Raw genomic sequence first — 144179 nt, 5'->3', positions numbered from 1 at the left:
GCCTCATCTTTTTATACATCTGTCCCACAAAAGAATTGTTGTTTTACATGGGTCAAGTCCAGGAACAGGCCATGTTACTGGATCATGTGCGTGTTATGTACATGTACATCTTACATGTACAAGAAGTATGAACAAATAATAGTTTTTCTTTCTTTTCTTTGAGATCTGATTTACACATCATCACAGCATTCAGATGGAAAGTTGAGAGCAGGGTGTAGACCTAGAGAAAGACCTAAAAGACCTGCTGTCCTGCTGATGATAGCTCATGCTAAAGGCTTTCTCACGGCGTTACCTGATGAGAAAACTCTACTGGGACTTGACAGAAAGTCTTTACAAAGTAAACAGTGCTTTTTTCGCCTAGAATATCCCTTTGGCATAATGTTTTCTTCAATCTATGGAGGTGTTAGCCTGCTCTTGGAGGATTCCTAGATCTTGGGTTATTATCAAATGCCATCAAATCCCAACCAGGGCTTCCCTTGTGACTCAGCTGGTAAAGAATCTGCCTGCAATGTGGAAGACCTGGGCTCGATCCCTGGGTTGGGAAGATCCCCTGGAGAAGGGAAAGGCTACCCACTCCAGTATCCTGGCCTGGAGAATTCCATGGATTGCAAAGTTCATGGGGTCGCAAAGAATCGGACACGACTGAGCAACTTTCACTTTACCCTCCTTTTAACTATACCCATGGGCTTCTCTGGTGACTCCAGCAGAGCTGTCTTGCTCTTGACATTGCACTCTGTATTCTTTCAAATGTACATTTAATTTATGTTAAAATTGTAAAAAGGCATGCCTTGGAACATTGTGAAGTTTTTCCCTACCTAGTTTCCATGCCTACAGTTCCAACCAAATCTAAAGAGTCAATTTGGTTATTAAAAGAGTTCTTAAATGGAAAAATATTGTTCAATTAAACAGTAATATGCAAAGAAATGGCTCTGATGTGAACAATTTCTTAATTTTATTCTTGAATTTGAGTACATTCTATTTTAACATAGAACTTCTCAAATTGCACTAATTTTTCATTTTACCTTCCAATGATTTTTATTATATACTTCACATCTCTGACTCTCATTTAGTCAGGCAAAATGCCATCTACAACCAATATTATTTTAGTTATAGTCTAAACCTACAGAAAAATCCTAATGAAAATAACATTTACCTAACTAACATGTAAATGAATATATGGACATTCAGGGAAACTCTTTGATTTTATGCTTAAATTATTAACTTATTTAATCCTAACTGAGACCATCTTGGCGGCTGTTATTATTATCTCTGGTATACAAATGAGGAAATGAAGTGGTTGAGCCATCTGGTCAAGGAAGGCAACCCTTTAAACGGTGGAGCCGGGATGTGAACGGACAAGGTTTATCTTGGCTTTCCCAGGCTTCGTTGATTTCACTGCCACTCAGAGTTGGACACAACTGAGCGACTTCACTTTCACTTTTCACTTTCCTGCATTGGAGAAGGAAATGGCAACCCACTCCAGTGTTCTTGCTTGGAGAATCCCAGGAATGGGGGAGCCTGGTGGGCTGCTGTCTATGGGGTCGCACAGAGTCAGACACGACTGAAGTGCCTTAGCAGCAGCAGCAGCAACATCTTTGATCCATTGTAAATATGAAGCAATTTCTTCCTCACCCTGTGTGCAATATTTTTAACAGCTTGTTGATTTCCTAGACATTCATTTAATATTCAGTAATTAATTATAAAGAAAATTAATTAATTAGGAAAAAAAAAACTATGACAAAGCTAGACAGCATATTAAAAAGCAGAGACAACACTTTGTACCAAGGTTTGAACCAAGGTACATAGAGTCAAAGTTATGGTTTTCCCAGTAGTCACAAACAGATATGAGACTTGGACCATAAAGAAGGCTGTTCAGTTCAGTTCAGTTCAGTTGCTGATTCATGTCAGACTGTTTGCAAACCCATGGACTGCAGCATGTCAAGCCTCCCTGTCCATCACCAACTCCCAGAGTTTACTCAAACTCATGTCCACTGATGCCATTCAACCATCTCATCCTCTGTTGTCCCCTTCTCCCACCTTCAATCTTTCCCAGCATCAGGGTCTTTTCCAGTGAGTCAGTTCTTCACATCAGGTGGCCAAAGAAGGTTGAGCACCATAGAATTGGTGCTTTCGAACTGTGATGCTGGAGAAAGCTCTTGAGAGTCCCTTGAACAGCAAGGACATCAAACCAGTCAATCCTAAAGGAAATTAACCCTGAATATTCATTGGAAGGAATTGATGCTGAAGCTGAAGCTCTAATACTTTGGCCACCTGATGCAAAGAGCTCACTCTTTGGAAAAGACCCTGATGTTGGGAAAGATTGAGGGCATGAGGAGATGAAGGCAATAGAGGATGAGATGGTTGGATGGCACCATCAATTCAATGGACATGAATTTGAGCAAACTGAGAGAGACAATGAAGGATGGGGTGTTGGGGTCCTTTAATAGGACAGAACCTGGTGGTCCGGAGTCGATGATGAGAAAGTGAAAGAAGGAGAAGAGATTAATATTCCCTGGGTTATGCAGCCTGCCTTTGCGCTCCAGGGAATCAGCCAGAAATAGACAGAGAGAGAGAGAGAGAGAGAGAGACGGGGACACAAGCTCTGATGGAACAAGGGTGCTTTATTGAATTCTGTAAGAATATATATAGTGGTAGCTTCTTCAGATAAAGGTCAAGAGACCAGACAAGCAAGGAGCAATGAAGACCATAAGGCCAAAAGGCGATCCATGTCAAAAGAGGGTTGTAAATAACCCCTTTCACCAAATGGAAAAGCTAATGAAGGAAATGTTATGCAAGCATCCCATCCCTTTGATCTCCATCCTGGGAGAGGCTTGCCTGGCTCCTCTCACCCCTGACAGGGACTGATAAGGAACAGAGGGTTCAAGAGAGATAGGAAACAGCACACAGGAATCTTACTGTAAAACATTCCCTGACAATTCCCCCTATTTTATTATATTTGTAAAAAAGGTCCTGACAAAATGAGTTTGGTTAGTATTAACCAACCTTATAGAAAGGCAATGATAAACAGCAGATATAGTTACCAAGACAATCACCAAAGTTACAGTTCCAATGTAAAAAGTTACAGTTACAGTTACAGTTACCCAATGCTGTGGGTAATACTTTGAAACCATCTTCGTGGGTCTAGCCCAGACAATTAATCTGTGAGCTGTTTAGCTAAAGTTTCCAAATTAGTGGAAGAGGGCAGATGTTTAGAAAAAGTTACAAAGATTTCCTTTTGTAGTAATTGTACATTCAGAGGCATTATCATGTAAATGAAATTTGATTTGTTCCCAGTTGTAGGCACTATGATTGAATTGAACAGGAGTAACATAAAATTGAGTAGCTTAAAGAAATAGAGGAGTTAAGACAAGTATATAGTTTGCAATTAATACAAGTTACAGAACATAAAGTCTTATTAAATTGTAAATTTTCTATGGCTGTAGCAAAAGGAAGTGGGCCTGTATAAAATATGACTGATTATAGCGAAAGAAATAGTTACTATGACCACGAATGGCCCCTGTGAAATGTTCGGTCCAAGTCCCAAGTTCTTTGGTGCTGGCAGCAAGTTTCCAGACGTTTAGGCCCACTCTGTTTATCAAGGATGATTCTAGGACGAGGGGATGCCACTCCACTGTCAAGCCAGCCAAGAAGTCCTTTGTCATGGTAATGTTTCATCTTAGTGTTAGTTACCTTTTAAGCCACTTAAGTCGCATAATACATAATGTTTTTTGTTCTTTCCCTAACTCTTTCCCTAAAGTTTCAGTAGTGTAAACAAGGCAGTAAATAATCCAAGCAATGTCCGAAGGTCTTCTTTTGGAGGCAGGACAAAAGCCCACCTATAATAAAGGGGGGTTGAGTAAGGAAGCCCAGTTAAGTTGATTTTTAAATCCGGCTCGAGTGGGGTCGCACAGGCCAACAGAGCATAGCGATAAAAGGTTTTCAGGACTCTGAGGCACTTCCTGTTAAGAAACCAGATTTTTAACTTGATTAGTAAGGCTATTTATTTGTCCCCAAGTGGGGAGATCATAAGGCTGATGCCAAGGGCGGTGCTTCTTGGAGATCTTTAGAGCCGCCATGGCCTGTATTGGAATTTCTTTCTCCTGGGGTTCTTGTTTAACCTCCATTTTGAATGCTGAGGGCCCCCTTGGGTTGAATTTTCTGAGGGAAAAGCTGTGTGAGTTTGTTGGATCCATCTGGGGAAATACATGCATATCCCTTTCCATGTAAGATTAATTTCCCAGATTTCCATTGTTTATTGAACCCGTCTTGATACAAAATGGGTAGAAGAGAAGTGTCCTTCAATTCCTTGAAATGTATTTCTGTTCTTGTCAAGATATCTCTTTGTGGCAAGTTTAAAAAAATTAAAACAAATAAATCTGTATTAACAATAGTTATAGATTTAGAAAATATCTTACATTGGAATCTAGTAATGTCTGCTTTAGAAAAGGAAGACAGTAGTGTTCCTGTGTATTCCCCCTTTAATTTTTTTTTATTAGCAACTTCAGTGTGTGATGTGCTCGTTTGACTATGACTTGTGCCTGTGGATTATAAGGAATACCTGTAATATGTTTAATGGAAAAAGATTGTAAAAATTGTTTAAAGTGTCTAGAAATATAGGTGGTGCCATTGTCTGTTTTTATAGAACTAGGAGTTCCCATTACAGCAAAACAAGCTAATAAGTTAATTACAACGTGTTGTGTAGCCTCATCATGAAGAGGTGTGGCCCAAATAAAAGAAGAATTAGTACATGCAAGACAGATGCATACAGACATGCAAGAAAGAAAATGGAGAAAGTTCAGGACAATTAGTTACATCCATTTTCCATAGTTCATTAGGTTGCAAACTGCGAGGATTAATACCTTGTGTGATGGGTCGAAGATGTAGGGGTCTACAGGTAGAACAATTACTAATAATTTTTTTAGCCTGGAAGTATGGGATTTTCCATAGCTGGTGTAGGGAGCCAGCATTGTTGTGCAACAGAGCATGCTGTTTTTTTGGAGTAGCAAAAGAAACAAGTTTATTAGCTTGTTCACTACCATGATTCATGGGGCCAGGAAGACAAGAATGTGTTCAAATATGGGTAATATAAATGGGAGAAGTGCAGTTTTTAATAATGGTTGCAGTTTGAAAAAAAAAAAGTTGTTGAATAATAGGTTGATTGGAGTTTTTGGTGGAGGTTTCTATATTTTTTAATACAAAAACTGAATATATAGAATCAGAGACTATATTAATGGGGTAAGGATGTAGGCAAATAACTTGAATAAGAGCATATAATTCATTTTGTTGAGCAGAAAGAAATTTAGTATAAAAGACTTTATATTCTTTAAGAGACCAGAATGAAGCTTTGGCGTTTTTAGTCCCATCTATATAAAAAACCTCAGCTTGTGGTATAGGCTCTAAACGGATAATGTGGGAAACAATAAATTTAGTATTTTTGAAGAAATTTCACAGCTTACCAGAATGATAATGGAATGAAATTTTTGCAAAATATTTCAGATATGTTATTTGGAAATTGGTAGAAGTTTGTAATGTGTTTTCAAATTGAGATTTATTTGTAATAAAGTTTTATTAAAGTATAAAGGAGATAGAGAAAGCTTCTGACATAGGCATCAGAAGGGGGCAGAAAGAGTACCCCCCTTCTAGTCTTCAGCTGGATGTTACGTAGTCACTAGCAGTCTGTTAATGAAAAGAAAGGTATGTCTTAAAACTCAGAATGACACCAGGCCCCTCACCCATAAGATGCATTTTGGGATAATCTTGGCACCAGATGATTCATCCCAGGCCATAAAACGATTGACTTGAATCTTGTAGAAGGGCAGATTACCATACAAATAGTTTTGTTTACATAGATTAGGGGAACAATATCTGAATATAACATACTGGTTTGTCAAGTAGGTTCTGAGCCATTAGGTGGAACCGACTTGAAGACAGAGTCTGGGGTAAATGTATAGCACATTAACATAGCTTAAGACAAACATTTCCATAAGAAAAATGCATTGGTTAACTCAGGGTTTGAGAATAGTTAACTTCAAGTGAAACCAGGTGTCATTATGGCAACACAGTATTTTAAGAGAACCTCCTTTTAAATTTGTATAGAGAAGGAAAAAAATATCGCTAGTTTGTTTTTTCTTCTGCTTAAGCGAGATAAAAATGTCTGACACTTGCAGCCTATTTCTTCCATTTGGAGACCCCTGGCCTTCCTGCCTGTTACCCTCTCATTCTCCCCTTTTCTTTTAGGAGAATTAGGCTGATTCTAGAGGGGACTGCTTGAGGGTAAAGGAGAAAGTCATTTAGGGAACTTGCCCCTGGTTTTTGTTGAAGGGGACCTGGGGGGCCCCCTGCTTGGAGTTTCCCGGGATAGGTTTCCCTTCAATGTCAAATTTAGATTTACACTTTTTGGCCCAATGCATTTCTCTATGGCAGCGGGGTCAGACTTTTGGAGGTTTTTTATTAGCTTTCTTAGGGAAGTCCGTTTTTAAATGGTTCTTATCTCCACATGAAAGCATCCTTCATTTCCCTTTCTTAAAGCTGCAACCATTGTTTCAGCTAGCATTTGAATCTTTTGAGTTTCTGATCCTAGATTTAGACAAGCCTTTCGAATAATCAATAATAGTCCCTGTCTCACAGATTGGGGCTATAGCCTTTTGACACCCTTGATTTGCATTTTCATAAGCAATTTTTCTAGTTGCCTTTTAGCTTTTTCTCCAATTACAGTAAGGGAAATAGCAGTTTCTAATCTAGCTAAAAAAATCAGCATAATTTTCACTAGGGCCTTGCAATATTTTAGTTTAGCTACCTGTAGGTTTTTCTTGAGGAGTAATTTTATCTCAAGCTTTAAGGACCACTGTTTTTAATTGTCTATGCAACAAAGGAGGGCATAGTGTTTGAGCTTTTATAGCATCAAATTGTCCAGTGTCAGTTAACATTTCAAAAGTAATTTGGTTTTGGGGAGTGCCAGCTCGAGCATTTTTGTTAGCATGATCTCTGGCTATATTCTGAAACCACGTTGTTCATTGAAGATACTCTCCTGGTTTAAAGAGAGCTTTTATTAAAATTCGTCAATCATAGGGAATAAAGGTTCCAATAGAAGACGCCATAGCATTTAGATTCTCTCTAGTAAAAGGCGAATGTGGGCCATACATAGTTACAGCCTTTTTCATTTGTTGCATGTTGCATGAAAGAGGTTAATACCTTCATATTAAGGTATTATTTGCCCTTGAGCGTCAGCATTTCTTAAAACTGGAAAGGTGGAAAAACCATTGGCTTCAGAGACTTGTGATTGTAAAGCCAGCAATTTAGAGAGCTTCTGTCGTGAAGGAGGTAGATTATTGTTATTCAGAAAGGTGTTGTAGGCTTTAATGTTAAAAGGTGTCTTAAGGGAGTCGTTGCCAGAATCATTAGGTTCTATCAAGGGAGAGACTTTGGGATTTGTGCCTGCTGGCAGGGGAGGAGTGCTTGGAGGAACCAGGGCAGCGTTATTAGGAAAATTTTGAAATATTTTATGTTGTTCTAATTGGGCCTTTTTTAAGTTTTCATCATCTAATTCATATTCATGTAATAAGTGTTCTGCCTGTTGCCGAATATCAGGAGGGCTAGAATTACCTTGAAATGGCAGAATCATGGCTTTAATGAGAGCCCATAGGGGCCAGAAATCTATCAGAATATTTTTTTCCTGTCTGACGGCTCATTCAACATTCTCTTTGACCTGGTGCCAAATTTCTGAATCAAAACTACCTTCATCAGGGAACCAAGGGTTACATTCAACCACTGTCTGAAGGCGAGCCTCTATTCACTGCTGCGAAACTGAAAGTCCCTGAGTGATGAAGTAAAGTAGAAAAGTGAGGGTGCTTTCCAGACGATTGACCCATGTCTTAGTACTTACTGGCCTCAATAGGCCCTGAGGTCACTCCGTCCGAATCTGCCACGTGTATCAGGCCCTGTTCTGGGTGCCACTTGTTGGGGTCCTTTAATGGACTGGAACCTGGTAGTCCGGTATCAATGATGAGAAAGTGAAAGAAGGAAAGAGGCTAATATTCCCCGCATTATGCAGCCGGTCTTCGTGCTCCAGGGAATTAGCCAGAAAGAGAGAGAGAGAGAGAGAGAGAGAGAGAGAGAGAGAGAGAGAGAGAGAGAGAGAAGAGAGAGAGAGAGAGAGAGAGAGACACGGGGACCCAAGTTCTGATGGAACAAGGGTGCTTTATTTGAATTCTGTAAGTGTATATATACTGGTAGCTTCTTCAGATAAAGGTCAAGAGACCAGACTTTACAGGTTACCAAAAAAGCAAGGAGCAATGAAGACCATAAGGCCAAAAGGCGATCCATATCAAAAGAGGGTTGTAAATAACCCCTTTCACCAAATGGAAAAGCTAATGAAGGAAACGCTATGCAAGCATCCCATCCCTTTGATCTCCATCCTGGGAGAGGCTTGCCTGGCTCCTCTCACCCCTGACAGGGACTGATAAGGAACAGAGGGTTCAAGAGAGATAGGAAACAGCACACAGGAATCTTACTGTTAAACATTCCCTGACAATAGGGAAGCCTGACGTGCTGCTGTTCATGGGGTCGCAGAGTCGGACATGACTCAGTGACTGAACAATAGCAATTAATTATGAAAGGCACTAAGCGAGGCATTGCAGGGGCTGGAGATCAACAAGACCCAAGCTCTACCCTTGTGGAGTTTAAACTCTAGTCTGGTAACAGATGCAAACACCCCAACATGCAGAATTTCAGGAACTAGATTATTTTTAAAATGTCACATGAGAGGCGTGTTTTAAATGCGACGGGATTTAGTAGGAAAGGGAGGATACATCTAGGGGGCGGTGAGATGACATCACTGAGAACTGGCCATGGGGCAGCTCCCTGATCCCTCAGGGATGGGGATGATTTCAGGATGAAAGAGTGGGACGGCCAGAAGAGGATGTTACAGGATCAAGAGCAGAAAAGTGGGAACGTACTGGAGTGTTCAACAAATTGTGAAGTGCCCAGTTCGATTTCGAATGTCTAAGAAGGTTGTGAGTAGTAAAATCCAAAGACTGAATTAAAAGCCAGATGATAAGATGCTAAAATTCCAGTCTAAGTCTTAACTCCCGTCCACGGTTGGGTACACATATGTTCTATGTTAACTAGATTGATAAGCTCATTCTTCATGAGCACCGCTATGTGCAGCCAAGGTTACTGAATTTAGAATAATCTGTTGGCTAAAAAACATAAAAATAAAAAGGAAATCAGTATTAGGAGCTACTGCTACACTGACATTTATTTTTCACGAAATATCCTTATCATTACTTACCTAGAGATGATCTAGGTCTTTTGTTGCAATCAGTTAACCTTCAATTCTTTGTTTATTTTAGGAGATAAGGACAAGGTACTCTTAGAAGAAATTTCTTTTTATATTGCTAGTCTCATAGATGTAATCTTACTTTGAAATAAAAAGCAGTTTTTAATATATGGTGCTAGAAAAAAATGTGTGTAAACAGAGAGAATAATCTAAACTCAACAAACATTGGGACTGTTTGCTTTAGGTATTGTGATTTATTTGGTATTTCAGCCTTCAGTCTTTAGGACTGAAGGATTCATCTACTAGCCAGTCCTAAGTTTACCAGTATCTTTGATGAGATCTGTAATCAGAAAACAGAATTCAGTGACAGCTAGATCAGAAAGAAATCTGCATCAGTGGCAGAGTTCCCTACAGAATACACTTATTGGAAACACATATTAAAAAGGATGAGACTCAAAAGCCTTGAAGCATGAAAACACTTAGGATATATTGTTAATTAGCATCATTGATCTCAAATAATCCAGTAGTCTAGGGAAAACCAGAAGGTCACAGGGTTTGAATTACTTAGAAAATAGTAAATATAGATTCAGATTATTAGAAAAAAAGCTTAGAATGTAAATCAACAAGATGATAAGCATGTGTCTAAGTGGTTGGGGGAGGCAAAAATAAAAACACAATATTCAGAAGACGAGCCCCAAATGGACCATAAACATTTGAAGACATGCTTCAGCCCACTAGTACTATGAGTAATGCAATTTAAAATGCTAATAGGAACTATTTTATATCCACTGGGTTGGTGAAAATGAAAACATTGGAGAATTCCAAATGAAGCTATTGACCTCAAGAAAGGAAACAGGAACTCACAGGCACTATTTGTTGGAGTACATTGCAGTATAGTTTGAAGGGAAATCTGACAGCACCATGGAATTGAATTTGTAACCTAATTTGTTGGTACGCTCCCCAGAGACAAAAGTCATCCATAGTTCCATAAGGGAACATGTAGCAGGAAATTGAAGACAACTTAGGTATCCATCACCAGATACAAAGGGATGCCATGCAAGAGTTAAAAGCAATGCCCGGGAGACATATCTGGCAACAGGAAAGTATGTTAAAAACATAATGTTGAGTAAAAAATAGAGAAAAAAAAATGTATCTCACCAAACAACACTAAGCAGTTTCATAGACACAAATATATCTGAAAACATAAGCTAATGTACTCGCAAATGTTATCCTACTTATTTAACTTATAGGCAGAGTACATCATGAGAAACGCTGGGCTGAAGGAAGCACAAGCTGGAATCAACACTGCCGGGAGAAATATCAATAGCCTTAGATATGCAGATGACACCACCCTTATGGCAGAGAGTGAAGAAGAACTAAAAAGCCTCTAGATGAAAGTGAAAGAGAGAGTGAAAAAGTTGGCTTAAATCTCAACATTCAGAAAACTAAGGTCATGGCATCTGGTCCCATCACCTCATGGGAAATAGATGGGGAAACAGTGACTGACTTTATTTTTCTGGGCTCTGAAATCACTGCAGATGGTGACTGCAGCCATGAAATTAAAAGATGCTTACTCCATGGAAGGAAAGTTATGACCAACCTAAACAGCATATTAAAAAGTAGAGACATTACTTTGCCAAAAAAGGCCTGTCTAGTCAAGGCTATGGTTTTTCCAGTGGTCATGTATGGATGTGAGAGTTGGACTGTGAAGAAAGCTGAGCACCGAAAAATTGATGCTTTTGAACTGTGGTGTTGCAGAAGACTCTTGAGAGTCCCTTGGACTGCAAGGAGATCCAACCAGTCCATCCTAAAGGAGATCAGTCCTGGGTGCTCATTGGAAGGACTGATGCTGAAGCTGAAACTCCAATACTTTGGCCACCTAATGTGAAGAGGAAAAGACCCTGATGCTGGGAAAGATTGAGGGCAGGAGGAGAAGGGGATGACAGAGGATGAGATGGCTGGATGGCATCACCGACTTGATGGACATGGGTTTGGGTGGACTCCAGGAGTTGGTGATGGACTGGGAGGCCTGGTGTGCTGTGGTTCACGGGGTTGCAAAGAGTCAGACACGACTGAGCAACTGAACTGACTGACTCGAAAAGGTACAAAACAGATGGGTAGGAAGTATTAGTGGCGATCAGAAACAATGGGAAAATGTTAAAATAATAGTTTTAAAAAAGTAAAGTAATGAGAAGGTGCCATGGATTGTGCAAGAGATCTAGAGAGGGACAGAAGGGAAGAAGAAAGGGAGAGAGAGGGAGGGAAAACTGTGGTACAGTTATAAGGAAATGATCCTTACATTTCATGCAACTAGTTCATATTGAATGCTCACCAAGTATCAGGCCTTGTATAGTACCACTTCTTCAATGAACAGGGTAGAAACTAAATATTCACAAGATTGTTATTCTTTAGAGTAATCATGTTGGGAAACTACATACTCAGTTTTTCAAGTTGTCGTTGCTTTGGAATTGCCATACTTTGAAATCTGATGATTTCCAAGCATATTTGAGTGTCATCAAGAAAAACAAAAATAAAAAGATATTTCATTATTTTGTACTCACACTTTGTTTATATATATGTATATATACATATATTTTGTGTGTATATTTATAAATAGATACATATATAGACATAAAATATATACACACATATATAGTACAATCTACTTTCATTATTCGTCTTACATACAAAACATGACTCTGTATAACTCACTAGCTTAAAAGAACATTAAATCCTTTCCCAAATGATGAAGATTTGCCACTCTCTAGGAGTGCCTATGTGGGCTTCCCAGGCAGCTCAGTGGTAAAAATACGCCTGCCAATGCAGGAGATGCAGGTTTGATCGCCGGGTGGGGAAGATCCCCTGGAGAAGGAAATGGCAACCCGCTCCAGTATTCTGGACTGGAAAATCCCATGGACAGAGGAGCCTGGCAGGCTATAGTCCATATCGTTGCAAAGGATCAGACTTAGTGACTAAAAAGCAGCAGCAGCAAGAGAATGTGTGACTGACTCTAAAAGTGGTATACAAACAGCAATGTGTGTGTGTGTGTGTGGGGGGGGGGGGGGGGGGGGGTAGCGGGTTGCCATTTCCTACTCCCAGGGATCGAACTTGGATCTCTTGTGTCTCCTGCATTGGCAGGCAGATTCTTTACTACTTTACCAGTAGCACTGTTGAAACGTCTTTGCCTACTACTCACCCTGACCGGAAGGCAATTACTTTAAGGGAAAATAAAAGTGAAAGCGTTGATCACTGAGTTGTGTCAGACTCTTTGGGACCCCATGGACTGTAGTCTATCAGGTTCCTCTGTACATGGGGTTCTCCAGGCAAGAATACTGGAGTAGGGTTGCCATGCCCTTCACAGGATCTTCCCAACTCAGATCAAACCCAGGTCTCCCACATTGGAGGCAGATTCTTTACCGTCTGAGCCACCTATGTCTACTTTAAAAAATGTGCAGAAATACAAAGAAATTTATTCTAATTTACTTTTGTCTGTATTCTTATTCTTTTAGTCCTGAATTTGCTCATTCGTTAAATAAACGTTTGTTGAGTTTTTGTATGAGGGTCTGAACTGTGCGCTGAAGACGAAACAAAAAATAAATAATTGCTCCTGCCTAAGGTAATTCAAAGCCTGGCAGTTTTGCTTTAATAGTTTGTGGATTTGTGTAAATATCCATGTGGCTTCAAGTGACTTAAGCCAAATTCCTGGCAAAAGTTGAACTTTTCTATTTGAATTAAACGGCTTTATATTCTAGTGAACTTCTACTCTCCACTGAAGGAAAACAATAGGAAAGGAAGATAAGCAGTGCTTCCCACACTTTTTTGGATTTCTATTTGGGAGAATGTCAGGGCCACATCCCCGAAGCATATCTGGCAGAAACCACCTGAGGGGGATCAGAAGAAGAAATATCTAAATGTCTAGTGCCTGACTGTGCTCAGCTCTGCAAAGAGCTATTGAAGAGAGGCATCTTGCAGCAAATTCTGTTTTTAGCCATCAGGTATGTCAAATTCCGATTACCCTTCAAGTGTGGAGCCTGTTTTCATACTTCATTCCCTTCCAAAATATATTCTCTTATTTTTGAGAAAGCCACACTGTTGGATGCTCTTTTCTAACCCTGTAGACTTGGATGGTATTTCAGACCTTCACACATGGCCTCAGTTAGTTATGCTGCCCATTAACCTCCAAACTTCAGAGGCATAAGCCAAGGACTGTTGATTTTAGGTCAGCAGAAGACTCCACTTCACCTGGTAATTTTAGGACTGTACCATCTGGGTGTCAGCAGCACACAGGGAGACTTTTGAGAACAGATGAAGAAAGGAACCATTTATAAGATGGGCGAGGGAAACTACCAAGATACTGAAGCATCTCTGAGCTTGAGAAAATAACTCCTGTTGAACACTGAACTGACCAAGGCTCTGCTGTCTGTATCTGCCCCTGCTATTGACTTCATCTTGCTGTCACCTCTTTGTTGCACTTGTTATCTTGTGGATCTTTTGAAATAAACCCTATTGCCATATATTGAATGCCCTACACTCAACGTGCCTGGCATATGACAGGAGTTCTATAAATACACATCGCATGCCCGCTGAATGAATTATTTGGCACTTGTGTTTTGAGATAGGCACAGAGTAGTTACACAATACATATTTACCAAACTCATTCATTTGAGTGAATTCCTGAGCAGGGACTTGGGTCCATAGAAGCACACCTCTGACTGAGTTCTTTTCACCCAGCCTCCAGGTATATGTGTTCACAGCCAGTCCTTTCGACTTCTGATGGGCTCCAGGAGAAGAGGTTGAATAATAACAATCAATCAACAGCTCTAGCTGTTAGCAGCAGCTCTCAATCTGTTTCATAAACAGCTGGCTTTCAACAAATACTGTATCTGACAAAATTGAATCAAAAGTTCCATTTAACCTGCGGTGTTACACATAGAGTAAATGGGGGTCCTGAGTGCCCCTCACTGCCTGTCTCATTTCTGGAATGATAAAGAAGGAAATTGCAAGTGGACACTGCAATGAGAGTTTGAACAGCAGTGCTTCCTCAATCATAGAAAGAATATTACTCCTTGGTAAAGCACACCATGAGATGAAACACAGCAGAATCCTTTACCTTTGGCATCATTCATTTGCCTTGTAAACTTTTTCTCTTGATATTTAGAAAGTCAACTAAATACAACAGAAAAAAAGTCTTAGACATTTATATCTTCAAAGGTTTGCAACGAGACACAAAGCAGCATTGTGTTTTTAGTCTCAGAAGACTAGATTACCAGCCTTTTTATAACAAAACCCCTGAGTTCTACATTAGCACACTCAAGATGCCAGTAAGACAATGATATATCTACCATTGTTATTATTTAAAACCCATTGATTATATTTTTGCTAGACCATGTTTGATTTTGCAAAATGATAACATTCAGGAAATTGTCTGCAATATAAAAATATGAAAATTTATTTATTGTAAGTCAGACAAAGAAAGACATATACTATACAGTATCACTTATTTGTGGACTCTAAAAGTCAATAGCATAGAAACAAGCTAGAATTGCAGTGGCCAGGGGCTGCGGGTAGGAGGTGGAGAGATGTTAGTCAAAGGGTACAAAATTTTGACTATAAAATGAATAGGCTCTTGAGATCTAATATATAACATGGTACCTAGAGTTAATAATACTGTACTATACACTTGAAATTTGCTAAGAGACTTGATCTTAAATGTTCTCACCATGAAAATAAAAAAGGTACCTCTATGAAGTGATGGATGTGTTAATTAATTTGATTGTGATAATCATTTCACAATTATACATATATCAAAGCACCACATTGTACGCCTTAAATATGTGCAATTTTATTTGTCAATTATACCTTAATAAGTCTGGGAGACAAATAAACATATCAAGTAAAATTATCCTAAAAAATTTCTTGATGTTGACACAATAATAGTTTACATTTCTTTTTGTTGATGTTGTTGTTCAGTTGCTAAGTCGGGTCTGACTCTTTGTGACCCTGTGGACTACAGAACACCAGATTTCCTTGTCCTTCACTGTCTCCAGGAGTTTGCTCATTTACATTTCTTAGTTTCACCCTAATAGATGAGTACTTCAAGGAGTTTTTTATACAATTATTTCATTTTCAAATAGACCCATTCTCTTTGTCTCCTCTTTTCTGTGAACTTTCTAAACTGTTTAAACTTACAGGTTTATAAAATGTCAGTTTTATGGCAATAAATATTAGCTCCTATGCTCGTAGAAAACTTGAACTCACTATTTTGCAGGAGGAAGTTATCAGCAGAATTATGTCTTTTTCACCAACAGTGGGGCTTACTAAGCTCAGGTGTACTAGGCAATCCTTTTTAAGGCCTTATCCCTCCCTAGCATGCCAGGACTCAGAGACATCCATCCCAGCAAGGGCAGGAGGTCACACACATGTTTCTCATAGGTTACCTGTGCTACCAATGTCTCCACCACCTGGTGCTTCTCAAAGGCAGTGGAGGGTGGGGTTTGGAGTCACACTGAGCTTGAATCCCTGCACTGCCACTCACAGGAAAGACGACTCTGGGCAAGTTACTTCAACTCTGTCTCAATTTCCTTGTCTGTAATGTGAGGATCAATTAGCATCTACTTGTAGGGCTGTGGCCAGGATTGCTTAGCAAATTCCTGCATAACACTTTATGAGATCCAGGTTTCTAGTCTTTGTCTTATGCATTTGCTCACATTCCACAATTGGTTGTAGCTTTTAAATTTACAGAGCAAGGAAATACAGGAAAAGTGACTTCTAGCAGTGGGACTCCCTCACCCATGTGATCTTTCTGGCTTTTCTGATTAGGGAACAGCAAGAGGGGGCAACTGGGCTCAGGCCCAGCCACTGAGACTTAAAAAAACCTCTTTTCCTTAGATGTGTAAATTCAACAATCTTTATTAAGAACCTATTAGGTTGGACCACATGATTTGCATTTCTCTGATAATTAGTGGCTCAGTGGTAAAGAATATACCTCCCAAGCAGGAGACATGGGATACATGGGTTCTATCCCTGGACTGGGAAGATTCCCTGGAGGAGGAAATGGTAACTTACTCCAGTATTCTTGCCTGGAAGATTCCGTGGACAGAGGAACCTGGCAGGCCGCAGAGTCACAAAGAATTGGGCATGACTGAGCAACTAAGCATGCATGAAGCATGACAATTAGTATGTTGAGCATCTTTTCATGTGCCACTGCACATCTTTAAATCAATTTTCTTCAAGAGCCACTGATATTCCAGTATGTGCTTTATTAGCACTAAAATTGCTTTGGATTATTTTTGTTGTTGTTGGGAAATTTTTTGTTGATGTTCAGTTCATTCTTTTATTTATATAACAAGTGTTTACTGAATATCTACTATCTTTCAGGTGCTTCTGATATGGGATTGACCAGGCAGTTCTTGTCCCTTAAACATCCACAGCTTTGTGGGAGAGAAAAATTAGTGTTTAGGTAATTACCAAACAATGTGATTTATTTATTACTGCAATAGTGAAGAAGGAATTCATAGGGCCAGGACTCCATCTCAGGCCTATCTGTGCTGATTATGCTCGGCTGCCTCTCCAGTGGACTCTGAACTCTTTGCTTAGTGCCTGTGGGAACGACAATGGAAGGATAAGACCCCCTCCAGACAGGGGAATCTTGAAGATCACATCCAGGTTACTCATCGCCTAAGAGGAAACATACCGTAATCACCCCTGTCTCCGGACAGGTCATAAACTTTTTCCATATCTATCGGGATGTAATCACAGGCTTATCGATTATTAACTGGTTGGAACGTGACCACAAGCTTATCGATTATTAACTGTTTGGAATGTAACTGCGGGCTTATTGATTATTGACTGTTTGAACACATAACACGTGAATCATGGGGTTATTGTAGTTGTATTTACCCTTCCTTTGTTTATGTAAGTCTCAAGGGAATTGGGATGGTGGGTTTGGACACGTACACATGGGGTATAAAAGATTTTTCACAAATGCTTGTCAGGGTCCTTGGCTAAGAGGAGACTCTGCCTTGGACCCGCCGGTGTAATAAACTGTACTCCACTATCTGCATTGTCCTTCTGAGTGAGTTTGTTTCCCGGAAAGCATGGCTATAACAATAGGAATAACTATAGGGTACTATAGACACATGTGGTGAAGAGAACAGTTGGTTTAGTCTTAGGAGATTTGGGGTGGCTTTCTGGAAGAAGTGACTTTCAAGCTAGGATGTAGAGCACAAGCAGGAGTTTAAAGATAAACAGAGTGAAGCAGAAAAATATTACATATAGTGTGAATACCATTTATAAGGATGCAGAGAGAACATGGGATACTATTGGAATCTTAAATAGTTTAGTTCAGCTTTAGGCTAGTGGGTGGGAGGTAGAGAAGTGACTGATGAGGCCTCAGAGCATGATAAGGATAGATCATGAAGGTTTATCCATCATATTAAGGCGTTTGGAGTTTATCCTTGGGGCACCAGTGTGGGAAGGAGGGGAGGCTGGGTCACTGAGAGTTATAACCAAGGGAATAGCATCATCAGAATTTAATTTTAGAGCAACTTTTTGTAGTGGGAAAGTTATCTTCTTCAAACTCTCTCTGCCCTTTGAAAAACCACCCTCAACAACACACTATGTAAGTAAAGACAGTAGATTTGCTTTGCAAAAACATCTTCAAGGTGATCCCTCCATCTCTCCACCCCAGTCACCACACATGGATACATACACAGTTCCCACCAGACTGTCATCTCCTCCTAGAATAAAGTTCGTTGACCATCGAGATAAAGTCAAGTGACCACAAGCAGAAACAGATCAGGATTCTTTTTTAAGCAGGAAGTTATTTTAATTCAAAATAGAAAATATCCCTCCATCATCCTGTCCTAACAGGACTTTCCAGCTAGAACTTGCTTCTGAAAGTTATCAACAATTTAAATACACCGCCTCCCCCGACGAATCCCCAGCCCCGTGTCAGCACTAGTCTGTCTCTCCTGCTTCTCATTCCCTTTCAAGCTGCATGAATCACTAGCCTTTACTTGCTCTCATCATTCATCCCTTGTCACCAGCCCCAGGTGAAAGTAAATGTGGAAGATCATCACTGAAAAGAAGAAAGAGGAACTGGTATTTACGGAGCACCTGTTTAAGGCATGTTAGGTATTTCCTGATCGCTTCACTACATTCATTTTGTTCTTAGCAACCCTGTGAGGCAGGTAAATTCCCTAAACTGCACATTAGAGATTGGGCTACATAGTGATTCATTTCTCCTTTCACAGTGTGGGACGCTGGGGCACTGGGCTACAAGTTCAGGGTTACAGGGTGTGGTGGGGAGGGATTTGAGGTCAGATTCTTTCAGCTCGTGCCTTTCGAACTACATCATAAACACGGCTCCACTCCTATGATTGAGGTCTTCAGTTACTGACGCCAGTGCTCACACAGCTTGCCAAGTTTCTGGTTCCCTGACTTTGCTTCCGTGTGGCATTCTCAGTTTATGACTACCTGCCCGCTCAGACTTTGGAGTCCTCATATTAATTTGCCCTCGGGTATCTAGCCTCCTAGGTCCTGACTGCTTACTTGGGCATACCCTATTTCCTCCTTTGGTTATGCCCAACTCTGGGCTACTCATGTTCCAGCATCTCACCTCCTCTCTGTCCCCTCAAACCCCCACCTGCCAAGTACCACCCAGGCAGAGCCCAGTTTCCTCCAGGTCACCAAGCATCTATAGGGCTCTCCAACCCAAGGCCTGCCAGTCCTTTTCATCTCACCCCTAACAAGAGGCATCCTTAGAAACGTCTCTGTTTCTACCAGCTCCTACCATTGAGCATGTAAAAAAAAAAAAATTGCCTTATTTTTCTAAATTAAGTTGTAAATAGCTTTGTCATATGACACTGAAGCTCTCTGTTTTGATTAAGGACTTAGGATATGATTAGACCCAGTTACTTCTCACAAGCTGAATACCCAGACAGTAAAACCTGGTTTATGTATAAATTTGGCCCAAGAAGATAGTTACAGTATCACAAGGCTATGAGATCTCTGAATGGCCATTTAGCCTGCCTTTTATCTTCAGGTAAGAACATGCTAAAGTTTATGGGGGTTGTGGGGGTGGGGGGACAGGAGGAAGAGAGTGTGAATCACATTTCTACAAAAAAAAAAACTTCAGGGGATCGTCTGTTTAGGACATTCTTCACCTCAAGCCATTCATACCGGAGATTTAAGAAACCAGAATTAAGAAAGAGTTTCAGTTACAAAACCAAACCAAACAAAAAAAAGTTAGTTTGAATGATTTTTATAAAGGGAGAAAATCTTTCCAGTGGCATTTACCCAAGATGTAAAATTCAGTATGTAATGGCCAAACCTAACCTAGAAAGCATGGTTCTTGTTCACTATTTTTTTGAAGATGGATAACTTTTTAACTAATAATAATTTGTTTTCTGATCCAAGATATTAACCATGAAATCTCATGATTCAGGCTACAGAATAACTGCTGCAGAGAGCAGAGTTTAAATCTGTGTTTCAGAATAGAGTTTTGCCTGTGTTTAAACAAGACAGAGAGAGAGAGAGAGAGAGAGAGAGAAAGAGAGAGAGAGTGTGTGAGTGTGCCGCAGTGCACACTCGGTAAACCCACATCATCTTTCCCTGGAGCCCTCACTGAACCACTTCAGTTTCCCAACCACGGTGCCCTGACTTTGAAGCAGAGGTGACATAGCTTTAACCACAGTATACAAAGCTCCAATTTTTGCCAATCCTTTCAAAGTCTTTATTTGCCAAGATTAACCTCCTACTTCTTATTAAAACAGAGGCATTGTTCTGCTGGTTAATATAAAGAAAATAATACAATAGTTGTGCCAGTACATGACTTTTTGAGGTAATGGAAATCTTGTTTAAAACTGGCTGTCATGAACTCAGAGCAGTGCATGCAGTCTGTCAGATGGCATTACATGGAATCCATGTTTAATTTAGATTTATTGTAATAATCATGATAATTTAACACATAGGAAGTTCGTTGGTTCTTTTTTTTTTCACTTTACTATTGCATTCAAACTAAAACGCTAAAGCAAAACAACAAACAAAAACACTGTAGTATTGAGATTTGAACTTGACAGCCCTTGATGGCATCAAATGAGTAGTTTAATCTGAGTTTCCATTGGAGAGATTAAAGTAGGAAATATAAAAAAGTAAAAATAATGATATTGACCATTTCAGGTTAATGTTAGGATTAAAAGAATTAGGCACAGTATTTAGAATATAAAAATTTTTAGCAAATGACATTTTATCCTTATTACCAGTTCAATGTCTTTATCCTATTTGCATTTGGATTTAGGAATTAAAAGAAATACCTACTCTATTTCCACCTAAAATAACATATTTTTGTGGGTAGCATATCCAGCAATATGCTTCCAGTATATTACTGGATATATCCAGTAATGGGCTTCCCTTGCGGCTCAGCTGGTAAAGAATCTGCCCGCAATGCGGGAGACCTGTGTTCGATCCCTGGGTTGGGAAGATCCCCTGGAGAAGGTAAAGGCTACCTACTCCAGTATTCTTGTTGCAGGAAAGGGGACCCCTTCCAGGGCCTGAAACTGAGCTCTTGGCTAACACTCAGAAATGAATTGTCTGAGGAGACACAAGTGCTGACAAAGCAAGAGATTTTATTGGGAAAGGGCACCTGGGTGGAGAGCAGTAGGGTAAGAGAACCCAGGAGAACTGCTCTGCCACGTGGCTTGCAGTCTCGGGTTTTATGGTCATGGGATTAGTTTCCGGGTTGTCTTTAGCCAATCATTCTGACTCAGAGTCCTTCCTGGTGGTACCCACCTTGTTCAGCCAAGATGGATGCCAGAGAGAAGAATTCTGGGAGGTAGTCGGACATGTGGTGTCTCCTTTTGACCTTTCCTGAACTCTTCTGGTTGGTGGTGGCTTATTCGTTCCGTGTTCCTTACCAGAACCTCCTATCGGAAAACAATTCATGCAAATGGTTACTATGGTGCCTGGCCAGGGTGGACGGTTTCAATCAGTGTGCTTCCCTTAACATTCTGGCCTGGAGAATTCCATAGACTGTATAGACAATGGGGTCACAAAGGGCCGGACATGACCAAGTGGCTTTCACTTTCACTTATCCAGTAAGGCTCCTATTTGTAGCCTCAATATAGAAATTCATGAATAGATTGCTTATCATTATGTAGATACTTAAAAAGGAAACACTCTTGTGACATTGAAGTTGGACTCCTTGGCTGAAAGTAAGGTTTCTAGGCCCTTGCTATTCAAACTGAGGTCAAAAGCTCAGCAGCAACACCAGTATCTAAGAGCCTGTCAAAAATTTAGAATCTCAGACATTATCCAGACTGCTGAATCAGAAAATGCATTGAGAAGGATTGCTCTGGTATAATGGTTCTCAGACATTAGAATTCACCAGAGCACCTGTTAAAACACAGATAACTGGGCCTCAATCCCAGAGCTTCTGATTCAGTAGGTCTAGAGTGGGACTAAGGCTTTGCATCACTAATAAGATGATGCCCACATTGCTGGTTCAAAGAACCACACTATGATAATAACTAGGGCATTCAGTAGAGACTCCAGGAGGGTTGTATTTGAGTTGTTAAGATTAAAGTTGAACTAGAGCAAAAGCTACTCTAAACTCACTCTAGCAAGACTTACCAATAAGCCTGAAAAGTATCAAATCCATCTACAAGAACTACCTGCCACATGAAAAGGAAAATGAAACAAAATCTAGACAATGATATAACACTTAAAATGTCCACCACCCAGAAAACATTAGTAGCCATGCCAAGAAGCAGAAATATGTAACCTATAAGCAGGTGTCTATCAACTGAAACATAGAAATGATAAAGGTGATGACATTAGCAGATAAGGGTATTAAAATAGCTATTGTAGATATGTTCATAGGCTCAAGGACCTAAGGTAAAAACATAAACGTGAAAGAAGAAATCTGGAAAATACAAAGGACTAAATGGAATTTATAGAGATGAAAGATACAAATTAAAAAATTCACCAAAACCCAAGAGAATTAAAAAATACATCCACATGAAAATCTGCATACAAATGTTCATAGGAATATTATTCTTAATAGATTCATTCATAATAGACTCATTGAGTAGAAATAACTAAAATGCTTATCATCTATTAAATAAATATACAATATGTGGCATATTTCCATTCAATGGAATAGCAACCAGTTATATAAACAAATGAAGCACTGATACTATGGGCTTCCCAGGTGGCGCTAGTGGTTAAGAATCTGTCTGCCAATGAATGAGACACAAGAGATGCAGTTTCTGTCCCTGGGTTGAAAAGATCTCCTGGACTAGGAAATGCCCCCTGGTCCAGTATTCATGCCTGGAAAATCCCATGGACAGGGGAGCCTGGCGGACTACAGTCCATGAGGCTGTGAAGAGCCAGACACAACTGAGTACTCACACGCGCGTGCGCGCGCACGCGCGCACACACACACACACACACACACACACTGATTCTATATAGTACTACATGTTTGAAACTTGGCTACGTTATGCTAAATTAAAGGAACCAGTTGAAAAAGTCATATTGATGATTCCATTTTCATCCAATGTCCAGAATTGTAAATATATAGAGATGAGAAAATATAGATTAATGCTTGTCTGGGGCTGGGCAGGAAGTGGGGAATGGAAGCTTACAGGTATGAAATTTCTTTTTGAGACAATGAAAATGGTCTAAAAGTCATTGTGGTGATGATTGAAGGATTCTTTGAGTATACTAAGAACCATTCCATGGTATACTTTAGGTAAAATGTGAGAGATATGATTTATATCTTAAGACAGGTATCATATTAAAAATAGAGGAGCTTCCCTGGTGGCTCAGTGAAAGAATCCATCTGTCAATGAAGGAAACACAAGTTCGATCCCTGATCCTTGTAGATCCCACAGGCTGCAGAGCAACTAAGCCCATGCACCACGGCTATTGAGTGAGTCTGTGCTTTAGAGTCTGGGAGCCACAGCTAGTGAAGCCCAAGTGCCCAAGAGCCTGTGCTGAGCAACAAAAAAGTCCACTGCAATGGGAAGCCTGCACACTGCAACTAGAGAGTAGCCCCCATTTGCTGCAACTAGACAAAAGCCCATACAGCAAAGGAGACTCAGCACAATAAAAAATAAACACAAAAATAAATACAATTTGAAAAAAAAAAAATGGAAAGGAAAACAGCATTAGATTTCACACCTAAGAGGTAACTAGTGACCTTGGCTTGAACAACTTCAATCTGAGTTGGGAGAGCGCCAAAATAAGGAATGTGTAAACAACGAGTATAGATCTCTTTCTTAAAAAGTCTAGATGTAAAGAGGAAAAAAAAAAAAAAAACCCACAATATAACTCAGAGGAGTCTGAGCTAAAGGAAATGAAATAATAGGAGGGGAAAATACAAAAGAGTGGTTGTGGTCAAAAAAATTGACTGAGGAAGGTGTAAGAGGTGGAATCTAGAGAAATAAAAGGGATTATCCTTCCATAGCAGACCACCACTCTAAGGGAAGGAAGAATAAAAATAAATGCTCTGCCCTTAGATTTCCTTTAATCTAAGGGCAGCAGTTGGGCTGTCTAGATGAAAAGACATTGCTCAGAGATCCCTAACTCTCTCCAGTACTGTAGTACTATCCATCTTGACAACTGGTGTGGTGGTGGTGGTGTTAATGTGTGTGTCTGTCTGTCTGTGGGTGACGGGGAAGACCACCTTTCTCAATGAGGTTCTACTGAGAAGAAAGTGAAAATTCCCACAAGGAAATCTTCATTCTGTTTTGGAGGTACTGCATCAGTGAGGGATGCTCAAGCCAGATTTAGAGATTCTAAAACTTGGCTGCAGACTCAACCCACTACAGGACCAGACAGTTAATAATGACACCCAATGTGTCTTAAGCAGCTATTATGTGTAGGCAACAGTCTAAACGATTTTAAAAAACGTGGACTCAGCGTTCCCAGATCATCAGAATACTTTTGAAGGGGAGGCTGAAATCTGAACTTGTAATAATATCTCACACTTTTTAAACATTGGTGATTTGCTGTTGTTTACATATTTCATGGTAAACATGTCTATGGGCCAGTTACAACTCAGGATAAGATAATGTGTGACCCCAGCTTTAAAGAGACCAACAGACTTCATCCAGTACATCCCTTCTTTAGCTTCATACAAAATATGAAACTTGATAAGGTCAGAAGTTCGATATGCCTACAAGTGGCATTTTTAAATATACAGTGTGAAGGGGAAATGTACACACATTAGAAACAAGCAGCCAATAAAATACACATCAGCAAGAAAATCAAGTAATGCCACCCACGATGCAAAGAAGAGAAGAGGAAGCCATTTTGCAATAACAAACAGCAGCAACAAAAATGCTGGGCTAGCGTTACTGACAAGAGTGTTGGGATGAGACATCATCTTCCAGAAAAGATAAATGTGACCTGGAAGAATAAATCACTGGCTGTAAAAATCCTGTCCCAGTTATATCAGGCATGCTGTCTGCAAGTAAGGGGCAAATCCATCACTACCTCCCAAGGTCACTGGAAGGAGAAAAAGTTAAGAGCAGTTATGCTTGGGCTGAATACATCTGATACAAATAGGTGCAGCCCTAAATACATACCTTCTTTAGCTTAAATAATCACTTAAAAGCTGTATCAAACATCCTCATAAGCAGATACAGCCTGAAATGTAAATGTTTCTAAAAACCTTGATCTCCAAGTAGTTTAAAAATCAGCATAACTTTAAGTTTAGCTACTTAGTAATAAGGGTGAATATTTTTCATCTGCTTTTTGGACTTTTTGTCCTTATTTTAGAAATCATCTCTTCTTACCCCTTCATCTGTTATGCCATTCATCTATTTAAAATACCATTTTGACTATCAAGTTAGCAATTTTTAAAAATGGCATCATATAATACCAGTTAACATACAATGAAACTGGCATTCTCAACCAAGATTGGTGAGAGTACATAACTGTTATGGAAGAAATCTGATTAATGTATCAAGACAGTGTCATACCCTTTTGCTTAATCATATCACTTTTAAGAAAACATGCTAAGAAATTCACCTGAAGCATAAAAATATTTTATGAACAAAGATATCCAAAACATGAGGTATTTACAATAATGCAATGCTGAAAACAGCCTACAAAGCCACAATAGGCAAAGTAACCTCCAATGAGTTTTCTAAATACTGTGAGAAATGGTTATATTTTATAAAAGAAAAAAGAAGCTCTCTAGATGCTATTATCAGTACTGTGAAAATAAGCATCAAAAAGTGACTAGAATAAACAAAAGAACTTTGAAAAATCTCAAACAGCATAGAAAAATGCTGGAGAACAAGTCAAAGTAGCTGTTCTTGTCAAGAAATACAAACTCAATTATGAGTGTTAAAAAAATTGCTATAGCCTCTATGTGGCATGTAATTCAAAGGAAACATTAAATTTCCTTGGTTGGTATGAAAAAAAAGTAATTGGAAAGAAAAAATAAAAGTATTGCCTGATAGGATTATGCATAATTTTTTTTTCTGCTCTAATATATTTTCCATAATATATGCTCCATACTGCCTCCAAGTGAATGTGTATCATTTTTAATCATACACATTTTCAATCATGAAACCTGAGATGCCATCATTAGAATTGCATTTCTTTAGATATTGAGGTATTTGATAACCAAGATGCATGTTAAGATGGCTTAATGTTGGATGGATGGACGGTGCTGCCTGAGTAATATCAATGGAAAGTGGTAGGTGGTAGGTTAGTTGTAGAAATTTTGTGTTAGAGGATGTACCATTTAAAGATCCTATATGCCATCGAGAAAAAAATACTTTAACTATTTTAAACATAAAATGGTTTTCTTAAAGGATACTGAGTAGTTCACTAAATCTCCAGGAGAGTCCAAAGATAGAGGTGGCAAGTGATGCACCCAAAATGACAGTGAAAATCATCCTAAATATGTGATGAAGACAGTTCTCCTGCCTCTATTGGTCTGGGTCACTGCCCTTTGCTTCCCATGATGAAAGCTTCCACTCCAGCCACTGCAAGTTCAATATTTATGCTATAGAAATGGTGACTCTCATCAGGATAGATTCTGTGGGGTCTCAGCTTCATTTTGACACTTGTTCTTTGTCAAAGTTAGAAATGAGAACATGTGATAGGTGGATAGATGTGTATAACTTGCTTAATCCCAACTGCAAAGGTCTTTAGAAAGCATCTAACATTGTTAACCTCTGTAATGGGAGATGGGCTCTTTTTCAAGGAGGGAAGAAGTCCTGAACTTTAGAAGCAGATTCCTGTACTGTTGACAAAAACAAGGACAAATGTCCACAACAGAAGATGGACATTTGAGGGAACAGTTCATCCTGGTGCTCTGGACACCTAGCATGCATCCACAGAGGCAAAGGCTCAAGTCACAGCTTATCTGAGTCTTGGTAGAAGAACTTGTGCTTCCTCAGGTTCACGAGGGGATGAAAGGTCTGTAAGAAACAGCTATAAGGCCATGGATCGCCTGCCTTCCTATCTCCCTCCTTGCCCCCTGGGCTTCAGATGAAGTGTAAGACTTTTGCTACAGTCTCCCCAGAACTGAGATGCAGCATAGAAAACTCAGTAGTTGCCTGCTAGAATGGGCTCTTCAGCAACAGTGTATTTCACAACCTGGGTTTCATTCATCTGGCTCCTTTTGTTTTGATGTCATCCTTTTTCATGTGTGAGGCTTCCCTGGTGTCTCAGATGGTAAAGAATCTGCCTGCAATACAGGAGACTTGAATTCGATCTCTGGGTCAAGAAGATCCCGTGGAGAAGGAAATGGCAATCCACTCCAGTATTCTTGCCTGGAGAATCCCATGGACAGAGGAGCCTGGCAGACTGTAGTCCATTGGGTTAAAAAGAGTCAGACATGACTGAGAGAGTAACATTTTACTTTTTTTTTTTTTTTGCTGTGTGGGACAAAGACCTGAGTAGCTTACTCTTACAAAGACTTTTGGCTTACTCTTCTGATTGCTCTCTGTGTAAGTGATAAACTGTCTAATTCTAAAAGTGGCTCACTGTATCTTTATGAGTCAAATCACTTAGGCACCAGGCTTGGCTTTGCCTTGTGTTAAATGTGTGTACAACCCAAACCTACTCGAAGAGGAGGAAATGAATTGACCCTTTTAACTGAAAACTGGACCCAAAAGCTCAAATTACGATGCATTCTCTCTCTCCTCATTATAGACCATCTACTTCTTTGTTTGATGTTGCTTTCACACTTTCTAGTTCCATAAGATGGTCCCAGGAGCACCCAGGTTCACAGGATCTTTAGAGGTAATAATCCAGTGAGAGCAGCTTTTCTCTTTCCCATACATTCCAACAGGAATCACAAGACTGAACCTCAAAGGGCTGATTTGAATTATGAATGAAATATGAAGATTGGCTAAACTCCCGCCACATTTTTACCCTTGGAGGTAAGAATGGTATTATCCTCTCCCACGCTGCATGGACTGAGATTGGAGACATATAGCTCATTAAAGAAAATGTAATCACCTAATACCAGAAGGGGAACAGGCATGCCAAGTAGTCAAAAGTAGGGCTGTTCCAGGACTTCCCTCATAGTCCAGTGGATAGGAGTCCATGCTTCCACTGCAGGGGCATGAGTTCAATCCCTGGTCAAGGAACTAAGATCCTACAAGTCATGCAGCAAAGAAAAATATATATATATATACTGTTGGTATTACTTGGCCATTCAGTTCAGTTCACTCAGTCCTGTCCAACTCTTTGTGACCCCATGGACTGGTAGCATGCCAGGCTTCCACATGGCCATTAAAAAGAATGAAATAATGACTTCTGCAGCATCATGAATGAACCCAGAGGTTATCATTCTAAGAGAGGTAACTCAGACAGACAAAGAGAAATATCACATGATATCACCTATAAGTGGAATCTAAGATACAAATCAACATGTCTATTAAACAAAAACAACCTCAGGGCTTCCCTGGTGGTCCAGTGGTTGAGAAGCCACCTTCCAAGGCAGGAGACACAGGTTCAATCCCTGCTTCAGGAAGATCCCACACACCTTGAGGCAACTAAGCCTGCGAGCCACAACTGCTGAGCCCACGTCCTTACAGCCCCATGCTTTGCAACGAGAGAACCAACTGCAATGAGAAGACTGCACACTGCTGCGGAGCAGCGAACACCCAGTGCAATTTAAAAAGTTAAAAAAACACATGAAATCTTAAACAGACAAACGAAACACAGCAGCCTCATAGAGAACAGGCCTGTGGTTGCAGTGGGAGAGGGAAGGAACTGGGAGTTTGGGATAAGCAGAGGCAAACTATTATATATAAGATAAACAACAGGTCATACTGTATAGCACAGGGAACAATTTTCTATGACAAAGCATAATGGGAAAGAATATGAGAAAGAAGACACATTACTTTGCCTACAAAGGTCTGTATAGGCAAAGCTATGGTTTTTCCAGTAGTCATCACATACGGATGTGATAGTTGGACCATGAAGGCTGAGCACTGAAGAACTGATGCTTTTGAACCGTGGTGCTAGAAAAGACTCTTGAGAGTCCCTTGGACAGTAAGGAGATAAAACCAGTCAATCCTAAAGGAAATCAACCCTGAATATTCATTGGAAGAACTGATGCTGAAACTGGAACTCCAATACTTTGGCCACCTGATGAGAAAAATAGACTCACTGGAAAAGACCCTGATGCTGGAAAATATTGAAGGCAACAGAGAAAGAGATGGTTGGGTGGCCTCACCGACTCAATGGACGTGAGTTTGAGCAAACTCTGGGAGATAGGGAAGAACAGGGAAGCCTAGCAAGCTGTAGTCCAGGGTCTCAAAGAGTCAGACATGACTTAGCAACTGAACAAAAATGGTAAGGTGTAGCTGAGTCACTTTGTGAAGAAATTAACACAACATTGTAAATTAAATATAGTTCAATAATTTTTTTAAAGGATCTAGGTGGCAGAAAATTATGGTGGTCTAGTCATAGTTTTGTTGATGGTGAAAATCAAACCCTGCTTTCTGTTGTTACTGGTGATGGTCTCTATGCCAGGAGACACACATCAGATTGGGCAATCATGGATCACATGGTCACTCCCAAGCCAAGGAACATCAATCTTTATATGGATGACAGAAAGGCAGCTCCTTAAAAGCAAAATTAGGCTGCTGATACTAGGAGGAGGGACAACGGATGCCAAATGGTCCTGCAAGGACCTGGGTAGTAAGGTACTCAGGTAGCATCTATCTCTTGCCTGGCTGCCAGGAATCCCCATGTCTAGGAGCATGTATGTAAAACAGTGCTTCACATCCTCTTCACAGCCCATTTTCAAACACTTCTGTCTGCACTGAAAGGATTATAAGGCACAACCAAGGTTAAAGTGTCCAGTAATCATTACAACAGCAATCATCAAGACAGGATCAAAGGCACCAGTGGCCAACAAGAGCCCAAAGTTATCACACTCTTCCCTGGCCTGCCCTTTAGGCTCTGGGCCATCTGGCGGAAGCTGTCTACTGCCTGGAAAGAGTTCCTTTTTATCCTCATAAGGCAGTCTCAGTAAAGACGCTTTTCGTGGGTTGATAGTAAGCGCCACACCTTCCTTCTTATTCACAGCTCTTCACCAAATCCCATGCCCCTTCTCCGCCCAAGGTGCCATCTGGCAGACTTGCTGAGACAGCAGCACCTGTCAGAATCCCTCCGGGTATTCCTTGTGTGTATTACGTGTAGGCGCTGCCCTGAGAATCCATTTACTCCACAATGTGGAATTTTGGTCAATTGTAGCTAAGCTGGAACTTGATTTCCTGGAGTCCCTCCCTTGTATAGTTCCAGGTCAAGACTGGGTACAGGAAAGATTTGGGTGAGATCTGGTGAGGCTGAAGTGAAGCAGCAGCCACTGTGCTCTGTCATCACTGGTTAGAGGTGATGAGAGGCAGGGGCAAAGGTGCTGGTGGTTTCCAGTTTATTCTTGATTCCCCCTCTTCCATGTCCCGCTCTCCATCCCAACTGCTGCCTCTGCTGACCAAAAGTGACCTCAGCCTAAGGTTACCAGATTCAGCAAATAAAGATACAGAGACATAGAGCTGAATTTGGATTTCATATAAGCAGCAATATTTAAAAGGTGTTTAAGTATGTCCCATGCAGTATTTGGGACATATTTGTACCCCCAAAATTATTTGTTGTTTATCTGAAATTCAAATTTAACTTGGCATTCTGCACTTTATAATTCTTAATATATAGGCCTACTTCCAGGGTCTCTCCTGAGAACTCACAGAGGCAGCAGCCACAAGAGCCAACAACCTCCATAGACTTCTGCACAATTGGAGGTGCCTAGCTTCTGGAAATCTCCTGCTCATTCACCCAGGGCTAGGAAGCTGGTTAAAAATTTTTCCTGACCTTTACTCCCCATATTTTTCCCACAGTGTATAAGGTTGAGTTCCTGCAATGCAGCCTTTATTCAACACTCATTGGGTTCTACTCCCTGATTAAACACTAAAACTCATTCTGACATCAAGAGGAAGATGCTATTATTATTCCTTTTCAACAGGAATGGAAACTGTGACACAAAGAGGTAAAGTTACTTGCTCAAAGTCACACTCCTGGTAAGAAGAGAAAAGTGAAAGTGTGTTAGTCACTCAGCTGTGTTTCAGATCTTTGCAATTCCATGGACTGGGGCCGGCCAGGCTCCTCTGTCCATGGGATTCTCCAGGCAAGAATACTGGAGTGGGTTGCCATGCTCTCCTCCAGGGGATCTTTCCAAACCAGGGACCAAACCCAGGTCTCTCACATTACAGGTAGATCCTTTACCCTCTGAGCCACCAGGGAAGCCCATTATGAACATCTAGTATACATCATATATACATATAAATATAGACTATACTGGTTCCCTGGTGGCTCAGACGGTAAAGCATCTGCCTATAATGCGGGAGACCCAGGTTCGATCCCTGGGTTGGGAAGATCCCCTGGAGAAGGCAATGGCAACCCACTCCAGCACTCTTGCCTGGAAAATCCCATGGACTGAGGAGCCTGGTGGGCTACAGTCCAGGGGGTCGCAAAGAGTTGGATACGACTGAGTGACTTCACTTTCTTATAGACTATATAGCTTGTATAACATAAATTGTGAATTTCAAATATTATATTTCACATGCATGCAAACTATGTAAATAGTTACATACTAGTTACTAGATACTCAGATACTAGATACTCAGCTTATATAGAGTATTTAGCTCCAAAACTTCATAGAAACTGATTTTTCAACTCTTTTTGCTGGTGGGTATCAAAATGTCACTTGTGTGCAATTGAAAACATATCTACATGTGTGCATTTTCTCAGCTGTATCCATTAGTAACAACAGTTGAAAAATCAGTTTCTAAAAAACTGTAGAGCTATGCTGTCATTTAAACAAAAAGGAGTGAGTGAAACTGCTTTTAGGGTAATACTAGTGACTACTGGTGACTCCAAGGAAAAAAGAAAAAAAAAAAAGACTGAGCTCATTAATGTTCAAATGAGGATGCCTTGGAATTGAGGTTAATAAGTTCTTGGTGTGGGAGGATCCCTGAGACAGTTTAAGGCTGTGAAACAAATTCAATGTTTAGAACAAAATGATAGATAATTCTACTTAATGAGCACACAGAAGACTAATTATTGTAATGAAATATGTTTAATTAAAAAAAAAGTCTGCTTTCTAATGATTATACTGACTGTAAACTAGTTTAGAAAACCCTGAAGGTTGATAAAGACAATATACATAAAGGCTGCAGGGAACGTTTATACAAGGAGGGTAAATACACGTGTTTATGGCTGTAGGTTAAAGTTAACATTATAGCACTCCTAGGTTCTTTTTTTTCCCCCCTCTCTTTTGGCTGCTCTGTGCAGCATGTGGGATCTTAGTTCCCCAACCAGGAATTGAAGCCATGCCCCCTGCAACAGAAGCTCTAAGTCTTAACTACTCTATCACCAGGGAAGTCTCCTAGGCTCTTTTAATATAGTATTTCAGATTTCTTTAAGGCAATGCTTAGCTGAACAGAGAAGAAAGTACTTGGAAATAAAGAAATTTGTAGAAAAACCATTTTAATATATTTTAATATGAATTTGGAGAGGATACACTTTCATACGCATTTGTAGAAAAATGTGAAAAGCTAAACAGTTTCCTTCAGGATGTACATGTGTGCCTGAGTGCATGCTTAGTCACTTCGATTGTGTCTGACCCTTGTGACTGTAGCCTGCCAGGCTCTGTCCATGGGATTCTCCAGGCAAGAATAGTGGAGTGAGTTACCAGCCCCTCCTCCAAGGGACAATCCTGACCCAGGGATCGAACCCGCATCTCCTGCATTACAGATGGATTCTTTACCGCTGAGCCACCAGGGAAGTCCTCATTCAGGATATCGGCGCTAACGTCCATTCATAGAATGAAAAGATCAGCCAAGCCCTTACAGCTCCAATTTGTGGTGGGACTTAGCACACTTTCAGCACCACTGATGGTTCAGTGGATGGGGTGTACTTACTTAAAGCAGCTAGAGGAGAGTAGAAATGAGAGTTTCAATCCAGGGCTACAAAAACATGACTGCTTCTGCCTCTTGATTCCTATGAGTATATAATAGTGTGCATGTGAGTATGGGTAGTGTTATCAGACAGACCTTCAAGAAAATTTAAGTGTGGGGGATAATCCATCATGATTCATTCTGGGCATTTCCTGTCCTGAAACCGCTTGCTTCTCTTGCCTCTTTCTGAATGGTGGGATAGAAGCAGTATTGTTCTGGAAGCAAGGGTGTGCTGGGGCCAGCCCATACCTGCTCATCAGAGCTGACTCAAATTTTTAAGAAACTCTCAAGTTGCTTATTATACACAGCCATCATTAAAATTTAACTTGTATAAGCGTACAAGTAGATAAATTATACTCAAAATACAGATAACAAATACTCAATAATACATAATTATTTGGCAGTCTTTGTTATCTAAGCTCTTGGGGTGTTCTCCACTTATTAGATGTGTACAATGAATATACTACCTGCTGCTATACATCTCTTTATAACTCCACATTCAGTGATTTCATATTGGTAGTTTGAAATTAACCATGGTGGAAATGGAATTAACCATGGAAATCAGCATGCACTATAAATCGAAGCTCCCCTCTGCTCAGGATGGAAATGGAGTCATGTTGAAAAAAGCCTGCTTTTGGAGAGTGGCACTTGAGCTGCTGTGTGGAGCAGAGCAAAGTGGTAACCAGTGAGTCTGCAGAAGAAACCAGATGTGATCTAAGCAGGTTGTCACTCTACAGAAGCTAGGTAGAGAGAAATTGAGATCTTGGCTAGGAGCTATTGAGATGAGAACTTAGAAAACAAAGCAAGAAGCTGGTGAAACTACAGAAATGGCCTGAAGTAAGTAGATTAGAAAGTTTTATAAGGCAGATCCTAGGCATGGACAGGGAGATGCGTTTAAAGCCAGAACACTGATCTCTGCATTTACCCTACCTCACTTCAAACAAAACCCTGCTTTTCTGAAGTTCTTTCTTCTTTCTATATTCTTAGCTTTTAAACCTTCAATGTTTGATCTCATATTAAAAAGGAAATAAGCCAGATTAAAAAATTTACATAGAGGTATACTTAACATTTTTAACACGAGTGATTGTTACACACACACATATATACACATACACCTCTCTACTCACATGTACCCCACAAACAGGTGAACTAGAAAGTATTCACTAGGAAAAACTATTAGATATAGAATTAGTAGCAAATATATAGGTTCCCAGTTGTTTATTCATTTAACAAGTCCAGATACATGACGTTGATGACCCTAAACCATGAGCTTGTAAGCTGCATGGATAGCACTGGCTTTTACACATTTTTAACTTTTAAGTACTATTCTTTCCTGGTATGATTCCATGATGTAGTGTAGCAGAAACTGAACTTCAACTGTATCCTACCCATTTAGCATTCACAAGATGTGGGAAACAGCCTCTGCCTTGGTGCTGGAGTTCAGACCTTACAGTTCCAGTTAGGTGATATACCAAACTAGCAGTAGGACTTTCAACATCAAGGTTTACACCTGGAAAAGCATCAGTCCTTCAACCAAATGTTGAAGTCCAAGCCTTACTTTTGGCTAGGATTGCTCACCCTGAGAACTGAGCCACAGGCCAGCTACCAGACAGTTTGCAGACAGCCAAATCCTTTTCTGGGAGGCTAGTCTGCAGGGGACTGTTCTTGGACTCATTTATCCTTATTTCTCATTTAAGAACTGACTCATTGGAAAAGACCCTGATGCTGGAAAAGATTGAAGGCAGGAGGAGAAGGGGACAACAGAGGATGAGATGGTTGGATGGCATCACCAACTCAATGGACATGAGTTTGAGCAGACTCCAGGAGATGGTGAAGGACAGGGAAGCCTGGCATGTTGCAATCCTTGAGGTCACAAAGAGTTGGACAAAACTTAATGACCAAACAACAACAACTCATTGACATAAGCCTGGAATGTGAGAGATTCTAGGAATGTAAAAGATGAGTTCATCAACACATCAATTAGCCACTGTTAGATGGAAATTCAAGGATGTTTTTTAAAGAAAAAGGTCTTCAGCTATCTATTTCTTAATCATTCTGATATATCTCATCCTCCTACCAGAACGATTATGAGCAAATTAATAACCTTTTATCAACACCTAAAACAAGAATAAAAGATTTATTTTTTTCCCAGAGTACCAACTGTTCCAAGGGAAAGAGGGCTGATTTATCATTGACGTCTGTCATGAGTCTTGGGTAGTAAGTACAACACATGCCAAATATTTGTCGTGTTATCTAACTTTTCTGTCAATTTTTTTCTCACTTCAGAAAATGTATGTTTGTAGATATATTTGTAGATATGTTTGTCTCCTTAGAAACCATAAGCTACTGATTTCTACTATGAGCTTTCAAAGGGCTATGCCTTCATATATGTGATAACTAGAGTAAACTTAGCTTAACAGGTGATATCTATCATTGGATAATTTTTTAGTAAAATCAGATCTGAGTATGTCTAAGATTTGAAGAACACTGAAGGTACAAATTACCTGGGGAAAGATTCCATTCCCTTTCCTGTGTGATGAGGTGCTCAATGCAAAATTGGCTATCCAAACTTTTTTTTTCTTTATAAAATATTGACAACATTACTCTTTTCTGTCTTTATAAACACCAATCCTTTTCTCTGTGGATAGTAAAGTCATTTTCTATTGGATAATTTTAAATAATTATCAAAATGAAGAACCAATACCAAATAAGTGTGTGTGTGTGTGTGTGTGTGTGTGTGTTTTAAGTGTTAGTGTTAGTCATCAGTAGTGTCTCTGACTCTTTACTGGAGTGGATAGTCATTCCCTTCTGCAGGGAATCTTCCCAACTCAGGGATCAAACCTGGGACTCCTGCATTGAAAGAAGATTCTTTACCATCTGAGCCATGAGGGAAGCCCATATATATAAATATAAATACACACACATACATCCTTTTCAGGAATAATTTCTATGATGTATGAATTATTACTAAATGATGTTTAATACTTATCAGGTACTTACTTTGTGATAGGTACTACAATAAATGATCCACGTATACTAGCCAATCTGCAGAATAATATGGCCTCCCTATAGAAGTGTAGTTAAAAATATAGAGACCAGGTACTAATGATAATAAGACACATTCTGTAAAATGTAAAATTAAAATGTTTTCCTCTAAGTTTAATAAATTTGTACACTTTCCACCATGCTTAGCAAAATAATTGAGCACTCATTAAATATTTATCAGAACATCATATTTGTGACCATTCTGCAGTTTGAAATCTTATCTTCTATTTCATTTTACCTCACAGTAACCTAGAAGGTGGAGAAATACAGGAAAATAACCTCCATTTTATGGATGAGGAGTAAGCCTCAGGAAAGTTATTGATTTGTTCAAGACAAGCAAGTCTTTTTGCTTAGAAGTTTCTAATTTTACTCCCTCACCCCACTGCTCTCTCATTCATTGTTGGATGGTTTCAACAATTGAGTGTCAACTTATTCTTTACCTGAGTTATCTTTTTAAAGCTTGTGTTTCATAAGTTTAGTCCCACACCCTAACCTTGTACTGTGCTTATCAGGTCATTAGGATAAAGTTCATAGGCTTAAGCATGAGGTAGAAGGCTCTAGAAAGAAACCAAACCTTTACCTAACTCCCTGGCTTCATCTCAAAGTCCACAGATTTCATTCCATTTCTGAACACAGCAAGCTCCTTCTGGAATGAAGGTCCTTATACATGCTCTTCCCTTTGTTTATAACATTTTCCTTTTCTACCCTTCAGTCAAGCCAGCTTTTATTCATCTTTCGGATTTATGATTAAGCCACTTAACTTTCCCCAACTTCTCTCATTAGAGGACTCTTTGTCACTATCTTACATATTATCAAGGTCTTTTTGGCTGTGTTGTGGAGGGACCAATTCCTTATTTGGTCAGATTCCCAAAGTACAAGTCATAGGGAGAAAGAAAGCTTCCTTCCATGGTGGAGGGCTGAAAGAAGATACTCATGTTCTCAGATTTCCTTTCAGCTACAGTGCAGATGAATGTGCTAGGTTTAGCAAATTAGATACACCTTCCAGGTTCAAATGAGAAGCTAATAACTCAAAGAAGCATAAACAAAAGAAGATTTATTCCAGGACTTCCCTAGTGGTCCAGTGGCTAAGAATTCACCTTGCAGTGCAAGGGACACCAGTTCCATCCCTGGTCTTGGAAGATTCCACACACTGCGGAGCAACTAGATCCGTGGGCCACAACTACTGCGCCTGCGCTTTAGAGTCCGGAAACTGCAACTACGGAAGCCCTCATGCCTGGGCTTCACAACAAGGGAAGCCACCTCAACAAGAAGCCCATGCACCTCAACAGGAGAGTAGTTCCTGCTCTCTGCAACTAGAGAAAGTGCCTGTGTAGCAACAAAGAATCAGCACAGCCAATAAATAAATAAATAAATATATATTTTTAAGGTTTATTCCAAAGTGGTGAGAGTGGCTGACATTCAGTTTTGAGGGATCACAGAGGCATCAACACAGTGGGGCTGATATAGAGTCCTTGATCCAGTTCTGCCAGTGTAAGCAGTGCCAAGTCATGGAGTCCAGTGATTGGTGGAGTTGCAAGTAGTGCCCCTCATTAGACTAGTTCTGTAGCTTAATTTGGGCCACGTGCATGCATCCTAAGTCACTTTAGATGTGTTTAGCTCTTTGTGACTCTGTGAACCATAGCCTGACCATCTCCTCAGTCCATGGGATTCTCCCTAGACATGCCCTCCTCCAGGGGATCTTCCCAACCCAGGGATCGGACCCAGGGCTCCTGCATTGCAGGAAGATTGTTTACCATCTGAGCCACCAGGGAAACCATGCATTGTTATTCCCATCCAGTTTCTGAGCTTGGCTGCCCAAATGTCCTGCCAAATCTATAAACTACCTCATGTCTTTTCATGTGTAATGTAGTAAACTACATTTCTGTTTAAGTCAGCTAGGTTCATTTTCTGCTGCGTACAATTTAAATCCCTGAAAAGACATTTTTGCTTTTAATAGCCTTGTGATTTAGATCAAGAAAAGAACTGAAGGCATTGTGAAAGATGTGACTTTCAGGAAGAACCTTGAAATATAGATTCAAAGGTTGTAGGAGGGATTATTCAAGGGGCTGGACAATTGGAAGTATGAACAAAGGCACAGAGGTTGGAATAGTCAGAATTATGAGAAATTTGTGGTTTACCTAGAATTTAATATGTGTTTTAGTCTCAGTTGTGTCAGACTCTTTGCAACCCCATGGACTGTAGCCCATGAGGCTCCTCTATGGGATTCTCCAGGCAAGAATACTGGAGTGGATTGCCATTTCCTTCTCCAAGAATTTAATGTATCCTTCTGTTATTGAGAGGGGAGTAATGAGATAGCTGATTCTAATTGTGGAGTTCTCTATTTCTCCTTGTATTCTATTATTTTTGCATCACTTATTTTCAAAATTCTGTTATAAAGTGCACAAATACTAGGAGTTTTTAAGTCCTCATAATAAATTGACTCTTCCATCATTATTAAATAACACTCTTCAGTTCTGGTAAAAAATTTTGGCATTTGAACCTATATCAGTTCAGTTCAGTTCAGTCGCTCAGTCATGTCCAACTCTTTGTGACCTCATGAATCGCAGCACGCCAGGCCTCCCTGTCCATCACCAACTCCTGGAGTTTACTCAAACTCACGTCCATCAAGTCGGTGATGCCATCCAGCATGCCAACCTCTGTCATCCCCTTCTCCTCCTTCCCCTAATCCCTCTCAGCATCAGGGTTTTTTCCAATGAGTCAACTCTTCGCATCAGGTGGCCAAAGTATTGGAGTTTCAGCTTCAGCATCGGTCCTTCCAATGAACACCCATGACTTGTCTCCTTCAGAATGGGCTGATTGGATCTCCTTGCAGTCCAAGGGACTCTCAAGAGTCTTCTCCAACACCACAGTTCAAAAGCACCAATTCTTCGGCACTCACCTTTCTTTATAGTCTAACTCTCACATCCATACATGACCACTGGAAAAACCATAGCCTTGACTAGACAGACCTTTGTTGGCAAATGTCTCTGCTTTTTTTTTTTTTTTTTTTGGTCTCTGCTTTTTAATATGCTGCCTAGGTTGGTTATAACTTTCCTTCCAAGGAGTAAGCGTCTTTTAATTTCATGGCTGCAGTCACCATCTGCAGTGATTTTGGAGTGCAAAAAAATAAAGTCTGACACTGTTTCCCCATCTATTTCCCATGAAGTGATGGGACCAGATGCCATGATCTTAGTTTTCTGAATGTTGAGCTTCAAGCCAACTTTTTCACTCTCCTCTTGCACTTTCATCAAGAGCCTTTTTAGTTCCTCTTCACTTTCTGCCATAAGGGTGGTGTCATCTGCAAGCCTATTTAGTATGATATTAATATAGCCCCCAGGTTGTCTTCTGATTGCTTTTATTATGATGTGCTTATTATATTATTGAAAGGCATTTTCCTGCAAATAGAATTTTAGGTTGACAGTTTTTCCTTTTTCCTCTTTCCTCTTTTTCTCCTAGTACTTTATAAGTGCTGTTCTACTCCTTGTTTGCACTGTTTCCAATGAGAAGTTTGTTGCATTCTTTGTTTCTCTGTATGTGTTTCTCTGTATGTATCTTTCATACTGGTTACTTTAAAAATTTTATTATTGTTTGTAAGAAATTTGATTAAGATGTGTTTTTCTTGTGGATTTTTTCATGTTTTTAATTCCCGAGGTTCATTGAATGAATTATATATATCTGTGGATACAGTTTAGTTAAAATTTGGAAAAATTTCAGCTATTGTTTCTGCAATTTTTTTTTCTTTCTCCTCCTTCTGAAACTGTAATTACAGGTATAGTAAAACATTTGCAAATATCCCACCACTCACTATGTTGTTCACTGTTTTAGTCTTTTGTTGCTCTATATGTTTCCATTTTATTTTCTGTCTTCATTTTAACTGGTATTTTCTTCTGTGTCTAACCTAGTGCTAATCCTCTGCAGAATATTTTGTTTGTTTGTTTTTATCTCAGACATTGATACCATGTCTAGAGGTTCAACTTGGGTCCTTTTTACATGACATGGTCAATCTCACTCTATATTTTTAAAAATACGGAATACATTTATAATAACTGCCAATGTTTTTTCTATAATACAGTCATCTATATCATTTCTTGGTCTGTTGATTGTGGTTGATTGCTATCCTCATTATGATTCAATTTTTTTGCTTCTTTGCATGCCTGGTAGTTTTTAATTGGATGCCAGACATTGTGAACCTTATCTTATTGGATACTGGACATTTTGTATTCCTCAATATTTTTGCTTGGTCTGTGATTCAGCTGAGTTAATTGAAAATGGTTTGAGCATTTTGAGGCTTTTAAAAAATCTTTGTAAGGGAAGAGCAGAGCAACCTGCTATCTAAGGTTGACTTGCCCCAGTACTAAGGCAATGCTTATCAGAATGCTGTATCCATGCATGCTCAGTCATGCAGTCATGTCCAACTCTTTACAACCCCACTGACTGTAGCCTGCCAGCTCTTCTGTCCATGGGATTCTCCAGGAAAGAATAATGGAGTGGGTTGCATTTCCTTCTCCAGGGGATCTTCCCGACCCAGGGATAGAACCTGTATCTCCTACATTGGCAGGCAGATTCTGTACCACTGAGCCATTAATTAGGCAACTTTACACTCTGGATTGTGGACACATGAACTATTCCTGTCCCTGTGTGAATGCCTGAGATTAATCCTCTGCTCCTTTGGAATGTTTCTTCCTTCAGCTCAGATAAGTTACTTTTATTTGCTGATAAATATTTGTCTGAAGATTTAAGGGGACCCTTTGCTGATCTTCTAAGCATTTTTTGTATGCAACTCTTTCCTCTGTGCTCTGTGAACTCTAGTTCTCTCTGCACCTCCCTCCCTTCAAATTCTCAGATTTACCACCTCAACTCATAGAGATAATAGAGACAGCTGTGCTTTACCAGGGTCTTTCTTCCCCTTTGCTGGAAAGTCTATAAGCCGAAAAAATTACAGGGCTGCTGTCATTTCTTTTCCATCTCTACGGGCCCACTATTCTGCATGACTTGATATACAGTGTCTGAAAACCTGTGTTTCACATATTTTATTTGGTATTTAGCTGTTTCAGCCAGGAAGGTAAATCCAGTTCTGGTTATTCTTTCATGGGCGGAAGGCAAGTGTTGCTGTTTTGATGATGAGGGAAACTTAGATATCTTCATAGATGGGGAAAGTGTAAAGTGAAAGTGTAAAGTGAAACTGAAAGCTGAAGAGAAAGAAGAGAAAATTAATGGATTAATTCCCTAAATGAACTACAAAGGGGAAATAATGAAAAGCTGAGATAGAGATAGAGATGCTTCTTATGAAATAGGAAAATAGGGGGAGAGTAATGGTTTAAAGCAGAGAAATGTAGATGCAGAGTTCACTTGGTCAGCTGATATTACTTGAGCCCCTATTACGTAATGCAAAAGCGACGGAGGAGGCACAGAGTGCATTGTGGCTCCCAGCACGACTCCCCCAAATCACTCTTTCCAAATCCTCATTCCTGAGCTTTCTTATTCTTGATAGAAGTGAGAGATGGGTGCCTCATCTCTTGGTGCTTCCAATGAACTTTTCAATTTTGTATTGTGTTTCATAACATTAGCTAAGGAATATGAGACAAGCAATATCCATTTAGTGAAGCAAGAGTTTTAAGTGCAGTAAGCACAACAGGTTAGGGAAACAGATGGGAGGCCATCCTGCATAATCTTCAAAAGCCAGAGAAATGCAGCCATAATGAATTGGCAGGACCCAAAGGAACTATCCTGAAAATAGTTATGGGGTAGAGGGTGGTAAGAAGAAAGGCTGTTCCTCTAGAAGGATGGGAATGTGTAAAGATCTGGCGGCGAGAGAATTTCTGGAACTGTAGGTGGATTAATAAAACTGGTGGAGGACAGAGAATGCGTCAGAAGCTACATCCCAGAAAAAACTTGAATGCATTCTGGGGTATTTCAAATGGACCCTGAGATAGTAGAGAATCCTGAAGGAGTTTTAATAGAGGTGTGACTGCAATTTCATGTTTAGATATGATTCTGAGAGCAATGTAGAAAATGCAAGAGCGGGAAAGATGACTATTAGAGAAGGGACAGCGTTCCCAAGATAGTGTGAGAACACGGGCATGAAGAGAAGTGGATATATTCTGGAGAATAAGACGGTAGAAGTGCCAGACCTTGTAACTGGTTAAATATGCGACTACTACAAACCTGCTGTTTGTCCTGGATAACTGGATAGATGGGTGGTCCTGTTTCCTGTGAAACAAGTATTACTGTTTGGAGATCCTGAAACTCCTTGTAAAGAAAGCAGGAGAAAGTAGGGAAGGTTGCAATGGCTTAAATTTGTTTTCATACTTTGAACATATTATCTGCTTGTGCCAAGCACAGAGATGGAGATAGTGAAAGAAGCTACGGGGAAAAAAAGTGAGAGAAGTGGGGGAGGGGCAGTGGAAGAAATTGACACCTCGGAATCCGTGACTAGATAACATGAATTAATAATGGAAACAAAACTCTTTTTTTTAAAAATTTTTTTTTCATTTATTTTTATTAGTTGGAGGCTAATTACTTTACAATATTGTAGTGGGTTTTGTCATACATTGACATGAATCAGCCATGGATTTACATGCATTCCCCATCCCGATTCCCCCCTCCCACCTCCCTCTCTACCCGATCCTTCTGGGTCTTCCCAGTGCACCAGGTCCGAGCACTTGTCTCATAATAATGGAAACAAAACTCTTAAGAGTAGAATCTGAGAGCAGATGCAGCTGATGGGTTGAATTCACACAGCAGAATATGTGGCAGTGTGGATAAACTTATAGTAAAGTACAAAATCGGAGGCAACACGTGAGACAAACACAAGCATCTCTAAAATACCTTCCCACAAGCACGAGATGGATAGGGGAGCCAGAAATGAGAGAATTACGAGGGAGTGAAAGGCTGGCAGCCAATGAACTGAGAAACAAGACTTAGATGGATAGAAGACGTCAACATTCAAGCAAACAGAGTAGTGAAATTCCAAGCAAGAAGGTGGTCCAGGTGTGATTTGGGTGTTGTTCAGCTCATTGAAGATAGCAAGAAGTTGTAGGCAAAAAATTGTTGAAAATGTCATGAATATGAAGGATAACATTCCAAAGCATGGAGGCTAAGAGAAGTCTGTGAACAAGGTAAAGGTCATGTTGAGGATCAGTAAACCAGGGAAACAGGATGTGGAAAAATAGAAAAGTGAAGTTGTAAAGAGCTCACAGTTAACTGTATGGAGGAAGAGAGTGATGAGGGGCAGAGGTGAAATGAGTACTTTTCTTTGATTCCAGAGCTGCTGCCTTCAGTAGAAGGAAACTGGTGTCATCAAGAGTAAACAGATCATGGTAGTGGTCATGAGAGAAGAAAACCATTCTAGGGAGGAATCCATTTTTTAACAAATAATATGTCACAATAATAGAAGGGGTCTCAATGATATATTTTTTATTCCACTTGTCATTGTGGAAGCAGGAAGAAAGCAGGTATAGTCCAGGGGATGCATGGAACAAACAGCAAGGAGGGTGCTAGAAGGGACACAATGAAGTTTTCCCCTTGGTGGTAATTTTAAACAAGCACGATTCAGACCCTTCTAAGTCACTGAGCATATTGGAAACTTCAAAGTCATTTTATGCTTTGTTGTTGTTCAGTCACTCATTTGTGTCTGACTCTGCGATGCCATGGGCTGCAGCACTCCAAGTTTCCCTGTTCTTCATCATCTCCTGGAGTTTGTTTAAATTCATGTCCATTAAGTCAATGAAGCCTTCTCCTCCTGCCCTCAATCTTTCCCAACATCAAAGTCTTTTCCGATTTTATGCTTATTCATTGAAATTTTGGGGGTCCATCACTATAGCTGCCCATCCTCATGATGAATAATTTGAAGAGGTCTTCCTTTTGGACATACTTGAAGTGTTTACTGAGAGCTGTTTGGCAGAAAATAAAACAATCATGAAAGATCATTCCCTGACAGTCTGAGCCTGAAAACTCAAAGCGGGTAGAAAACTCAAAGCGGGTTCATTGATCAAACCAATGAAATTTCCTATTAGATAAATGCCACACATTAAGTAACAGGAAGTGATGACATGAAGAGGTGGGGAAGATAAAGGACCTACACAAAAGGTTTCACTCACACCCTGTTTTATGGTTTCTACTCTGATGCTGCCACCACACCTATGAGTTTCGCTTATTAATATAATAAAGAGATAGAATGACTAAAATCTGATGACCAATGCATACAACTAAACAGCATTCCTCAAAGGCTAAACCTGACAGACAAGATTAGTATTCAATTAGTGTCTGATGATCTTGCCTAATTCTTTTTCAGCTTGCTCTACATGTGTTTGTATGTTGCTGTGTGTAGCTTTGCTTATCTTCAGCTGATCTTTGAGAAAATTTATCTCCTCTCATTTATTTTACTTATAAAATATTGACATTAAAACCAAATGTAAAATGGGGATACATTGGGGCATGGAATCCAAACCATACATAGAATCTTTAAAAAAAAAAAGTCCTTCTAAGTGTTTAAAAGAAAACAGGAGGGTCTTCTCTGGTGGTCCAGTGTTTAAGAAGCCACCTTGTAACACAGCGGGCCTAGGTTTGATCCCTGGTGGAGGAACTAGGATCGCACATGACTCTGCAGCAAATAAGACCTCCTGGGGCAACTACTGAGCTCCTGCAAAACAAGGAAAGTTCCTGCATGATGCAGGAAAGGTCCCGGGTGCCCCAACAGGGACTTGGTGCAGCCAAATAAATAAATGGTTAAAAAAAAAAAAAAAAAAAAAAACACAGCAATTCATAAGTTTGTCAAGTGAAACCAACAAGTAAAGCTTTATGTGGAAAATACAACTTACGCAACTTTATGTGTACAAAACAGTGTGATGTGTGCATATGTAAAAACCAGAAAAGTAGTCATCATCCTACCAGCTACCATTTAAAGAGTGCTTACTTGGGGTTTACCATTTTCATGTTGCATCATGTAATTCAGACATCCATATGGAGCAGGTCACCTCAACCCCATTCCACAGGTGAGCACACCACTGGCATGCAAAGCAGCGGGTTCCCTGCCCAGCATGCGCTGCCAACAGATGCTGGCGCTGACCCATCTGACTCCACCAGGCGACAACGTCCTAGTGGTGTTTTTAAAATCCCACAAGAGTCCCATTTAAAACTGACCCACTCCCCCTTTTCGGTGTGACTGATAACCTGGATTTTACTTTGAGTCACAGCTCCAAAACCTGACTTGTAGTTAAACCGAGGAAAGTGGGACGGGGAAGCGGTGAGAGTTGAGGGGAGGAGAGGTGAAAGAGAACAGGTGGAAACTACGGGGAGGGAGACCAGGGGAGGAGGGAGGTGGAGCCAAGAGCGCTGGCCGCCCGGTGGCACAGGGGACCGGGAGAGCGGGCGCAGGAAGAATCGGGCCAGGTGGCCGCCGCACCTGCGCACGTGACCCGCGCGGGCGCGGTGGCGGAGGCGCGCTCACCTGGGACCACGTGACGGGGCGGGGCCCGGCCTGGCCGGGGACGGCGCGGCCACGCCCCCTCCCTCCCGAGCAGCGCGCCAGGACCCGGCGGGCCCGAGCGGCGGCGGCGGCGGCGGCGGCGGGAGCCGGGGAGGCGGAGGCGGGCGGAGGGAGGCGGTGGCGCACGGAGACGCAGCAGCAGCAGCATGTCGGCCGGCGGAGCGCCAGTTCCGCCGCCCCCGAATCCCGCCATGTCCTTCCCAGCGCCGCGGGTCACCCTGCCCGCCGGCCCCGACATCCTGCGGACCTACTCGGGCGCCTTCGTGTGCCTGGAGATTGTAAGTGGGGCAGCCCGGGCGAGGGTCGCGCCCTGGATGGCGAGGACGGGCGGCCGCATCCTGACCCTCCGGGCGCCGTGTCCCTTGCGCGGTACCCCAGCTCCCGTCCCCCGACGTGGCCTTCTTCGGCGCTCCTACCGGGGTCCTCCCGGTGCCCAGCGCAGCCCGCATCTGGGCGGCGGCGCCACCGCCCGGGCCCTCTCTCCTGGCACCTGTTACGCGGCCACCTGCTCCTCCGCTGGCGACAGAAATGGTCCCGGGAGAGCGATCAGGAGGCCCCGTGGGGCCGAGGATTGGGGACTTGAAGAGGAGACGGACTATTTGGGTTTGTGGGTACCGTCGGAGACCCCGGGAGGCTTGCCCGGGGTGGCAGGCGCGCGGGGCTGGAGGCCTCGCCTGTTGCTACCTGCCATTTTATTGGGTGGTGCAAGGTGTAGCCGATGACTGGGTGACCAGGAGGCCGCCAGGATGTGGAAAGCGGGGGCGGGAGGTGGAGGAAGAGGAGGAGGAAGGCTAAAGACCTGGGCACTTTTTTTTAGTTTTGGTTTTCCCGTGTTGCCACTCTGAGCGCCCTTTGGATTGGGCAGAGGAGCAGGACTCGAGAAGCAGAGCAGGGGAAAGGTGAAGCAGACTGTTGCCCTTGGCAGTAGCTTATCCAGTGAACTGAGGCTGGTAGGGGAAAGGTACAGACGTGGCTGTCAAGTTCCTCGCTTCCTGCCTTTGCGCCTCTCCCTTCCTCGTCTTTCTTTGAGACAGGCCAGTTCCTTGGGCTTAGGTGACCGTCGGGTCATCCGGCCTGTCGTGCAGACGTCTTGGGCTGCAGATTTGAACTTTTAAAACGGCATTTTATGGAGTTGGGAGGTTTTGAAGCTCGCTAGGAAAAATGTGCAAATATAAATTGGGCAACCTGAGGTTGCATCATGCCCTGAGAATGGCAAATACAGAGGGAAACGTTCTCGAGTCTGCGCCTTTTCTGCAGGCGGGTTTTGTTTGCTCGGTTTGGAGTTTTCTTTTCATACCCCTCACCCCCTCCTTTGCGTTTGCATAACCTGGATTTGGGTCGCTTCGGTTTCACTTTTGTGCTTTGGGGATGGGACGCCTGGTGAGCATTGGTTTTCCGCCCTATTGTGCTAAGGCACCCTAAGTTAGGTTTAAGCTCAGATTTGAATCTGAAAAAGGAGACAAGTTAAGTTCCAGCCTATAACATCAGTAATCAGATCGTGGCTTCGAGGCTGGAAGAGGCCGACTTAAGTCTGTGCCCAGTTTGGAAGTATCTGAATACGTGGGATGAGGAACGAGCATCCAGGTGAGAAGAGCCAGGAGAGGGTGGTTTTGTGCGGGCTGCACTGCTAGGCCAAGGGAGACAGTGTAGATCAGTGAAGGCTGACAAGAAAGATTTCACAGGTTCTGGGCCACTTGAGTTTGCTGTTCTTCAAACTCCAGTTGTTTGCATACCTCTGTCAGAAGTTTTTGCCATATCCACTTGTTCTAGAATTTACAGATTGTGTGCTTAAATGCATTTACCTTCGGCACTTCAGTACCTTAGCCTCATCCTAAGCATTAAAAACATGAATTCTCAAATGTGATATGCTGGTTATATTTTTCTAATATTTATTCAAATAGATACTTGTAAATATATACATATGTTTGTATATATAGTCTTCCCAGGTGGCGCTAGTGGTAAAGAACCTGCCTGCCAATGTAGGAGATGTGAATTCGATCCCTGGGTTGGGAGGATCCCCTGAAGGAGGGCATGGCAACCCATTACAGTAGTCTTGCCAAGGAATCCTATGAACAGGGGAACCTGACAGGCTAGAGTCCATGGGGTCACAAAGGGATGGACATGAATGAAATGACTTAGCAGAGCAGAGCAGGTGTATGTATATGTAATGATATGTGACATACATGTATGTATATAGATGCAAAGAAGGCTTATCCCTGTGCTGTCAAATCACACGCCATCTCAAGAACCACCTGTGTTTATGTGACACTTTCTGGAAATTCTGCTTCATTCTGAGGGAAAAAAAGTGGAAAATGATTTATTCTATTTCCTCTCTCCCACCCCAGTATCCTCTTTATTTATCTAACCCAGTGGTTCTCAACTCCCGCCATATTTAATTGCTCAGACAGATTTTCAAAATAGTCCCTAGGCCAGGCTAATTAAATCAGACTCTCTAGGGGAGCGCCTCAAGTCCGTGAGGTTTTTCCAAAATCTCCCCAGAGGTACTAATGCAGTCTTGGCTGAGAACCACCAAGGGAGACCTTTATGGGGCTTTGTTGACAAGAAGCCTCTCACCCTGCTAGAACTTTTGCCTCGCTCCATTCCAGGAGAAGCCCCAGGCTTACAGAAATATCCAGCCTCTTTCCTCTTGTCTCTGCATTTCCTCTGGCTTCTTATCCTACAAGCCCTTCTGGGATCCTTATCTAGATAGAACGGCATCACTTCCGAAAGCCAGTTCCATTTAATTTTCACTTGTTATGGCCAAATATCTTGATAGGTTTAAATCTGAGCCCCCCATTACCTTTCACTTGATATCAACATCCCTCTTTCCTAACCCAGTCCATGAAAAATAAAAGGACCAAAATATTTCAGTGGAAGTGGTGACCTTAGAGAAAGCAGAGACCACGTTGGAACCAAACTATAGCTCCTTGGCCCTCATCATGTGCCACTTAGCGCTATTGGATTATGTGCTTTAAGAGAGCTGAGATGTAGACCTCCTTGGTCCCCTCTTCCTATCTAGAAAGTCCACACTGAGGACGTGCACAGATATGAGCAAAGGAGACACTTTTAAAGCGCCTTTGGTCCTTGATCTCCTAATTTCCCTCTAATGTTCTGATCCCTTGAAATTGTTGAGCCTCCCATGGCTCCTCTTCAGAAATTTCTCTCTGTAAATTAATGTGAGAAGGAGTTCTAAACACTGCTCATCTCCTTTCTGGCGACCCCTTATTTGAGCTTCTGCCAAGGTTCCTAAATATGCCCAGACTCCTTAATTTTGACCTTCTATCAAACCTACTTGTCCTTGCAATTTCTTTATGTCCTAGTGCTGTCAAAACTGAACTCTTGAAAACCGAACCTGACAAAGACGGGCTGGGCTATCAATCATTGGTGAAACCATGATCTTGGAGTTCATGTCTCATACTAAATAGTAACTTTGCTCCGATAATTTGATTTCAATTCACCTTATGGTACCATATTCACAGTCTCTCAAGTGTAAGGCAGTTGTTGGGGAGACAACTCAGAAGATATAGGTATTGTCAGCCTCCAAACACCAGGTAAAGTAATTTATAGTGCTGGGTTCCCAGGTGGAGATAGTGCAACTCTTAGACACCTAAGTTGTCCTCCTCTGGCATTTTGCACTCAGCTGTTCTTACCAACATGTGCTTGCTATGAAGAGTTTAACACTAAGTTAGTTTTGCAAAGCAAAGCCTTTTAGTTTAAGATGGGAAGCCTTCAAAAGTTATCATTTTCAAAATCTAATGCTTTGATTCTGTGGTCCCTGAATTAATATTTTCCAAATCATTCACCAGGTAATTAGTGAATATCTATTGTGCACAAGACATCATTCTAGGAACAAAGATGTTTAGACCCTGCCTCACCTGAAAGAGCTTATAACCTAGTTGAGAGGATATGTCCCCAGATAACTACCATTCAGGTAATAAAGACTCAACCATGAAAAGTGAACTGTAGGCAAAGCACTCCCCAGTCAGGTCAGTGTAGGAAGATGCCATTGGAGCATCTGAACTTTTGGGCTGAGCAAGCTGTTTCCTGTCCTTGTCCTTAATGAGCTTGTCTTGTATTAAAATAATGCACAAGAAGATCAGAAGTATGAATGTATTAAACATGGGAAAGAGTAAAGGTCATTATCGTATTCAGTGTGTTTCACAGTTTCAGTGTTTAGGAAACCATCTGCATTCCCCAGGAAAATCCTGAACATCTTTCTTTATGTGAGATAGTCTAGGACTCTTATTCATAGGCTTCCAACTGCAGTGTTTAGGATGCCACAATCATTTTCATGTATTCCACAAATGACTAAGAACCAGCTATGTATCACACCTTCTTTTATGCCCTGAAAATAGGATAATTAACATAACTCCTGCTCTTAAAAGAAATTTCTATACAGTGAAGTAAAAGCCAGGAAGGAATTATAATGCTATGTTTGAAGTGATAAAATTGGTTTATGAAAAGTACTATTGAAAACCAGGGTGGAGTGCATCTGGCCACTGGGAAGGTCATATCAGGCAGCTTCAATGGGACGGTGACATTTGAGTTTAACCTGAAAGTATGAGTAGAGGTTCAATAGACAGGAAAAAAAATGGGAAAGAGAATTCCAGGTAGAAACGAGAATATGTGCAAACCCCAGAGACAAGAAAGACCATGGCATAGAGGTTCTGGCAACGATTAGTATTTTTTGACGTGTGTTTTTTTACATAACTCATGGGAAGGTGGCAGGCTAGGAAAAAGGGCAGGTAGAGTTCAAGGTGTGGTTTGCTGAGAAATGACCAGCCAAGGCAGAACATTTATTCTGTCTGTGAGGGGGAGCTGCTGAGGGACAGAGGTAAACTTGATCAGACTTGTGTTGTAGAAATCTTTGAGTGGCAAAGGTTGGTCATAACGTGGAGAGGTTGAAGGCAGGGATGATCGCTTCGGGGCTTATTGCAGTAGTTTGGATGAGGGATAATGCAAACCTGAAGTATGATAAAGAAAAGAAGCAGAGAAGAGACACAGACTTGATGTTTAGAAGGTCAACCATGATGTAAAGTTTGGACGTGGCCTGAAATGATCCTAGACCAAACTTGAGTATAATATATAACACAGAGGAATTATACCAGAAAAACAAAATGTTAATGAAAGATGATGGAGAGGGATGGGCGAAGCAGCAGGCATATGCAGCCACGCAGATAAATCTATGGCAAGGATTTCAGGTTATTTTCAACCCACAGCTTTGGCTGTAGATGGACTCAAACATAAATGTTTGACTGTGTAGAGTTTTCCTCTCTCGACCAGAAAATAGATAATGGTTGCAAAGGGACGTTGTGTGTCTACAGTGGTGAAGGTGGGGCTATCTGTGGGTATATTTCCCTGTGTTGAAAGGATTTTAATTCTTAGGTAAGATTTTTCCTTTGCCTCTGAGTTGAGAATCTCTATCCATGAGAAAGGAGTGTTTAAAACTTCATAAGAGGAAAAAAAAAAGCCCCTGCCAAAGATTATTTTCAGCAGTCATTTGCCCTGATTGGCAGCTCCGTAAGAAATAGGAAGAACTGAAATATGGGAAACTTGAAACCAAGTTGCTGATAACCTTGACCTTGAGCTCCAAAGGAAAAGGTTAAGGAGAGGAGATTTGTCTTGCGGTGTCCGATAGAAATGTTGTACCTGGTGGTAGGCGCCGTGGATGGAGTGTGTCTGCACTGATACAACTGAACAGGAAAGACTGTGTAATGACAGGAGCCAGGAGCCAGGATGGTGTACCCAATACCGCGCATGTGCAGCACTTAACAAACGCTGTGAGATTGCTCTGTAGGACAAGCTGAAGAGTGTGTGAAAATATTTCAGAGAAACTGACTGGAGTGGGGAAGGGCAGCTTTGAAGCATGCCTGCTTAAAGTCTTGTCCAATTTCTTTCTAGAAGAAAGGAAACATTTTATTTAAAACATTTTTATTTATACCGTTGTGTGAAAATTGTATAACTCTTCATGTAGAATTCATTCACAGTGCTTTTCAGGTCTGTTATATTCTTCTACTTCTCTGTATATTCTTGCTATTAATTTCTGAGAGTTTGATATTGAAATTCCAACTAAAAATCTTAATTTATCTACTTAAAAAATAATCGTGATGTATATAGTGGAACTATATGTAATGTTGTTCTGTATTTTCCAAGTCTCCTGTCAATGTGTTATCATACTTTCATAATTTAAAAAAAAAATAAAATAAAAAAAAGAATGGTAAAGGCTAAATGGAAAAATCAAGGTGCTGTAGATATTCACTATAAAATCCAGTCTGCTTTTCTGTATGATTTTTTTTTTATAATAAAATATTGGAGAGGAAACAAAAAATTTTTTATTGAAATATAGTTGATTTACAGTGTTGTGTTAGTTTCATATAAACAGCAAAGTGATTCAGTTATATATATATATATATAAGTATTGTTGCTGTTGTTTATTCACTAAGTCATATCCAACTCTTTGTGACCCCATGGACTGTAGCCCATCAGGCTGCTCTGTCCATGGGATTTCCCAGGCAAGAATTGTGGAGTGGGTTGCCATGTCCTTCTCCATATATAAGTGTACATATTTTTTTTTTATATTCTCTTCCATTATAGGTTATTACAAGATATTGAGTAGAGTTCCCTGTGCTATACAGTGGGTCCTTATTGATGCTCTTTGTATAGTAGTGTATATATTTTAATCCCAATCTCCTAATTTATCCCTCCACACTTTCCTGTTTGGTAACCATAAGTTTGGTTTCTACATCTGTGAGTCTATCTCTGTTTTGTAAGTAAGTTCATTTTTTAGATTCCACATACAAGCAGTGTCATATGATACTTGTCTTCCTCGCTCTGGCTTACCTCACTTAGTATGATCATCTCTCGGTCCATCCATGTTGCTGCAAATGGCATTATTTTATTCTTTTTGTGGCTGAGTCCGTTGTGTATATATACCACATCTTCTTTATCCATTCATCTGTCAACACAGATTCCATGTCTTAGATATTGTTGATAATGCTGCAGTGAATATTGGGGTGCATTTATCTTTTCAAAATATGGTTTTCTCAGGATTTTTGTCCAGGAGTAGGATGGCTAGATTATCTGGGAGCACTATTTTTAGTTTTTTAAGGAACCTCCATTCTCTTCTCCATAGTGGATGTACCAATTCACATTCCCAACAACAGGGTAGGAGTTTTCCTTTTTCTCCACACCTTCAGCACTTATTATTGCCCAGCTGCTAAAATGTCATGACTCTTCTTTAGCAGCTTATAGCTTACTTGACTTTGCTGTGTCCTATTTTATGTGAAAAGGGCCATGCCCTTGAGTAGTCACCACAGACAACATTCCTAACTTTCGTATAATAGCTTTCAGAAGAAGGGGGGTAAAAAGAAAGATAAGAGGCAATGACTTGTACAGTCCTTGTGATGCTGAAGCATTGATATTTTTGCATGAACATTTTAACCTGGAGGATAACTTGTTACCTATAAACATGTGAAAAACATATTTTAAAAATCAAGGGTGATTATAAATAAGAATAAAAAAGAGCCAGAACATACATCTCTTCTGTAATGTGGGCTTTCCATTTTAGGGTTAGTAGCCGCTATTTGAGAAACCAAAATGGAAGTTTAGGTCAAAATGGACAAGAAAAAAGTCTAATTCTTTATGACATTGTCAAATGTATTTTTAAATCTTTCAAATGTAAACTGAAATAGCAAATCCTCATTTGCATTAGGTCTTTTATATAGATGTCATTTCTTGTTGCTTCTCAGAATTTGTCCTTTTTTTCCCTGATTAAAAACAAAACAAACAAAATGCCGTGACAATATTTGCCTCTGAAAACTGTACCAGGGCTAGTCCAGGACCAGTTTGAATGGAAATCAGCATGGTGAGAAGGCAGATGGTGATTGATGGGAAGGAGCCAGGGTGGATGGGGCAAGGCATAAGACAAGCACTACTTTGGTCACTAGTTCCATGGCAATTGCAGTAGAATAGGTAAACTGAATAAAATCTTGAGATCAACTGAAGAATTAGAAGATTGAAAGAGGGATCATGAGCTAGATTTCAAAAGGTGCCAGCTTCCCCATAACTTGCCACCCTAGGCTCCTAAGATCTTGTACGAGGCTGTGGGTGTTGCCAATAATAACTTAAAAATTGAGAAGGACATGTTCCTGCTTCCCGAGTCTTCATGCCTAATTTTGAACACCCACCATGTACCAAGGAATGAGCCAAGCTCCAGACAGCAATGTGTTCCCAGCGTCTCAAGCTGCTCTTCTGGAGCATTGTCCTAGAACCATCTATCACACACACTGGTGAGTTTCCATTCATTGCAAAGAGAATGCAGTTGAGCATCCTCTGTATAAAGTGCTGGCCTGGATTCTGAGCATCCAGAGATGTTTAGGCAATGTGGCCCACTCTGACCTCACAATCCAGTGGGCAAAACATGCATGTGAGCCTCTGATTTTAACCAGTCAGGAAAGTCTCTCTGTTAAGACTTGGTAGCAGAGTTTTGTTATCCATCAAAAAGTCTGAAGGCAGCATGCTGGGCAGAAGCATGGACCGGTGTGATGGCCTCTTCGTGTGCAGGGGAAGAGGGCAAAGGCTGCAGTGCAGAGAGAGGGTGGCAGGGAGAGGAGCACTGCAGGGGAGAGGGTGGGCTTGGAGAGGCTGCCAGCAGTCTCCCCCATGCTGTCCCCACTGGACTGCAGTCACATCGTGAATGGCTTTGCACTTTTATGGGCTGCCTTGTAAATACATCTATCAGTTAATGTATCTGTTGACTGAAGTATATTCCACTTAAAAACATTCTTTGGAACACATGTTGTATATAAAATGGAGTTGAGGTGGGAGGGGGGACTGGGATGGGGAATACATGTAAATCCATGGCTAATTCATATCAATGTATAACAAAAACTACTGTAATGATGTAAAGTAATTAGCCTCCAACTAATAAAAATTAAAAAAAAAATAAATAAAATGGAGTTATAGGTGATCTATTCACTAGAAGATAAATAGTCTGAACATGTTAAACATCCTTTAACCATATTGTTTCATGTGCAGGAACCCGACTAGCCAGCATCCAATGAAATAGGAGAGATTATCAGGAAGATAAGGTGTTCTGAACTTTTGGAGGCCTTCAAACCCCTTTGTGATTCTGATGGACATTGAAGACTGTATATGACTGTATACAGAAAAAATGTATATGCACTTACCTATCCAATTTGATATGATTTTGGAGAATCAGTCTGGCCCTTTACCCCAAGTCAATCCATGGCCAAATTACAAAAACTGCTCTGGAATAAACATTAGACTTTTGGTGGCTGGACTAGCATAATGTTAACAGTATAAGTTCAGATCCCAGGTCTAACATTTATTAACTGTATAATTTAGAGCAAGTTATTAATGACTCTATTTCGAATAGTTTATCTATAAAATGGGAATAATAATGGTGCTTATCTCTCAGTGTTTGTAAGGCTTAAGTTGGTACAAATGAAACCCTCAGAACAGTGCTTGGAACACTAGAGCTAGGTAAATACTAGCTCATATTTCTCTTAGCCTCATCAGCTTTAACCTCATACTCAAGCTAACTCCGTAAGCCAGGTTGGGAGACGTTTTTTTCCTCTAGGCATTCTGGTTTTTTCATTCCACTGATATAAAGTGATGAAATGTCCAATATGTAAAGAGTAGGAAAATTAGAAAGAGGGTTATGCATTACATGCAGAAAGTTCACAATATTGAAGTGTTTCTCAAGAGGGGCAGTCTGACCAGCCCTTCATACCTTCAACTTCACTTACCTTTCCCTGGTCTCATTCCAAATATTGACTGAAAATAGGTCAGCATAGGAATTGGCCTGTTTATTTAGTGAATAATAAGAGTATACTAAGATGAAGGTGTCAAAGTGATTTGGAAATTATTAGCTAAGTTGTCGGAGGGCATGTTTAAAAGCACGCTGTTAGGAAATAAGTGACATTTGAAAAGAAAAAGGGTGTTTGCAAACGGAATCCTTTGGGGACATAGGAAGACCATCCAAATAGAAGCCAAGTTGAGAAGTCTGTAATCCATGCAGCCAGAATTACTGGTTACTCAAGACCATGGTTTCCCGTGGGGTTACGTATTTTTGTCCGTCCACAGTTTCTAGTGAAAACATGTTTTAGCTCCAACTGTGAGGGTTCAGTTTGGTGTGATGTGTGGATGAATACTTGCACGGTTTTCTTATGGCAAGGCTTCAGCCAGGTCACACCCTCTGGCCTGCAGGAGCCAAACTGAGTGATGAGCATAGACTAAGCCACAAAGGAGACCATGGGTTTAGGAATGGGTAGCAACTTATGCACGGCAACTCGGGGTGTATTTGAGCACTTAAGCTGCATGCCAAGGACACTTAAATTTGAGCTCAGGAGACAAGGGATAAGAGGGGAAGACTGATACCTGCTTGAAGAGGTATTTACTTTTGCATTACCTGGAAGTCATCTTGTCTTCTTGTCAGGGCTGAGATTCAAAGTCATGAGCCCTGACTTTATTCCTGGAAGAAGTTTCAAAAGGTGGTGCCTTAGGGAGTCTTGTGTGTAATTATCAGTCTTTTTAGGACACCAGAGAGTGGTGGAAGGCCATAATAGACAAGAGGTCAGAAGTGAACTCAGATCCAAGACACACACACCACCAGTGAACCGGCGTTCCCCACTTCTTCAGGCCGTGTGCACTCTCCAGTTGCGGCAAAGTGTTACCAACGGTTCTCCCTCAGATTTTAACCATTTTTGTGTTCTGCTTTTCACTTCTAAAAACAAAGCTCCCTCCAGAGTCACCTCTACTGAACAAGGATGCTGATAATTAACGTGGCTGGTAAATACTCTAACGTGGCTGGTAAATACTCTGAACTAAGGAATACCTAGAATCAGCTGAAGAGAATATACTCAACATTGGTCATGTTAGTGAAGGCTCAGTTTTTGTTTTTTTTAAGTTGGAGCCATATTTGGATGCTCAGGAGAAGAGTAGCTTTTGGCAAAAAGAAGAGGTAGTGTATTGTGGAGTAAGGAGAAATACTGTGTCAAGGCCCTGCAGACCTGTTTACCAATGTGACAGCCTTGCAGTGAGGAAGGTGGATCTCCAGAGTGGGCTTAACTTTCTTCTCTGGCCCATCCTCTACCTACTGCGGTGAGCAAGATTTAAATCTGGGTTTCACAGAATCTCTGATCTAAGGATGTAGAGTGTGGGGGTGTGTGTGCACGCGCATGTGTGCAAAAAGCATCTGTGAGGGCCGGGGGGAAGGCATTCATACACCTTCCTGCCTCCTCTCCCCTCTTTCCAGCCATACCCACATCACAGATGGGAACACAGGTCTGTTCTCTTCTCATATACACACTTAGTTCCCTTTCCTAGCCTTTGAGGTATGGGAAGGACAGTAGTGTCGAGTCTGACAAGAACAGTTCATCTCTGCTGTGTCACGTTAGCATCCCTAGTCACAGCCCTCATCTGCCTTGAAAGCCTGCTTCAGAGCCTGCCTCCCCAGCCTGCCTTCTGGATTCCTCCCCTTCTGCTCCTTCTCCGCTCTCCCCGTGTCCCGGAGCACACAGTGTTGAGCTCTTTTTATAGCACTCACCACAATCTGCTCCTGCATCAGATCTGATGGTGTCTATTTCTCCCTTACTTAGAGCTCCTGGGGACAGAACCTTGCCTTTTTTTTTTTTGCCTCTTTTCTCAGTGTCCTTGTCTAGTGCTTGGCAGCAGATTTGAGGCTGGCCAGTTTGAGGTCCAGTCCAGGTTTATTACATGGTATGCTTAATTCCTAGAGACCATATAGCATCTTCTTTAGAGGTGTCACGTGATCATAACCTCTGTATTGTATAATGACGCTTATCCTTCTGAGTCTGCCTGTCCCCAATGGACAGTGGCACGTTGTTCTTTATTATTCTTTATTTTGGCACCTGGAGTCTCAAGAAATGATTCTTGAATTAATAGATATTTAGTACTGATGTATATTTCATAAACAGTATTTAAAATAATGTTGCCTATTTGTAGGGAGGGAGTAAAAACAATGTACCAAGAAGAAGAGGCTGAGAAAAAAGAAAAAATTGCAAGATCTTATCGCCTTCAAATATGTATTAAACAGTAAGAAAGAGCAGAGAATTTTTTACCAGAAACACTGTTTCTTTCATAGTTACTAAGGTTATGGTTACATTTTTTTAAAAATATGTATTAATATTCATGACTTAGATTTACTTCATAAAACTTTCCAGGTTGATTGTTCATGTTTGTTTTGGAATTAGCACTTGAGATATAATATTATTATCTATTTATTTGACTGGCTCTTTCATTATTATTGTTCAAGTGATAACTTAGACTTTCCAAAATGTTTTTCAAAGTACTAATGAATTGTGTGGGCCTCTTTTTTTTTTTTTATTTTAGAAACTTAATGCTTGTATTTTTTATTTCTAATGAGCAAGTTGGATATTATCTAGCAAGATGCACATGATTATTGCTTTTTTTTTTTCAGTATTTGGTGCTCCAATTGTTCTCCCATGGGAAACAAGAGCTTGCTTGTTCATGAAGTAAATATCTAAGAGCCTTCCATGTGCCAGACATAACCTGCTTCTGTGACGTCACTTATATTGTTGTATTGTGTATGGGGCTGGGGATTCATTCCCACTTGCCTGTTCGTGTCTCTAGGATACATCTATAACTTAGGTTTTTCATAGCCAAATTTGGCACAGTGCCTGACTGAGAGTTAGGAAAGAATTAACATGTAGATAAATAAATGATATTAGATACAGAGGCATATAAGACAGCCTGCTATCAAGAAGGTCTAGTAGTACAGTTGGACTGAAAGCCAAGGGCATTAATTATTAATACAGTGTTTCTCATCCATGTAACAAATCCACAATAGGGAGTTTGCCCAGAGGGCTGGAAGATGGCCTGAATGTGGGATGGCACTTAGGAAAGACCTTCTGGTTGATGTGCTATCCAGGGTGAGCTATGCATGGGCATTTCTCAAGTACACATAGGGAAGGAACAATATTCTGGGCCAGCATAAGTCAGGTCACTCAAATGTGGAAGAGCTTTGTCTCTGGACTGTTCATTTCTTTTGCTATAAGGTAACATGTGAAGAGTTGATTCATTGGAAAAGACCCTGGTGCTGGGAGGGATTGGGGGCAGGAGGAGAAGGGGACGACAGAGGATGAGATGGTTGGATGGCATCACCGACTTGATGGACTTGAGTTTGAGTAAACTCCGGGAGTTGGTGATGGACAGGGGGGCCTGGTGTGCTGCAACTCATGGGGTGGCAAAGAGTCGGACACGACTGAGTGACTGAACAGAAACTGAACTGAAGATGTGAGGGGCTTAGTGGCAAGAGACAAGTATGAAAAAGACAGGTTAGCTCATAAAGGGCCTGGAATACCCTATAAAGGATGTGTAGCCTTTATCTCACTCTCTCTCTTTTTGTGGCTGTGTGACATGTGGGATCTTAGTTCCCCACCAGGGAGGAGTTTTAACCACTGGACCACCAGGAAAGTCCCTAGCCTTTATCTCTTTGGTGGTAGCATGGAGGAGACTGTTGTTGTCAGATTCATAAAACTGTCTTCACCCGCTCACTCCTCCTGTGTTTTCTCACTCCCTGCTACCTGCCCCAGCCGTGAATCTGGGTGTTTTCCTTATCCGTTCTTTTGCTGTCATGTGCCAGCCTGCTGCTCCATCACCCTGAGCTCTGCCCTTCAGCTCTGCCAGGCTGTTCCTCTGCCCTCTGCCCTTCTCCCTAGCACTGTCCTTTGAGTTGTTGCTTCTAGGCAGTGTTTTCTGACTTCTCACATCTGGATTTAGCGCCCAGCATTTGCCCAATTGTGCCACATGTGAAGCAGCATTTGAGAGACTTGCTTAATTTCCTCTTTCGTATAAGACACTGTGAACTCTGTGATGGCTGAGACCATCATCTACCATTTTATGCCTTGCACCCGGCACAGTGCCAGACAGTAGGTATTTATTGAATATTAGGTGTGTAAATATCTAAAGTTCTTATTCTCATGTCCAACACATAGAAGAGCATCAATAAGTGATGAAAATTTTTATTGTTTTCTCTCATGTACAGTGGTGTTTGTTTAGTTGCTAAGTCATGTCCAACTCTTTTGACCCCGTGGACTGTAGGCTGCCAGGCTCCTCTGTCCATGGGATTCTCCAGGTAAGAATACTGGAATGGGTTGCCATTTCCTTCTCCAATCGTGTACTGTAGCTACAGCTATTCAGTTAGTTAGCATTTAGTCGCTCAGTTGCATCTGACTCTTTGCGACCCCATGGACTGACTGTAGCCCGCCAGGCTCCTCTGTTCATGGAATTCTCCAGGCAGAAATATTGGAGTGGGTAGCTGATCCCTCCTCCAGGGGCTCTTCCCAACTCAGGGATCAAACCCAGGTCTCCTTCATTGTAGGCAGGTTCTTTACCATCTGAGTCACCATGTATAGGCAATAATCTCACCTGTGCGAATAGGTCATGATAAGGACTGAAGCATGGCCATGAGAAGTGACAGGTTAGAAATTTATGGCTGATCTTTGCTAATAGCCTCTCTGAGAAGTGGTGAGAGCAGAAGCCAGTAGATGGTAATCAGGAGAGGAAGTGTAGAGATAAATGTGTAAAAATGGTGAACTGGAAAGGGAAATCCTTAGAGAGGAAAATGGAGAGGCACCAAGGTCAAAGGGAAATACTTAAGCTTTTTTTGGGCGGGGGCATAGTTGATTAACAATGTGTTAGTTTTAGTGTATAGCGAAGTGATGCAGTTATATAATACACATACATATATTTGTTCTTTTTCAAATTCTTTTAAAGGAAAATGCTTTTAGATGGTGAAAGCATGCTGAGCCTGGTCATAGGCTGAGGACGAGTCCAACAGAAAGGCAGGTTCAGAAATAGGTGTGGAGTCAGATCAGGCCCCTAAGCAGAAGCTCTGGCTTGCAGCTGAGAGAAGGCATCTCTAGTAATGACGGAGACAAGTCACTGGCGGGGCTGCAGGAACACATGCAGGGGCCTGGGGAGGAACTAAGGCAGCGAGGAAGCCTGATGCAGGCATGTCCGGTTCTGTGCCCGAATCTGTCACTGTGTTTCTTTTCCCCTGCAGGTGTTCGGTGGACTCGTGTGGATACTCGTCGCCTCCTCCAATGTTCCTCTACCTTTGTTGCAAGGATGGGTCATGTTCGTGTCTGTGACAGCTTTCGTCTGTTCCCTTCTCTTCCTGGGCGTGTTCCTCTCTGGCGTGGTGACTCAGATTAATGCCAACTGGAATTTCCTGGTAAGGGATCTTTATATCTCTTTCCAGAAAATGCGAGAAACTTGTGAGTATCTTGTTCTGTCCTGGGATGCCAGATCTCTGGTTCTCTCCATTGCCTCTAGTGGGAGAGGAGAGGTCAGAGCACAGGGGCTGCCGTGTTGCCGTGTGGCCGGCCCATCTGGACAGCAGGGTCCCAGCTTGTGCAATTCCGGCATCGACATAACTCAGCCATCTCTCTGTTACTCCCTTATGAGTTAGATGACCTTTCTGCAAAGATGGTTTTATTGTGCACAACAAATGAATCACATTACAGTTATTGAACTGTTGAACAGATGCTTTTGGGAGATGGATGCTATGCCATTTATCTTAAAGTTTTCCATTGATTCCTGCTTCAGATACCAAATACACATATTCTTTTCAGAAAACAAGTAGCTCTATATTCTACTCTTCAGAAAATTTAGAAAAGGCAAGGGGATATTTTGTATTTATTTTCAATGTCCTAGATTAGCAAGAGTAGATACATTTAAAGAAATGAATTTGCAGTTGACACCATTTTAAAAATTATGATACCATTATATTGGGTCAACTTACATTTCCTTTTTCTCATATCATGTAGTCAAATCTCTTTTGTGCTGTGGTCATTCATTCTCTGGGGTTATCTGTAAATGGCCCAGTGGAGTATGAATGGCAGTCCATTGGTGATCAGTTTAATAAGGAGAAGAAGAACCACTAGTTTTCTTTCACACTTTGGCAGTTAGAAACTTAAATCAGACCTTCAGTCAGGCTTCGTATATGTTTCTTTCGAGTGTGATAGTGTTTTATTCAGTAGCAAGAAAAAATATTTGTTCTTGTCTTGTTTATAGACCATATTGAGGAGCATCATCTCAGATGTTATCAGCAGTGAAGTCTAGCAAACGTGACTGCCCTTTCAGTCAGCCGGGGCCAGCTAAGGAGGACTTGTAGTGCGATGGTTATAATCCTGCCCAGGCTTTGAGATTAGTTGGGTCTGCTTACTAACCAAGTAGCCTTGGGCAAAATACTGAGCCTCATTTCTATAAAATGATAGTAATAATACTAGCCTCACCAGATGTTGTTAAGGAACAATGGAATTTGTGTATTGTAAAATGTTTACCTTATAGTAAGTGATCAGTAAAGCATCAAACTCCTTGAACATGTTGAGGCTTGCAGTTTGAAACTTATAAAGTCCTATTTCCTAGGTTGCTGATACAATGTATTTCTGCATGTTTGCCTTGATTATCATTAATGATGAGAAAAGATTTCTAACTATTGCTCAAGGAAGATCAAAAATCCCTATTTAAGTTATAAATATTATAGATGCTTAATCGCCTTTTTCTAAATGCCTGACTTTCTTATATTAATGCATGAATGAATCAGTCATTCCTTCATGTTGGAGAGTGCTACCAAGCTCTTTTAATATCAGACTGGAAGATGGTAATTGGCCAATATGTACCAGCAGACCAGCTCTACTGGTACTTTGGTACTAGTTAATATATAGATTTTACCCTAACCTACTGCCTCTTCCTAATCCCTATAACCTGACCCTTTCTTTGGGACCTTCCTGGACCTCCTAATAGCTCAGCAAATAAAAAGTCAATATCTGGAAAAGTAGTGAGTCTCCAGGATCCTGCAATGCTTAGCATTATCTCTAACTGGTTGAGGCTTATGTCCTACCAATGTTTAAATATGTTTCTGATATCACTCCTGGTTTTATTAGATGTACGTTCATATCCTGTTTTTCTCTTTTGCTCATATTGAGCCTTATCTTTGGTATTGAGCCCAAGCATTGATATTGCTTCTAAATTTATTAGGTTTAATTAGGTTTTCTAAACTTGTATTTCTTCCCAATTTTTGTTGCATTGTATCTGATGTTCATACAATAAAACATGTTTTGTTTTTTTTTAATTAAACCACTTTATTAAAGGAAGAGTTGAAATGACCAGTCTGCTCCATAAGTCACCTGCAGAGTCCGTCTTATGGGTTTTTAGTTAGAGTAGTCCACTTTTTGGAGAAGGCAATGGCAACATACTCCAGTACTCTTGCCTGGAAAATCCCATGGATGGAGGAGCCTGGTAGGCTGCAGTCCATGGGATCGTGAAGAGTTGGACACAACTGAGCGACTTCACTTTCACTTTTCACTTTCATGCATTGGAGAGGGAAATGGCAACCCACTCCAGGATTCTTGCCTGGAGAATCCCAGGGACGGCAGAGCCTGGTGGGCTGCCATCTAAGGGGTCGCACAGAGTCGGACATGACTGAAGCGACTTAGCAGCAGCAGCAGTCCACTTTTACTGAGAGAAAGCTGGGGACAGCAACACACAGTACCCAGTATGGTGGTTATTAGTACCATCTTGTCATATAGTGGGTGTAGTTTCACAAAGCCAACTCTGGCCTTCAAGAAATTTGCTTATGTTCTTACATAGTATTTAGAAAGGGTACCCTTTCCCCTCTTCTTTTGTGATTTTCTGCATTCTTAGTCATTTTTGACTACATGGTTGCTTTTGATAGGTTTTGTAATTTATTTTGTACACTCAGCCAGGAGAATTTTTGAGCCATGCGTATCATGCAGTCATCACCAGATGGTAACAATTTTTAATTGCTGCCTTCTGGAGTTGTTAAACATTAATTGCTTAAAAAATTATTGCTTCCCCCCATGATAATTGTTTACTGTCTGTCACCTGTATGCTATGCATGAAGGAAGCAAGAATGCATTTTGATAGAGAAATTATTTTCTAGACCTGTTCATTGTGGGATGTTACCTACAATATGTATACCTTCTCTGATCATGAGATTTCATTAGCATTCATGACTGATGTCTTCAGTATTTTTTCTAGTGTTGGTGTAAATAGTGAAATAACAGTATAATATGTTATAACATATATTGGGCTTCCCAGGTGGTGCTAGTGGTAAAGAATCTGCCTGCCAATGCAGGAGATGCAGGTTTGATCCCTGAGTCAGGAAGATTCTCTGGAGGAGGAAATGGCAATCCATTCCAGTATTCCTGCCTGGAAAATCCCATGGACAGAGGAACCTGGTGGGCTATAGTCCATGGGGTCACAAAGAGTCAGACATGACTGAGAACACACATATATACACATACACACAATAACATATAGTAAGTGCTAAAAACTTGCCCCCTTCTAATTGGGGGAAAGAAGCAGATTTTAATTTTAAGATGGTTTTTCTTATTGTGTTTGATAGAGAAGTAATAATACCATTTCAGTTCAGTTCAGATCAGTTGTTCAGTCATGTCTGACTCTTTGCGACCCTGTGGACTACAGCACGCCAGGCTTCCCTGTCCATCACCAACTCCCAGAAGTTGCTCAAACTCATGTGCATTGAGTTGATGATGCTATCCAACCATCTCATCCTCTGTCATCCCCTTCTCCTCCTGCCTTCAATCTTTCCCAGCATCAGAATCTTTTCCAATGAGTCAGTTCTTTGCATCAGGTGGCCAAAATATTGAAGCTTCAGCTTCAGCATCAGCCCTTCCAATGAATAATCAGGACTGATTTCCTTTAGGATGGACTGGTTGGATCTCTTTGCAGCTCAAGGGACTCTCAAGAGCCTTCTCCAACACCATAGTTCAAAAGCATCAATTCTTCGGCACTCAGCTTTCTTTATAGTCCAACTCTCACATCTGTACATGACCACTGGAAAAACCATAGCTTTGACTAGACAGACATTTGTTGATAAAGTAATGTCTCTGCTTTTTAACATGCTATCTAGGTTGGTCATAGCTTTTCTTCCAAGGATCAAGTGTCTTTTAATTTCATGGCTTCAGTCACCATCTGCACTGATTTTGGAGCCCAAGAAAATAAAGTCTCTCACTGTTTCCATTGTTTCCCCATCTATTTGTAGTGAAGTGATGGGACCAGATGCCATGATCTTAGTTTTCTGAATGTTGAGTTTTAAGCCAGCCTTTTCTCTCTCCTCTTTCACTTTCATCAAGTGGCCCTTTAGTTCCTCTTCGCTTTCTGCCATAAGGGTAGTATCATTTCACCTGACTTTAAATAGGAGTATCACATTTATTTTCCCTCTTCTGAGAGGTGGAGTGGTAAGGAAAGATGTATGTTAGAGAAATAAAAGATATTCCCTGAAAAAAAGGTCCTGTACAATTTTAAAGGTTTCCCTTTATTCTGCAATATGTAGCTGGCACACATGTGATCATTTGCCTAGTGTAGAAATCACTTGATATCTTAAAATGTCCTGAGCTTTGTTTCCTGTTATCACATTTATTTGCCTGTTTGACCTTATGGAAAACTAGTGTTGTCCTCATTTTTACAAATGAGAAAATTAAAGGTTGGAGTGACTATTATCCTTTTTTCATGCTGCCATTGTGTAAAAGAAGATCCCTCTATATACAGTGTGGTTTTTTCTTTTTTAATAGTTAGTGAAAGTTTGATCCTGAGCCGAGAAGCAAAACAAGATCTGGACATAAGACTGTGGGAGAGAGTAACTTGCTGCTGGAAAGATTCAGGCTATAGTTGAGGCTGAGCTTACTGGTGTTGAAGGCAGATGAGCTACACTCTGGGGTGTGTGAGTGTTGGGAAGATTGGCAGAGAAGCAAAAGTATGTGAAGAAAACTCAGAAAGAGGATGGGCTCCTCCGCTAATGGAAGAGTGCCAAGGGCTTCGGGCAGGTGGTCCACAAAGGGTGGTCCCTCCCCCGCAGCACTGTCATCACCTGGGAACTTGTTAGGAATGCAGATTCTCAGGTTCCGCCCAGACATCTAAGTCAGAAATTCTGGGGTTGGGGCCCAATAGTCTGTTTTAACATGCTTTTCAAGTGCTTCTGATGCACACTCACCTTTGAGACCCTCTGACTTAGAATAAATAACCTTCATTGTCCCAAACAATGAGCAAAATTGTGGAAGACCTCGTGTGTACATCCCACACAGAGCAGGAACTGAAATAAGATGTCCAGAGTGGCCAAATATAAACACAGGTGTGGCTGTCCAGGCAAGGGTGGAGGGAGATAGACTGAGCACCTAGTATGTGCCTGATTCTTCCTAAGGCTCTCAAAATACAATGGTGAATGAGGTAGGACTGGGAGCGGGTCTCAGAGAGTTTGTTGGAGTGGACAGTAGCAGTGAGGAAATGATTATACAACTGATGCAAGAATTGTGTCTGTACTCAGTTGCTCAGCCATGTCCAACTCTTTTGCGACCCCATAGACAGCAGCCTGCCAGGCTCCTCTGTCCATGAAATTTTCCTGGCTATAATACTGGAAAATTAAAGTCACTCAATTGTGTCCAACTCTTTGTGACCCTAGGGACTATACAGTCCATGGAACTCTGCAGCAGAATACTGGAGTGGGTAGCCTTTCCCTTCTTCAGGGGATCTTCCCAATCCAGGGATCGAACCCTGGTCTCCTGCATTGCAGGAGGATTCTTTACCAGCTGAGCCACCAGGGAAGCCCAGGAATATTGGAGTGGGTAGTCTATCCGTTCTCCAGGGGATCTTCCCAATCCAGGGATCAAACCTGCACCTCTTGCATTGGCAAGCGGATTCTTTACCACTGAGCCACCTGAGAAGCCTGATGCAATAATTATAATTATGTTAGTGGCCAAGAAGGGAATGAGAATAGCATATGTATATATATGTCATCTCCAGGCCACTGGGACGTAGATTCTAAGATGGATTTTGAAGTACAAGGGTTTTTGTGTTTTGTTTTGTTTTATTTGAGGGAAAGGGGAGGAAGCAACATCTTTAAAAGAAGGAAGATGTAAGATAAAGCAAAGAAGTCTTAGAGTGTGACAAAGTCCTGGCCAGCCTAGTGTGAAGCTACAGAGCACAGCCTTGCCTTTCACTCCTGTGTTGGTGAAAGTGGCCGGGTACCAGTGTCCACGCTGCACCATCACCGGCTGTGGGCTGCCAGAGAAGAACATGGGCTTAGCCCAGTCTCAGCAGTAGATTCCAAATCCACTGAAGCCAAAGCTGTCAGCTGACTGTGGTCCTCACAGTGGAATGTCAGGTTATGTGTGTTAGAAGGGACACACATGCATCTGAAGATGCCCCAGACCTCTTCTTGCACCCCATGGATCCACTCCACCATATACGTGTGGGGCGTTGCTCCTCCAGGGTCCCAGTGTACCTCTCTTCCTGAAGCAGAACTTAGAGAGGCTACAGAGACAAACTGCAGCCCCTCTGACTGGAGCTGGTCTCAGAGCCACAACTAGTCCCGGTCACCTCCCCGGCTCCAGTGACCGTTTTAAACTCCTCTTGCTCAGCACTTCACATGTGCTGGTCTCTTCGGTGTACCTGGTGGTGTAATCCAGTCCCTTCCGCCTGAAGGACTGTAAGCCCTCTGGTAACTATAGCGCTTTCAGGCCAGCGTTGCTCCCTTTTACGCACAGTTGGGCAAGAGGGGTCTAAAACCCCAAGCAGAGCACCCAAGTTCCACATAGACTCCTTCCCGCCCTCCTGAGTATCAGCAGCCACGCCTTCTCTCGTCAAGATGGTGACCCCTCCTCTCGCCTTTTGATGCCTGAGCACAAAGAATCCAAAGCACACAGGGAGCAGCTGTAGCTCACGGTCAGTGGGCTGCTTGCCGGATCCTCTGGCAAGAGTATACCCCCCGGAGTGGGACCTCTGATCATGCAGGGTCCAGAGTGCAGGGGCAGCAGTTCAAAAAGTCTTTCACGAGGTCACTGGGAGTGATGATGGTAAGAGGAGAAACTCCTTCCACCCTTGGTTCCCTCTCTTCCAGTGGGGACAGGACACCATGTTGAAAACTCTTCTTCATTGTATCTACTGCATCCCGAAGTATGGCCACACATCCTCACAGGGTGGTTCCTCCAGGCCGTGCCTTCAGCCAGCCATCCCAGCGTGCTGTCAGGCCAGCGTGTCCTAGATGGTGCAGGATAGGAGACAACTCAGGGTCATGGGCCCATTCCCACTCATCCTCTGCTGAGAAGTTAGTCCCTTGGTCAGATGCTGTGTTGAGTGGATGCCAATAAATCAGGCATATTCTGTAAGTCCCCGGACAGTGGTGGTGGCAGAGGTTCTGCAGAGAGGAAAAGCAAATCCATACTCACAGTGAGTGTCCATTTTGTGAGAATGAAACTTTATGCCTCCCAGGAAGATGGGAACTGAGTTTCATCAGTTTGATAATCAAGTGAGAAGAGCACCATGTTAGGGTCTCAGAGCTAGTCTCTGTTGCTGGCACATTTAACATTCAGAAAAGGCAAGAGGTAGGTCAGCTTTTCATACTGTTCATGGGGTTCTCAAGGAAAGAATGTTAAAGTGATTTTCCATTCCCTTCTCCAGTGGACCATGTTTTGTCAGAACTCTCCACCATGACCCATCTGTCTTGGGTGGCCCTACATGGCATGGCTCATTGAGTTAGACAAGGCTGTGATCCTTGTGATCAGTTTGGTTAGTTTTCTGTGATTGTGGTTTTCATTGTCTGGCCTCTGATGTATACGGATAAGAGGTTTGTCAGCTTTGGGTGTTGGGAGTCTGCACTATTGGGCCATGACATAGACTCACCTTCCCAGCCATGGCCTCTCTATTCATGTACCCATCATGCCAGGAACCAGATCAGTGAGTTCAGTCGCTCAGTTGTGTCCGACTCCTTGCGATCACATGGACTGCAGCACGCTAGGACTCCATCACCAACTCCTGGAGCTTGCTCAAACTCATGTCCATCGAGTTGGTGATGCCATCCAACCATCTCATCCTCTGTTGTCCCCTTCTCCTCCTGCCTTCAGTCTTCCCCAGCATCAGGGTCTTTTCCAAGGAGTCAGTTCTTCGCATCAGGTGTCCAATTCAGTCCTTCCAAAGAATGTTCAGGACTAATTTCCTTGAGGATTGACTGGTTTGATCTCCTTCCAGTCCAAGGGATTCTCAAGAGTCTTCTCTAACAATTGATGCTTCAAAAGAATCAATTCTTTGGCACTCAGCTTTCTTTATAGTCCAACTCTCACATCCATACGTGACTACTAGAAAACCATAGTTTGACTAGATGGACGTTTGTTGGCTAAATAATGTCTTTGCTTTTTAATTGGTTGCATCAGCTGGCCAGGTCATCTTCCATGTGGATGCTTCTGGTGGGTGTGACCACATAAAAGAAAGGTCACACTTCACATTTCACACCTAATCCCATATGTCCATCTCCCTGCTCCACACTTCCTTGTCTCTGAACTTTTATTTTCAAGGGCCTTGACCAGCTTACCAGACCTTTCCCCACTGTGGATGAGTCTCTGTTGTTCTCACCTTGGGCCACTTTGCTTTCTTAACAAACTGTAGGACATGCTACACCACTCAGAGTTCCATCCATTAGGAAGATGTTCCCTAACTGCTCTTTCACAGCCAACTCTGAATGTGTCTCTAAAGCATGTGTAATACAGCTGCTGTCCCTTTTTGCCTTGTGACAGCACATCATGCCACGAGAAAGAAGCTCAGGTATTTTTCTTCCCCTTCATCTGGACCCTAGGGATCTCTTCCCCATGTGGCTATAGGCTTGGGCTGAAGAAGGAGGGCAGTCCCATCCTGGTGGGTGACTTGGGGGCCTAGGCCACCTGCTCACACAACAGACTCAGTCCCACTAGCCCAGCTCAGCTTGAACTCTGGTGTCCCCTTCCCACCTGCAGAAGCAGTGTTGTGACTGTATAAATTGGTGGCTTTGAGAGAACGCCATTCATAATGGGCAGTTCTGGATACTTTGTCCTTTGTTGTCTCAAGATCAAGTGTTCCTTCCCTACAAGGGCCCAGGAGGACACCAGGAGATGCTTTTCCAAGATGTGTAATTCCCTAATACAGGTTACATGCCTGAGTCTGTAACTCCAGGAGCTGACAGAGTGATTCTCTCACCACCGTTGCCATGAGTTCCTCTTACACTTTAGGGTGCTTGCATGCTGAGTCACTTCAGTCGTGTCCGGCTCTTTGTGACCCCATGGACTGTAGCCCACTAGGCTCCTCTGTCCATGGGATTCTCTAAGCAAGAATACTGGAATGGGTTGCCATTTCCTGTCGCCAGGGATCTTCCCCCCCACCAGGGAATGACTCTGTGTCTCCTGTGCCTCCTACATTGCAGGTGGATTCTTTACTTGCTGAGCTTTCAGGGAAGCCCAAGGAGGGAGGAGGCAATATTAGGCAGGAATGGAAAGGTGGTATTGGGGTGTGTGTGTGTGTGTGTGTGTGTGTGTGTGTGTAGAGGGCAGGAGTGTAGGTGCATGTGGTCATTGGTTGTGGGAAGGCTCAGTCAGAGAGATTGCCACATGTAAAAAGTATCAATCTTGAAGTATAGAGTGATTCCTTGGGGCGAAAAATGAGACCAGCATGGCTGATGTTCAAAGAGGAAAGAGGGTAACATCAGATAAGGCTGGCAAAGAAGGCAAGGACTACATCATCCTAAGAGTTACAGACCATGTCACCCAACTCTTCCCATTCCTTTTGGGATGAAATGAGCCATTTGTGAGAGTCCTCTTCAGTAAATTAGGTGAGTATCTAATGGTCTGAAACATATTTTTCTCACAGTCTTTATTACTACCTTAAGTAAGACCCATTTCTATTGCATTTTCTCTCTCAAAGTAATGACATTGGATTTTGACCTTCGTCAGTGAACATTTATTGACTAACCACATGTAAATGTTTAAGCATTTCTCCTATAGATTAGACATGTGGCTAGTATATAACTTTTTTCTTATATCATTTGAAGGCATTGGTGGGTCAATTTATAAATTAGAAGTGTTAAGTAGAAAGCATTTTTAGCATTGTACCTTTTGTAATTCTCACTCCTAGTTAGTTAACTTTGTCCTTATTATTCTAGGGAGAATAGAAACAATTTCTGTGGACAGTTTTGCTTGCTGAATGGGCATTTACACAAAAGCCATGCAGTGTTCCTTTTTTTTTTTTTTTTGGTACTATAGCTGTATCAGGAACAGTTTGATAGAGGGGAAAGCAAATGGACTTTGGAATCAGACAGACTAGTATAGGTTTGAGGTCTCTCTTCAGAAGTTCAGCTTTGTGGGGCTTTGGGACAGTCATTTCATCACTTCACCAAAAAAAAAGAAGAAGAAGAAATTCCTTGTTTGTTAAATGGAAATAATAAATGGTGGTTGTAAGAGTGCTTAATAATAAATGTGAAGTGCCTGCTATAGAAATTGTCAACAAAAATACACAGCAGTGTGTTGATGGCACATTGCGTCAAGTTAGACAATGTGAATGCCAGTGACAGATAAAATAATAATTGCTGAGTTTTGCATGAAAACTTCCTCTACTTTTTGTGGAAGTATTTTGTTTTTTAAAATGTCTAGAGATATGGTATTGAATTAAATTATTTCATAGATATTCTATATCTTTCAGTGTATGGAATGACAATCTAATGAATAAAAATAAAAACTGCTCAAAAATAAAATACTTAATTATGAAATCTGTGTATATGTTATTCTATATGAAATCTGTGTATATGTTATTATATATAGTTATATGATTACTCTAACAAGATGTAATTTAAATGCTCTTTTACTTGAATTTTAAGGACAGGAATTCTGTGGTGCCTTATCTAAATTGAATTAAGTATTTTATAAAATTCAGTCTATCCGAGGGTTTGCCACTGTGCCAATTACAACGAGTCGGTTGACTTTCCTTGGGATTCTAACAGCTTGACATTGCTAAGGGAGCCAAAAGAAATGGCCAGTGTGGTTAAAGACTGATTAAAGGTTCTGTTTTTCCTGAACCTAAACTTGGTTCGAAATAAAAAACACTTGAAAAAGCTTATTCTCTTTACTGGTAGATGTCTCTCTTTTCCATCCTCTTTCAGGACTTCGCTTACCATTTTACAGTCTTCGTATTCTACTTTGGAGCCTTTTTGCTGGAGGCAGCCACCACGTCGCTGCATGACCTACACTGCAATAGAACCGTGACTGTGCAGCCACTCCTGAGCGATAACCAGTATAACATAAACGTGGCAGCCACAGTAAGTGAGGGATGAACACTGTGCACCCACGCTTCCCCTCCCCATCAAGGTCTCTAAGAAACTCCTCTGGCAACAGTAGTTTTCTTAAATAATAGCCATCAGCATTAAACATATAATAGCTGTTTATCTGTACAGTTAACCTTATGAGCCAAGCCAAGTACTGTCATTACCCCAGTGCTGTGGATGATGAAGCTGAAGCACCAGGAGGTTGACATTCACACAAGACCATACCTATATGAGTGCTAGTGGTTGGCCTTGCGCAACAAAGTCTACTTTATGAAAAGAATTAATTGTGCTTTCTACTCTGTGTAGCTTCAGACGTGGTCTTTGTCACAGACACAGATTTGTCCTTCCCTTTTTCTGCCTAAATGAAGCTGCCTTAGTAATCTTCCCCATGCTTTAAATTCTGCATTAACCCCCATTTTACCCATACACTCTGATAGAAGTAAATCTTTAGTTTCTCAGTTTTAATAACACTTAAATGGATGAGCCATTCATTTGTGACATTCTCTTGAGTCCCTCACTTTTCATTTCAGCATACCTTAGAGCATCAGTCAGTCTCCAGTCTTTCTGGCACTAGGGACTAGTTCTGTGGAAGACAGTTTTTTCACGGACCAGGGGTGCAAGGGGGATGGTTTCAGTATGATTCAAGCGCATTACATTTATTGTGCACTTTATTTCTATTATGATTGCATCAGTTACACCTCAGATCATCAGGCATTAGATCTCGGAGGCTGGTGACCTCTGCCTTAGAGAGAGAACTCATTTTCACTAGTAATAGATATCAAAAGTAGTCATTTATGCCGGGACCAGTCAGCCCAGAGTAGGTGAGTGAAATCCACTGAGCTGATGAGCTGACTTACAATAGGGGAACCATCTTGCAGATCAGATCAACTGATGAACAAAAATGTAAGTGGACTCCTGGTCAAAGCAGAAACTCCCTCCTGGCAGATGTATACTTGACATAAAATAAAAAATGCACCAGGCTTTTTTTAATGGAAATCATTTGAGATAGAACTTATCAGAAATTCTGTTCAAATGTTAGAACGGTATTATAAATAGAACTGGGGGAGCCACATGCATACAGCCCCCCAGAATTCAATGGGGATAATGTAAATTTCATCATCTGCCAGTGCAAGGAAGACATGAAGGACTACATGTGAGCATCCCAAAGTGCAGTAAGATTTATACTTTGAGATTTATGATTTAAGAGTTTCATTCCTTAAGAAAATTTGAAATGTCCTAAAATTTTGTAAATCGTGCATGAAATGTGATAGTTTCCCAAATTTGACAAACCTGCACAGTTTGCATGTTACTACAAATATGTATAAAACCGAAAAAAACTTTTTTTATTATTGAAACAAAACAAATTTTAATCAACCATCAAAGAAGAAGCAGTGGATTTTATCCAAGATTAAAAAATCTCTCTCATGCTATTGTCATCTGAAATAGTCTTGTGAAAGGATAGCTAAGAAAGTGGGTCCTCAGAAGTAAGATGTTATCAGGCAGGTAGTAAAACAAAATTGTTGTTGTTTTAGACTTGGGAATATTTGTGACATTTGTCAGCTTTTCAGAATTCGTGGTGGTTGTGATTTCTTTTCATGTTCTAATTAAATATTCACGTTTGTACTTTAAAATAGTGGTCATTCTCTTTCAACAAAAGAGAAATGCCTAGATCAGAGATGTAAGATATATATGTAAATGTATACCTAACCCACTCCAGTACTCTTGCCTGGAAAATCCCATGGATGGAGGAGCCTGGTGGGCTGCAGTCCATGGGGTCGCTAAGAGTCAGACACGACTGGGCAACTTCACTTTCACTTTTCCTTTCATGCATTGGAGAAGGAAATGGCAACCCACTCCAGTGTTCTTGCCTGGAGAATCCCAGGGACGGCGGAGCCTGGTGGGCTGCCGTCTATGGGGTCACACAGAGTCGGGCACGACTGAAGCAACTTAGCAGCAGCAGCAGCATATCTGATTCACTTTTCTGTGCGCTGGAAACTAACACAACATTGGAAAGCAACTGTACGCTAGTAAAATTTCCTTAAAAAAGAGAGATGTATCTAGAGACAACCAGCAGAAGGGTGGGGGAAAGCAGCAGGATGGTAATTACACTGTAAAAATGTTCCCTAGGTGGATCTGATATTCCTTCTCAGAGCTCTGGTTTCCTGGTGAAAGGATTCCTGTACTAACTACATCATAATCTTTTAACATATTGGATGGTTTGGGGAGTATTCTATGGATCATAAACCCCAGAAGGGTGAGGACAATACCTGTTACTTGTTTATATGTACCAAATGTACTGATGCACACATAGTTGATGCTGAAAAAATCCTTCTTGAATACGAAGGACAGTAATTGAGAACTCATGCACATCTGAGAACTATCTCCCACGCCAACCTGATGATTCATTCCTGTGGGTTTTCTGTTTAGCTCTACAGTCTCTTCCATTGTCACAGAAATAATCTGCTCCATCCTTGGGCCCTGAGAGCTACACTCTGTGTGGCTGAGATCACTGTGCAGTTAGACATCTCATCATGAAGTTTTGAATATGCATCATGTTAGGGGTCTCACCAGTGCAATGCCTAACAAGTGAGTCCAGTGTGTGAACAAAGGCTCAGCCTAAGGCTGTCCACAAATGATGTCCTATTATTAGGGGCTAGAATGTTTAAAAGAAGGGGTTAATGGTATGAGAGGATAAAATCGTTTAAAAAAAAAAAAAAAGAATCTAAATCATTTTCTTAAGTGTTGAAGTATCTTTAAGTAGGCTGATCAGTTTTCAGACAGTTGTTCCTTTGGAAAAATGATTTCTTAAAGTCAGTGTTATGAATCTGATAAGAATTTTTGTTTCTTCTTTCTTAGATTTTTGCCTTTGTGACGACAGCTTGTTATGGTTGCAGTTTGGGTCTGGCTTTACGAAGATGGCGACCGTAACACTCCTTAAAGACTAACTGCTTGTGTGTTAGTTTCATTTGTGTACTTTTTATGTCTTGATCAATTTGGGTACCGTTTTGTTCAGATATAACAATATCCCCAAAGTAATTTGTTTGGTATATGGAGAGAATCTAACTATCCATCCATCTAAGTATCCATCATTTCATGGATGGAAATTTTATTATGATGTTAGGAAATGGCCTTTAGTTTTACATTTATCTGTCTCTTTTTTTTTTCTTATTTTAAAGAATATTTCCCTTTACATCCATAAAATACATAGATATGATTCATGTAAAAGGGGTATCTCTTGTATTAGTTGCCAAATCACCCGAACCTTAATTTTAATAGGTAACTAAAATTCCTGAAGAAAAACACATTTAAAATAAGGTTCCCACTGAACTCTGTGTTTTAGTGTAAAATGGAGATCAGCATTCTTTTTCTCTAAAGGTACAGATAGTAAATATTTTAGGCTTTGTGAGCCATACAGTCTCTGTCACAAGTACTCATCTCTGCTGTTACTATGAAAACAGCCGCAGACATGTGAAGTGAGTGAGTGTAGCTGTGTGTTCCAGTAAATCTTTACTTTCAAAAACCAGCAGCAGACTGGACTTGGTCTGTGACTACAGGCTATTGTTTGCTGACCTCTGGTTTAAAACCTTGGCTATGGGTTTTGTATTTTATTAAACTGGTCCTCAGAGGTCTAAACTGAATTCGACAAGCCATGTGATATTTAGTCTCATTCAGTAATCACACTGCCTTTGGGTTAATGGTCAGTTACCCTTGAAGCAGCCGTAGCATCTCAGGCTAATTCAAGCAGAGTCTTGAGTACAAGAAAAAGTAATTTATGAAGTGAACCCTAGTGGCTTAATCCACCTAAATGTTTTCCTAACAACTGAGCAAAGTGCTTAGCTGGCATTCTTAAAACAAGAGCCCCAGAGACCTCTAAGCCACTCCTGAAATGGGTATCTAGTGCCTGATGTTTTACTTTGGGTTTATTTATGCTTCAAATAGCAGCTGTTTGTCCTGTGCATGAGTAGATGAGTATTTTTATGTGGATATCTGAGGCTTTACCCAATAGAGCTCTCCAAAGGGTAAACGTTTTACTGCTAATTCTTTTACATGACTCTAAGTTAAATTCAAACAGAACATGAGATGTAACTTAAAGTTGCAGATTCTCATTTAGAGAATAGTCCTATGTTGTTTTGCACTGGTGAGAAATACATAGAATCAGTTTTCAAGGAACAGTGGTCACAAAAGCTATCTCTGGCTGAATAGCACGGAAAAGTATTTTAACCCACCTCAGAGACCCTGGTCATGGCAAAGTGCCAAAATGGCTTGAGAACAAGTTAGAGTTAGTCCCCAGCTCACACCACCTGTCCAAGTGAGATACTTATCCCTTGCCCCAAGAGGGCAACCTCTGGGAAAAGAGAGTTTTGATTATTTTATATTTTCAGCCCTTTGTATTTTGGTTGAATCATCCCCTACAAGTGCCATGTATAAGTAGAGCAGTTAGATTTCATGGAACAATCCTGAATGAGCAGCATAATCAACGCTCAGTGATCAAATGCTGTTTATGTAATAATCCCTTAGGAAGAAGAATCTTATTAGGGGTTGGTTTGTGATGTAACTATAAAGATAAAAGGTATATTTAATATGTGGCAAGAAGAAACCAGTCTTATGACTTTATCATAGCTTTTCTATAAAAATCCAACTTCCTTGGTTTTTCCAGTTCCATACCACACACTTAAACCTGTATTATAAATGGTCTATTACAAAGTCATAAATGTGCCATAAGAATATATCATCCATTCCGGCTGGAATTGTTAAAAGTCTGCTAGATTTAGTCGTGAGATTATATTTTTATTTCCAAGGTATAACAGGTCCATGCTGCTTGGTGGCATTAAATTAAATGATTTCGTGAAACTGCCTTGATGGCACTTTTATAAATACATTGCTTCTCGATCATAAAGAACCAAGCCTAGAAGTCATTTAACTGTGAATACTTAGAATTGTAGATTAATCATGATCTAGATTTGGGAGTTGACTGACAAAGCACTGAACAAAAATTATAGCATTTGAGAATTTCTTTGTATACCTTAGCTGTAAAAATGAGAAAGTGTTGGTTGGTCTTAAAATCTGGTAACTCCATGATGAAAATAAATTTATTTTATAAGTGTTATGACTCTAATAAAGTATTCATTTGATAATCTTTGGGGGTCATCTATTTTTTATATAATTCACTTTGAAATTCAGTTAAAGGTTTGATATAAACTTGACAAATTTGGAGCTTCTAGACTCATAATATATCAGGGTTCTATTTTAAACATTTCTATGTAAAAGACAGTCTTTGCCAGCAAGTCTTTTTTATTTTTATTTTTGGTCAAGATTCAAGAGGTAACTCTTTGAAAGTATTAGAAGTGAAGTGAAGTGAAGTCGCTCAGTCATGTCAGACTCTTTGTGACCCCGTGGACTGTAGCCTACCAGGCTCCTCCATCCATGGGGTTTTCCAAGCAAGAATACTAGAGTGGTTTGCCATTTCCTTCTCTGGGAGATCTCCCTGACCCAGGGATCGAACCCAGATCTCCTACATTATAGGCAGATGCTTTACCGTCTGAGCCACTAGGGAACTATTTTGAAGGAAGTATTATAAAGGAAGCTTAAATTATACTTTGTTTTATTTTAAAACCATTTATATAGGCTTAATACATGCCAGGCAGTGTTCTGAACATTTTTTTTCAAATATTAATTAATCCTTATTGTAACAACTCTATGGAGTAGATATTATTGTCACATTTCAAAGACAGGGGAGCCAAAACATAGACCATAGGAAACACCCAGGGTCATGTACCTATCAAGTGGGAAAGCTGGTATGTAAACCTCAGTCTGGCTTCAAAGTCCAGGTTCATCATGGTTGTGGATCCCTTAGTCCTCCAGTTTTTGCAATTTTATATAACCAAAAATATGACTCCTTTCAAAGAAGGTTTTACAAAAATGCTTAACACACAACTGCTTATGATAGATGTTACCTTCTAGAGCTTTTTTTTTTTTCTGCCACAACCAAGGGCTCACGAGTTTAGCTGTAAGAACTTAGACCAGATTTGCAAAATGGGAAAAAAGTGAAGCTACTGTGGTCTGCAAAGTTCTCCAGACTGCCTCAATATTGCTCTGGTCCATTCATTCTGGTTCTGAACTAGGGGCTTCAGTCACTCCATTGCCTTACATCAGTTTAGCCCTCATTCATCAAGTCCTAAATTGACCTGGCTTTTTTATCACCCCTGGAACTGACATCAGAAAGGTTTTCTAGCCTGAGATACACCATTCAGCCTTTACACATGAAGTATGAATATGCACCTCTGCATATGCCAGAATCTGGAATTCTAAGTCATCATCATGGAAGGTTCTGTCCTCAACATCATGCTTCAAGTTTGTCTCTAAGTGACCCAGTTTCTCAGGGGGCAGCTTAATGTATTCATGGGAGAAAGGTCCAGGGTTTTGGAGAGACGTGATTATCTTTAGTGTATACATATATGTATGTGTATGTGTGTGTGTGTGTGTGTGTGTCTATATATATATATATATATATATATAGTATTTTGAAAGTTCAGCTTTTTTAGTGAGCATGTATTAGGCTGTACCCTGAGCAATAGGTCAATAAAAGTTCCTCAATCTGGCACCTTTTGTCAAGGCTTCCATGGCTGGCTTTCTCACTCTCCTTGGATCTCAAGTCAGTTGTCACCTTTGCAGGCCCTCCCTGCGAACTGAGTTTAAGCTTGAATCTCACACCAGCACTCCTGTTCTCCTTTCCTGCATTTTCTCCATGGCACTTATGACATAGATTTTCAATATATAGCACATACTTCGTTTGTCCTCTTCTCCACTGGAGTGTAAGGCTTATGGAGAGGAATATTTTTGTTTAGAGCTTTATCTCTGGTGCCTAGAATAGAGCATAGCAAAGAGCAGGTACTTGGTAATTATATACTGAGCTAGAGCATGAATATTGATGACAATAACTTACTCTTGTATTCTATCAATATGTTCTATAAAAACTGATCTTACCAGCACTTGAAAATTTCTGGTATGTTTTTCACCTAGTTCTGAATGTATTTTGGGTGAAACCTAACCTTAAAGGTTGTCTATTAATTAAATGTATGCATATTACCAAAATGTTGTATAATCAGTCTTCTATAGCAGAGAAACTGTAATAATAAAAACTTAGCATTTCATGTAAGCTCATTAGATTTTTATTCAAACATTTTCATGACTAAAGATATAACTGCACACTCAACTGACTTAGATAATCCTGAAAGCATCATGAGAACTAAGAATTAATTATTAAAAAGACTGTCATTTTTCTATAAATGATCAGAGTGGAGGGCTCTGACTAGTAGTTTTGGCCAGAAATTATGAGAGTGACTGTTGCAAACCTAACGAGAGGTGGAGGTATCTATAATATGGCATTTTGATTTTGCATGTCTCCCAATTCCAAGCTTTATCCTTGGGTATGTACTTATGAGAGATACTCTAAAATGAAGGGTATTGTTGAATTCCCTGTATTCAGTTTAATGTGCCATCCTAAGTAGGCCTGATATCCTGAGTCAAGGTACAGTTTAGCTGACACAGTGATGTTCTGATGCATCAGTATCCTGGGCCGCATTGCCTTTTTATGAAATTCTACTTGCTATTGATTTTTGAGTATGCCACCTTGCTGAATACACTGCAGTTTTTGTATGGAAATTTTTTGAAGTTAAGTAAACTCATTTATTTACATACATAAGTACATAAAGTATTTAACAGCAATTGAATAAAGAATTGATAATTTTAGGCTTAGCAGTTGTCTCAATTTTTGAACATACATACCCTATTTAGCATATAAAATGTATGAACTAGTGTCAACCTATTTTAAGTATTAGTAAAATATTTTTAATTTTTTCTTTTCTTTTTTTTTTTTTTATGGCTGCCTTGTGACTTCTGAGATCTTAGTCCCCTGACCAGGGATCAAACCCTGGCCCTCAGCTGTGAAATCACAGAGTCCTAATCACTGGACCCCCAGGAAATTCCCAAAGCATTTTAATTTTAAATTTTAAAAATAGTTAAAATATTATCTTTTGTTTGACAGAAGTGTTAATGTCTCATTTAGACACACATTTTGGTAAGAGAAGATCTATTTTAGGGTCTGGTGGCCACAGGCATTGACTTTAACAATACCTTGGCTTTGGATTCCTGGTGAGATGATAGCTCCTCCATTTCTTTTGAGTGAAAAAGTTGTCTAAATCTCAGAAATCAACTCTTGGCCAAAGAAACTTTTAAGAACAAATAAATTCTCAGCACATGGGTATATTAGGCTCTTTTTCAATGTAAGATAAGTAAAAGTTACCTCAGCTTTTTTTTTTTTTTTTAATATATAGTTATACTTTCAACATGGATTATGCATACATCCTAAGTTGCTTCAGTTGTGTTGGACTCTGAAACTCCATGCACTTTAGCCCACCTGTCCAGGAGGCTCCTCTGTCCAGGAGATTCTCCAGGCAAGGATACTGGAGTGGATAGCCATTCCCTTCTCCAGGGGATCTTTCCAACCCAGGGATCAAACCCACATCTCATTTTTTACAGTTGAGCCACCAGGAAGCCCTCAGTGTGAATAAGGAAAGTATAATTCGCATATAAAAGGTATCGTTTCATGGATATTATTCACCATGAAACTAAATAAACATTTAAATAGGGAATAATATTCCATTAAGAGCTGTATGATTTGAGGTGAGTCCATTTCTCCAAACCTATATCCTCATCTATCAACGGTGAGCATAGTTACAAACCTGTGGCAGTAGATCCTTCGGAAACAAGAACCCAAGATAGAGTTAAAAGTTCAAGCAATTTATTGGAAGTAATGCCTATGAAAGGTCAAGAGGAAAGGGGGGAAAAAATAGGAAGAGTTCCAGGCTGTGTTCTAGCTCTGAGAAAGACTCAGAGGAGCTCAGGAACCAACTCAGCAGGGAGCTCCAGCACCATGCAGGTATCCCTCACTAGCTAGAAGAGATGAGCCTTTGTATCTGCACCATGCTCAATCACTGGCTGTGGGTTTCCCAGAAAGACTAGGACCTCAGCTCGCTGGCTGAAAAGCTAAAGGAAGGTTGAAGGCACGGCACTCCTGGGGGATGGTTCTTCGTGGGAGCTCTGAACAGCACTCTGGGCTACCGCCACTTGCTGCTCCGTACGTCACATGGATCCACTTCTCCATGTGCGTCATGGGAGCCACTTCTCCTGGGTTCCTGTGGGCCTCTGGTTCTGAGAGAAGAATTAGAACAGGGATGTTACACCGGACTACTAGCCTCATGACTGCAGGTGGACTTGAAGCCATAACTGACACTCGTCATCTTTCTGTGATTATCTACCTGAATTCTGCACCTTCCTTTCCAGGTCTTTCATGTCTCTGGTGTTGTGACCCAAACCCTCATCTCTGAGGGGTTTGCACTGTCCCCTGGGGTTAAGGAATTCTTTCTTATTCACTCTTATGTTCTTCTTTTCTTGATCAAGCATCCTTAAGATCCAATTCATTGGTACTCCCCTGCTCCTGCAAATAAAATGCTAGTTAATTTTTGCAACTGTCTTGGATTATTCTCTTTCTTTTTTTAAAATGAAACCCAACATGAATTCAGCAGGGCTATTCTGAGGGGGTCACTCAGTAGAAAGGTGGGGACATGTCCTGGGGAAGAGTTTCTTTCCCGTGTCTTTTCTGTCTGCAGGGGAAAGTACTAACTTTTAATAAGGAGGGATGAGGGATGAACTACCTCTGAAGCTCCAAGCGTTTCAGGGAATTCTAGAGAGCCACAGTCTTTGGCAGTATCTGGGATTCCCAGGTGGTGCAGTGGTTAAAGAATCCTCCTGTCAATGCAGGAGAAGCTGGAGACTGGGTTTGACCCCTGGTTCAGGAAAGTCCCCTGGAGTAGGAAATGGCAGCCCTCTCCAGTATTCTTGCCTGGAGAATCCCCGTGGACAGAGGAGACTCGCGGGTTACAGTCCGTGGGTTAGCAAAGAGTTGGACATGACTATGCATGCACACATATTCAAACATCCCCATCCCATGTTTCAAGGGCCCAGGCTTTCCTCCTCAGGATGCTGAATCTAGCATTACAGATTTGCCTTAGTAGAGAATGCTTTGAGATTCAGTAAACCTGTCAGATCTTGAGTGTGCTCTTTAGCTGTGTTATCCTCACAATGTTTATAATTTCATATGTTATTTCCTCTGTGTTTTCAAAGGCCTGAGTTATCACATCACCCAGAGTATTCCTCTCCATGGAGACATTCTCCTATGTTAGGGAGATTATATTTACCTAGTAAGGAATCTATGGTTTTTATTTTATCAGTACCACTTAACTATTCTTGTAAAATTTAATATGTGCTTGCCACTAATCCACTGAAACTCCAGTACTTTGGCCACCTCATGCAAAGAGTTGACTCATTGAAGAAGACCCTGATGCTGGGAGGGACTGGGGGAAGGAGGAGAAGGGGACGACAGAGGATGAGATGGTTGGATGGCATCACCGACTCAATGGACATGGGTTTGAGTAAACTCCAGGAGTTGGTGATGGACAGGGAGGCCTGGCGTGCTGTTGATTCATGGGGTCGCAAAGAATCGGACATGATTGAGCGACTGAACTGAGCTGAACTGAACTGCCACTAATCAAAAAAAAGCACTATTTCACTCTAAAGTATCACTGCCAAATTTGTTTAGATTCCAATAACTAATCATAGCATGTTTTTTATCCAAAGATTTGAATAGATCTGGTTTCCAAACAGAAAAGAAATCCAGATGACTCACTAAAACAGAGTAAAGATGTAAAGTGAAAGTGAAAGTCGCTCAGTCATTCTGAGAATTCTCCAGGCCAGAATACTGGAGTGGGTAGATGTTCCCTTCTCCAGGGGATCTTCCCAACCCAAGGATCAAACCCAGGTCTCCCACATTGCAGGAAGATTCTTTACCAGAATGAATACTATTAGTAGATTTAAAACGGAATGGTTTTGGTGACATAGAATTGGCTGAAGGAGATTGATGCTAGTTTAGGGAAGCCCTTACATCTTTCTGGGCTTCCCTGATAGCTTAGTTAGTAAAGAATCCTCCTGCAATGCAGGAGACCCTGGTTCAATTCCTGGGTCAGGAAGATCCACTGGAGAAGGGATAGGCTACCTACTCCAGTATTCTTGGGCTTCCCTGGTGGTTCAGCTGGGTAAGAATCTGCCTGCAATGTGGGAGACCTGGGTTTGATTCCTGGGTTGGGAAGATCCCCTGGAGAAGGGAACAGCTACCCACTCCATTATTCTTGCCTGGAAAATCCCATGGACAGAGGAGCCTGGCAGGCTACAGTCCATGGGGTCACAAAGAGTCGGACACGACTGAGCGACTTCACTTCACTTTTTCAGTATTCATTCTTTTTGTTTTGATTGTGAACACTCTTACCTTGATAAACTATAAAAGTCCTCCTCCTGCCTCTTTCTTATCTCTTTTCTTTCTCCTCCTCCACTTTTGAATCTGTTGGTCATTTCAGGTAAGTCTGACAAGGTATTTAAATCATTTAAATATTTTATGGTGGTTAATTCAGAGGAATGCAAAAATTGTTAATGTGTTGAGTATATTCACAGTTTTTTAAAAAGCTAATCTAGTTTAGTCATTTATGTCACTGACACTGTATTTCTTTTTCTGTCATTTGAATAAATGGGAAAAGTAGCAGACTGACTTAAGAGATTTTATTATCCATTTATTCAACAAACATTTATTGAATTCCTTTACGTGTCAGCTATGTTTCTAGATGCTACAGAGACAAGGAAGAAAGCAATGTTATTATCCTCATAGGGTTTACATTGTAATGTGAGGAGAGAGGCAGTAAACAGATGCAAAGCACATATATGAAAGGTTAGATATTCATCAGTGCTAATGAGATAAATGAAACAAGGTAAAGGGTATAGGATGATCATTGGACATAGAGTTATTTTAAATAAATTGGGTAGGGGAGCTTAGAGGCAAGGAGCCGAATCCTGCAGTTGGGGGATGGATGCAAGCAGGTGACTAAGAGAAAAGCCTTTAGGGACTTGGACAATCTCTCCAAAGGACTTGATCCAGGATCAAGCCAGTGGCTACCAGAGCCAGAAAGAAGTGAACAGAAGGAGTCTGGTGACATGAAGCAAGAAGCAGTGCCGGCAGATGCAGCTCATATAGGGTCTTGTATTTACATGAAAGGACTCTACCTTTTTCTGTGTTTGTTGGGAAGCCATTGAAGTGTCGTGAGCAGAAGGTGGTATAATTTGACTTATGTTTTAGCAAGATCATGGTGGTTGCTGGGCTGAGAACAGGGTATAGAGGAACAAAGGTAGAAGCATGTGTACTCGTTAAGAGGCTGTTGCAATAAACCAGGTGAGAGGGATGCTGGTGGTCAGGTCAGAGGAGCAGCAGTGGAGGTGGTGATAAGTGGTTGGACTCTAGGCATGCTATGATGGTAAAGCCAGCAGAGTGTGTGGATGGACCGGGTTTGGAGTGTGAGCAAGAGGAGAAAACAGATCAAGGATGGAGTTGCCATTTACTACTTTACAAGAAACTGTGGGAGGAAGTTGGACCATAAAGAAAGCTGAGTGATGAAGAATTGATGCTTTTGAACTGTGGTGTTGGAGAAGACTCTTGAGAGTCCCTTGGACTGCAAGGAGATCCAACCAGTCCATCCTAAAGGAGATCAATCCTGGGTGTTCATTGGAAGGACTAATGTTGAAGCTGAAACTCCAATACTTTGGCCACCTCATGAGAAGAGTTGACTCATTGGAAAAGACCCTGATGCTAGAAAAGATTGAAGGCAGGAGGAGAAGGGGACAACAGAAGATGAGACGGTTGCATGGCATCACTGATGTGATGGACACGAGTTTGAGTAAACTTCGAGAGTTGGCAATGGACAGGGAAGCCTGGCGTGCTGCAGTCTACAGGGTCACAAAGAGTTGGACATGATTGAGTGGCTGAACTGAACTAAACTGATGGGAGGAAGGGGTTTAGAAAAGATTCAAATGTTAGGCTTTAGATATTGTATTAGTTTTTTAAGGCTGCTGTATTAGATTACCACAAAGTGGTGACTTAAAACAGCAGAAACATATTTGCTCACATTCTGGAGGCTAGAAGCTTGATATCAAGGTGTTGGCAGGACCCTGCTCTCTCTGAGACTCTGATAGAGTTCTTTCTTGCTTCTCCCTCCTTTCTGGTGGTGACTGGCAATCCTTGAGGTTCCTTGCCTTACAACTCTTATCACTCCAGTCTCTGCATCTGTCATCTCATGGCATTCTCTCTGAGCTTGTCTCTTAAAAATACACAGTCACATTGGATGAGGACCCACTTTAATCACCTTGCATCTGCAAAGTCTATTTGCAAATAAGGTCACATTCAAAGTACTGGAGGTTTGAACTTGAACATAATTTTTTTGGGTGAGGGGACACAATTTAACGCATATAGACATGTGAAGTTTGTTTTGTTTGTTTAAATTTTAATTAATTAATTAGTTAGACTGCACTGGGTCTTAGTTGCAGCACTTGGGATCTTTAGTTGCAGTATACAAACTCTCAGTTGAGGTATATGGGATCTACTTCCCCAACCAGGGATCGAACCTGGGTCCCTTGCGTTGGAAGTAGGGAATCTTAATCACCACCAAGAAAAGTCCTTCAAATTTGTTTTTAAGTTTAAGATTCCTTAGTTGTCCATGTTGAGAAGCGATTGCATGTACAAATCTTGAGTTCAGATGCAAGCTCCAAGTTAGAAATGGTAAGGACTGTCAACTCTGGCATCCACCTGTTTACTGAATAAGCCTGGGAAAACTATACAGCAATCATAATTTCCTTCTCTATAAGACTGGAAATTACAGCCTCGGCCTGTAAGGGACTGTTGGGAGAGTCTAATTGGACAATGAGTGTGAAGACCTCTAAGATGTTTTAAGCACCACCAGGCAAATCAGTCAAAGCCCTTCATGTTACAGGTAGTTCTGCAGTCGTCATGTATTTGGACCACGTATTTTCATAATACAACATGCTTTAGTATATCACTGGTTACATTTAAAGCTAAAATGTCAGCTTGCTTCAGGGCAGTTGCTATACACAAATAACAATAAACTACACATTGATGGAGATTCTAAAAGTAAAAGAAAAGAATTCTAGAGTGGTTGCTGACTTCAGGGCTTTTATTAAGGTCTTACCATGTCCTTAAACAATGCCTTAAGGGTGACCTCACCACTAAGGTAAAATCAGCCGCTGAGTAAAATTCTCAAGTAGAAATTCTGGATTGTCCTAAGGAAAGTAAGAGAGTCTTTACAGTTATTCAAAATAGGTATTGATAACCTATTTTAGGACAAGAAATGTGGAAGAGATGAAACCAAGACGATGAATAAGACCCAGTAACTGTCCATAAGGAGGGGATCTGTAAGTTAATGTACAATAAAGATAGAAAAAGCTGATTATAGAGATAAGCCTAGAATGCTATGGAAGCATGAGGGAAGGTTGTAGAGGGAAGAAGTGTGCTTCTTGGTAGAAGTGACATATATAAGGGATCTACAGGATCAATTAGGGCCCCTGGAGAAGGGAAAGGCTACCCACTCCAGTATTCTTGCCTGGAGAATTGCATGCACAGAGGAGCCTGACAGGCTATAGTCTGTTGGGTCGCAGAGTTGGACAGGACTAAGCGGTTAACACACACAAGAAAGTATCAAGACAGTAAGGAGATGGGCATTCCAGGCAGAGAGGCCTGAAACTGAATCTAGCCTCTGTACCCCAACACTGAGCTAAATCTCAGAGACAGAGTTTCGAGTGAAGTAAAAAGGAATAACTTTATTGCTTTGCCAGGCAAAGAGGTCACAGTGGGCTAATGCCCTCAAAAACTGTGTGTCCCTGGAGAAGGTAGTGAGAAATGATACAGTAATGGATCAAAGAGGGCATGATCAGCTCAGGCACAGTTTTCTGATTGGTTGGTGGTGAGGTAAGTGGGAGTCAGCATCATCAACCTCCTGGTAGCCTGGGAGCTAGGATCTACGAGCTAGTAGGCAGCACATCCTTAGCTTCTCCCCGGTGGAAAGGAAAAGGAAAGTGAAGTTGCTCAGTCATGTCTGACCTCTTTGCGACCCCATGGACTGTAGCCTACCAGGCTTCTCCGTCCATGGGATTTTCTAGGCAAGAGTATTGGAGTGGGTTGCCATTACCTGGTGGAGGATTCAGTATCTGCAAAACAGCTCAAAGATATTGTTATGTATATTGCTTGAGGGGGAACCAGGACCCTGCCTCAAGGCTGCACTGTTATTCCTCAACTCTTCCTCCCTTGTCTCTGCATCCCCTCCCTTCCCTAATTAACAACTGTTAGAACCTGCGGGTTGGAACTCAGGGAAGATCTTGAAGGCTGAATGAAGCCTATTTCCTGTAATAAAGAAATGGGGGACACAGAAAGGTTTTTGTGCCCAGGAGCCCCACAGGGTACTGCTCAGTATCAGACCCACGTGTGTAACGGCCCAGAAAAAGAGATGCTGTGTTCAGGAAGCAAAGTGGTTCCGCGTGGAGTCAGCGTGGAATATGTGATGGTGACAGCTTGGAATGTGTGATGGTGACAGATTCAGGGATGATGCTGGAGTTGTTAGTATTCATTGTTCAGTCCCTAAATCATGTCTGACTCTCTGTGACCCCATGGAGTGCAGCATGCCAGGCTTCCCCGTCCATCACCATCTCCCAGAGCTTACTCAAACTCATGTCCATTGAATCGGTGATGCCATTCAACCATTTCATCCTCTTCTGTCCCCTTCTCTTCCTGCCTTCAATCTTTCCCAGCATCAAGGTCTTTTCTAATGAGTTGGTGGAGCATCAGGTGGCCGAAGTATTGGAGCTTCAGTTTCAGCATTAGTCCTTCTAATGAATATTCAGGGTTGATTTCCTTTAGGGCTGACTACTTTGATCTCCTTGCTGTCCAAAGGACTCTCAAGAGTCTTCTCCAACACCACATTTTGAAAGCATCAATTATTCAGTGCTCAGCCTTCTTTATGGTTCAACTTTTAAATCCGTACATGACTACTGAAACCAAAGCTTTGACTAAATGGACCTTTGCTTTCTTATATGCTGTCTAGGTTTAGTCTCCCATTATGAAGGTCCTTCCGTGTCACGCTAAGGAGTTTGGGCTTAGTCACAACAGGCTTACGTCCACTTGAAAAATTGCACCTGCCCAGCTAACTTCTCATAATTTCTCTTTCTTCACCCCTAGAATTTTTTTATGCCTCAAGCAAGAATTGAAATTTTCCCAGTTGCCCTGGGGTGAGTTTGTCCCAAAGTCTTGGCTGTACCACTTTAGTCTGAGGATTTTAGTGCTTCCTTTCAGGAACATACAGCAATGCATTCCCTGCAATCAGAAACATGGGTCCTATTTTTAAAATCCATCCTCTTTTCTCTTTCTACAAACTCACTCTCATAACCCCTCTGATCAGCTGCTGGCTTCTAGTGGCCTGGTATTCTAATGTGGCAACCTCATCTAGTCCACAAAGATCCTTTATATTGTTTCTGAAATGAAGAATGACCAGGATTCCCTCTCCCTTTTCAAGTTTTGCTAACAGATTCAAGAATCAAGGTGCACATCTGACATGTGGTTTAATCAGGTACCAAGTCTTCTTTAGTTTAAACTACTGGAATGATGTTAAGATGAAAGGGAAGCAAATATGGGTTGACTTCCTGTCCATAGGCAGTGAGCAAAGCCCTTGAGGTGTACTTATCATTGTTTGGCCATTTTGAATGTGCATTTTTCCTTTTTTAAATTTTCTGAATATTAGATATGTTAATGTCAGGGAGTAAGTGTCTTTTAATTTCATGGCTGCAGTCACCATCTGCAGTGATTTTGGAGCCCCCAAAAATAAAGTCTGCCACTGTTTCCCCATCTTTTTGCCATGAAGTGATTGATGGGACTGGATGCCATGATCTTAGTTTTCTGAATGTTGAGCTTTAAGCCAACTTTTTCACTTTCCTCTTTCACTTTCATCAAGGGGCTCTTTAGTTCTTCTCTTTCTGCCATAAGTGTGGTGTCATCTGCATATCTGATATTTCTTCCAGCAATCTTGATTCCAGCTTGTGCTTCATCCAGCCCAGCATTTCTCATGATGTATTCTGCATATAAGTTAAATAAGCATGGTGACAATCCTTGACGTACTATTTTCCTATTTGGAACCAGTCTGTTGTTCCATGTCCAGTTCTAACTGTTGCTTCCTGACCTTCATACAGATTTCTTAAGAGCCAGGTCAGGTGGTCTGGTATTCCCATCTCTTTCAGAATTTTCCACAGTTTGTTGTGATCCACACAGTCAAAGGCTTTGGCATAGTCAATAAAGCAGAAATAGATGATTTTCTGGAACTCTTTTGCTTTTTCGATGATCCAAGGGATGTTGGCAATTTGATCTCTGGTTCCTCTGCCTTTTCTAAAACCACTTCTTACTACAAGCTTACTCCTTGGAAGAAAAATTATGACCAACTAGACAGCATATTAAAAAGCAGAGACATTACCTTGCCCACAGAGGTCCGTCTAATCAAAGCTATGGTTTTTCCAGTAGTCATGTATGGATGTGAGAGTTGGACTAAAAGGAAAGCTGAGTGCCGAAGAATTGATACTTTTGAACTGTGGTGTTGGGGAAGACTCTTGAGAGTCCCTTGGACAGCAAGGAGATCCAAAAGGAAATCAGTCCTGAATATTCATTGGAAGGACTGATGTTGAAGCTGAAACTCCAATACTTTGGCCACCTGATGTGAAGAACTGAGTCATTTGAAAAGACCCTGATGCTGGGAAAGATTGAAGGTGGAGGAGAAGGAGATGACAGAGGATGAGATGGTTGGATGGCATCACTGACTCAATGGACATGAGTTTGGGTAAACTCCAGGATGGACAGGGAGGCCTGGAGTGCTCCAGTCCATGGGGTCACAAAGAGTTAGATGCTGACATTTATTGAACATTTACTGTGTGCTAGTCATGGATCCAAGCTTCGCAGGTGGCGCAGTGGTAAAGAATCTGCCTGCCAATGCAGGAGACACAAGAGATGCAGGTTCAATCCTTGGGTCAGGAAAATCCCCTAGAGTAGAAAATGGCAACCTGCTCCAATATTCTTGCCTGGAAAATTCCATAGACAGAAGAGCCTGGCAGGCTATAGTCCATGGGGTCACAAAAGAGTCAGATATGACTTAGCAAGTGAGCACACACAGTCACTGATCCAAGAACGTTAGATGTATCACACCCTCCCCAAACCCCTCAACATACCCTTATGATCACCATATTCCAGATGTGAAAACTAAGGTCGTTGAAACATGAGGATTTGTTTAATGTCATGCGACATTTCCAACCCAAGTGATATGGCCCAAGAAGCCGAGAAGTACTGAAACCTAACACATTTCACAATTCTGAACCAAGTGCAAAGAGTTGGGTAAATTTATACTTTTAGGTTTTATCATGGCCATGTACTTGGTCGATAAAATCTGGAGCAATGCTAGAGTGTTTTACAACAAGACACAGACATTTGCCACAGATTTCTAGCTACCTCTGTTTTTGCACTCCAGCCTGCTATCAGTCTTTTCATCTGCCATCAGGATTCAACAAAGGGCACCAAGCTATGAAGTGTATGAAAACAAATGCAACATGAGTTTCATGTCTCCACTGCATCCTGTCCTACAATTTAGTGCACCTGAGGCAAATCTATCCCGAACTCAGATTAGCTCTGGTCACTCACGGTTGATAGCTGTGGGACAACCCTACTAATCAAATGACCCTACCGCAAGACTTTGGTTGGGGTGTTCTTTCATGAAATATGTTTAGTCTGGCTTTGTACTCACTCTGCGAAGTCACAAGTGAGAATCCTTTTTCTGTCCCATTGTTTTTCTCTCTTGACCACTTGGTAATTTAGAATTAATCAAAGAGCATTCAATGCTGAAACCCACATTCACTTTTCTTTTAGCTGTTCTTCCATCCAACCAGGAGAGGGCAGTATGAGCATAGTTTAGAGACTTGATAGGTAGCTGCTCAAGAGTGGGAAACTTCAGAAAGATTTTCCATTTTAACTTGATCTGCTTTTGAGTCCCTTGCCTCAGGGTTATGTGTAAACCCAGTTTAAGGCCGTATGTAACATTCTGTCCTAAGTAAGGGCTGAGAGTTTGGCTCCTTTTAAGTCACTAAGCCAAAAGTTAATCATTAAAAACACAGATAGCAATGAATGTAATCATAATGCCTGTTTCCACTTGGTAGGGGTGGAGGGGTGAGGGTGTTAGGTGCTCAGTCATGTCCAACTCTTTGTGACCCCATGGACTGTAGCCTGCCAGGCTCCTCTGTCCATGGAATTTTCCAGGCAAGAATACTGGAGTGGGTTGCTATGCCCTCCTCCATGGAATCTTCCTGACCCAGGGATTGAACCCAGGTCCCCTGAATTGTAGGCAGTTTCTTTACTGTCTGAGCCACCAGGAAGGGTGAGGGGAGACACGAAAAATATGAGCACTTTCAAGCCCTGAGACATTCATTATATTACAATTAAAAGTCATTTTTTTCAAACACCTTTCAATACCTTTCGCTGTTAATCGAAATTCAATTTGGGAATGTAGTCACTGCTCTCCCCATTTGCAAAACTTGGTAGCTCCTTCTACTGAAGATGGGCACTGCTGTCAGCCTTCACTTACAACCTTAGTGGTGATTGAATTATTAATAGCAACACACTTAAGGCCATCATGCTTATCATGTACTAATGAAAGTAAAAAAAAAAAATGCTAAATCTTGTAGTCACTGCTCTTTCAGTCTTTGACCTCCATGATTGAAGTTGAAGTTATATTCACAACCAGCTTGGTGGGGTGGTGCCATGAAAGAAGCAGGGAGTTGAGAGCCAGGTAGAACTTGTTTTATATTTTGGCTCAACTTGGAGATTGAAGGCTAGTCTGGTAATGAAAAGACCCTGATGCTAGGAAAGACTGAGGGCAGGAAGAGAAAGGGGTTTCAGAGGATGAGAGATGGTTGAATGGTATCACTGACTCAATGGACACAAGTTTGAGCAAGCTCCAGGAGATAGTGAAGGACAGGGAAGCCTGGTGTGCTGCAGTCCATGGGGTCGTAGAAAGTTGGACACAACCTGGCGACTGAACAACAACGAGAACTGGAACAGGAGCTGCTGCTGCTGCTGCTGTTTTTGTTGCTGTTATAAGCTGACCCATGACATCCCGCCAGGGGGTAGAGGAGTCTTTGCATTATTCTGGGAACACAGATATTAGCCCAAATAAATCATTTTCTTTTTAATCAAACAACTCAGTTTTCAATATTAAGGAGAAATATTCAAATTTTCTTTTTCTTCACTCCCAAGCAATCATATTTCTCAGATTTCCTATCCTCTATTAAGTCCCTTTCTTCCATATGCCTTCTTTTCCTTCAGGAAAACCAACAGCAAAAGTCATAAGGAATAATAATGAGAAACCTTCTCAAAACTTACTTGCAATTGACTCAGTGTTATAGTTACTTACCTCTGAGAAAGGAACCAAATTTGGTCCTAAAGAAACAATGATTTCAGCAAATACCACAGAGTTAATGAAAATCTTTTCTTACATGCTTTGAATATTACACTATGGTTTATAGATGCAAATTGCAGACAGAAATCAAACTATCAATTTAAACAAGACATTTTCACAAGTGTAAATTGTTATTCACAACAGTCTTCTAAGAAGACAGATATTATTCACATTCTACTGAGAAATAAACGGATGCTAATGGATTACACCATTAGCTCTAAATAGGTCTCAGTGGACAGATTTTCAGATTTCTAGTCCAGCACTCTTGCTTCAGTACAGCATTGTTTTTATAGTCTGATTTCAGGCAATTTAAATAAGGGAACATTTATAAACAACCAACAAGCGGCCAATCCCTGTTATCACCAAGTAAATCAGTGGCTGGTGTGACATCCTTGACAACCTTAATACTACACAGCATACTCCAGCAATCCCACTCCTGGGCCTATATCTGGAAAAGACAAAAACTTTAACTTGAAAAGATACATGCACCCCAATGTTCATAGCAGCACTAGTTACAATAACCAAGACATGGAAACAATCTGTGTACATCAGCAGATAAATGGATACAGAAGATATGTATAATTTATATATATATTATGGTGTATATATATAATAATATATACATATATAGCTTTTAGTCAACATTTAGTCAACATTCTAGATATCAGCCAACTAAAATGGACTGGAATGGGTGAATTTAACTCAGATGACAATTGTATCTATTACTGTGGGCAGGAATCCCTTAGAAGAAATAGAGTAGCCATCATGGTCAACAAAAGAGTCCAAAATGCAATACTTGGATGCAATCTCAAAAATGACAGAATGATCTCTGTTCGTTTTCAAGGCAAACCATTCAATAGCACGGTAATCCAAGCCTATGTCCCAACCAGTAAGACTGAAGAAGCTGAAGTTGAACGGTTCTATGAAGACCTAAAAGACCTTTCAGAACTAACACCCAAAAAAGATGTCCTTTTCATTATAGGGGACTGGAATGCAAAAGTAGGAAGTCAAGAAACACCTGGAGTAACAGGCAAGTTTGGCCTTGGAGTACAGAATGAAGCAGGTCAAAGGCTAATAGAGTTTTGCCAAAAGAACACACTGGTCAAAGCAAACACCCTCTTCCAACAACACAAGAGAAGACTCTACACATGGACATCACCAGACGGTCAACAGTGAAATCAGATTGATTATATTCTTTCCAGCCAAAGATGGAGAAGCTCTATACAGTCAGCAAAAAAAAGACTGGGAGCTGACTGTGGCTCAGGTCATGAACTCCTTATTGCCAAATTCAGACTCAAATTGAAGAAAGTGGGGAAAACCACTAGACCATTCAGGTATGATCTAAATCAAATTGCTTATGATTATACAGTGGAAGTAAGAAATAGATTTAAGGGACTAGATCTGATAGACAGAGTGCCTGATGAACTATGGACAGAGGTTCGTGACTTTGTACAGGAGACAGGGATCAAGACCATCCCCATGGAAAAGAAATGCAAAAAAGCAAAATGGCTCTGTGAGGAGGCCTTACAAATAGCTGTGAAAAGAAGAGAATCGAAAAGCAAAGGAGAAAAGGAAAGATATTCCCATTTGAATGCAGAGTTCCAAAGAATAGCAAGGAGAGATAAGAAAGCCTTCCTCAGCAGTCAATGCAAAGAAATAGAGGAAAACAACAGAATAGGAAACACTAGAGATCTCTTCAATAAAATTAGAGATACCAAGGGAACATTTCATGCAAAACTGGACTCAATAAAGGACAGAAATGGTATGGACCTCACAGAAGCAGAAGATATTAAGAAGAGGTGGCAAGAATACACAGAAGAACTGTACAAAAAAATCCTCATAACCCAGATAATTACGATGGTGTGATCACTCACCTAGAGCCAGACATCCCGGAATGTGAAGTCAGGTGGGCCTTAGAAAGCATCACTACGAACAAAGCTAGTGAAGGTGATGGAATTCCAGTTGAGCTATTTCAAATCCTGAAAGATGATGCTGTGAAAGTGCTGCACTGAATATGCCAGCAAATTTGGAAAACTCAGCAGTGGCCAGGGACTGGAAAAGGTCAGTTTTCATTCCAGTCCCAAAGAAAGGAAATCCCAAAGAATGCTGAAACTACCACACAATTGCACTCATCTCACACGCTAGTAAAGTAATGCTCAAAATTCTCCAAACTAGGCTTCAGCAATATGTGAACCATGAAGCTGGTTTTAGAAAAGGCAGAGGAACCAGAGATCAAATTGCCAACATCCATTGGATCATTGAAAAAGCAAGAGAGTTCCAGAAAAACATCTATTTCTGCTTTATTGACTTGCCAAAGCCTTTGACTGTGTGGATCATAATAAACTGTGGAAAATTCTGAAAGAAATGGGAATACCAGACCACCTGACCTGCCTCTTGAGAAACCTATATGCAGGTCAGGAAGCACCAGTTAGAACTTAACATGGAACAACAGACTGGTTCCAAATAGGAAAAGGAGTATGTCAAGGCTGTATATTGTCACCCTGCTTATTTAACTTATATGCAGAGTACATCATGAGAAATGCTGGGCTGGATGAAGCACAAGCTGGAATCAAGATTGCCAGGATAAATATCAATAACCTCAGATATGCAGATGACACCACCCTTATGGCAGAAAGTGAAGAGGAACTAAAAAGCCTCTTGATGAAAATGAAAGAGGAGAGTGAAAAAATTGGCTTAAAGATAAACATTCGGAAAACTAAGATCATGGCATCTGGTCCCAACACTTCATGGGAAATAGATGGGGAGAGAGTGGAAACAGTGGATGACTTTTTTGGGGGGGGCTCCAAAATCACTGCAGATGGTGATTGCAGCCATGAAATTAAAAGACGCTTACTCCTTGGAAGGAAAGTTATAACCAACCTAGGCAGCATATTAAAAAGCAGAGACATTACTTTGCCAACAAAGGTCCATATAGTCAAGGCTATGGTTTTTCCAGTGGTCATTTATGGATGCGAGAGTTGGACTGTTAGGAAAGCTGAGTGCCAAAGAATTGATGCTTTTGAACTGTGGTGTTGGAGAAGACTCTTGAGAGTCCCTTGGACTGCAAGGAGATCCAACCAGTCCATCCTAAAGGAGATCAGTCCTAGGTGTTCATTGGAGGGACTGATGCTGAAGCAGAAACTCCAACACTTTGGCTACCTCATGCGAAGAGTTGACTCATTGGAAAAGACCCTGATGCTCGGAGGGATTGGGGGCAGGAGGAGAAGGGGATGACAGAGGATGAGATGGCTGGATGGCATCACCAACTCAATGGACATGAGTTTGAGTAAACTCCAGGAATTGGTGATGGACAGGGAGGCCTGGTGTGCTGCGATTCATGGGGTCGCAAAGAGTCGGACATGACTGAGTGACTGAACTGAACTGGACTGATGGTTTTTCCAGTAGTCATGTATGGATGTGAGAGTTGGACTATAAAGAAAGCTGAGCAGCAAAGAATTGATGCTTTTGAACTATGGTGTTGGAGAAGACTCTTGAGAATCTCTTGGACAGCAAGGAAATCAAACCAGTCAATCCTAAAGGAAATAAATCCTGAATATTCTTTGGAAGGATTGATGCTGAAGCTGAAGCTCCAGTACTTTAGCCACCCAATGTGAAGAACTGACTCATTGGAAAAGACCCTGATGCTGGGAAAGATTGAAGGCAGGAGGAGAAGGGGATGACAGAGGACAAGATGGTTGGATGGCATCACTGACTTGATGGACATGAGTTTGAGCAAGTTCTGGGAGTTGGCATGGACAGGGAAGCCTGGTGTGCTGCAGTCCATAGGGTAACAGAGGGTCAGACATGACTGAGTGACTGAACTGATATATATGTTTACATATATATATATATATAGATATATATAAAGATATTTTATATACATACATATATATGTGTGTGTGTATATATATATATACATATATATATATATATATATCAGTTCAGTTCAGTCGGTCAGTTGTGTCTGACTCTTTGTGACCCCATGAATCGCAGCACGCCAGGCCTCCCTGTCCATCACCAACTCCTGGAGTTTACTCAAACTCATGTCTATCGAGTTGGTAATGCCATCCAGCCATCTCATCCTCTGTCGTCCCCTTCTCCTCCTGCCCCCAATCCCTCCTAGCATCATATATATATATGCAGTGCTCAGTTGCTCAGGTGTGTCCAACTTTTTGTGACCCCATGTACTGTAGCCCACCAGGCTCCTCTGTCCATGGGGATTCTCTAGGCAAGAATACTGGAGTGGGTTGCCATGCCCTCCTCCAGGGGGCTTCCCAACCCAGGGATCAAACCCAGTCTCCCACATTGCAGGCAGATTCTTTACTGTCTGAGCCACCAGGGCAGATATATTTTATATTTTATAATTATAAGATATATAACTATATATTATATATATATAATTCATATATATATATGAATATTACTCATTTATGAAAAAGAATGAGGTAACATCATTTGCAGCAACATGGATGGACCTAGAGATTATCATATTAAGTGAAGAGGGAAGTAAGTTGGACAAAGACAAATATCATATGATATAACTTATGTGTGGAATCCAAAACAAATGATACAAATGAACTAATCTGCAAAACAGACCCACAGACATGAAAAACAAGATTATGGTTACCAGAGCGGGAAGGAGGGGTAGGGATAAATCAGGAGTCTGGTATTAACATAAATATCACTATATGTAAAATAGACAAACAACAGTTCCTACTGTTTAGCACAGAGAACTATATGCAATATCTTCTCATAACCTACAATAGAAAAGAAACTAATATATGTATATTAATATATATACATATGCATATTAATATGTATAACTGAATTACTTTGCTGTAGCTGAAGCACTGTAAATCAACTATACTTCAATTAAAAGAAAAAACTACACAGCATAGTGGATTTATAACACTCCATCCCTGGCAGCTAAAAAAGCAAATACTTTGATCTTCAAAACGATACCTCTTTTGAGTGGCTGCTTAACTATTGGCAGTCACAGTGAAACTCCATAAGACTGAGGACTATACTGTCATGCCATCATTTGAGTGATGGGAACTGGAACTATTCACCGAAAAGCACTAAGTGAGAACTATTTATATGGTTTTCAAATGTGAATGACTGACCTGTGTGTGTTGGTTAGAATGCTCTCTGTGCTCAGGGTAATAATGAGTGAGGGATGCACTGGCACACCACAAGGACACTGATAATTAAAAAGGTATTGCTGATGAGTGTCACAAAGGTGTCATGTGTGTTTTTAAAGAGTTTTTTTGATGTGGACTGTTTTTAAAGTCTTTATTTAACTTGGTACAATATTGTTTCTTTTCCTGTTTTGGTTTTTTGGCCACAAGTCATGGGGGATCTTAGCTCCCCAACCAGGAGCCAAATCCAATGCCCCTGCAATCGAAGGCAAAGTCTTGACTACTGGACCTCCAGGGAAGTCCCTGTCATATGTATTTTTAACCATGTGCCATAGTAATATCAAGAGCCAACGGTACCATAGGGCAGTGTGCTAGGAGATTTATAATACATTGTTTCATTCAATCTTAAGGACAACCCTAAGAGATAAGAACTGTTATTAAGCCAGGCCAGATAAGACACAGAGACTCAAGGAGGGCCCCTGCACATGAGCCAAAGGCTTTCAGAGGAGATAATAAGAAAATGAGGTCATAGTGGAGGTCAGGGACAAATGATAACAGGCCTTGAATACTAAGCTATAGCTTTAATATTTTATTCTGTAAACTCTGGAGAAACACTGACATGCAAAAGAATGTTCTAATAGGATTATTCTAGCTGTAAGGTGTAGAGATGGGTTGAAGTAGGAGACGCAGGATACTCAGCAAGCTAGTGCTATAACCCAGACACACAGGGGTGATGGTTAGGGTGTTAAGAGCAGAAAGAGGAAGGAGGGAAGGACTCCTTAGATGATTGGGTATGTGGTGGTCCAGGAAACGACAGATTGGGACTCTGGGATGGACATATACACACTGCTATATTTATTTATTCTTTTTTTCTTTTGAACTTTCTATTTTGTATTGGGATATAGTCCATTGACAATGCTGCAATAGTTTGAGGTGAACAGCAAAGGGACTCAGCCATACGTATACATGTTTCAATTCTCCTCCAAACCCCCTTCCCGTCCAAGCTTCCACATAACATTGAGCAGAGTTCCCTGCGCTATATAGTAGGTCCTTGTTAGCTATCCATTTTAAATATAGCATACAGTGGATAATCAACAAGAGCCTACTGTATAGCATAGGGAACTCCGCTCAGTATTCCGTAACAAGCTAAATGGGAAAGGAATCTGAAAAAGAAATCATACATATATATGTATAAACTGAATCAATTTACTATACACCTGAAATTCATACAACATTGTTAATCAACTCTACTCCTATGTCAAATTAAAATTTTTTAAAAAGATGTAAAGACTGAGAGAATCAGGCCTTTAGAAGCTGACGTAGAAGAAGTAGAATAAAACAAATTGATATTGATCTAGAAGTTGCTTTTTAAAAGTCAACATGTGATAATAAACTGTGAGCTTTTACTCATAAATCTGGTTCTAAGTGTCGACAGCAAACTAAACGTCTTCATAGCTGAAATTCTGCTGGTCCTCGCATACTCCAGATGTTTCATGACTTGGGCACATGAGGGGGTTGAGCTGCTTAGGGCCCAGGTGGCCTCCAAGATTCCAGATTGGTTTTTACTTCAGGGTAACCCTGCCACGCTGAATGATATACTAGTCATTTGAGTCATGAAAAAGCAAAGAAACATTTCCTAGATTTCATGGGCCAATATTTTACATTTTGGAAAAGTGAAAGGACATATTGAATTTTATGTGGGATGTGTGTGTGTATGTGTATGTGTGTGTGTATTCATTCACCAATATTCATCCCTTAATATGTGGGATATGTGAGTTTATGTGTGTGTGTGTGTGTATTCTTTCATCAAAAATTTATTGCGGGATATTATGAGTTTTTGTAGGTAATAGGATATGAATTTCTTGGCCACTGCTCATAGAAATCTAACAATCCCATGCAAGAATATAGACATTATAAAGTATGTTGTAATAGGATTATAAACAGAGTGCTCACTATAGGTGTACAGAAGAGGTCCCAGCTGGGCATGATCTGAAAAACTTCCTAAAGGAACAGGGGTCTGAACTGAGTCTGAATCACAAATGTAAGTTAGCAAGGCATTTGAGGGGATAGGCAGCTTTAGAAAGTGAGGATACCATGGGCAAAGGAACAAGGTAAGGTGGCTTGAGCATGTTGGGAGAACTATAAATAGTTTCTAGGATTGGGGTGAGGCTTCCCTGGTGGCGCAGTGGTAAAGAGTCCACCTGCCAATGCAGGAGATGCAAGAGAGGAGGATTTGATCCTTGGGTCGGGAAGATGCCCTGGAGTAGGACATGGCAACCCACCCCCAGTATCCTTGCCTGGAAATCCCCACGGACAGAGGACCTGGCAGGCTGCAGTCCACAGGGCTCCTGAAGAGTCAGACATGACCGAGCACACACACATTCAGTGGAGAATTTGGGGTAATGGTGAGAACACGGCCAATATTCATTTCACCAAGAGTTACTGAACACCTACTGGAAAGATGAAATAGACAAGGAAGTAAATATGTCCCTGATTAATAAATAAAAGCAATTTCATTTTTAAACTAATATTCTGTATTCCATCTCTTTTAATCTTTTCCAAAATAATCTTACTTAGCTCTGGCATTTATAAGTCTGTAGTGCTTTATCCATAACTCTGAAGTCCAAAAAAACCTTAAAACAGTGTTGTTGTTGTTTCTCAGAAATCTGATCTGACCTAACAGGAGACTATTTTTAGTCTTTATTTACCTCTCAATGTGAACATTAGTAAGTTTTACTGTAGAAATATTGACTTGATGACTAGGCTTCTACACTATATCCCACTTTGGGTAATATATGGTACATGTTCCATATTTGTTTTTCAAAAGCTAAAAAATTGGATTCCAAAACATATATGACTTCAAGGATTTTATATGGGAAGTCATGAACATCTAGAATCATAGCACTTTATTAAAACACCTCCTAAAATATACATTTTTTTTCCTTTCCGGATTAGGCACTGCCGATGGGAGCCATATATAATATTTATTTTGAGTGTGAAACTTCCTGGCAGAAACCAAGTTATTGCACCAAACAACAGTCTATTTATCCCTCTCTATGGCAACTATCTCCGCTGCTCCAGTACACTCACTCCCAGAGTACTCAGCAGAGACTGGAGGGTGCTCCTTAGCTTGCAGAGAGATGTCCTGTCCCAGAGTTGACCCCGCTCCCTGGGGCATTCTCTTTGCTTCCTTTGCTCCATGGCCCGGGGTCTGCTGGCTCCCTTTTCTGCCCTGCACCTGGGGCTGCTTCCGTTTGCTTTTCCATGAAATCTTAGGCCAGAAGAATCTTCCCATTCTCATTTGGCAAGCTTGGGATCATTACCATTTCAGAGCTGGAAGAGAACTCGGAGACAGCATCAAGTTGCTTTTAGAAGCAAGGATCCTGAAGTGCAGAGAAGTGAAGCAACGGAGCCCCATCAGCCAGGTAAGTTATGGCAAAGCTAGGACTTGGATCCAGGCTCCTATTCCACTTTCCCAATTCAAGGGACTCAAACATCGGATGAACCAGTGCAGAAGGTTCTAGGGTGGACATTTTTGTTTGGCTCTGTTTGTTGGATGATTTGTTTGACTCTCCAGTTTTTCCTCTGGAATATTACCTCTCTACCTCTATCCCTGTGGTTCAAGCAAAATGCACTCAAATCCCTAGATCCACCGTTAACTTGTAATTCTGGAGCCAGGCCAATCAGAGAATCAGACTCCTCAAGTGCCGTGATTGGCTCAGAAATGGACTCCTGACCCAATCAGAGATGCGGGGAGTCTTGAAACAATTACTGAGAAACTGGCCAGAGTGTCTCGGTAATTCTCCATGGGATTTCAATGGAACCCAAGAATGAATATATGGCTCCAGGTTACTTACAGCCACCTTGCTATTACATGAAGCCTAAAGGGGAAGTCAAAGCTTGGAGGTAGAAGGACCTGGAGTTCTGATGACATTGTTTGAGTCTCTTCCTTTCTCCCCTGGCTGAAACCCCCGTTACCTCTGACTTCTTCAGTCACATAAGATAATTTCTTCTTTTGTTTAAGCCCAGTGTGGGTGGATTATCTGTCACTTGCAACTCAGAATGCTTTAACCAATAAAATGACCTTTTATAAAGTCTCTTCAAACACTGTCAGTTTATGATTGGATAATTTTTTCCTAAAGGTTTGGTATTTCTGGAATCTCTGAAATTCAGTAACTCACTGAGCTGAGGTGAAGTGAAAAAATATGCAGAGTTAAACTCTTGATATCCTGCTATAGTTTGCTACTCTACATAAAAGACAGCCATTCCTCATTTTACCAAAGTCTGATTTTTCTCATCAAACCATGGAAGTGTGAATCTATTTGCCTAATTTAAAACTGACTCCAGCACCATTACTTTTTATGTTGCAAACTGAACTCTAGCATCAGACTTTTCTGTTTATTTGTGTTTATAAAAATCATAATTTCCTGTTCTTAAGAATGAAAAGAGCTAAAAGGGCTTTTACATCTTAAATGGCTGATTTTTTAAATAAATAAGTCTCAAGGGGTTTCTTAAACTTCAAACAACTGTAAGCAAATGTTATGCTGGATTTAAATGAATGAGAACTTTCCAGTTTAAACTTTCTTTCAAAGCCATGAGTTTATAAATCAAAGGAAAACATGTTGATTTCTAAGAAACCCCATAGGACGATGGATAATATTTAACTTATTTGTCTACACTACATTAGACCATTTTTCTTGAATAATTATCTTATTTGCATATGGAAAGTGTCTCCCCACGACCTCCCAACCAGGAGTTTTCCTGAGTAAAATCAACAGAAGAAGGTCAGAATTAGAGAAGACAACTCATACACCACTGCTCAGATGAGGTGAGCCAAAGGTTCCAAGCTGGTTTCAGGCTTTGGAGACTAAGACATGGGTTACTTAGGGACTTTACTTCTTTCATCAGTTGCCAGCTCATTTCTGTTCTCACTCCTGGTTTTGGCCACTTACTTCTTCAACTTGAAAAGGTAGATGACTCTCTACTTTTTCACTCCTATTTACCTATATATCAACCCCCCCTTCTGTATTTTAAACCTGTTATTCTCTCTTTTACATCACCCTGTTAACATCCTACATAGCTATTATAACCATTGTACTATTTTATTTGTTTTACTGTCTCTGCTTTTAGAGTATAGACATCTAAAATGCAGAGATAATTTTCTTTTTGTTCACTTCTGTACCTCTAAAGCCTCAAATAGTGCCTGCCCTGTAATGTACAAACAATAAGTATTTGTGCAGTGAATGGCAGGGTAAAGGAATGAAAGATGAAATAGAACAAATATGCCTCTTTTAGGTGAAGACTTCCCCTTCACCTAAAGACTTGTTTGTAGAGGGGGAAGGTTAATGTGCTTAAATGTTAGCTAACATATATAGAGTAGAAGGAAGAAGACATTTCTTTACTTATTTAGCTTCTATTAAGATCCACTAAGTTCCATTAAAGAACACAGCTCCTGCCATGAACTTGTGTCTCATAGCTTAATCTAAAAAGATGAATACATCACAATGAATTGTTTCACCAATGACCATATACTTTTCAATTACCTCTGCAAATGAGGAAAAATCTAGTATCTAGAGTTCTACTAGAATGAGATCTATGATTTTTCCCTGGGACTTTCATTTAGGGATGAACAAATTGTATAGGTTACCCCAGGTTTAGGGACAAATACTTATTGCCCAGAGGAAAAGTGACCCAGTATCAATGGAAAACAGGAAGGGTATCAGATTGGATATTGTCCATGATGAAGTCAATTATTTTAAAAAACATATTAACTGACTTCTCCATCTATATGTACTTACAAAATAAATTCAGTGTAAACCACAATATATTGTTTCATTTGACTTTCTGGCAATTCAAAGGACAGTGTAATAGTATTTAATATCCTCTTTTTCTATGGGAGAAACGAACCTCTCCTAGGGTCCCAAACCAGGAATTCTGATGATTTATACCACTAGGTATAATGGAAACAGCAATGGAAACAGTGACAGACTTTTCTTGGGCCCCAAAATCACTGCAGATGGTGGCTGCAGCCATGAAATTGAAAGATGCTTGTTCCTTGGAAGAAAAACTATGACAAACCTAGACAGTGTATTAAAAAGCAGAGACATTAGTTTACCAACAAATGTCCGTATTGTCAAAGTTATGGTTTTTCCAGTAGTCATGTACTGATGTTAGGGTTGGACCCTAAGGAAAGCTGAGCACCAAAGAATTGATGCTTTTGAACTGTGGTGTTGGAGAAGAGTCTTGAGAAGTCCCTTGGACTGCAAAGAGATCACATCAGTCAATCCTAAAGGAAATCAATCCTGAATATTCATTGGAGAACTGATGCTAAAGCTGAAGCTCCAGTACTTTGGCCACCTGATGGGAAGAAATGACTCATTAGAAAAGAACCTAATGTTGGGAAAGATTGAAGGCAGGAGGAGAAGGGACGACAGAGGACAAGATGGTTGGATGGCATCACCAACTCCATGGACTTGAGTTTGAGCAAGCTCTGGGAGATGGTGAAGAACAGGGAAGCCTGGTATGCTGCAGTCCATGGGGACACAAAGAGTTGGACATGACTCAGTGACTGAACAATAGTAACAACAAATACCACAAGGTATAACCAGGAACTCTCATGACTTACACCACAGTGACTTATACCTGGGCTATCAGGTGGCTCAGTGACAAAGAATTCACCTGCCAAGCAGGAGACACAGGTTCCATTCCTGGGTTGGGAAGATCCACTAGAGAAGGAAACAGCAACCCAGTCCAGTACTCTTGCCTGGGAAATCCCATGGACAAAGGAGCCTGGTAGGCTACAGTCCTTGGGTTGCAAAGAGTTGCACCTGACTTAGTGACTAAACGACAAAAGCTTATTGCTAAGAGACCAGAATATTAATGATATCTGGAAGCCAACTGAAAAGAAAAATCTAAAAGAGAGAGATAATAAGGAGTTATTCTTTCTACTTCTCATATAATTAAAAATCTGTAACTTTTGTATATAAGATTTATGTTGGCTTTGGTGAGTGATATAAGAACATGTAAGACAAAAATTTCCTAACCAGGAACTGACAGCCTAGTTGGTAAGATCAGGGATGCATGCATAGCAAAGTTTTATAGCAGTATAAAGCATAATTGTATATGATAGAAAGAGAGTTGAATCATTGGTGTTAAAGGAATTGGGAGAAGGTAGGAAAGAAGGGTGCTAACTCCAGGCTAGAGTAGGAAATGAAAGCATTTCATGGAGAAGATGGATATTAAATTCAGCAGAGTCAACTCAGACACAAAATTTAACAGGTAACATCTCAGTATAAACACAGTGAAAGGGGGAAATTGTGTCATTCTGCAGGAAAGGGACTGACTTGGGTAAAAGTCTACCTTGGTGGAGAGGAACTGGGTTACAAAGGATACTAAAGCAGAAGAACCAGAGATCAAATTGTCAACATCTGCTGGGTCATCATAAAAGTGAGAGAGTGCCAGAAAAACATCTACTTCTGCTTTATTGACCATGCCAAAGCCTTTGTGTGGATCATAACAAACTGGAAAATTCTTAAAAGATGGGAATACCAAACCACCTAACCTCCCTCCTGAGAAATCTGTATACAAGTCAAGAAGCAATAGTTAGATCCAGACATGGAACAACAGGCTGGTTCCAAATTGGGAAAGGAATACATCAAAGCTGAATATTTTCATCCTGCTTACTTAACTTATATGCAGAGTATATCATGAGAAATGCTGGGTTGGATAAAGCACAAGCTGGAATCAAGATTGCTGTGACAAATACCCGTAACCTCAGACATGCAGAGGACACCACTCTAATGGAAAAAGTGAAGAGGAACTAAAGAGCCTCTTGACGAAGGTGCAAGAGGAGAGTGAAAAAGCTGGCTTACAATTCAACATTCAAAAAACAAAGATCATGGCATCCTGTCCCATCACTTCATGGCAAATAGATGGGGAAACAGTGGAATCAGTGACAGACTTTATTATTTCAGGCTCTAAAATCACTGCAGATGGTGACTGCAGCCATGAAATTAAAAGATGCTTGTTCCTTGGAAGAAAAACTATGATCAACCTAGGCAGCTTATTAAAAAGCAGAGACATTACTTTGCCAACAAAGATCTGTCTAGTCAAAACTATGGTTTTTCTGGTAGTCATGTATGAATGTGAGAGTTGAACTATAAAGAAAGCTGAACTTGAAGAATTGATGCTTTTGAACTGTGGTGTTGGAGAAGACTCTTGAGAGTCCCTTGGACTCTCAAACCAGTCAATCCTAAAGGAAATGCTTTTGGAATATTCATTGGAAGGACTGATGCTGAAGCTGAAACTCCAATACTTTGGCCACCTGATGTGAAGAACTGACTCCTTGGAAATGTCCCTGATGCTGGGAAAGATTGAAGGTGGGAGGAGAAGGAGATGACAGAGGATGAGATGGTTGGATGGCATCACCGCCTCGATGGACATGAGTTTGAGTAAACTCCAGGAGTTGGTGATGGACAGGGAGGCCTGGCGTGCTGTGATTCATGGGGTCACAAAGAGTTGGACATGACTGAGCGACTTAACTGAACTGAAATGAACAGAGGTCAAGGTCTCCAGGAGTGAGCTTAGAGACAAATGTGTATACACCAGGGGAAGGGGAAAGTGAGAAAAAGAAAAAGACATTGACAAAAAATGAAGGAAGGAAAAGAAGAATGGCAGAGAAAAGGAAGAGATGTTCATGATGGAGGGTGAAGCTGATTTTTGAAAACCACTATCTGTCTTCAAAGACACCATGTTTTCTAAACCAAAACACTGGGACAAGTGATAGAACTTTTTCAGAAAATCCTAAATATGCAGCTGCAGTGTTCACAGATCACACATCTTAAATGCATAGTCTACAAGACATATAATTTTAGGTTATAAGCCTGGTGGAGTTTCTGTTGTTGTTATTGTTGTTTTAATGAATATGTGTATTCTTCAAGCAACTATACGTCTTAAGCATATCTTCCAAGAAATCAGGCTGTTCTTGGAGACATTCACTTGATATTCGGGCATTAAAAGGATGTGAAGTGGAGGGTAGAGGAACCGGAAATTGGGAATACGATTAAGGTCACCTAATTTGAGAAAATGGAGAGCTGACCATGGGAGGTGGACCTGGGAAGTGTGTGCTGGGGATGAGGAGCTTGTTTGACAGGGAAAGGGAAGTCATTATCAAGGGCCTCATAGGATACGTGCTGGGTGAACTTGCTCAAGATCACGTGTGAACTGGTAAGTCCAGTCTGAGTGTCAGTATTTGAGGAATTCATTCTTTTCTGCTCACTCCCACCACCGTCATCTTGTTTAACCCATGATCAGCTCTTGCCAGGATTTTTACAACTTTCCACCAAACAATGTCCTTGACTCCAGTTCTGTCCCTCTTCAATCTAGTCTCTATTCTTCACCCAGAGTGAAACTGTCGAACCAGAAATCTGATCCATTCGCTGTCCTTCTGAAACCCTTGAAGGATAAAATGTCCCCCTGACCAAAAGGGCAGACTTTTTGGCATTAGCTATTAGTGGTCCAATCACCCAATATACTACCCAGCCATAAAATGCATCATTTTTTGAGAGTGTGAGAGTCTATTAAATTAATCTGGGACAGCAGGCATGAGCCAAGATGCCCCAGATAAATTGTCACATGCAATTACCATAGAGCCTTTCATGACCTATTCTTTTTTAAAAAATCTTTATTACTTTTATCTATTCATGTACTTGGCTGCACCAGGTCTTCATTGTGGCACAAGAACTATAGCTGTGGCATGAGATCTAGTTCCCCAACCATTGAGAACTCTTAACTGTGGCATGTGAAAACTAGTTTCCCAACCAGGGATCAAATCCAAGCCCCCTGCATTGGGAGCACAGAGTCCTAGCCACTTGACCACCAGGGAAGTCCCTCATGACATGCTCTTAACTCTCCAGTCTTACCCTTCACCAATTTCCTCATGTCCTTCTTGTACTCCTGCTGTATTAAGCTACTGGAAATCTGTGCATCATGTTCTTTTCTCTCCTGAGGTCTTGGCACACACTTTTCCCTCATCTCATTGCTCTTTCCCAATTTTTTTTTTCATTCATTTAATTGCAACTTCCCTTTAAACCTAAGGTGAGAATTTACTTCCTCTTAGCAATTTTCCTCAACTCCTCAATTCTGGATTCAGTGCTGTTTTTTTATGGGTTCCATTTCCCCATGTGCATGCCCCCAACATTCCATCTAATAGAACACAACATAATTGCCTATTCTCTTGTACATCTTCTCTAATTGGATGCCCTTTTAGAACGTGATTGTAATTATGCACCAGGCATATCCTTCTATTACTAATATTATAGTAGCTGTTCATACAGGGAGATTTAGTAAACATACCTTGAATGGACAGATGGGTGGGTAGATAAATGAAAGGATGAATAAATAAAAGTTGTTTTCCAAACTTATAACTCTCTAGCATGACTCAGTCTTTGTATTCTTCAAGATAGTGCTTTCCTAGTCTGGCCATGCATCACTGAGTTGGGACATCAAATACTGGAGTAAAAGGATCTGTATTTTTTAGCAAGATTGTTGGGTAATTCTTATGCAACCTTAATCCACTTGGTCTGGATTGAAGAAACTACATCTCTGCAAAGGCCATTTTATAGATTTTATTCATTCCTAAACACTTTATCTTGATCAAAGGAAATTTTAACCTTTTATTTGAAAATTAGAAGGAATTCCCCTTGAAGTTACATTGCAACATCTGGAGTCTCAGAATCCTTCATAGTTTTCCTAGAAGAGTTCAGTATACTCAACTGATACAGAATGAACAAAGTTAGGTCTATCCAGCTATGTATCCTAGGATTCTCACTCAGAATAGTCAACTCTTCAGTCTGGAGCTAGATCCTACTGGCTCACTCTTAAGGTCAATATTTTTAAGATAAGAGAGAGTCTTTAGAATAAGACGCTAAGAGGGGAAAGAAGGCAAAAAATTCTCCTTGAGGAATACATTTGCTGAATTTTCTGTTTTTAATCGCCATATTTCCTATCTTTAGCATTTGAAAAATATTGACTGTACTAAAAAGTTTTAAATTTATGGCAGGTTACTAGGGATTTTTCAGTGTAGCCTGGTCCAACTATTCCCTTTGAAGTAGTGCCTATAATATAGTGCACTTCACCAAAGAAGAGAAAAGAAAAATAGCCTGTCTCCTTGAGAACAAGAACAAACAGCTTCAAACATGATTTGAAAGCCTACTTTCTGAGTAGAGGTACTGAGCCGTACAGAGCAAGTGACCAGAAAACCCATGACCTTGCTCCCTCTTTCATTCAACTGCAGCCCGGAGACAAGTTGGGGCCAAGACCTCTCTGCTGACTCCTCGGAATCCTTAGTCTCTGGTCTATCAACCTGTAGATGAGAAATCTCAAAATAAAGGGAGAGTGGTTGGAACTCTTACTGAAGGCAGGGAAATGAAGGTCAGAGGACAGACTGCGCCACCTCTCTGGCTGCCAGCTTGTTGTAAGTGTTGGACGAAACACCCGAGTTCTGGGCTCAGTGTTTTATCCCTTCATAAAAATAAGCCTTACAAGACTTGCCCAACACGCCAGGCCTAATTACCAGAATCCAGTGCCATAAAATGCTTTTCATTCCTTGGTGAAAGCTGCTATATCAAAGGTCAGGATACCAGCCTGGACTTGTTTTGTTCTTGGGATTCAAATTTTGAAATTAAAAACTTGACATGATTATTTAACAGCAACAACAAAAAAGTAAAAAAAACCCTCTTGTAAGACTATAGATAGAGAAATAATCATCTAAGTCTTTGATGAGTTCACCCATAGGCACTTGGGTATATCATGAGTCAGGATAAGGGCAGACTTCATATCTCCATGTAGAAGGAAATTGATCATCTATAAATTAAAAGGGTCTTTCAGTAGGGTGCAAATTAGAGGGCAATTGAAATGTGAGAAGCTATACACCAGAAGAAGAAGCATGGATAAAATTTAGAAAAAGCAGATGAGTGCATTTAAGTGGAAAATCTAAGCTAGAAAAGGGAAAAACTCTGATGTAGAGAATCTGAAAGAGATTCTAGGTATTTGAAGATGTCAAACAAAAGGATCTTAATTCATCAGTCTAATTAAAAAGATTTATGAAACACTTTTTTAAAAGTAATTTTAGATTTACAGAGTAGTTGCAAAAATAATAGAGCAAGTTCTCATATACCTGTCACCCAGCTTCCCCAAATGCTAACTTCTTTCATATCAACAGTACAATTATTGAAACCAGGAAATCAACATTGATATTATACTATTAACTAACATACATAATTTATTTAAATGTCTCTGGCTGTCCCACTGTGTCCTTTTTCTGCTGGAGGATACAATTTAGAATCCCATATTGAATTTTACTGTCTACTTCTCTAATCGATGGCAGTTCTGGAGTCTTTCTTTCCCTTCACTACCTTGTCATCTTCAAAGAGTACTGGTCATTTATTTTGTAGAATACCTTTCAGTTTGAGTTTGTCTGATATTTCCTCATATTAGACATAAGAGATGGAGAGTATTCATTTTGGGCAAGGATGACACAAAAGTGATGCTGGTTCCTTCTCAGTGCATCAGCTGGGGCACATTATATTGATATGTCTCATTACTGATGATATATAAATTTGATGGATTGGTTGCCCTGGTGTCTTTCAGGAGTGTAAAGTTACTCTATTTCCCATTGTAATTACTGAAGAGGTTATGAAGAAAGACTGTGAGATGACACAAACATCCTTCTCCTTAAATAAAAAAGGTTCACAACAACATTGTGGAGAAAGTGCAGAGATTTCCATATATGCCCGGCCCCACATGTGCCTGTCTCCCCCTTCCTCAGCATCCCCTACTAGAGTGCTACATTTGTTGCAGTCAATGAACCTACATTGAAACATCTTAATCACTCAAAATCCATTAGGGTTCTTTCTTGGCCTTGTACATCCTGTGCGTTTGGACAAATGTATAGTGACATGTATCTAACAGTACAGTATTATGCAGGCTAATTTCACTGCCCTAAAAATCCACCATGCTCTACGTATTCACCCCTCCTCACTTAACCCCTGCCAACCACTGATCTTTTTACTATCTCCAGAGTTTTGCCTTTTGCAGAGTGTAGTTGGAATCATATATTATGTAACTTTTTCAGGGTTGACGTCTTTCACTTATTAATATGTGTCTAATGTTCCTCCATGTCTTTTCATGGCTTAATAGCTTAGTTTCTTCTTAGTACTGAATAATAGTACCTTTGTCTTGAGGTACCACACATTATTTATCTATTCACCTACTGAAGGACATCTTGGCTGCTTCCAAGTTTTGGCAATTATGAATAAAACTGCCAGAAACATAAGCATATAGCCTTTTGTGTGGACATGAGTCTTCAGTGTTTTGAGGTAAATACCATGGAGGGTAGTTTCTGGATCACACAGTAAGAGTATGTTTAGTTTCGTAAGAAACTGTAGGACTATCTTCCAAAGTGGCTCTACCATTTTGCATTCTTACCAGCAATGGATAAGAATGTCTGTTGCTCAGCATCCTCACCATCATTTGATGGTGTTAGTGTTCCAGATTTGAAGCATTTTAATAGATATGTGATATTTTGTTGTTGTTCTAACTTGCATTTTCCTGATGATATATGTTGTGAAACAGCTTTGCACACAAATATATTTAAAAATTCTACACTATTTTTATTAGTTAATATGTTCACACACCTCTATAATTTCCCCACATGTTTTTAGCTGCATATTCTTTTTAAAAACTTCTTATTTTATGTTGGAGTTTAGCTGATTAACAATGTTGTGATAGTTTCAGATGGACAGCAAAGAGACTCAGCCATGGATATACATGTATCCATTCTCCCCAAACATACAAATATCTTTTTCATTATATATTTTTGCTGACTAATTTTAGCATCTATCAAGGATTCTTATCTGCACAATTATTGCTATTATTTTTGTCTAGTGATAATTTTTTTATTTCCTTCATTTCTTCCATGTTTGATAATTGGTATCATACTCTGAAAGAAGAGAATAATATTATTTCAGTGAAGCTCAATGAAAAGACTTTCTGAGACAATAAACTTGTGCTCTGCAACAAGTGCCTTATTCTAGCCTCACAGTAAGAAGCTTCAAATTCTTATTTGAGTTCTTTTCACCAAAGATGGAATTTTTGAGCTCTCCTAATACTTAGTAAAAATAGAAATCACTATGCCCATTGAAAAGCTAAATGGAATTTCCATTTACACGGGCACGTGGCACACTATCTGAAATAGAAACTTGAGGATAAAACTTAAATTCTCATAATTTTAGGCCCTCATTTATTTAATTCAGCAGTTAGTCTTCAATTCTCTAGTCAGTTCTAGGTACTATACAAAGCACTGGAGATGCAGTTAAAACTGATACAAACTTGCCCTGAAACTTCATGGAGTTTTCAGTCTAGCAGAAAAGCCAGTGATTATAGTTAATTGAAACTGGAATGAATTCATAAACAGAGATGAGAAGAAAACTCTGTATGTTTTTGTTCAGCTGCTAAAGCATGTCCAACTCTGACTCCATCGAGTGCAGCATACCAGGCATCCCTGTCCTTCACTATCTCCCAGATTTTGTTCAGACTCATATCCATTTTGAGTCAGTGATGCCATTCAACCCTTTTACCCTCTGCCATCTTCTTCTCCTCCTGCCCTCAATCTTTCCCAGCATCAGGGTTTTTTCCAATGAGTCAGCTCTTCACATCGGGTGGTCAAAAACTGGACCTTCAGCTTCAGCATCAGTCCTTCCACTGAATGTTCAGGGTTGATTTCCCTTAGCAGTGACTGTTTTGATCTTCTTGCAGTCCAGGGGACTCTTGAGAGTCTTCTCCAGCACACAATTCAAACACTAGATCAATTAAAAATACCTAACCTACTCTGGATTGGGTAACTGGTCTGAGCTATAATGGTGTCTCAGGCAAGAAAGATTTGAAAGAGCTGAAAAGATGCTAGTGTATAAAGATAAATCAGATGTCAGGAACTGAGAAATCCTGAAGCAGAAAACCTTACAATCCACTTAGGTCATACTAGCACTATCCACAAAACAATGGAAAGTCACCTCAGGGCCTTTAACAGAGTAAAACACATTCACATTTGTGATTTCTAAAGATGACGATGATAGTCTGTGTACAGACTGGATTACAATTGGGGCAATAGAGAATATGAATAGAATATTTGGGAAATTATCAAGGCAGGAGAGGCAAAAGATGAAAGTATTTTATTTATTTAATTTTTTGTTTGCACAGGCTCTTTGTTGCTGTGTATAGGCTTCCTCTAGTTGCCACACATGGGCTTAGTTGCCCCATAGCATGTGGGATATTAGTTCCCTAACCAGGGATCGAACCCATGTCCTCTGCTGAGAAAGGTGAATTCCTATCTCTGGACCAGCAAGGAAGTCCTGACGTGAAAGTATTTTAGATTTGGATAATTGTAGTAAAAATGGAGAGAAGAGATTGGAGAGATACTAAAAGGTAGAATCCATCTGGACTTGGTAATTGATTGGATGTGAAAGATGCAAGAGACAGATGCGTAAAAGACCCTTTCCACAATTCCGGCTTGGGCAACAGAACACGCTGGAACATTCTTTGAAGCATAGCCAGCAGAGAAGGACATTTGCCAAGGGAGCGTGTGACTTTAATTTTACTCATAAACAATTTGGGAAAAACAAGTGTGAGTGTTAAACGTGGGGTCAGATATATGTGTCTGCAGATCAGGAAAAAGTTGATGCTGGAGATGTAAATTATTATAAACATATAGGTTCTGGGACTTCCTTGGTGATCCAGTGGTTAAGAATCCAGCTTCCAGTGCAGGGAAGTAGGTGCATCCTTGGTCAGGAAACTGATCCCACATGCCTTGGAGCACTAAGCGTTTGGGTCACAATCCATGCACCCTCTGGTACAAAGAATCTGCATGCCAGAACAAAAGATCTTGTGGTCCATGACAAAAGATCCTGATGCAGCCAAACAAATAATTAAAACATTAAAAAAAATTAAATGTATAGATTCTGTTTCAGAGTATAGAACACATGAGGTTACCTCTCATGAGAGTGTAGGTAGGGAAAAAGAAACAGTCATCTGTTCCCTGAGGATGTGTCTCCTGGCAGTGTTAGGGGAAGGAAGGAAAAGCAAAGTCGCTCAGTCATGCCCAACTCTTTGGGACCCCATGGACAATAGCCTGCACCAAGCTCCTCCGTCCATGGGATCTTCTAGGCAAGAATACTGGAGTGGGTTGCTGTTTCCTTCTCCAGGGAATCTTCCCGGCCCAGGGATCAAACCCAGGTCTCCCGTATTGTAGACAGACACTTTGCCATCAAGCCACCAGGGAAGTGTTAGGGGAGGGTGGGCACAGAGGAGAATGAGAGACAGTGTTAGAGAAGCGGGAACAGAAACAAGAGAAGGGGCAGGGTAGTTTTCTTCCCACCATTCTTTCCCCCACTGTCTGCTGCCATTTCTCTGTCTCTTTATATTACATAACGAAGCTGAATGAGCACTTGTGCTCAGCCTTCGTCTAAAATGGGTTTCCAGCAGCCTCCTATAAAGTTAGCATCTCTCTCTTGTCCATTTATTTATGGCTGTGCAGAAGATTTTAAGTTTTATTAGGTCCCATTTGTTTATTATGGCTTGTATTTGCATTAATCCAGGAGGTGGTTCAGAAAGAATCAGGCTACAATTTATGTCGAAGAGTGTCCTGCCTATGTTTTCCTTTCAGAGGTTTATAGTTTCTGGCCTTAATGTTTAAATCTTTAATTCATTTTGAGTTTATTTTTCTGTATGGTGTTAGGAAGCGTTCTAATTTCCTTCGTTTACATGCAGCTGTCTAGTTTTCCCAGCACCACTTAACGCAGAGGCTGTCTTACCTCCTTTGTCAAAGATAAGGTGACCATAGGCACACAGGTTTATCTTTGAGCTTTCTATCTTGTTCCATTGTCCTGTATTTCTGTTTTTGACTGCTATGTAGCAAACCACCCCAAAACGTCCTGACATCCCTCGACAACTCACTCTCATGGCTCTGATTGACTGGTCTGAGCTAGATGCTTCTTGCTGACAGTCTCTTATGCAGATGCTGTCAGATGTCTGCTGAGGCTGCAATCATCTGGAGGCTTAACTGGGATGAACAGACAATTTGGATCACTTCCAGAGTTGTCAGTGTCTGCTGTCTGTTGGCTGGGAGGACAGCTGTAAACAGTTCTCCATCGACAGCTGGTGAGATGCTGGTCTTTCCCTAGGCGGTATTGGGATGACACTGGTACCACTGGGGTGAGAGCAGTAGGAAGACATTCCCTGGTTGTGATCCTCCATTGTTAACATTCCCTGTGGGCATCCACTTGATGATCCTTGTGGACAAGCTCCAGCTCCAACCCCAGATCACACACTCTGCACCAAGGTCTCTTCTGAGCAGTTCCAGCTCCCTCTTTAAGTGGCTATCCACCTATGGGGTGGTGGTGTTGTACTTTAGTCGCTAAGTCATGTCCAGCTCTTTGAGATCCTATGGACTGTAGCCCACCAGGCTCCTCTGTCCATGGGATTTTCCAGGCAAGAATACTGGAGTGGGTTTCCATTTCCCTCTCCAGGGAATCTTCCTGGCCCAGGGATCGACCCCAGACCTGCATCTCCTGCATTGCAAGTGGATTCTTTTACCTCTGAGCAGCTAGAGAAGCCCAACCACCTCTACTTGATAATGATTATTATATATAATATATATAAAATATAGTACCTTTTCCATGATCAGATAACTGGGTGTGGTTTCTGTCTCCTGACTAGACTAATTGATTTACCTCTGCACGTGGTGAGGCCCAAACAAGATGAATTTCTAGAGAGAGTGACTCAGGACTCATTATTCATTTATTTTGTCTTCCCTATATATGTCTATACTTTAGTTATCTCATCTAAGACCACAGTTTAAAATTCCATCCAGGGAATTCCTTGGTGGTCCAGTGGTTAAGACTCCATGCTTTCACTGGTAAGAGCCCTGGTTCAGTCCCTGGTTGGGGAACTAAGATCCCACAAGCCACAAGGTGCAGCCAAAAAAAAAAAGAAATGCTATTCATATGCTTATGGTTCCCAAACTGCATCCCCAATTCATGCCTTACTGAGCTTCAATTCATACATCCAGATATGCACGTATCACATCCATCTAACAGATTTTTCAAAGCTCTTAATTTTCCACATTCCAAAATAGACAAATTATTTAAAGAATGCACCATTAGTTGTTGAAGCTAAAAGAAGAGGTCATTCCTCATTGTTTTTTTTCCTTCATCTCTCTGTCCACTAATTTCAACTCATAAACTGGTTGGTTCCATTTTTCCTTCAAAATACATTTGCATTATAAAACCTAAATCAGATCATAGCACACCCTGACTAAAACCCCGCAGGGATTTTCTATTGTAATTAGAATGATTCAGAATTCCTTAACCCAGGCTTCAAGAATCCAAGCTATCTTCTAGCTATTCTTTTAAACCTAAATGATGCTTCTTGATGGCTTCCCCGGTGGCTCGGCGGTAAAGAATCAGCCTGCAATGCAGGAGCTGCAGGAGATGCGGGTTCGATTCCTGGATCAGGAAGACTCCCTGGAGGAGGGCATGGCAGCCCACTCCAGTATTCTTTCCTGGAGAATCCCATGGACAGAGGCGCCTGGCGGGTTGCAGCCAATGGGGTCTCAAGGGTCGAACACAACTGAAGGGACTTAGTATGCATGCACAAAAATGCTTCTCACTCATACAGCTCCAAGCACACCACCCCTCTTTTAAATTCTTAGGACATCTAAAGTTCTTTCTTTCCTCTGGATTTCCAGGGTTTACTCCCTGCCTGTGATGCTCTTTCTCTTCCATTGCACATGGTCCAGGTCTCCTTCAGGTGCTGCTCCCCCCAGTCTCCTAAAATACACTTTCACTTTACTCCGTGTTATCTTCCTTAGCAAAATTAATCACAGTTTTCAACTAATTCATTTTTTATTTTGTTAGTATTTATTTATTTATTTATTTTTGGAGGCTAATTACTTTACAATATTGTATTGGTTTTGCCATACATTGACATGAATCCGCCACAGGTGTACATGTGTTCCCCATCCTGAACCCCCCTACCACCTCCCTCCCCAACGAATTCATTTTTAAATTAGTTCTTATTGGAGTATACAGTATTGCGTTAGCTTTACAATGTTACGTGACTGTAACTTTATAGAAACTGCACAAACTTTCTACTGTGCAGCAAAATTAATCAGCTATATGTATACATATATCCCTGCTGGTTTAGATTTCCTTCCCGTTTAGGTCACCACAGTGCCTTGGGTAGAGTTCCCTGTACTATACAGTATGTTCTTATTTTCAAAGCAGAAGTAGGGACACAAATGTAGAGAACAAATGTATAGATACCAAACAGAAAAGGGGGGGGTGGGAAGAATTGGGAGATTGAGATTGATACCTCTGTGCTATTGATACTATGTATAAAATAGATGACTAATGAGAGCATACTCTGTAACACAATTCATTTTTGAGAATCTACTTCCTCATTTATGGCACAGTGGTAGAGAGTCTGCCTGTCAATGAAGGAGATGCGGGTTTGATCCCTGGGTCAGGAAAATGACCTGGAGAAGGAAAAGGCAACCCACTACAGTATCTTTGCCTGGAAAATACATGGACAGCAGAGCTTGGCAGGCTGTAGTCCATGGAGTGGCAAAGAGTCACACACAGCTGCATGGCTGAGCACTCATGCAAGCACATTGATCAATTCCACAAATATTTTCTAAGTTCTTATCCGGGCACCAGAATACAGTGCCCAGTGCCCTGCCCTCTTGGAGACTGCATTTGATGTAGGTAGTCAGTCAACCAATATCAGAGTGTAATAAGGAAAATCCTTTCTTTTTTTTTTTTTTGGTGTTATTGTTCTATTATATTTTTTAAACTTATTTATTCTTACTTGGAGGATAACTGCTGTACAATGCTGTGTTGGTTTCTGCCATACATCTATTTTTTAAACTGCAAAAACAAATAGATGGGTCTAAATCTGGAGGAGAAGTTTCCATCTTGCTTATATTGCTGAGACTCTTTGATGAATTTCTAAGATGTAAACCTTGAGCAATAATTGAAGGGGCTCTGTTAGGGAGGGAATTGTCCATGTGAAGAGACTGAACTGTCATTGACTATTCTGCTTTTACTGTATAAGGCGCCAGTGTCATTTACCTGTTTTATTTAGTCATTCTTCCTATGGATTCATATAGGTGCCTCCACCTGAAACTTTCATTCAAATCTACTTTGAATAGCAGCCAGAATTTGTAGAATACCGTGAATCTCTTTTATAACAGGCTCACATAGAATGGTCACTGAGATGGGGAGGAATGGCTATCTGAGCTTCCATACATGTTGAAACTAAACCCACCAAAGGCTCCAGAGAATACATGAGATATTCAGTACAATGGACACACCATGAACAGAACACAACCTGGGATCACATATGAAATAGTCACATCTTTTGTAAATAGATGGAAGGGCAGAAATTTCTAATTTTTTAAGCTATTCACAACAAATTATCTGTTTGCAGAGTTGATGATATAAAAAATTCTACCCCGAAACACCAAAACCTCACACTGAACCTTAGAGTCTTAGAATCATTACACCAGAGGGCATCGTGGATGGTAGATATCCAAAAATCAAGACCATGAATTCCCTACCTAACATCCCTGTCAATGCTGCCTTCTAAATCATGTTATATACCTGTAGTGCCAAAACACTGGGTTTTTTTTTTTTTTTTCACCTAAAGACACTTTAGGCTGTTAAAAAGTTTTTGCTTATGAAATTCAAGTGTCTGTAAGTCTCTAATATAAAACTTTCTGGACATCAGTCATCAGTAATGCAAAGCAAAATGTCTCAAGCCTCCATCTAGTACACTTGCAAAGTTTAGTTTTCCTCCAATGTTCCCGGGGATGCTTTGTGGACGCAGTAGTCTCTTAGACCCCTCTCATTCTGGATTCCCCATCACAGAGAATGGACCATCCAGGTTCTTTTATCTTATTCTCAGAGGCAGTTGTCCCCTTGTCAGCTATGATTGTGCCTCAGGTTCTGGTGGTCTTGCCTATATTTCATTCCCCCAAGGAACCAGCTACTGAAGGCTATTTATGAAACTTTTATTGCAAATTGGTGGAGTCATAGAAGGAGAGTAATTGTTAGATGTCACAATTATGAAAATACTTGGTCATCTTGAACACAGGAATTTAGTCTCTCACTAGTCATTCTCCTCCTTGGTCTCTGGTCTACCACTGTCTTTCTCACTGTTTCTATTAGACTTATTTTCCTCTCTCTTTCTCTTTTTTCTAACCTAGGGTGTTCAGGGCTGCCATTTAGGAACACTCAATTCTGTCTAACTTTGTTATGGGGTGCAATTCACTATTTAGGTTCACCTACATAGACTAGCTTGGGGTGAAAGATTATATTTGCCTTGTAAGCTTGTATTATAAGCTGATTTCTGCATGAAAACTTTTTTTCTTTCTCAAATTAGCATTTTTTTCTTGATTCCTAAGGTAACCCTCCTACACTGCTGGTGGGAATGTAAATATCATGGAGAACAGTATGGAATTTCCTTAAAAAACTACTAATAGAATTACCATGTGATCCAGCAACCCCACTGCTGGGCATATATCCATAGAAAATCATAATTCAAAAAGATACATGCACCCCAATGATCGCTGCAACACTATATTTAATAGTCAAGACACAGGAGCAACCTAAATGTCCTTTGACAGAGGAATGGATAAAGTTGTGGTACATGTATACAATGGCATATTACTCAGCCATAAACAGAATGAGATAATGCAATTTGCAGCAAATTGGATGGACCTAGAGATTATCATACTAAGTGAAGTAAGTCAGACAGAAGAAGACAGATATCATACGATATAACTTATACATGGAATCTAAAAAAATGATGTAAATGAACTTATTTACAAAACAGTAACAGATTCATAGGCTTTCAAAACAAACTTATGGTTACCGCAGGAGTGGGAGGTATAAATCAGGATTTGGGGATTAACATATACACACTACTATATACAAAACAGTCAACAAGGACTTACTGTATAGCACAGGGAACTCTACTCATTATCCTATAATAATCTATATGGGAGAATCTGAAAAATAAAGAATATATGTCTATGAATAACTGAGTCACTTTGCCGCACATCTGAAACTATCACAACATTGTAAATCAACTATACTCCAATATAAAATAAGAATTAAATTACAAAAAGATAAAATAAACCAAAAAATGTAACTTAGAGTATAAAATGGTCTCCTTATGTGCTTTATATGTTGCAGTTCTGTCCAGAAGGAAAGCTCAATGACTTGAGGAATATTTCACCATCTGAAACACTTAACAATGGCAAAGCTCAAAAGAGAATGGCTTCCTCCTTCCTTGACCTGAATTGAAAGTGAGAATTTATTTAGTATTGTGAAGGCTGAATGTATTGACCTCAACTGCGAAATCTAAGAAACTGCCGTCATGTACGATAAAGTTAAACTTAAAAAAATTGACTACTGGCAATTTTAATGATGAAATTAAAACTTGGAGACTTTAATGTTTTTCTTGTGTCCTGGAAATTCATTCCATGAGGTAAATATTAGTATTAAGCTTTAGTTTTGGCCAAATATTGATTTTAACCCTTGGTCATTTAGCATTCAGCCAAAATGTGTATTTGGGGATCTTATCTCATGTTTCATGGGCTTATCCAGGAGGGTCTGCCATGTAACATGGTTTGCACTGTAGTGAATAATCAGGAAAGAGCAAGATTCTTGACAAGAAAATGCGTGTGTTTAATTAGCATAATAATCACTCTATGGTTTCTGAAATATGTCTAAGAAGAGCATCTGGGGAAGAAAAAAGCCCAGAGAAAGCTGTTGCATCAAGCCGTAGTGTTACTCAGTTGATTATACTCAGAGAAGCACTGTTGTAACATCTAATGACAAGAAAAAAGTCCTTCATGGCACAGCGTATGCCGAAGGAATCAAGAATGTTGGAGCACAGAAAGGCAACGTGGTGTGGCTCTAAGTGCAGGAAGGAGATTGATGGAGGGAGGATGACTAATAGAGGGCCATGGAGGAGGGTCTGGCCTTGGGTAAGAGACAGGTCACTTCCCTCCAGTGACTGGTAGAGAGATGGGCTAGCTCTGTCTTTTCTCTTGTTCTTGTTGGTTTCTGTTTTGAGACTGAATACATGTGAGGCTGGATTTCTGTCTTTGGAGGACTGGTTTGTTTCTAGCTGATCCTCACGTCTAGGGTGTGGCCTTGGAAAGCTCCAAATTCCAATTATCATCTGGCCAGACCTATGTTCAGCCGACCTCTCTGCTCAGCTCCCCTCTGCTGCTTTCAAACTTACAAACACCTTGAGAGAAAAGGGGTGCCTGATATGGTGCTTTCTGCCCTTCTTTCATGTCTTGAATATTGGACTCACAAATCTCAGCCCTCTCGGAAGCTTTCAGATATCTTCAAGCAATTTTTTTTTTCCTTTATTTGGCTATTCTCAGAGAAATGTTTGATCTGATACAGCTAGTCAATTAGTTTGTAACAGTCTGGTTTTCTTTTATTTCCCCACAATATTCAGTTCAGTTCAGTCGCTCAGTCATGTCCGACTCTTTGTGACCCCATGGATTGCAGCATGCCAGGCCTCCCTGTCCATCACCAACTCCCAGAGTTTACTCAAACTCAACCATTGATTCAGTGATGCCATCCAACCATCTCATCCTCTGTCATCCCCTTCTCCTCCTGCCTTCAGTCTTTCCCACCATCAGGATCTTTCAAATGAGTCAACTCTTCGCATTAGGTGGCCAAAGCATTGGAGTTTCAGCATCAGTCCTTCCAATGAATATTCAGGACTGATCTCCTTTGGGATGAACTGGTTGGATCTCCTTGCAGTCCAAGGGACTCTCAAGAGTCTTCTCCAACACCACAGTTCAAAAGCATCAGTTCTTTGGCGCTCAGCTTTCTTTATAGTCCAGCTCTCAAATCCATAAATGACTACTGGAAAAACCACAGCCTTAACTAAATGGGCCTTTGTTGGCAAAGTAATGTCTGCTTTTTAATATGCTGTCTAGGTTGGTCATAACTTTTCTTCCAAAGAGTAAGTGTCTGTTAATTTAATGGCTGCATACCCACAATATTACATATAATTATCTCCTCATACACATATGCAAAGATTCTGATCTGAGATCACATGTGATTTTTTTTTAACAACCCATGGGAAGTTCTGAACAGCACCGCTCCCCAGCTTCATCCTCTTCCACTAATGGTCCAGAGACGCTTTTCAAGAAATAGACTGAGACTCAGACTTTGGCAGAGGCTGAACAAACAAGCTTCACAGCAGCTAACATTTCCCTAACACTGTCACCTTCTCTTTAGACCCCCCAAACCGGTGGATCACACTTGCTACCTGAGAAGAATTACTTTCAGGTAAAGCCAGGCTTTAAAAGAGCCTTTAAAATGCAGGATATTTTTGTTGTTGTTGTTAAATAACTTACTTTTTCTTGAATTTTCCCAAAAATATCCAAGAGAAGTTTCACATTACCCTGCATAGTTTATACATTAAATCATTTACCTTGGAGTATTTTTGCTAGAGGGAGAAACCTGCCTTGGATTTTCATAAACACATGCCTCCAGTATCACAAAGTCTGAAGACACCCTGTTTTCCTGTGATACCTGACAGGTGACTGGAATACATCTATCAGTTATTCTGATGCCTTTAAAAAGGAAGGTCATGGCCTCAGAAAGAGCCCAAATAGCTACTTACTGAATAGGAAAATAAACTTTTCATCTGAAAGATATAGATGGCAATTTCTAGCTTCCCAGAATTTTTCTGAGTGATCACAAAATAAAAATTATTGGAAAATATGTTTTTTAAAAACATACTTGGAGAAAGTCTTTTGAAACCTTATCAAAGATACATATTTATACTATCCTGAACTCTGTACCTGGAGATTTCCTGTCTTAATGCAGAAGCCAAGAACACGGCAAGGCAAAGCAAAGCAATCATTTATCCAAAGAACTGTGCTGCTTGGGGGGTTGGGGACGGGGTCCTATTCAACTCACATTTTATGCTAGTGTGTCGAATACTATCCCTCCTCCTCATGGGATAAAACCTCAGATGAAAGATAATCACCATAAGCCCTGTCTTTGAGGTTTAAATTATCCAATTACCGAATCTGAGGACTTAAGCCTGCTTTTTTAAGACCAAAAAAAAAAAAAAAGTCATGTTGACTTAAATTTCATAGCATGACACAGAAAGAAGTCTTTTCAACTGAAGTCTGAAATATATAGCACAAGTGAAAAGTATCTGTAAAATTGTCTCTCAAAATAATCCATATTTTTCCATGAAGTTTCACATTTCAAAGAAAATCTAGATGAGGATGTGATTTTAACTATCTATTGGTGAAAAATATCCTTACTTTTATAATATACATATAAAAATCTGTTTCCCAATTTTCTATACTATTTAACATTAACCATAAGCAAAGTTGTATTAAAAAGCCTTTTAAAGCTTTGAGCTCTTCCTCATGACTCTGTGCTAATAGATCCTATAGGGTCAGAATGAGCTTGGCAAGCTTGACTGAAAGAAACATTTATCATCAAGTTATCATTTGAAGCTTCTCCACCATGTCTTGCTCAGCACTGACAGGACATCCACTGTGAGTTAATTGTTTGTCCAAAACTTTAAAATATGTGATAACCTCACCCATCAGCAGGGCTACTCTTCCGGATCTCTAGAAGAAAAGAACTTGGACCTCAGCTTGCTGGATTCTGAACAAGAGAAAGAAGTCCAAGAACTCAGTCTCTGCTTGGTCATTATTGTAGAAAATAACTCATTCCAAAATGATCCGCATGCATATAATCCACAATGTGGGTTACCCTGGATCTAGTCTATATATAGGAGCCAACGGGATGATGTAACCTCAAGGATATCAGGCCAAAAGGTCTCTTTCCAAGAGGTTATCATTCATATTAGTTATTCCTATTATCCTCAAGTGGCTCCTAACTAACCTTCCACCATATTTGCACATATAAGAAGGAATTTATTTACATACATCATGTTATTTTTCTCCACAAAGCCCTGTGAAATCAGGCATTTATTATTGCCATTTTTAATGAGGAAATGAAGAGTGAGAAAGATTAAGTAATTCCCAAAGCTATAGAGTTAGTGAATGGAAAACTGAAACTCACACTAAGATCTGGCCTGACTCCTACCACCCACACCCGTAACCATCTTGTTTTACTACTTTTTCCCATGGACCCTAGGAAATTTAAGGTAAGGCAGTAAAAGTAAGTGTGTGAGCTACCGAATGACCTTGGAAAGTTACTTAACCTCTCTGAGTCCAAGTTCCCTTAGTTGTGTAACTGACATAGTCACAATACTTACTTCAAAGAGCTGTTGTGATGACTAAAATACTATGTCATAAATAAAGTGTTTATGAAATAGCCTAGCTAGTACTCAGAATGCATTAAACGTTAGGTACTACTGTTTTTGCTGTGAAGATTAACTCCTTAACCCATTCTTATCACTTGCAATATAGTAACTCCAACAAATACAATTTAATTATTAGAGACACCAGTTCTGTTTGATATAAATCTATCTAGGGCCAAACTAGAACTAATTCTATGGGAAATCTTGAGTAATGCTAACTGGACTTCCATTTAGTCCACCTTTCTCCACTGGGTCTTTAAGGTACACCGGAAGCTTCATTCCATTCTTTATCGAAGTCTAGACATACTCTGTCATTCATTTTCATGATGAGCCTAACTAGTCTAGAAAACTCTAAAAATAGAGAAAGGAGAAGAAATACATGAGGACAGTTCTCTCTGTATAGGGTGGAAACACACTTGAGGCTTTTCTCCATTAATATATCCACAGCTTAATACCTTATCTTTGCTTAGGAATCAGATGTTCTTTCCTTCTGTCACATTGAATGATATCACCATCACCCAAGCACTCAGACTAGGAATAGGGAAGTCATAAAATTTGCTCTTGCTCTTTATCTTAAATATATTAATAAATAATGAAAAACTTCAAGCATATTTATAATGAGAGAATAATTGCAAAGCCTACTCACCAATCCCCCCAAATTTGCCAAATATTAATATTTGCAATATTCACTTCACATATTTTTCTAATTTTTTTTCCAAAAAATGCTCTATAGATACAATAAAGTTTTATGTGTAAAATCCCTGATTTCATTCTTTTCTTACCCTGAGATAACTACTATCCTCAAATATTGTTTATCACTGTATACTTTATAAATTTTGCTACCTATGTGGATATCTACAAATAATACACATTTAGCCATGTTTTCCTGACAGGGTCTCCTAAGAAGATACTGTCACTCTTTGGGAATGAGTACTCATTAGGGTCTTTTGGGTGCTTCAAATTAAGAAACTTCAGATGTTCTTTAATTTTTCTTTGTTTTATTCCCCGCTTTTAAAAGATATCACATGAAGTATTTTGGGTTTTGCTCGTTAGGCCCCACTTATATTATGAAATTCATGAGGATATTTTGTTGACTAATTCGGTTGAAGACATTTTCTCTGGTTTTTTGGTGGCTGCCTTGTTTTCTTTTGATTTAATTCAAGGAGATTTTAAAACAACTCCCCTGACTGACACCATTACCTTTCTTCTATTATATTCTATTCTATTTATTCATATTAATACAAGGCGTTCTAGTTTGTTCGTTTCTGTTCATATGAGATTTTTATTTATTTATATATTTATCTATTCTCCAACTGAGTTACAATTAGTTTCCAAATGGTCACGTTGTAAACAATATTGCAATAAAATAAAAATTCTTTTACATATATATATATATTCTTTGCACAAATGAAAGAGAGTTTCCCCCAAGGGTTTTAAACTCAGCATGTTTTAATTAAATGTTTAAACATTCAAACTGGAACTTAGAATAGGCACACTTTCAACTTTGTAAATATCCCAAATTGCCTTCAAAGATGTTTTATATCAATTTGCAGCCTAAGCAGTCAGAATTCAACAAGAGACATAAACCAGTGGGAGACATATATTAAGGGATTTATTGAGAGGACTTGGCTTATGCTATTATGAGGGTCACACTAGGTAATGTCAAAGTCCACGTATCAGGAAGGAAGAACTGAACTCTTGGATACAAGTTGAAGCTGCAATAAACAGGCAGAATGTCTTCTTTTTCCAGGACTACTTCAGTTCTGCCCTTAAGGACTGTCAGTTGATAGAACTGGGCACACCCAGATTATCTACAGTAATCTCCTTTACTTAAATTCAACTGAATATGAATGTTAATAACACGCAAAGCATGTTTATAACAACAACTAGTTTGGTGTTTCAAAGAATAGCTGGAGACTGCAATCTAATCCTGCTGGCACACAAAACTGGTCATCATAGCACTGTATCAAGTTTCTATTATTCCACATTTGTATCAACACTGGAAGTGATGGGGCCAAGGAAATATATATAGAAATGGATCCTAATGGTGTTGCTACTCAGTTGCTAAGTCATGTCTGACTCTGCCATCCCATGGACTGCAGCACACCAGACTCCTCTGTTCTCCACTATCTCTCAGAGTTTGCTCAAATTCATGTCCACTGAGTCGGTGATCCCATCCAACCATCTCATCCTCTGTTGTCCCCTTCTCCTCCTGCCCTCAATCTTTCCCAGCATCAGAGTCTTTTCAGATGAGTCAGTTCTTCTCATCAGGTGGGCAAAGTATTGGGGTCTTCAGCTTCAGAACCAGTCCTTCCAATGAATATTCAGGACTGATTTCTTTTAGGATTGACTGGTTTGGTCTTGCAGTCCAAGGGACTCTCAGGAGTCTTCTCCAGCACCACAATTGAACCACAGTGAAAGAAGTATGTTGGTTTCATTCATCAATATGGATGAGTAGAGCCTGGATTCAATGCACCATTTCATAGGTCATGTATTAGCTTTGGCATTTCACTTGGTTGGTTGAGTCAACCTTAACCCAAAGGTACCATTACACTAAGTAAAATTTAAATGTCAGAATTTTCTTGTGCATTATAGAATAAGGTGTCCCAAGATTTAGAATGCCTTTGAAATGCTAGAGTGGATGTTTCAAGTCAATCTGCTCACCCAACTCCTAACCACCTTTCTCCAGTGGCTTTGAAGTACACTCCCTTGAAGAGCTATCTTTAGCTCTTCTCTGCAGCATAGGTACCACAGTGGGGAAGGTTACCACCAAACAGTGCTCCCTGAATTCGATCAATTTAACCTACTTGTTAGGTTTATAATTTATTTTTATTATAGTTTGTGTAAGATTTGTGTGAGATTGGAAATTTCTAAAATAAGTGGGCCTTTCTCCTCAGCTAGGTATAGAAACACTATTGTAAATATTTGTACAGTAATCCTTCAAGGATTCCTTTGTGATACAAAGCATGCTGCTGCTGCTGCTGCTAAGTCACTTCAGTCGTGCCTGACTCTGTGTGATCCCATAGACAGCAGCCCACCAGGCTCCCCCATTCCTGGGATTCTCCAGGCAAGAACACTGGAGTGGGTTGCCATTTCCTTCTCCAATGCATGAAAGTGAAAAGTGAAAGTGAAGTCGCTCAATTGTGTCTGACTCTTAGTGACCCCATGGACCGCACCTACCAGGCTCCTCCCTCTATGGGATTTTCAAGGCAAGAGTACTGGAGTGGGGTGCCATTGTCTTCTCTGATACAAAGCATATAAAACACAAATTATCTAATATTTAATGGACAGAGTGAATATATTTATCTGCAGTACACAAGGAAACTACAAGAATTTTTGCATATTTTCCTTTTATACTTCTATGAATATAACTACAATGCTAATATGAAATATGGTTTTATGTTTGTGTGCATATGATCAGTCGTGCCTGACTCTTTGAAATCCCATGACCTGTAACCCTCCAGTCTCCTCTGTCCATTGAATTCTCCAGGCAAGAATACTGGGGCAGGTGGCCATTTCCCTCTCCAGGGGATCTTCCCCACCCAGGGATCAAACCTGAGTCTCCTGTGTTGGCAGGCAGATTCTTTATAGTTGAGCCACCCGGGAAACCCAGTAATATGCTTAGGGTATATAAAGAAAGCAAATAGCATTTTAAAAATTTTAGGGGAAAAAATAGTTTAGTACTGATTAAAAAGTTGCTTGAGTTAGGTTTAGTGTTAAGAAGGGGGAGGATGGAGTCGCTGGAGTTTTGGCGGTGACAAAGATTAGATTTAATGAGTGGGTGAAAAAACAAGCGAAAATGTTGATGTCTGATGTTTACAGTTTCACTTATTGGCACCCAATACTTTAAAAATAGAGGGCCATCTAAAACCATAGACAAAGCATTGGGATGGAATTCTCATTAGCAACCATTTTGAAGTCCTTTGGTTGCAATTAAACAGCTTCTTTCAGTACGAGGTGGTGCATGTAAATTTACCACTTTTGTAAATTTGATGTTCCTATTCAGATTAGGATCATAGTCACAAACAATAGCAATAATTTACCTACATCACCTAAAGTTTCTTTCAAAGGTTTATCCTCTACTATTCATGGCTCTTCCTTTTTGTCATTGATGGTTCCCTCTATTTTGTTAAGATTGTTTCACCTTCACTATTAGTGGCAATGCTTAAACAATAGTGCCTTTAGATCTCAGCAAACCTACCCTGGGTTTATCCCTGGTCCTCCCTTTCCCAGATCCCTTCCTATAGATAAAGAGGACATGACCACCTTGTGTCTCTGTCCCTCTTGTAAAGCAGAATCGGGGTATCTAAAACCCCAGAGCCCCCTGCCCACATGGATACAAGTTCACTTCCAGGGCCTGCACAGGCCTTTCTCTAGGTTGGTGCTACAAAAGTTGGATGCCACACAGAGACTGGTTATGCATAGCCCTTTGTTGAGCCTGGGGTTGGAAGAGAGTCAATGGGTGGAGTTTTGAAGTATGGGCTAGAGTGTCTACACTCAGGTGGATGAGACCTCTCAAAGATGTGATGGAGCTGGTCAAGGCAAGCTTGGGTTGACTGTAGGCTGGATTGTCTTTTACCCCTTGCTCTGAAGTGTTTAGAGTGAGCCTGCCAAGAATCTTCAAATTGTCAAATCTTACAGCTTCTCAGGTTTCTCAAAACATTTCTGACTTGCTTTGAAACTCATCTCTCCCACCCATCATTCCCTTTCTCCATTGCTTTCTTCAGATCTTTAGAAACTTCTAGTGCCTTCTGCTATCTCAACATGGTGCTAAATGACATTCCATGCTGAGTGAAGCTCTGAAGCCATTACATAAGATATTTCTCTACTTATTAAAAAATATTATGTTATTCTCAAGTAACACAGTGGAGCTTTCCAGCATCAACAACACTTCCACAACATTTATTTTTTTTATCACAGGCTCAACAGATACAGACATGTGTATGGCCCAGCCTTATATATTGAAAGCATTCACTTTCCTCAATATATTCTATCACCTCCAGCATTTCTTTTAAGTGTATGAGCTTTTTTTTAAAGTGTATGATAATTCCTTTCTTTAAAGTTATTTCCTCAGTTCAGTTCAGTCACTCAATCATGTCGGACTCTTTGTGACCCCATAGACTGCAGCATGTTAGGCTTCCCTGTCCATAATCAGTCCTCAGAGATTGTTCAAACTCATGTCCATCAAGTCGGTGATACCATCCAACCATCTCATCCTCTTTGTCCCCTTCTCCTCCCAGCTTCAATCTTTCCCAGCATCAGGGTCTTTTCTAAGGAGTCAGTTCTTTGCATCAGGTGGCCAAAGTATTGGAGTTTCAGCTTCAACATCAGTCCTTCCAATGAATAGTCAGGACTGACTTCCTTTAGGATGAACTGGTTGGATCTCCATGCAGTCCAAGGGACTCTCAAGAGTCTTCCTCAAACCACAGTTCAAAAGCATCAATTCTTTGGCACTCAGCTTTCTTTATAGTCCAACTCTCACATCCATACATGACTACTGGAAAAACCATAGCTTTGACTAGATGGACCTTTGTTGGCAAAGTAATGTCTCTGATTTTTAATATGCTCCCTAGGTTGGTCATAACTTTTCTTCCAAGGAGCAAGTGTCTTTTAATTTCATGGCTGCAGTCATCATCTGCAGTGATTTTGGAGCTCAAGAAATTAAAGTCTGTCACTGTTTCCACTATTTTTCCATCTATTTGCCATGAAGTGATGGGACCAGATACCATGATCTTAGTTTTCTGAATGTTGAGTTTTAAGCCAAATTCTTCATGCTCCGCTTTTACTTTCATCAAGAGGCTCTTTAGTTCTTCTTCACTTTCTTCCATAAGGGTGGTCATTTGCATATCTGAGGTTATTGATATTTCTCCCGGTAATCTTGACTCCAGTTTGTGCTTCATCCAAAGCATCCATTGTGCTTTGCATGATGTACTCTGCATATAAGCTAAATAAGCAGGGTAACAATATACAGCCCTGATGTACTGCTTTTCCAATTTGGAACCAGTCTGTTGCTCCATGTTTGGTTCTAACTGTTGCTTCTTGACTTGCATACAGATTCTCAGGAGGCCAATAAGGTGGTCTGGTATTCCCATCTCTTTAAGAATTTTCCACAGTTTTTTTGTGCTCTGTCCACAGAGCAAAGGCTCTGTCAAAGGCTCTGGCATAGTCAATAAAGCTCTGGAACCCTCTTGCTTTTTTGATGATCCAGTCGATGTTGGCAATTTGGTCTCTGGTTCCTTTGCCTTTTCGAAATCCAGCTTGAACATCTGGAAATTCACGGTTTATGTACTGTTGGAGCCTCACTTGGAGAATTTTGAGCATTACTTTGTTAGTGTGTGAGATGAGTGCAATTGTGCAGTAGTTTGAACATTCTTTGGCATTGCCCTTCTTTGGGATTGGAATGAAAACTGACCTTCTCTTTAAAAATATTTTTACTTGATAATGTCAGGAAGATGGTAGCAAGGATACATAAAATGGTTTTAAAATAGGAGCATAAGATACCATCCTTTCAGAATAGAGAAGAGATGGGAGTAGTCCCCTCTGAATCCTTTTGTTCAGATTTCAGTTTAAACAATTTTTGCTAGCCCATGTATTAACATGTAGCTTCATTTACAAGTATTTCAACTAAAGTAGTAAGTTTAGAACAAGTATTTTGCAAGTAGTTAGAGTGTATTTGAATATCAAGTGTTCACATAGTGAGGGGTACCTATACTTCTCTCTCTAATTTACTTTCCGTGATGTGAAAAGACATATTTTCAACACAAACACTATTCTAATTAATGTTTCCTTCATTCGAACCACAAATAGTTCTCTACAATTTATGAACAAAAAACTGTAAATTATTCACATGCCATTCAGAGCCACTCATAACCTGGTCTCAACCTTTATTTCCAGCCTCATCCTAACCTCCTCCAGTAACACTCTAAACCACACAAAGTTACTTGTCCAAATATACACATATACTGAATCTTTTGAAGGAATGTCCTTCTCCGTTTAGTAGGCTTCCCTGGTTGCTCAGACGGTAAAGAATCTGCTGGCAATGTGTGAGACCCAGGTTTGATCCCTGGGTCAGGAAGATCCCCTGGAGAAGGGAATACTTGCTCCAGTATTCTCACCTGTACAAGAGTTCCATGTACAGAGGAGCCTGGTGGGCTACAGTCGATGGAGTCTCACAGAGTTGGACATGACTGAGGACTAAAGCTTTTCCTTTCACTTTTTTTCTCCACTTGGTACCACACCTGTCTCTGTTCTCGAACCTCTTATGGCTCCTCTCCTATCCTCAGACTCAATAGGTAATTTTGCTTTCTACTTCACTAAGAAAAATGAGGCTGTCAGAAGAGAACGGACAAACGCTCACCACCACAACTGTATACCCATTAGTGTCTGTACTGATAAACTTCGCCTTATGCGGTGTGACTATAAACACACTGTCCATGCATCTATGCAAAGCCAGCCCTTGTATATGTGTGCTCGATCCTTGCAGTCTTACTGATCGAAGGTCATAAGTCCACTGAGATGTCCCTTCAAGAAAAAACTTGCCCTTCAGCTGCAAAGAGGGCAGTTGGATGATGGCCTGCAACTTCAGAGCCTTTTCGTTGATCTCAACTTTCAAGGTAAGATTCTGGCTTCCTACATAGCCCTCGGCAAATGATGAATCATTAAGAAGATATGAGGATCCATTCATTTCTCCTCAATATCAGGAATCTTTGCTCCAGAGTTTCTCCTGTTTCGTATAAAGCTCTCCCTACTCAGTCTTGTGTCCATTGCTTTTCATTTCACAGATATTAGATCTGAATGGCAGATCTGAAAGCTTCCCCTTCCTAATCATTTTCCTTCCCCTTTTATCTTTCAAACATTTCTTACAGGGAACCTCTTGCAGCTCTAACTTCATCTCAACATCTGCTTCCTGAAGGACCAGAGCTGGCATGTACTCAGAGTAGTTTGAGAGTTTGGTTTGAGGATTGAATCCCTCACTACCCAGCTACCAATAAGGATGCCAGTTGTCAGAGCTTTGCCAGGACATCTTCCATGAAATTCAAGACAAATTGTTGCCTACAGTAGGAACGTGTGTTGCCTACAACAAAGAAAGAACCTCTTTGGGTTCTGGTCTATTCTGTTGCGTTGCTGTACTAGCCCATCTCTTAAGCTATGCTCTCCATGGACAGAATGCCCTTAGAAGTGCATGGGCAGCATCACTGACTCACGCTGTCCTCTCCCATCATCACTCTAACATCCTCTGCCGTCCGTCAGTCCATCTGGCCAAGTCACCTTCTAGTCAACCTACCATATTTTATTCTCTTTCTTCCATTTCAAAACAATTTCCATACCTCTTCCAGTTTTTGAGGTTCCTTCTTAAGTCATCTTTTGGGGCAGTACCTTTTTGTCCAGGGTAGAATTACGTCAAACACGCTCCTGGGGTGGAAATTTTTAAGGCTCAAATGTAGTGCCAGGATTCCAATTTGGAGCTCAGAGGGTCAAGAGTTCCATAGTTAGTGCACACTCAGCACTTCACTCCCTTGCATGGCTGGTGTACATCAGATTATAAACTCTTTTAATGACACAGCTTGTGTTTTATTCATCTTCGTATCTTTCCTAGCATCTGGCACAGTGTGTTGCTCAGTAAAGAATTGGTAAATGGAAATAAATAGAATAAAATGGAACTTAATGTTCTTGGAAACTCTTGAGTAGTTTAATTGCCTAGCCATGAGGTTATTCTCATTTTATTTGAATCTTATCTATTATTTTTAATATAAAAAACTTATACATATAATAAAATTATAGTACCACAATGTAGAGATAGTCACTGTTGTAACTTCTTTTTCACTTCATTCTAATATTTTTCATACACTTTTTAACTTAGATATCAATATCCTTTTTGTATGCTATAAAGGCTTTTTAAAACTGAATTTATTTTCTTTTATTTACCTTAAGAAATGATATTGAATACACAAGATTTAACTTTAATTTGATAGAGGTTAATTGTCAAAAACCTACTGCTAACCTCCTACAATTGGGCAAATGTAAGGTGAATTCTATTTTTTATGTAGAACAAGATAAGAACATAAATAGTATTCATTCACCTATTCATTTCTTTACTTTTCAACGAATAATTATAGGGCCTCTTTTATATGCCAGACACAGTTATATGCATTGAGGATACGATAGTAAGCAAAACAGACAAAAAATATCTGCCCTTATAGACATTATGTTGGGGAGAAAGAGAAGCAAAAAAAGAAAAAAAAAAGAAAAACAAATAGATTTAAGTGTTAAGACCATGCTAAGTAGTTATAAATGTTGTAGAAAAAAATAAATAAAGCAAGAAAGATAGATAAAAAGTGTTTGCAGAGTACTCTCTGTCCATTTTAAGTGTCCTAGGGAGGGACTATCTAAGCAAATACTTGAAAGAAGTGAAGGAGTAATGTGGATACTGAGATAAAAGCTTTCCAGACAGACATAAAATGAAATGTAAAGCATAACTTGGACTAAAGTGCAGCAAGTAAGGTGCTCTGGTTGCAAAGCACTCTTTCTCAGCTCATGCAAATGCAGTTGATCCTGGAAAGCCCTCAGGCAAACTGGACCTGGTAAGTTTCAGGGATAGAAAGGTGTTCAGAGCGTCTGGTGAAAGAGGACTAAAGCAGAGAGCAGCTGACTGAGGTCGGAGGTCTGAGGCGGCACAGTGAGACCTCCTAGGTATTGGCAGGATGTTGACTTTGGTCTGAGTAGAGAAGTATTTTAGTATAATTTTTTTTTTAAGGAGAAATATATATAGAAGAGAATGAGATGAAACTGCCATTATTTGCAGGTAATGTAGTTAACTTAGAAAACCTAAAAAAACAGAAATAATGTTGGAAAAGTCAGAGATAAACATGGTTGCTAGATTTGAGATCACCTTATGAAACCAGCTGTATTCCTCTCTGATGAAATGATTTAGAAGAGCACATTTTAAAAAACATGTGCAATATCTAGGCACTAACTGAGCAAAAATATCCATAAATTTTTTGGAAAAAAATCTTAACTTTATTAAAGGTATAAAATTGATTGGAATAAACTGAGATATTCATAACTTAATGTTTAGAGATACAAACTCTAAATCTTGTATCCAAAGAAGTCAACAAATTTAATAGTGCTTAAATCAATAGTGGTTCCTCTATCAATAATTAAAAAATATAATAGAAATTAAAACATTCTATCAAAGCAACAAATCTTATCAACAAATTTATAAAAATCAATCAAGATTTCATCAAGAATTATCTTAAACTCTATTAAATATGTAAAAGAAAATTTACAAAGTGTAGCAGTATACCATGATCATGAGTAAGGCTAATTAATATAATAAACATGGTACTTTCCTGAAATTAATGTATAATGTAATGCTATTCCAACCAAAATTCCATATAAACTCATTCCAAAACTTGGATAAAAATATAAAAATAAATGAATAGTTGTTCATTTTTAAGATGAACAGGAAAGCGAGAAGCTTTCATGGCTAGACATGAAGACATAATGAAGCCAGAAATAGGGTGTAGTACATAAAAACAAATAAATATACCAATAAAACGTAGTAGAGAGCTCCAAATAGACCTGTGTAAATATGAGAAACTGATTTATCATTGTGGTGACACTCACTAACTGATGGGAAATGTTGAATCATTGAATAGATAGGCTTGGATAAAATGGCTCATTATATTTTAAAAAATGGGATTGGATTTCTACTTCTCACCATATATAAAAACACATAGGGATTCAGCCCAATCTTGAAAGGGAAAATTATAAAACTAACAGAAGAAAATGTATGGGAACATTTTTATAAGTTTGAAATGAGAACTTCTTAAGTAAAGTTCCCAAAGCACAAGCCATAAGGTGAAAAAATTACTTGCAAGTTCAGTTCAGTTCTGTTCAGTTCAGTCGATCAGTCGTGTGTGACTCTTTGCGACCCCATGAATCACAGCACGCCAGGCCTCCCTGTCCATAACCAACTCCCGGAGTTTACATGTCCATCGAGTCGGTGATGCCATCCAGCCATCTCATCTTCTGTCATCCCCTTCTCCTGCTGCCCCCAATCCCTCCCAGCATCAGGGTCTTTTCCAATGAGTCAACTCTTCGCATTAGGTGGCCAAAGTATTGGAGTTTCAGCTTCAGCATCAGTCCTTCCAATGAACACCCAGGACTGATCTCCTTTAGGATGGACTGGTTGGATCTCCTTGCAGTCCAAGGGACTCTCAAGAGTCTTCTCCAACACCACAGTTCAAAAGCATCAATTCTTCGGGGCTCAGCTTTCTTCACAGTCCAACTCACACATCCATACATGACCACTGGAAAAACTATAGCCTTGACTAGACGGACCTTTGTTGACAAAGTAATGTCTTTGCTTTTTAACATGCTATCTAGGTCTGTCATAACTTTCCTTCCAAGGAGTAAGCGTCTTTTAATTTCATGGCTGTAATCACCATCTGCAGTAATTTTGGAGCCCCCCAAAATAAAGTCTGACACTGTTTCCACTGTTTCCCCATCTATTTGCCAAGAAGGGATGGGACCAGATGCCATGGTCTTAGTTTTCTGAATGTTAAGCTTTAAGCCAACTTTTTCACTCTCCTCTTTCACTTTCATCAAGAGGCTTTTTAGTTCCCCTTCACTTTCTGCCATAAGGGTGGTGTCATCTGCATACTTAAGGATGTTTTAATATAAAACACATCATTGACAAAATTAACCTATGCAGACTTATTGGGATAGATATCAACAATGTGAAAAACTAACAGAAGTTAAATATCTAGAATAGTCAAATAATTTCTATAAATGTACATTAAAAACTGGTGAACTAAGTTAAAAAAATGGGCAAAAGTTACAAATAGGCAATTCACAGACAATGAAACATGAAAAGCTAACAAATATAAAATGAGATGCTTAATGCACAAGTAATCAGAGAAATGTAATTCAGAATTACATTAAATTATTTTATACCCATTAATTTGGCAAACATCATAAAGTGGTGTATATAAGTGTAAGTGCCTGACAATTAGTCTTTTTTTTTATTTATTCTTATTAGTTGGAGGCTAATTACTTTACAATATTGTAGTGGGTTTTGTCATACATTGACATGAATCAGCCATGGATTTACATGTATTCCCCATCCCGATCCCCCCTCCCACCTCCCTCTCTACCCAATCCCTCTGTGTCTTCCCAGTGCACCAGGCCCGAGCACTTGTCTCATGCATCCAACCTGGGCTGGTGATCTGTTTCACCATAGATAATATACATGTTTCGATGCTGTTCTCTCGGACAATTAGTCTTTTAGATTATAGTCCAAACAACTGATATTTAGCTTTTGGTTCCTGGGGAATATTACTCAGCCACAAAAAAAGAATGAAGTAATGCCATCTGCAGCAACATGGATGCAGCTAGAGATTATCATACTAACTGAAGTTTAAGTCAGAAAGAGAAAGACAAATACCGTATGATATCACTTATATGTAGAATCTAAAATATGGCACAAATGAACCTATCTATGAAACAGAGTCATAAACATAGAGAACAGACTGGTGGCTGCCAAGAAAAAGAGGGTTGCAGGAGGGATAGAGTGGGAATTTTGGGGTTAGCAGATGAAAACTTTTATATAGAGAATGGATAAATAAGAAGGTCCTGCTGTATAGCACAGAGAACTATATTCAATAGTGATGATAAATCATACAGAAAGAATATAAAAATGAATGTATGTATATATATATATATATGTATGTATAACAATCACTTTGCTGCACAACAGAAATTAATATAACATTGCAAATCAACTATACCTCAATTAAAAAAACAAGCTTGTTTTTTTCAAAGTTCCGGGATGGCTGCGACTGAGGTGCATCTAGCAATCATAATAAGAACCACAGGAGCCGTTCCAGTGCAACACTGGCTCTTCAGGGAAATGTCTGTGGGCTCTTGCCCTGAATAGTACAGGGCCAAGTGAAAGCCTGATGGGCTTCCCTTGTGACTCAGCTGGTAAAGAATCTGCCTGCGATATGGGAGACCTGGGTTAGATCCCTGGGTTGGGAAGATACTTTAGAGAAGGGAATGGCTACCCACTCCAGTATTCTGGCCTGGAGAATACAATGGCCTATTCCATGGGGTCGCAAAGAGTCAGACACGACTGAGAGACTTTCACAGTATTTTGCCCTGTGCAAAATAATAGCTCCATTCTAAGTGAGCGCCTCCTGGCATTCCTAGTCTATAGCATCACTATAGGCAGACTGACTCCACACAAAACAAGAATAACAACATATTTCACATATTTATGGTTGAAAGGAAACACACCTGCAGATGGAATTGTAGGCTAATGCAGTTACCTGGAAAGCAATTTGAAGAATTTAATGCAATTAAATATTAGGGGGGAAAAAGAAACTAAATATTAGTAAACCCTAGTAATTCCCTTCTTAATATATATCCCAGAGAGGATCATCCTTAGGTCCATACAAGAATGAGCTTCTCGGGATTGTGTATTTAGATGTGGCATTGATAGCAACCCAGGTATGCATCTGTGGATGGAAAGATGAATAGAGAGTGGTGAACATGTTCAGTGTTCACTAAGTAGCTGTCTCAAGCATCCCAGAAGACAAACATGCAAACCAAATGGCGGTGGAAAAAGAAGGAAGAACTGTGAGATATAACATGCCATGTATTTATGCAAGCTTGAAACATATATATACATAAAATAACATTTATTTTTTCAAAGAACCATACATCTTTAAGGGCATTAGAGTGAGTGCCCTTGCTGGGAAAAGGAGAATGGAGAAGTGAACAGTAAAGGAGATAGAACTAAAAAGAAATAAATAAGAGCAAGACATGTCCATCAATGATAACACTGAACTACTTGGGAACTACAATTATTTCAGTGCTTTATCCTTGAGGTCTAGAGGGAAGAAAATAATTTAAATATAAAAGTAGATAAAACTAGGGGGAGACTAGATCTTCTTTAAAGTCAACTCTCTAATGTTCTGGTTTTCTATGATACATGAGATCCTTCTGCACTAAGTCTTGAGAGACAACTTGTATCATTTTCCATTAATAGGATGGAGCCAAACACCTGCAATCCCAGTAAATGCAGACAAACTAGGCTCGGGGGAGCTAGTTTCACATCATCTGTCAGCAAGGACATCAGAGAGAAGGTGGGAAATCAAAATCATCTGTCTCCGGGCTACAGGCCCTGGCTATGACTCCCCAGACACCAGCCCCAACAATTCTCAATCTTCCTATAACTCTCAGCATCTCTTAATTGCTTGGTACTCCTTATTCTACCCTGGAGGCCTCTTGGTGTATCCAGTTGAGTTAAGGAGAGAACTAAAGCGATAAGCAGGTAAGTAAAAATTATGGAGTCCCTGAGCAAATATTCTGTCCCAAGAATCCACAGTGTGGTGTGCAGAGAGCAGCAAAACTAAGTTTTTATAGGTGATTTTAATCCAATAAGGTTAATTAGGACCACAGAGAGGTGCTTATGGGAAGATGGAATCCTGCTCAATGTAATAAAAGCAAAGTATCCTTAAGAAGTAGGAGAGACAACAGTGAAATTGGCAACCACAGAATTTAGCTGGGTTCCTATTCTTGTGCACCCTTCTGGTAGAATTAATTATTATAAAGGCATAGAAAAAGTATGAAGGGAAGCTATCACTGGGTGAGGATGTCTGGATGACAAATCTCTAGAGAGATTTAGAGACCCTTATATTAATAACATGGAGATTGCATGATTCCTTGATGTGTGTCTTTTGTGTTTGTGTGTTTGCACACATGGAGAGCATAGACTCTTGGTGATGAGGCGATTAAGCAGTTAGACACTGGTTCAGAGAATGTTGAATAAAGTTACAAACAGAGCTCATCTTTATGGAGTTCTTTCCATCTCTATAAAGCTCTGGAGGGTTTTTTGGCTTGTTTTTATGATCTTCATAGAGAAATGCATTCACCATACAGCACTTGCCAGCAAAAACATAAATAAATAAATAAAGCACTGTAGAGTGTACACTGCTGCTACAGAAACAAGCAGAAAAATACTGGGAAAGGATGAAGCGTTAGTGTGATTTGCTGATTCCCTGGTGGCTTCATGGCTTCCCCGGTGGCTCAGATGGTAAAGAATCTGCCCACAATGCAGGAGACTCGGGTTTGATTCCTGGATTGGGCAGTCCCCCTGGAGAAGGGAATGGCAACCCACTCCAGTATTCCTGCCTGGAGAATTCCATGGATATAGGAGACTGCAGGCTACAGTCCGTGGGATCACAGATAGTCAGACACTACTGAGTGACTAACACTAACACTCTCAGTTTCACTTTGCTGATTCTATGTCACTACACTCAAAACCAGGCACACGGCCTCCATAAGCTCCAGAATAAAAGGAAATGAAATTGGGACTGAAATAAAACTATATACAATGAAGATTAACATCAGTGAAACTCATTTGCATGTTCACCCAACAAAAAAATCATTTCCTCTCAGTGCTATGGGTTCCACCACAGAAAACTCAGGATGCAAAAGTTGAAGAATGCAGACCAGAACAGAACAGAACACAGTCCCTTGGTAGATTTATAAACCTCAGACCTTGACGTTAATGTTATTGGTTATTTCCGGAGGTGATCACCTACTGGTTGGTCCCTGTGTGTCTTAGCGTCTAAGTGAAGAGGAATGTGAAATTGGATTTATTACTTCATATGTGCCTGGGGAGTCCCATGGACAGAGGAGCCTGGTGGGCTACAGTCCACGGGGTCGCGCAGAGTCAGACGCGACTGAAGCAATTTAGCACAGGACAGCATGTGTCCTTTAATAGTTTGTTTTGTATATGTGTGTACACAGCATGCTACTCTTTTAATTGAGTCCTGGGTTAAGCATGTCAACAAATACATATTTTGTCTTTATAAAATCCTTAGCTAAAGGACTTCCGTTGTGGTCTAGTGGCTAAGAATTGCCTGCCAGTGCGGGGGTCATGAGTTTGTTTGAGCCCTGGACCAGGCAGATTCCACATACCATAGGGTAACTAAGCCTGTGTGCCTTATCTACTGAGTCCACATGCCTAGAGCCCATACTCTGCAACAAAAGAGTAGCCCTCACTCACGGCAATTAAAGAAAGCCTGTGCACAGCAGTAAAGCCAAACACCAGCAGAAAAGCCACAAACCAGCACAGCCAAAAATACATAAACAAATTATAAAATTATAAAAAATATCCTTACCTAGAAATCATTTGGGGTATTGCTGTGGATATAATCCTAAACTTCCCTGATATTTAGAATCAGTACCCAGCTGTCCAAAGAGAGATAGGCAAAACCAATTAGGTCCATGATTCTGTTCGTAAAAGATATACATCTTTCTCGGGATGTGCTATGCCCTATGCCCTCTACTAGTGACTCCACAGTCCTTGAGTCCAGAGGACAGATAACAGGTAGCATTCTGCACTTGGATTCTTGCCTTTCTTCTCTGAATTTCCTTAGACCTTCTCTGACTCAGCAAACACAGTCAATCTGCAGACCCATGGGTATGAAAGTTACTAATTTTTAAATCATTTGTTGTGAAAGTGAAAGTGTTAGTTGCTCAGTTGTGCCAGACTCTTTCAACCCTATGGACTGTAGCCAGGCTCCTCTATCTATGAGATTTCCCAGGCAGAAAACTGGAGGGGCATGCCATTTCCTTTTCCAGGGTATCTTCCCTACCCAGGGATTGAAGCCCCAGATCTCCTGCATTGTAGGCAGATTCTTTACCATCTGAGCCACCAGGGAAGACATCATCTGTTATATAGCCAGACAGTTCATACCTTAGATAGTTTTTAATTTCTATGTATTCAAAACTTCCCCAAATACAACATCTTTTTGAGAGCTGAGTGCTGAGAGCTCTGTATAGTCATCACAGCTTCACACTATACCTGAGTAGCTTTCTTTGGTGACAGAGAAATCATTTTTTGACCCTCCAAAATCTTCCAAAGTTGCAAGGTCTCTCTGGCCTATATCCTTATGAGGATGAAAGAAAGAAGAAAGGAGAACATAGCTGCTTCATTAAAAGTTCAACAGCCGGGTGGTGCCTGAGACTGTATACTGTTCTATGACACCTGTATCTTGATGGTTTTGTATAGTCATCCGAACTGGAACCCTATTGGCATTAATTTTCTCCATGTCTCCATTGAGGAGAGAAAGTACACTCTCCTCTTCATAGATGTGACCCCTTGCAAAATCTGGTCTAAATAAAATGAGATATAAGTCTCCATAGCCAAGGCTTCCCTGGTGGCTCAGAGGTAAAGAATCCACCTGCCAATGCAAGAGATGCAGGTTTGATCCCTGATCTGGGAAGATTCCACATGCCATGGAGCACCTAAGCCCATGTGCCATTGCTATTGAGCCTGTGCTCTAGAGTGCAGGAGCCACAACGACTGAGTCCACATGCCACAACTACTGAACCCGCAAACTACAACTACTAAAACCCACATGCCCAAAATCCCATGCTCCATAACAAGAGAAGCCACCACAATCAGAAGCCTGTGCACCACGACTAGAGAGAAACCCATGCAGCAATGAAAATCTAGCATAGTCAAAAATAAATAAATAAATAAAATTATTTTTAAAAAGAGTCATCATAATTTTGTCACCAATAGTCAACATAAAACATGAAGACTTGGGCAGGGGACGGGAGTGCTATTGTAAGACAAAAGCGAATATGTCACCCATTAGGGTGACTTCTGAGGACATCTGGGAGATTATAGTGAGGCTGTAGTCTTGGGGAGAGAAAATAACTCACCATAGATTAAAACCGATGCTCCAATATCAAAACGACGTGTGTTTACTTCCTACCACCAAAACTCACTCAGCCAGGAAATTAGATCTAGAAGAAAGCAGTGATGTTGCTTTCAAATAGATGGATTTGGTGAATCCCTTCACCTCTGTTAGGTTACAGTACCTTCAACTGTAGTTTAGGGAAAATGACCTTATCAATATTGGACTGAAAACTGAAGCAAAGGAAATTTAGAAGATAGATTTGGAAGCTGCAAGGAACTTTACAAATTAAATGAAACAGGATGATAATGATTAGGGCATTTTATTTTGTGTCTATTCCAACACAGTTCTATACTTGGACTTGTTCTATATTTAAACACTAACTTAGTATTTTGAGGGGAAAACAATTATTGGAAAAATAAATAAATAAAAATGAAAACACATATATTAAAAAGAGGACCCAACCTATGCTATCGAACAGTTGAAATGTATATGGTGGGATTGGTTGATTCTAGTCTCTACCTTATATGGGTCAAATCCTAAACAGTGTAAGACAGTGTCTTTTAAAGCAATGCCATAAAATTCAACTTTGTTTCACTTCCATTTTAAATAAAATTCAACTGTCTTTCAACAAAGATTTATTCTGAAGCCAGCTCTTTCACTTCCCATTAAGTTAGTGTATTTTATTTGCATGAAAATCAAAATTGATTTGATGCTATTGTCCGGCCAGTCTGTGAGTAGGAGGCAGAAAAGATTGCTAAGGATAAAAATTGCCAAAGGGAAAAAGGACATAATTTTTGAAATTTAGCTGTAAACAGCACTCTTTTTCCATTATCAAATTGTCATTAGAATTTCCAAAGAGCTGCTGTAGGATCGGCCTGTGTCCAACTTAGATTCCAAACTTTCACCCTGCTTGACATCATTCTCTGAGTGAATTCTCTGTCACCCCCCAGAACGAAAAAATTCCATCAGCTGCCACCAATGAAGAAAGCATATTAACAGTATGTGGAATGTTCCACACAATCACATCATTTAAAAGCTTGGTTGTCCTCCCAAATAAATTCTTTGTCAATGGTTATCCTGCTTTCTGCTTTATTGGAATCTAGTTCTTCAACTCCATTGTTTGGGTGTATAATAATGTAGGAATTTGGTTTTACAATATATAAAGAAAAGGTTAGAATTTATCTATAAACTTTACTTGTCTTAGCAAACTTATCTGTTTGTTCAATATTTCAATAGCACAAATATTCCTCAAGATTTCAAGCTATAGATCAGAACATGGTTATAAGACATTGAAAACAGGCTAGAAAAAGAAAGAAATTAAGATAATAGAAATAAACATTTATTGAGATATTAGTGTATGCCAAGTATCAATCCTTGAATGATTTGTTTACATATGCTCTGGTAATCCTCATAATTATTCCCTAAGATAAAAGTCATTCCCATTTTATGAAGACAGAGAGATTCAGAGAGGTTGTGTTTATTGCCCAAGGTCACACAGCCATTAAAAGGCAAAGCTGGTATTTATGTACTGTTTATTTTTATTTTTTAAATATGTATTTATTTTTAGTTGATTGATGACTGGTTCACAATATTGGTTTAATTTCTGTCATACATAAACATGAAATCAACCATAGGTGTACATATGTCCCCTCCCAAAGCTGGTATTTAGATCAATCTTTTTTCCCTTTAAATCTCACTTTGCTTCCACTGAACTCTCTATCCTCAACAATCAGGTCTGGTTTCAGTGATATAGCAATCAGAGGTTCCATTAGATAACCTAAAAGAGAAATTAGTAGGAAAAACAAAACCCCATATACTGGTATTTTGAATACTCAACTGGCAACTTCAGCTCTGGAAAGTGAGAATGTGATGGTATGAGTAAGAGGAGAGAAGCTCAACAGCTCTGCTTAAGAAGGACATTAGCATTTGGATCTGGAATAAAAGCAATGGAAGGAGGGGAACATGGAAGAGCGATGGAGGTGGACAACATAACACCTAGAGTGTATGTATAACAATATCTGTAGCCTGTCAAGAAATGCTGTGTGTAAGAAAAAAAAGAAATGCTGTCTGGGAGAAATGGCCAGTGACAAATTGTCCAGAAGCTTTTTCATAACAAGGGTTTGCCTACATTCAGTGTTCAAGTTATTTGCTATGTGTCTCTATGAAAACATCCTTTGTCTTCTGATAAAATCTATTTCACATTCTACTCACAACACTTGGATGAGAAGTATCCAAAAAGGAAAAGAGATGCTGTTGAGAGATTAGTAAGACATAGGGTTCAGAAAGCACAGGAAACTGGAAGCAGAGATGTCCATGTGGCCGTAAGGAGGCCACTGGGCATTCCATGAATAAGGTTGAGGGAATGGGTTAGTGTACATAAAAGTCAACAATATCACATACCTGAATTATTTATTTAATTATTATATATTTAATCAGCTAGATTCTATTTCTCCTGGTATCAGTTTTCTCAGCCTACCAGCAGTGTGTCAATAAACGAAATGCCTAGAAAGTTACTGACATCATAACTTTCAAAACCCTTTCAATAGCTTCTGACACATGGTTGTGATTGGAAAATGGTAGCAAAATTCCTTTCTCACATACCTACTATTCTCCTGGGATATCACCCTCTGCTCTCCTGTATCCTTTTTCTCCCAAAGAACTATGCAGGAATGAAAAGAACCCTTTTAGATAATAAACTGGGGATACATGGTCTAGGAAATCTGTAGTTTCGTCAAGTGTTGTGCTATCTACCATCAATGATTGATTGATTGCATAAGTGATTTGGATGACCTTTTGCAAAGGGTCATCCAAGTCACTTCTCTGCCAGATGGCCTTAGAGCATGGTATTCCTTTTTCTATAGGCCTCTGAACAACACAAGGATTTCTAGCCACCAAATTTACTTATAGAACCCCTGTTAAAACAAT

General features: G+C 40.4%; 1 protein-coding gene and 1 non-coding gene across 4 annotated transcripts; both read left to right on the top strand.

Annotated features, from left to right (window-relative positions):
* The first annotated feature begins 31116 nt into the window (after positions 1–31116).
* On the top strand, positions 31117–31188 carry TRNAY-AUA (transfer RNA tyrosine (anticodon AUA)). The gene has a single exon. It is a non-coding gene; the product is annotated as a tRNA-Tyr (tRNA).
* Positions 31189–45162: 13974 nt separating this feature from the next.
* Positions 45163–119663, top strand: MAL2 (mal, T cell differentiation protein 2). 3 transcript variants are annotated; one of them, XM_020889063.2, is made up of 5 exons: positions 45163–45582; positions 60375–60545; positions 71310–71465; positions 100421–100514; positions 119400–119615. In XM_020889063.2, the coding sequence occupies exons 1-5, from the start codon at positions 45451–45453 to the stop codon at positions 119423–119425; spliced, it is 579 nt and encodes a 192-aa protein (XP_020744722.2). In that variant the 5' UTR covers positions 45163–45450; the 3' UTR covers positions 119426–119615. The 3 variants fall into 3 exon arrangements, with proteins under 3 accessions (XP_020744722.2, XP_070333328.1, XP_020744723.1); XM_070477227.1 differs by lacking the exon at positions 100421–100514 and having other exon boundaries at positions 119400–119663; XM_020889064.2 differs by lacking the exons at positions 100421–100514; positions 119400–119615 and adding an exon at positions 74328–76606 and having other exon boundaries at positions 45172–45582.
* The last annotated feature ends 24516 nt before the right edge of the window (positions 119664–144179 follow it).

The sequence above is a fragment of the Odocoileus virginianus genome, chromosome 15, assembly GCF_023699985.2.
Source record: "Odocoileus virginianus isolate 20LAN1187 ecotype Illinois chromosome 15, Ovbor_1.2, whole genome shotgun sequence".
Taxonomy (NCBI): domain Eukaryota; kingdom Metazoa; phylum Chordata; class Mammalia; order Artiodactyla; family Cervidae; genus Odocoileus; species Odocoileus virginianus.
This window is presented reverse-complemented; position numbering and strand designations above follow the sequence as displayed.

Bases quoted from the DNA above. Each gene is read 5' to 3' on its own strand.
- MAL2 (XM_020889063.2), top strand. From the start codon at position 45,451: ATGTCGGCCGGCGGAGCGCCAGTTCCGCCGCCCCCGAATCCCGCCATG. The intron at 71,466-100,420 runs GTAAGTGAGGGA...TTACCATTTCAG, and splicing joins ACATAAACGTGGCAGCCACA to AGCTGGAAGAGAACTCGGAG. The intron at 100,515-119,399 runs GTAAGTTATGGC...TATATGTTGCAG, and splicing joins AACGGAGCCCCATCAGCCAG to TTCTGTCCAGAAGGAAAGCT.